Genomic DNA, 144,179 nt, shown 5'->3' on the forward strand with positions numbered 1-144,179 from the left:
AATAGGGGGAGAATGTATTGCGAGCTGAGAGGCACGAGCACACATCAGAGCGGATGTGTGGGGTGGATGGGGTCTGCAAACAGAAAGTCAAGGCCCTAATGGCTGTAGTTAGCACGCTGTTCTCTTTCCCATCTATTTTGGAGGGCCCATCTAGCCCCTTTCTAGTCTCAATATCTTGCTTTGGATGTTAAAACGACAGATGTTGTCTCCCTCCATTGTCCTCTGGGAAAGATGGGGTATCAGAGAGCAGCCAGAAGAAACCCCTGGGAAGAGTATTCCAGGCCATGATGAGGGAACCACCTCAGGCAGGTGCACAGCTGGACTTCCTCTATGCCATCAGCAGAAAAGCTGGCTCTCCAGGCTGCCTGTCAGAAGCCATGAATCAAGCAGATACAGACTAGAGGTGCAAAACACCCCAGCCAGTAAGCAACCTGGGAAGAAGCAGCATAGGAACCAGATTTGTGCCTGAGGAATCTGATTGGCAGCTGGCCACAGAGCCAATGAGAGCCGGGGAGCCTCCAACTTCCTTGCCTTGTCTTCCTCCTTCTGTTGCATCCTCCGCCCTGCCCAGGGTCTTCCGGGCAGTGCTTCACACACCTCCAAAAATGAGGGTAAGAACGCATTACCCTCCACCCACAGTGCAACTCTGCCATCTCAGCAGGCCCTGGGCCACAGTCGCTTTGGCATCTGAGACAACCTGGGAGGTGGCCTGAGGGCCATGGGCACATGTGCAGGCCATGCTGCCACTTGGAGCTTGGCACTCTCAGACAGGTTGCTTCTCTCTCCTGTGTATCCCGTGTAAGTATGGCCAGCAGGCAGCTCCATGGCAGCAGTGCTCTAAGCAGAGGTGAGGGCCAGGGAACAGCCATCGGCTGCCATTCACAGAGCGAAGTGACCAGGCCCATGGACATACCCAGGAGGAGAGCTGGGCTGCAGCAGGGGACCCACACTGCATGGTGGTCAGAGAGAGGGGAGGCGCTCAGAAAGCAGCTGCAAGCACAGAGGGCTGTGCTGTGAACCCAGTGGGAAGAGGCCTTTGCTTCGGGATTGGGGCAGTGACTTGGGGGCCATGCTAAGGAGAGTTGACTCAGAGGGGACCAGAGAAAATGGGAAAACACAATGGACTGGGAAACAGACACTGGGGAACAGAAAGGGGGGCCCCAGGAAGGCTAACCCCCACTCTCCTCAAACTGGGCAACTGCTCTCCCTGCCTGGACACAGTCGGCACAGAAACACGCATGGACACACATTTGGGAGGCCAGAGGACACAGTTTCTGTCCCACCACTCTCTCCTCGGCCCTCGAGCCTGCTCTCGACTTGCCTCCTGTTCCCTCCATCCCATCCCAGGCCATGGCTAGCCGCGGCGCTCAGACGACAGTCACATGCAGGTTATTTATAGCTGCAGTCCCACTGTTGGAGGACAGGTGCTGGGCGGGTGCCGGGCCATTCCCCCTCCCCCACCTCCCAGCACAGCCCTGGTGGAGAGAGAGCCCACGGCCGCATCTCCCTGAGAGCCTTGCTAATTTAATGGGGCCCAGAAGCCAAGGTCCATGGCAGCCTTCAGTCAGGTCTTGGCCTGTGCTCTCTTGTGGGTGGCAGGCCTTCCAGAAGGTCTAAGGCCTTCCAGAAGGACTCAGACAAGCCATACTCTTCCTTCTTTTAACATGTCAGAATTTCCAGTTTGCCAGACTCTTCGTGCCTTCTGACCTGCACTTCCTCGTGGCCTTGGAGGTCTCTTGGCTCTATGTTCTGGGTTTGAGGGGAGAGTAAGGGACAGGGGGTGGCCAATTCTCCAAAACCTTATCAGTAGGAAAAGTTCTGCCCACCACAGTATGATGGGTCCATTCTATCACGGGGCTTTTGCCCAATAGATGGGAAAGTACAAACTCATTTTAGATACACACCCATTTATTTTGCAATTAATCGTCTAAGTTTCAGAAAGCATAGCAGAGGGACCTGGACTGGCTCACCATGTAGGCAACACCAGGTCTCTGACTCAGGGCTCAAGGCTAGTGCTGTAGGAAGCCCTGAGAGAAAAAGATGACGCCCCCTTGAGTCAGAACTCCGTCCACTCTGAGTCCCCAAGTGACCTGGCACATCCCTGTGCTTTCAGGCAGAGTTGAATTGGAACGCCAGGCTTCCCAAGCTGCTCCCAGCAGCTCCAGGCCATGCTGCCTACTCCAGCACTGAGAAAGCCTCCGTCCCCCAACCCTTTCAGGTGTGGTCAGCACCTGCCAGGTCCCAGGCAGGTGCATGTTGCCTCACACAGTCTTCACAGCCCTTCCATTAGGCACTATTCATTGCACTTCAGACTGAGGAGGCTTGGAGAACAGAAAGAGTCAGATCCGAGTCCGGGGAAACACTGGAGGGAACTGTTTGTTTCCGTGAACTTGCCCTCATTAAAGCCACCCCTGTGGTTCTGGCAGCTGGCTGTGCACTGCACTGGATATGCTGCCAGACACAGAAGCAGCAGGTTTTGTTGCAGGAGCCTGGGTGAGGGTGTTTCTGCAGGTCTTGAAGGGAATTTTTCTTATTGGAACGGCAGTTACAGATAGGGAAGGAATCGGAGCGGTCTGTCATGCCCTGGTTTACTCTTCAGATGGCTGCAATGATGGCCTGGGCCAGAGCATGCCAAAGGCAGCAGCCAGGAACGCCATCCAAGTCTCCCACGTGGTTATTAGGGGTTCAGACACACGGGCTCACTTTGCTACTACTTTCCCAGGTACCTTAGCAGGGAGCTGGCTCAGAAGCAGAGCAGCCAGGACTGGAACCAGTGCAAATGGGATGCTCATGTCTGGGTTTTTCAATGGGAAATCGTTGGGGTCAGGGGAGAGGACATTGCTTGCAGGCATTCCCTCTGACCAACATTTCTATCTCCCCTCAAACAGAAAGAATCAAAGCAAACTGCAGTGAGTGGTTGAGTTTGGATATGAAGAAAAACTTAAGTGAGTTTGACAGGCAAACACCCAAGGGGCTCGGGAGAAGAGTCATACAGACCTGGAGAGCCCCATCTAAACCCATTCTCCTCTTCCACTGGAGAAAATGATTACCCCTCGGTGGCAGCAGAGGCTCCCCCAGTGCAGTGAAGGTCAGAGAGGTTCCTCGGTGCCCTGCCTTCCCTGGTCTTGGCCAAGGACAGCGTGCATGGCAGGGAGCCCATGGAACTTCTCCATCACCGTGTTCCCCGGGCTGCGTATCCTGGATGAGTTCGATAAATATTTGATGAATGAATTAAAGACTACCTACTTGCAGACTTGTTTGTGGCCCAGTCGCCAGTTTTTTTGGCACACTGCTAGGAAACATATCCAAGTTCACTGATTTGTGCAGGGCAGATGTTTGCTGACGGGGCCTTGTGATGTCAGCTGAGGTACCTTCTGTGGTCAGCACGGAGAAAGCATTTTCCAGCAGCGAATCCTGGGCAGCTGCAGGGCATGGCAGGGAGGGGAGGTAGAACGCTGGGCCAAGTTGAGGGCCCTCAAGGAGACATTCCAGGTACGCTCACTGCCCGGCATACAGCTCCAGCAAGAGCTAAAAGGCTTTTGAGCATCCCAGGGGACACAGTAAGCACCATGAAGCATGGACCTGATGATGCTTAAGAGATTCAGTAATTACAGTTACTTCTTCCTAATGTCCTGCTACCTTGGAATGTGACCTTGAGGGGTTCATGGCCAGCAGCAGCACTTCTTGTGTTGTAAAACTTAATTAACCTCTTCAAGGCCAAATACTGGAATACTTTAGGGAGTTAGCTGCTTACTAAATGCTCTTTTGCCCCTCTCTGGCTTGCAAGCAGGAAGCACCCAGCTCTCTCTGCTTATGTCAAGATGAGGCCAAGGAGGAAAGAAAATGCCAAATGCTGTCCTGTGTTCTAGGGACCCGGGCTACGTGTATACAAAGGGTTACTAGCACGAAGGTCAGCCAGCACTGTTTGTGCCTTGCCAGCGGCCCTCTCCACATTCTCTAAAGAGAGGCACCTCTCTGTCCCGTGAGAGCCCGAGCTGCTTGCAGTCTCTGCTTGTCTGTTTCTTCCTGCTCAGGCCTGGCCACGTTGGGCACACGGCAGGACAGTTCTTACTCCTCTCTGCATTTCTGCAGCAGCTCTGTCCTGGTTTCCTGATCACAGGATGTCTGCCTCTGCTGGGGCGGAGACACAGTATGCTCATCTCGCTCACCCACCGAGGGCCACCAGGGAGAGGTGTCACCAGTGGCATCATCAGCTCCACTGCTCCCAACAGCGGGCGCGGAACTGAGGGCAGCACAGCTTGTGTTCGTCCACCTTCCAGGGTCTTGGAAACACAGCTAGGCACTGCTGTTGCCTTCTCTCTCACTCGCGGTTCACCATCACAAATGTTATCAAACCCCATTAATGAAACCTCAAACAACCGACCAACCCAGAGAAAGTGGAGGTAGGGAATGACTTCGTCCCTACCTATCACCAGCTTTTAAAACATCACAACTTCTGTGGCTGTTTGGCAGATACTTGTCTCTGACTACCCTGATTTATTAGTATTAACCTATCACTCTAACTTTACTGAAAAAAAAAATTACTTGGAATCAACAGTAAAAGTATTCCCAGATTTAGTTTTCCACCAAGGCATCTTTATACAAAAGCCAGACCTGTGGATATAACCTGTGATGAAGGCATTCCCCACCTTAACTCACCAAGTTTCCATCTTCTAGTAGGCTGACATAATAACCAAAGAGGACAATTACTTCTTGCACAACCTGACAGTGTAGGACCCAACTGCTCTAGGAGAGATTAGCAAGTAAGTAGGATGATAAATGAGAATACACTGAAAATTGGTGTATAAACTGCTATAGATTTCTTAAAAGTAAGTTTACAACACTCAACATCTTCAGAATGTAGCAAACAATGTCTTCCAGTCTTCTATCCAGAGAAAAACAAGACCTGGTGTGTTCAAGGTCTTGTGTTCTTGGGAGGAGAAGTGGAAAGGAAGGCACAATCTGAGGGAATCGTGCTGGGTGAAAAGGGAAGTCAGTTCTAATACATCTCATCACACTTTGAATGTTTGTGACTAGTAAGGGGACAGGGCAGTCTGGTTGGGCAAGAGTGTTGCTATTACCAGAAGCAAAGCAAATACAGATGGTCAACGTTCTCTCGTCATCCTTGCACTCTCGTGTGTGAAACCTTTAGTGGATCCAACAAATCCGGTGTAGAACCTTTCATCCAGAAATTGATGTTGTGTTATCTGGCTTTTAAGGTAATGAGTCCTCAATTCTTCATGCCTCATTCCCTACATTAAGTCTACATGTAGTAGCCACATGAGGCTAAATTCATCTGAATTAAAGATCCAGTTCCTCAGACAAGTCACATGTTAAGTATTAAAGATCCAGTTCCTCAGACGAGTCAGATGTTAAGTATTTAGAAGCTGATGTGGCCAAGGACTATCGGAGAGTACAGATGTGGAACATTCCCATCAGGAATCTGTAAACCAGTGCTTACATACCACGTGGTGGGTCACCTTATTCTGCTATGCTCAGACGTTGGCGCAGAAAGATCCAGTGACCCACTTAGAGAACCCAAAGAAATGAGTCTTATAAATGGAATTTAAGCTGCTTTGTCTGGGACCCTAATCCGAGGCTCCTGTTGACTGCTTGCTTCCTTGACTCTTCTCTAATCACCCCTCCCCCATGCCTATCTTAAAAAAGAAAAAAAAGAAAGAAAAATTTGAAGGGCAGCCTCACAGGAGAGGGAGAAGCAAAGACATTCCACCTGATGATTCACTCTCTGGACGGCCTCAAAGGCCCAGGGCTGACCAGGCGCAAGCCAGGAGTCATGAGTTTCTTTTGGGTCAGACATGTGGGCACAGGGGACCAGGGGACCCAGATCAGCAATGGAACAACTGAGACACAAACTGACGCACAGATGGAATGTCAGGACTGCAGGCAGTCGCTTTACCTGTTACCCCACAAGGGCGGTCCTTGAACCTTGTATTAGTATGAAAAAGTGACTTACGACTTGCAGTTGCCAATTACCTGCCATGCTGGTTGGTTTACACTCGTAAAGTCATGCCAGGTCTCTTAGCTTAAGTTGGACTACAACAATTTTAATTTCTAAATAGTCAACATACATTGCTATTATCACTGTAGACGATCAGCAGAAAATATTTCACAAAACTGTCTTTTAAATATCTTAATTAAATGACTTATAGTATCAAACAGCAATCCGTTTGTTTAGATCAACATTTAAACTCTTATTTCTCAGTGTACCCAAACTGAACATGAGGGCTGTTGGCTTGAATGTGTGTTTAGTTAGAAGGAGCAAGTAATTTTATTTTGCAGAAACAAAATGGTAAGATTAAGAAGTGACCTAAAACTAAGAAATGCTACCAGAGAGAATAGTGGGAGCAGCAAGCACTGATGTGTTTACTATGTGCCAAGCATGTCCTAAATACTTCAAGCAAATTCATTCTCTATTAACTCATTCAACCCTACACCCACTCAAGTACTATCAGCTTTCTGTTTTAGGAATGAGGCGGGTGAGGCACAGAGATTAAGGAGGTTGTCCGAGGTCACAGAACCAGACAGTGTTAAGACGTGAACCTGGCAAGTGTGGCCACAAATGGTACTGCAAGTTCAAGTGAGTCCTCGCTTCTGAGATTCGATTAGCCAGTACCCTTTATGATCTGTTTCTACCTTTAGAAAATATCCTCCCTCCTTAACTAGTTGATTTTCTTCTCTGAATCTTTCATTGAAATTCATTACCACAGTGTTGAAATTTATAACCAGTTTCGCTCACAGTAAGTAACTGCCTGACCCTTGAGGACAAAAATCCAGTATATATTACACCAAATAAAATGTCAGAGCTCCAATCATGGACATAATGGACACACTGAAATCAGTCCCTTTTTGCTTCAAAGTTGTTTTCAAACTCTGAACTCTGTGCACTTGTTTTTATTTTTAGTGACTTTTTTCCCCCCAGGGGCCCAGTCAAAAAAATATTACAACTATCAAAACCCCCCCCCTTTTTTTTTTAATGTGGAATGGCCTCAAAGGGAACTGGCAGCTTATAAAATGAGTGTCTTTTATTGGAGAACTCTACCTCGAGCTAGTACCAGAAACCCAAAATCCACACTGCCCTAGGTCACCCAGCGGAAGTTGGGCCTGCAGCTTTTTCCACAAGTGAGGTTGTGCCAAGTGTCCTCCATGCTGCTCAGGCCATCATCATGTCCCCAGAGGGTGCCCTGGGTACCACTGGCCGCATCTAAGAAACGTCCTTCACAGTGGCTGCTGTGGACTCACTCTGACTGTTGGTGCTGGGATGTGCTGTGCCTGGGGGGCTGGAGGTCACCTGCACTGCCCAGGGCCTTTCACTCCCAAGGGCCTCAGGACAAGAAAGGAGAACCTGCACTTTTTTCTTTAACCTTCATCCCTCTTTGGATCGATGTTGACTTTGAAAAGAACAGGCAAGACACAAGCAGAGGGACGGGAAGATTTATTGAGAAAGGAGCGTTCCAGGGAACGCGCCAGCCTCTCGAGCAGTGCATCCTGCTCAGTGGCCTCGGCTGCCGACAGGCATCATCCCGTGATCCCGGTGTTCACAAACCATGGTCCCAGATCAAAAAAGAGCCAAGTTCTATCTCATATCCCATATTCAAATGAGAAAGTGTATTGTGATCATTTAGAATAGTTCTCAAGCAGTATTGAAGCAGAAAAAAAGGGGCTTTCTGGCTTACCAGAAAACTCTGTTCCCTGAGCATCCTAATCAACCGAGGTTGTATTACAAGCAGACTGCTCCTCCCAGACAACCACGTCTAGCACTACCTTAACTCCACAGGTAGACCCCAAACCCATCAAACCAGAGGTCCGCTCCATCTGATTCACAACATTAAGCTAAAGTGATTTGTTTTCACTTTTAGAAATAATACAGTAATCCTGTATTGTACACAGTCACAACCACACAAGAAAACCCAACAAATTATTAATTTTCTGTTTTTCAATGTTAATTGTTAGCTGCTTTTGGGACCAATTACATACTAAAACAATAAATTAGGATTGCTGTAGCACAGGAAGAGATAGCTAAGAGACTGAAATAACATACTGGATGTTTCAGCCCTGCCAGGTTTTGTATGTTGGAGGCGGGATGTCGGTGGAGACGAGACAAGAGCTCAGTGCCCACCTCAGGATTCAGGTGTGTGCCAGGCAATAAATGACGTATTTCAAAAGAGAAGCAGGTGATTTTCTAACACAGGGACTTAAATATCTCACTATTCTTGAAAGAGTTAAAAAAAAAAGGTGTGGCAATGAAAAAAAAAAAACTGTAACCAAATAACAAAAACATTAGATAGGAGATATAAGACTTGGTTTAACAAGGAAACAGGGGGGAGGGGAAATCCTTCTGGCCAAAAATTCAATTATTTCTTAATTAAATTTTTAAGAAAAAGTATTTCCAGAATAATACATTATAGAAAGACACATAAATGGACTCTACACTACAACTTTCATACTAATCCACATGAAAAAGTAAACTACTTCTGCCAAGCTGACCAAGGCCTTGGGGAATCCTGTACTCGCACTGCAGTTAGAACCGTGTGTAGGCGTTTCGCTGCTGCTGCTGTGGCGGCGGCTGCTGGGCTTGCTGTTGCTGTAGGCGAATCTGCTGGGAATAAGGGTCTTCCAGGGACTTGACAAATATGGTAGTTCTGGGACCAGTCTTCCATACGATCCCATTGGCATCTTTCACGGAAGACTCCACTGTAATATTGTGTGTTCCAAGGATAGCAAAATTCAACAGAAATTGGGTACTGAAGTAATCATTATGGGGCTCGACTCTCTGCTCCATCTCATTAGTCATATTGTCCAGGGGAATCTGGAATGAAAGGATTGTTACATCACAGCACAGCCACAGCATCTTCAGTGCTTCCTGGCAGCCAGACCCTGCTACAAATAGGGGTTGTCAGGCTCTGCAGACGAGCCACAGGGAGATGCTATCATCACCCCTCTTCGTGGCGAGGAGATGGCGGCAGAGAGGTTAAGCAATTTCTTCAGGGCCACATGGTTAATGAATGGCAGAATGAATGGCAAAGTTGGAATCTGAACTCATTCGTGCTAACTCCACAGCCCACACTCTTTAACGATTAAGTGACTTAGCCTCCTCGGCAGCTTTGGGGACACTGAGCTCCCAGGGCCTGCGTAATCCCTTCCCAGGCTGGCCTAATTCCCCTGCTTACTCTACCCTTTGGCCACGCCCCCAGCACCTTTAGTCTGTGAAGAGATTCTAAAGAAGCAGGACGGAACTACTTGACTCAGAGCTTAAAATCGAAGATTCTGAGAAACAATACAACATGAAGTAATTTTCAGTTAGGTTTTCTCCAGCCTCCCTTTAGGTGATTTTAAGGGCTATTATGATTCCTGACTTGCCCGATAAATTAACTTTGCAACTGTGTGTTGCTAATGTAATAATCAGTGTCCTACTAACACTGATAGTATGGCATATTATCAAACATGCACTTTGGGGCTCATTCATTTATTTGGCCACTCACAGCTCTGCCTTTCAAAGAATAGAACAGGATTTGCTGGAGTCAGATTGACTTTGAAAATGCACATGAAGGCAGTCGGAATGCATACGTGGCCTGTTCTGTTTATGTGTGTTCCTGTGGGGTCATCAGTTAGACAGATGTGCCCTGCAGGCCGGTGTCTCCACGAGCAGTTATCATATGATCAGTTTGTCAGGGCCACGTAGGTGTAACAATGATGAATGGAAATCAACCAATTCTAGATCTCAGTGTTATTTATAACCCAAATACTCTCCCACATCCACATTCAACTTTTGTTGGGTTTTTATTTCCTTACAGAATGTGTCCACTAAAGAAAAAACATACTTAAAAGGGCTGGAAACAGTCCCAGGTGAGTAAGCATTTCAGCAAGTGGTTACAATGCCCCTGGCCCTTATCAGAGGGCCATGGCTGGATTCCTGGCTCTGGCACCCAAGGCCAGAGGCACCCTGGGAGGCAGCAGGTAATGGCTCAAGTAGTTGAGACCCTGGCACCCACATAGGACTGGTCAGGGCTGGCTGTATCATGTTCATGCATATGGAAAAGGAACCAGTGGGTGGAGGGGTCCCATATCTTGAATTAAAAACAAACAAACAAAGAGGAGATGGGCACTGACCACCTGACCATCTGAATGCACAGGTGCACTTTAATTACAAGCTCAGGGCAGTGACCACTGCCAGGTGCTCCTGTACTGACTGTCCACTTCCCGAGTTTAATCAGTGCCTCTCAGGGCACAGCCAAGAAGCAAATCAGCTTCTGGGTTTAAAGCTTTCTTCTTAACTGTAACAATTACTGCATATATGGAAGAAAGAGAATCCTGATTACTCTTGGTTCAAACCCAAAGTGAGGCGACAGCTACACAAAGGAAAAATGAACACATAAATTACCCTTACAACCCTCCATGAGAACAGATTATGCAGCCATGGGATTACCCAATCATAACAGCTGTAATCTACATAGAGTAAATGATTTTCCTAATCATTCACCAAATATTGACTGATGGCTAGTTACATAAGGCCTCAAGCTTCGTGTCATGGAAAAGAGATGAAGAGAGCAAGGCTGAACGTCATCTACCAAGTAAGCAGTGATACGTTCAGCCAGACCTTCCCTTTCCTTGTAAGCTTATAACCACCACCAAAAAGGCAATGCTCGCTTTCTATCTTTACCACTACCCGCTCCTGGCTCCGGGACCCAGGCCAAACAGCCCACAGTACACCTGGACACATCTGAGTAACTTTCTCATGTGACTGTGGGGCTTGTTCCCTTGCTCCACTTGTTGTGGGTCAATGAGTGAGGAACTGGAAAGGATGCGTCAAGGAAGCAACGGTTGATGTATTGAACACTGGGTACACAGATCCAGTCCCTCAGCTCTGGCTAAATAGTTAGCACTTAACATGCCTCATGACTTCTCAAAGCTGCAGGTTCCTAGCGTTACAGGTTACACCTTTAAGTAAACATTACCCTTATTTGATCCCTGTATGATGATAACGTATCTGCAGCAATCTCTTTCTATAACAAATGATAAATGGGGATGGGTGGGAACTTTGGGGATCTTTTCTTGGGTTAACAGCACTGGCTCCCTGCCATCCCTGTCATGAGGGACAGGCTTCCACGTACTGGCCAAGGTTGGACTAAACTCAGAGGTTCAAGGAAGGAAGCTCTTGCCACTAGGCACCCAGTTAGGCTTTCCCACAGTTCTAACAGTCACAAAACTTGAATTCTGGTATCTGCTGGCCCGTAAGCTTGGTGTCTCTATTAAGGGTTCGGTAAGGTTCAGAAGTGCTGCTGGTCAGCCTCTTTAAGCCCTGACATTCGTGTGCCCTGCTCCCCTCTGAGGTGCAGGCTGCTTAAGCAAGGGAGGCAGAGGCAAGCTCCTAGCCACAAGCTGATTAGCTTGGCATCCCAGCTTTGCGCCTCTTCTACATTACCTTGTAGTCTTGACCAGATTTGCTCTGCAATGTGGAGGAAACATTCAGACAGACAGACTGAATCTTGCGGAAGAGCCCTGGCTTAGATCCGTGCTGAACTACTCCTTCCACCTTCAGCGCCAGCTGCTGGTTGTTATGGACAGCGATGGGCTCCGCAGGGTTCCGAGGGGATGGCGACAGAGCAAGCTGGAATAGCAATGTTAAAAATAAATGCCAATGGCCCACAGCAAACTTTCTGCCAACAAGCAGCTCTGTGCTAACCACCAGTTACAGATGAACATATTGGCACTCCTGCACCTTCCCTCCTGTGACGGTCTGCCTGTGCTGGGACAGCACAGATGCACCTGTACAGCCAAGGCCTCTTATCCACACTACTCTCATCCCCAATGGCTGTGCTTGAGAACAGGATTAGAGACTAGAAATGAAGCCATTCTCTGGTGGGGGTAGAAGGAGCATTTCTCTGAAAACGAACCACTTCCAGTAGGTAAATGCACCATGCAAACCTTCATTCAGCTGTTCTACTTGGCTTTAGGTCATTTGAAATACATTAAATACAAATGCAGAAAACTTAAAATTCTAAGGTTGCTTACATTAAATCACCATGGTTCACTAAAAACAAAACAAAACAAAACAACAAAAAAAAACCAACCCATAATTTTCACTCATAAACCCAATGAAATTTTAAACTTCTTATTGAGTAGTTTTGCTTTAAAAATGTATTAAAGATCCCAAATACTTTTCAATTATAGAAAGCTCAAGTGAGTCTCTGTTAGTGCTGCTGAGCACTGCCGGCTCTGCCCTGGGGACGCCCGCCCTAGAGGTTTTCTATCTAGGGAATATATGCTCCTCCTTACTCAGTGCTCTATCAGTTGCAACCAAAAGCACTCCAGCATATTTAAAGATCACAGGAGATATTAACCAACAGAGAAAACCCAGGAACTCTCTCAGAAGACAAATTCTCTCTCTTTCCCAACAATATCATTCTTTGAATGAAAAAACAGGTTTTGAATTTAGCATTTATGTTCTGAATAAATATTTCAAAATGCTAACTCTTCCTTCAGCCAACCCTCAGAACTAATTACATTCAATTTGAGTATACATGCTGCTGAAGCGAGCACAAAACTAGCTGCATTCAAAGGGCAAAAATGTTTGTTTTGGAGTCTGGACTGGTGATGTTTTACCAGACCTGGTTTACGTCAAGTGGGGTCTGAATGAGCTGAGCAGACCTGGACAGAGCTCAGCATCTCCACGGGCAACTTTGATAAAAGCCATCGACTTCTTCCTGGACATAAGGGACAAGGAGCAGAGCTCCAGCTAGCCCACGGCCTGCTTCACTGCATCAGGCACTGGCAGTGAGAAGGGGACAAACCCCACCCCTTCACCACATCACTTGCTAAGGAGAGGAGAGGCTCACCCCTGCAGGTTGCGCATCCCTAAAGCCAGCAGGGAGGCACTGAGCACAGCTATGTCCCATTTAATCTTCACAAGAGACCCAGAATTTTTTTTTTTTAGCCTATATTAGCATTGACGTTCTTGAGATGTTACCTTGATGCTGGTGGATTGCAGTTTCTGGAAAAAATATCTCTGAAATGCAAGGGGAACTTTCAGCAAAGCAATGATGGCATTGCAGAGGCATGCTGTGTGCTGCGAGGGAAAAAAACAGGACCACAGGAAAATAGTTTCAAATGTTATCAACAAGTGTGGTTCTCTCAGTAATTTCAACACTACAGATGTTCATACAGACTATTTGAAAAGCAGATACCTACGAAGAAAAACCTGCAACATCCAGGAATTTACACCTAATAAACCATTCATCTCAAGGACTTACAGAGTCTTCTGAGTTCTACCACAGTCATTTTGAAGTAAATTCAAACAGAAAATGAATGACAGGAGAGTGGCATTCTTCAATTCCTGTCCCCAACCTGTATGTCAACATTCCTCAACTCCTGTCCCTAACCTGTGCGCCAGCTGCAGCACACACCGCTCCCAAACACACAGATTTCCCAACAGTAAAAACCCAGTGAGATAATGCCACGTTGGGGCTCTGGTCTCCTGGCCTGGGACCTTGACCTGCCTTTGTGGTGGGTGCTGGGTCTGCAAGTCTGGGGGCAGCGGGGTCCAGCAGGGCCCTGTTACTTGACTGGGGTCCCTGGACCACCTGTGAGAACTGGTCCTCCTCAGTGGAAAAGACAGAGTAGTGGACATTTGGCTAAGACCCACATAGAGGGTACTGCAGCCCATTGAGCCCTTCAGGGGGCATCTGTACCATCTCAGAGGAAGGAGTACAGAACAAACTGGACAACTACCTGAATCAAATGATGACAGCAAGTATCTGGGCAAAGGGACTCTGAAGTTGATTATGTCAGCCAATAGACAGTACGGGGGATCCCTCATCCTGGATCGGCAAGACTGACAACATTTCAGAACTATCGAAACCACCTGGGCAGAACACACTGGGACCCTGGCTTGATACTGGGTGGACATTCTCCAGCCCTGGGGACTGGAGCACTTGGGAGGCTGGGTATGGCGTCTCCCCTGATCCCACCCCACACCCCCAAAATAAGAAGGAGAAATAGAAAATTTGGAAACTGATCATACCCACTTTTCCTTAACCTTTGATCCATCCTACTCTGATCAACTGTACTGACATCATCTAAAATTAAAAATAAATAATAATTAAAAAAACCACTAATGCCACTTGCCATGTAAGAAACAGGGGTGTATTTCCGACTGAGGGACTCCACCTCTTCCAAGACGTGATTGTATACAGACATCATTCTTCTTTCATACTCACTGTCAGCAGCGGCCGTTCCAGTAGATCCATATTCCTGGAAACTGACGTGAAGATCGGTATTTATTAATCCACTAAAATAGTGACAATTTGGTTGTCTCAATGTCAGGTACTTTCCTAAACTCTCACTTCATTTTTTAAATAATGAAATTGCTTCCATTTACTGATGTGGAAACTGAGACTTGGAGAGGTGAAGCAAGCTGCCCACACTCAAGGTAACAAGCAGGGTGTCTGAACACGTTGCTGCCTTGAAGCACCATCTGCTGCCTTCCCAGGTCTATCACCGGGAGACTGGGTAACAAGTGATCAGCTGGGACTTCGATCAGCACTGTAAGCACAAGCTTAACCAGGAGCACAACACTGACCCCAAACTATTCTTCTAACCGCAGTTTGTATCCTAAGAAAACTTTAGTACCAACCCCAAGCTCAGGGAAATGATTTCCTACGTAATTTTCTTGCAAGTCTAAAATTTTCTTTTTTAAGATTTATTTTTATTACAAAGTCAGATATACAGAGAGGAGGAGAGATAGAGAGGAAGATTTTCCATCTGATGATTCACTGCCCAAATGAGCGCAACAGCCAGTGCTGTGCCAATCTGAAGCCGGGAGCCAGGAACCTCCTCCAGGTCTCCCACACGGGTGCAGAGTCCCAAGGCTTTGGGTCATCCTCCATTGCTCTCCCAGGCCACAAGCAGGGAGCTGGATGGGAAGTGGAGCTGCCGGGATTAGCACTGGCGCCCATATGGGATCCTGGCGCGTTCAAGGCGAGGACTTTAGCTGCTAGGCCATGCCGCCGGGCCCAAGTCTAAAAGTTTTATAGCTTGTTCTGACACAGAGTTAATTTTTGGGTAAGGTGTGAGCTATGGTCAGTGTGCCAAATGCAGTGGGACAAAGTACCTGTTGCTGAGCTGCATAAACTAGGTTAGCTGGGTGAGGACACTGGTCCAGATCTCTACATCCTAACCAACGTTCCAACAAGCTGTTCTGTCACTCGGGGGCAGCACTGAAATCTCCAAGCGTAACTGTGAACGTACTCATTTCTCCTTCAGTGGTGTCAGATTTTGTATAAATTTGGAAGATCTGTAGTAGGTATGTACTACTTACTTAGCATATGTCTCCTCGAAATTAGTCCTTTAATCCTATCTTTCTCTTTGGCAACGATCCTCTTCAAGTCCACGCTCCAGGATATTGTTATGGTCACTTCAGCCTTTGCAGTAGGGTTTACATAAAATATCCTTCCTTATTACTTACTTGTAGTGCTCATTCCCAGTTGGCCTAAGCTACTATGTAACTGATGTAAATGTAACATTCTCACTGCTGTCTTACCTTCCTTTCCTCCGCTGTGTTTCATGCACTTTATTTCTACACACTGTAAGCCTTAAACAGATGCTCTTATTTTTTCTTTATACAAATTATTAAAAAAAATCTTTTATACTTATTCACGCTTACTATTTCTAATAGTCTTAGTTTAGCTTTGTAGATCTGAGCTTGTATCTGAAATAATTTTTCTTCCTTAAACATTTTTTGCAGTACTAGTGACAAAATCTATTTTTAAAGATTCACTTATTTGAAAGTCAAAGTTACATAGAGATAGGAAAAGACATAGAGTTCTTCCATTGTTCACTCCCCAAATGGGTGCCTGTTGGCCGAAGCCAGGCGCCAGGGGCATCGTCCAGATCCCCAAAGTGGGTATGCAAACACTCGGGCTGGCTTTGACTGCCTTTTCAGATACAAAATCGGGGAGCTGGAAGGGAAGTGGAACAGCCTGGACGTGAACTGGCACCCACTGGGAATGCTGGCAACACAAGTGATAGCTTTATCTATTATACCACAACTCTGGCCCCAAGTGACAAATTTCTAAGATTTTACCCGAACGATGTCTTTTTCAGCCTTACTTATTGAAGGATTAGTTAATGAGTGTAAGCTAACGTTTTCCATTTTTGAGGACCTTAATGATGGTGTTCCAATTATCTCATAGCTTACATTGCTTCTGATGAGAAACCCAAAGATAATCTGCTATCCCCTGTAGTATGTGATCTGTTGTGTTTCTCTACTTTGGTTATGATGCGTGATTCCTTGTGGTTTGCAGTATGTTTATTCTACTTAAGGTTTGTTAAACTTGGCTCTGGGAGATTATCTTTTTTTTTTTTTTTTGAAATATTTATTTTTATTGTAAATTCAGATATACAAAGAGGAGGAGAGACAGAAAGAAAGATCTTCTGACCACTGATTCACTCCCCAAGGGGCTGCAACAGTCAGAGCTGTGCCAATCCGAAGCCAGAAGCCAGGAGTATCTTTGGGGTCCCCACACAGGTGCGGGGTTCTAAGGCTTTGGGCTGTCGCTGATTGCTTTCCCAGACCACAAGCAGGGAGCTGGATGGGATGTGGAGCAGCTGGGATACGAACTAGCATTCATATAAGATCCTGGCTCATGCAAGGTGAAGACATTAGCTGCTAGGCTACTGTGCCCAGCCCTGGGAGATTATGTCTTAACCAAATACAAAAACCTTTTAAGTCATTTAAATATTTTTGTGTTCTTCTTTCTTTTCTCTCTGTCTCTCCTTCTTGGCATCCAGTTACACAATTATTAGTACAAATGATATTGTCCTATACGTATATTGACTTCCTCTTTGCCAGTTTGTTTTTTCTTTTCTCTATTCTATTTGAGTAGTTGGTATTGTTATATTTTCAAGTTCACTGATCTCTTTCATTATACCAAGGCTTAATCTGTTAGGTGCAATCTAATTAATTTCAAATTCTATAGTAATGGAAATGATACTTTAAAAACAGTTGCCAGGGCCTGGCTGCATGGCCTAGTGGCTAAAGTTCTCGTCTTGAATGTGCCGGGATCCCATATGGGCGCTGGTTCTAATCCCAGCAGCTCCGCTTCCCATCCAGATCCCTGCTTGTGGCCTGGGAAAGCAGTCGAGGACGGCCCAAAGCCTTGGGACCCTGCACCCGCATGGGAGACCCGGAAGAGGTTCCTGGCTCCCGGCTTCAGATCGGTGTAGCACTGGCCATTGCTGTCACTTGAGGAGTGAACTATCGGACTGAAGATCTTCCTCTCTGTCTCTCCTCTCGTATATCTGACTATCTGTATTAAAAATAAATACATCTTTAAAAAAACAACAACAACCAGAAAAACAGTAGCCAAACCAAAACCCTGTCTCTTCAGCTTTTAAGTTCCACTTAGATCTTTTTACATCTTAAATGGCAGGTTTATCTTTAAACCTCTGAAGATAGTGAACATGTGTTGTTTTAAAATTGCAGGCAGCTGGGGGACAGGGAGAGTGGAAGGGGATCTCCCTGAGCCTATAGAATTGCATCATAAAAGTAAGAATTTAAAAAATATATATTTTTTTAAATTTCAGGCTGTTAAGTTTCATCATCTAAATATATATTGATGTTCTGTTGGTTATTATTCCATGTCCACTAATTCTTTAAACTGAATGCCCCAACTGCGTATCTGACATTGTTGATATTCTGAATTTTATTGTGTTAAGTTTTCGTTTGGTAGACAGCCAGCTTCTTATCTGTGCATATTCCCGATTCTTGAGGCTTCCTGAGCTCTGTCAGGACGGGTTTAAGGAGTCTCCACCTGAGTGCTTCAACTCGAGCAGGGTGCTCCTCCTGCATATACTGGGTGCTCAATAAGGTGCTCCGATTTGGCGTGGTGAAATTTTGGCATTTCTCTGAGGAGTGCTGTTAGCTGTTCAGTTTATAATTTCTTCATAACTATTCTTTAGTACTACCTTCTTTGTCCAGGCTTTAACACATAAGCAGCCAAAAAAACAGCCCTGGAAAGGCTCTCCCCTTCCTGTCTTCCACCCTGAAAATTCCAGTTTTCTCACATTCTCCGAATCCTGATTTCTCTCTCCCGAGTCAGACCTGCGACTCCGCTCTGGTTCCTCTTCTGAGAGTAGGATAAACTGCTGCGGGCGGAGGAAAGCTCAGACTGGCTTGGAGTTTACCTAAGGGATTACATTCCTCCACTACTACTTGCCAGTATCTGGAAACAATCTGATCACGTATTGTTTCCACATTTCTGATTACTAATGCACAGTGCAAAGTCCACTGTTTTGTGACAGGAGGACATCTTATTATTATTATTATTATTATTTTTTTAGTTAACAGAAACCAACATTAAGTGTGAAGGAATCACAACAGTGGCAATAAGAAACTAGACTAAAGAAAGGATCAACATTTCAAACTCAGGCCTGGCATGGTGGCTTAATGGCCAAACTCTTCACCTTGAATGCACCAGGATTCTCCCATATGGGTGCCAGTTCTAATCCCAGCGGCTCCACTTCCCATCCAGCTCCCTGCTTGTGACCTAGGAAAGCAATCAGGGATGGCCCAAAGCCATGGGACCCTGCGCCCATGTGGGAGACCAGGAAGAAGCTCCTGGCTCCTGGCTTCAGGTAGGTACCGCTCCAGCTGTTGCAGCTACTTGAGGAGTGAATCATCGGATGGAATATTTTCTTCTTTGTCTCTCCTCCTCTCTGTGTATCTCACTTTCCAATAAAATAAATAAAATCTTAATAAAAAGATTTCACACTATTTTTTTGATAATCACAAAATTTAGGTATGAGAGCCTAGCTGGTGGCTCCACTGGCTAATCCCTTACCATGCAAGCACTGGGATCCCATATGAGCGCTGGTATATATCCTGGCTGCTCCATTTCCCATCCATTTCTCTGCCTTTGGCCTGGGAATGCAGTGGAGGACAGCCCAAACCCTGGGGACCCTGCACACATGTGGGAGACCCAGAAGAAGAACCCGGCTTCAGATTGGCTCAGCTCTGGCTGTTGCAGCTACATGTGGACTGAACCAGCAGACAGAAGATCTTTCTGTTGCTCCTTCTCTCTGCAAATCTACCTTTTCAATAAAAATAAATAAATCTAAAGAGAACAACATAGGTATAAGATAGATAACAATATTTACAATTATCCTATCCTGTGTTTTCTAAGCATGCTGGCTCAGGTGCTATGCTGGCTGCTGTAGATGCACAGTTCATTACAACCAGGCACTTCAACGTAGGTTATAGGTTTTAACAGAAACTATAGTGGGCGGTGCAGTGTAGTAGCCTAGTGGCTAGAGTTCTTGCTTTGTGTTGCCAGTGCATGTCCCAACTACTCCACTTCCCATCCAGCTCCCTGCTTGTGGTCTGGGAAAGCAGTCAAGGATGGCCTGAAGCTTTGGGACCCTGCACCCACGTGGGAGACCCAGAAGAAGCTCCTGGGTGCTGGCTTTGGATTGGTTTAGCTCTGGCCATTGTGGCCATTTGGGAAGTAGACCAGTGGACAGAAAATCTCACTCTCTCTCTCTGTCTCTACTTCTCTGTAAATCTGACTTTCCAGTGAAAATAAATAAATCTAAAACAAAACAAAACAAAACAAAACAAAAACTATACTGGAATAGCCAATATAGCTATGACTCCAGGGAATACTTTTGGACATGCATCACCCTTTTGAGGTTTTCTTCTTTAAATAAGTAGGCACTTCTTTCTCTGGAAAGCACGGAAGTACATATGAAGCTTTTGAAGGTTATTTGTTGCTTCTAGTTCCACGGAGAACGAGAAACAAATCCCTCACACACAGGGGACAAGTTTTCTTTCCCAATTTGTTATCTCCACAAAGAACAGAGGCTGGGCGATGGGTTTGGGTGGGGCAGAAATGTGTCAGGAAGGGTGAGAGAGGAGGCGGGTGCACGTGTCAATTGACTGACAATCCCCACACAGCCATACCCTGAGAGGGTAGTTCCTTTTCTGCCAACAGTGCGGTCAAGGAGTGGGGCATTTATCACGATGCCCGTCCCCCTTGACTGCTTTCCTAGCAGAGCACACAGCCTGCATCACCCACAGCTCATGCTGGAAAGTCAGGGTGCAAGGTGCAGCTCCTAATTCCACTTTCCTGCTCATCACCCCTTCAGGGCACAGCAGGTGATGGGGCAAGTCCTTGGACCTTTGTCCCCCACATGGCAGACCCTGACTAAGCACCTGGCTCCAGGATACAGCATGTCCCAACCACAGCTGTTGAGGGCATTTGGGGAGAGAATCAGTAGAAAGAAGATGTTCTTCTTTTTGTTTCTAATAACTATATAATTTCTTGAATGATTTGTTTGTTTTACTTTGAAAGGCAGAATTGGAGAGAGGGCAAGAGAAAGAGAGATTCCATTCACCTGGCTGCCATGGCCCAAGCGTCTGAATCATCTTCCCAGTTACATTAACAGTGACCTTATTGGAAGTGGAGCAATCTAGACTCAAACGAGCTTTCATATAGAATGTTGGTATTGCAGATGGAAGCTTAACCCACTGTGCAACATCAGCCCCCATAATTTTAAAAACAGGCAAACTAAAGAAAGGCCTTCCGGGAAATGCATCAACAGGAAACTGGGATCAGAGGCCCGCTCGTTACTACCATATGGCATATGGCTTCCCAAGCAGCAACTTGCACCTGTCCACAAAGTGTTTTGTGATGTAAAACATGCTAAGAATTACCTTGCTGATTCTGGATCCAAAATCAGGGCTTCTATTGCATGAGATATCAGCAAACAGCTCTGTTGCTGTCTGGATTAGTATTAAGGGTAAAAATTCTACTATAGTTATTTTCTCATATACATGTTAAATGAGCAGTCCAGAAGAGGGTCCCATTCCGAGTATAAGCAATCATAACCCTGTGAGCTCTGAGGGTCGGGGCTTCTGTGCTTCCTTCTCCGGGACATATACATAAGTGATAGCAAGTCTCTCATCTGGCCCCAGGGAGGGGCCTTCAGAGGCTGCCTAAGGTGGGAACAGAGACCAGGATGCCATCACAGCGTCTCCCCTCTGACTGGTCTTAAGTATACTTCATAAGCACTGGATACATACAAGCAAATAAGAAAGGCTTCATTGCTAAAAGTTGGGAAAAAAAAGCCTTCACCTCCTCCCAGCCCCCCTTGTAAGCTGGAGCCCCATGGCCTGCCCCCTCTCAGAGTGTACGCAAACACGGGGGGTGGGCATGTGACAAGCCATCTGAGGGCAGGGGTTCTTAACCTTTGTTTCTTCTCGCAAAAATATATGGAGCAGTCAATAAAAAATATGGAGGACTTAGAACAAAGTTTATAGGAAAAAACCAGTGACTTAAGTGACTGAAGAGATGAAACAAGATTGGCTAGGGAAAGTTAAGTGTTCCGGGGGGGAATGAGGTGTGCTATCCAGGACAACTTGAACTTGAGACCTGGGGGTAGGGAAGAAAAAAGCCCTGAGTGTCCTTCTCAGAGGCGGGGCAAGACTGCCACTCAATCACTATGTTTTGGAAGCCTGGTGGAGGTTTTAGAAAGTAAAATTACTTCGCTCATGCTAACTTTCAAAGGGGAAATCATTAGTCATAATACCTTTGTTGGCAAATTTTACAGGTGAGCATATCTGAAGTATTGTATCTGCAAGTAAAAGAATACTTCCAGAGAATTTTTCAAAATACTCCCAAAGGGGAATGGGGGAAGGAAAGGAAAGGAGACACACTGCTTAGGATACAGTTCCACATTCCGCAAAGTTGCTGAGTCAGCATCAAAAGATGCCTGATACAGATCCCCATACCGGGCCGCAAGGCTTCGAAACTCTTCCATGGACTGCTTCATCTGTGAAGAGGGGGAGAGTATCAACTATGACAAACGCGTTGCTGCGACTGTCTACACAATCCAAAAAGCAGAACACGGAAAAACCATTCCCTAACAGTAAAAATTTAAAAAGTGAATTTTCTGGCAAGGCAGGTGAGCTGAGCAGTTGATACCTAGGACTGAGTCAAACCATGGATTTTAAACTTTAAAGTGATTTTAAAGAGAACGTTTAATTCCATAGTGAATTTGAACAACACTACAGTATGTATAAGTAAAAACTGTCCCTAAAAATAAAACTCTGGCATACCTGATTGGAGATGCGACCACACCTCTGCAGGTCATTTCCTAAGGTCATGGCAATTGTGGTGGCGATGGCAGGTGGAGGACTTGTCTTCAGGCTATTGCAAGTACAGATGAGTTGAGAGAAGGCTTGCAGGAGGTCAATCCTGAGTTTTACAAATTCACACTGAAAACTGAGAGGATTCAGTGGTGTGCTAGCAGCCTGAGTGAAGAAGAGAGACATTTAAGATGAAGTAAATGTAACAACACAGGACACTTCCACAAACATCTGACCCTCCGTGTTTTGCTCATCTGGATTCAACCACTGTTGACATATATTTATGTAAAAAAATAAAAAAACTGTGTGAAACGTGCATGTCATTAGTTCCTAAACAAGGCAGCATAAGACAACTATTTAATGCAGTATTTACATTGCACAGGGTATTAGAAGCAGAGACAGTTCAAAGTACACGGGAGAATATGCGTAGCTTGTATGCAAAAACAACACCATTTTCTTCAAGGAACCTGCGTATCTGTGGATTGTGCATCCAAAGGGAGTCCTGGAAGCAGTGCCCACTGTCACTGCTGGGTAACTGTATTTGTCATAGTCTGTGTGTAATATCGAGGGATAAACACCTATAAGGAAAATCACATATTATCTGAAAGAAAAATTCATTATCACCAGTCACTCTGAAAAACCACGTAAGCAAAGATTCCTCACTTCCTACAGTCTTAAAACCCCCAAAATGTGGCTTGGCCGAACCATCTAAGATAACATTTAAGGGCAAGTCAACAACATGACCATTCCTTTCAATCCCCTTGCCGCTTTCCTGCCTTTTAGATTTGTAATTTCTAACACTGGAATAATTAAGAGTAAGTTGGGATGGGAGGAAAGGAAAAATGAAGGAAGGAGACAAATGTTTCCAGCCATTACTTTTTTTTAAGATTTATTTTTATAGGTAAGTCAGATATACAGAGAGGAGGAGAGACAGAGAGGAAGATCTTCCATCCGATGATTCACTCCCCAAGTGGCCACAACGGCTGGAGCCAATCCGAAGCCGGGAGCCAGGAGCCTTTTCTGGGTCTTCCACGCTGGCATAGAGTCCCAAGGTTTTGGGACTACCGCGCTGGCCCAGTCACTATTGTTTTTTAAAAAGCAGGATCAGGCATGTGCCACAGTGGTTAAGAGGCCTGTCTCCCCCATCAGAGTCCCTTGGAGCCAAGCTCCCGGGGCTCTGCTGCCTGTTTCAGCTTCTGCCAATGCGCACTCGGAGACAGCAGGTGACGTCTCAAGCACTTGGGCCCACATCAGAGACCCCGACTGAGTGACAGGCTTCAATGGGGTCCTCTCTGGAGGAATCTGGGGGAAGGAAGGTTCTTTTCCCTTTGTCTCGTCTCTCTGCCTTTCAACTAAGCAAAAGCAAAAAAAAGCATTTTGCCTCAAAGCTGCCTTCTTTCACTGAAAGAAATCATAGCAAAGGGCATGGTGGCTAAGGTCCTCAGCTTGCATGAGCTGGGATCTCATATGGGTGCCGGTTCCTGTCAAGCTGCTCCACTTCCTTTCCAGCTCCTTGTTTATGGCCTGGGAAAACAATCCAGGATGGTCCAAAGCCTTGGGCTCCTCCTATATCCGCATCGGAGACCTGGAAAAAGCTTCTGGTTCCTGGGTTCGGATCAGCTTAACTCCAGCCATTGTGGCTCCTGCAGAGCGAGCCAGCATATGGAAAATCTTTCTCTCTGTCTCTCCTTCTCTGTATATCTGCCTTCTGAATAAAAATTAATAAATCTTAAAAAAAAAGAGAGAAAGAGAACAAAATCAAGAAAGGCCACCAAGAAGCTTTAACCTGCAACACTTCACTGAAGACAGATTTGAGAGTAAAATCAGCATTGGCTAGGTAGAGGAGACAAGGAGGCATGTCAAGCATGCAAAGAGAACTAAAAGCCTCCACTCTTTCTGGTTTTTTTTTTTTTTTCAAGACTCTTTATTTTTAATGGAAACTTTTATACAGAAGAGACAGAGAAAAATCTTTCATTAGCTGTTCCATTTCCCAAATGGCTGCCAATAGCCAGAGCGGAGCAGATCTGAAGCCAGGAGCCAGGGAGTTTCCTCAGGATCTCTCATGTGGGCGCATGATCCCAAGGCTTTGGATCACCATTTTCTGCTTTCCCAGGCCATAAACAGGGAGTTGGAAAGGTAGTAGAGCAGCTGGGACACAAACCAGTGCCATATGGGAAGCCCGCACTTGCAGACAGAGGATTGGCCAATTGATCCATTGCTTAACCAGCCCCAAATCTTCCACTCTTTAGCACTGACCATACTAGAGGCCAGCGTATAGGCTCATCTGGCTAATCTTCCACCTCCAAATGTGGCATACTACATGGGTACCTGGTCGTATCACGGCTGCTCCACTTCCCAAATGCTGGGAAAGCATTTGAGGTTGGCCCAAAGCCTTGGGACCCTGTACATGCATGGGAGACTCACAAGAATTTCCTGGCTCCTGGCTCTGGATCGGCTTAGTTCTGGCCATTGCGGCTACATGGGGAGTGAACCAGTGGACAGAGGATATTTGTCTCTCCTTTCCTTGAAAATCTGCCTTTCCAATAAAAATCTTTTTTAAAAATGCTAGTTTAACAATAAACAGAAGCTTGGTGAAATTATTTTTCCTCTATGACATGACCTGCTTAAAACATGCTGATACTGTATCTTCCACTGTTTTAGCAAGAGAGTCAGGAATGTGATTCTGGGCTTATGCGGTAAGTCCCATTACTATCCATTTGGTTAAGTACCCTACACTAACTTCAGTGTGATTTTTATTAGTAAGTATCAAACAGCTATACTATTTGGTAATACTCATATTTTGCTCTACAAAATAATAAGCCACTCCTTACACCCCAGTATTTCTCAAGGGTACTTGTCCTAGTATATCTCTCAAATTACAAAGGCATCTGAAAGACTGTTACATAGGTAGGGGTAATAACTGTACTCAAGGTATTTAATTGTCTGGTGTTCAACCCTTGGGATATTGCATTCTAAGTATGAAACAGCACAGACTAGGATATTAAAATTTGTTTTACATTTCTTAGATGATAGTTGGCTATTCTTACAGGAAGATAAATTCCCTCTGCATCCTTTGTCCCTTGAGCTGGATTCCGCGATTTTTAATTGATTGCTTGTTAGCAACTTAAAAAGGGATGGGATACAAGAAATTATATGATACTGATATTTAAAAACACAGACCATCTTACCAGACAAAAACAAAACAACCAGAAATTATCCACTGGCAATAGTGTTCTGAACTGCATTATAAAACTAAAAGAGAAGTGAGAGGAAGTTGTAACGAGGAGTGTTGGTTTCACCTCTGGATTTACAACTAACAAGAAACGTTCTAGATGATATAAGACAACCATGAAAAAGATTATGCCATTTGGACCTTGTCATACCAAAAGTAAGCTATGTTAGATGTACGACACATGTTTAAAGAATGAACACTGGAAAAAAAAAACTTGTCATAAAGGTCAAGATCTTTTCAAAAGGTAATATATCCAAAAAAGATGCAAAATCTATAGGAAATGAAATGTAGACCATACAAGTGCGAACAACCTCAAGGATAAACAAAAGGGAGGTAATTTTCTGATGTTTACATGGTGCCTAGAACTTAAACAGAGGTTGAGTTAGAAGGCCAGCACACGAATCAAACATTGTGTGTAACAAAAGCTGCTCCTAGTTTCCTCAGGAAGATGTCTAGTCAGGTCAACAGAGCCAGGCGACAGAAGAGCCAGCTCTGTGTCCCCATCTATCGTCCACTCTGGGAGTAAGATCACTGACAAGGATGCTGGGAGCACTGTCCCTCTCTTTAAACTGCTATTTGTCTTCCTGATTATTACTTCTTCCTGTCTTTTTTTTTTTTTTTTGGCTAAAGAGATAGAATTAGATTTGTGTTAGGGCATCACTGAATTTGTGATTTGTAGTACATACTCTATTTTCTAAACAGGGATAGCTAAAGAAACCCATGTGAAGAAATGAAGCTAGAAGGTCATTTACAATCTATCTGTATTTACCCACAGAACACCTTCCTCATAAGCAGTGCTACACAGACTCACAGTGCTATAAAAGAAACCTCTAAAATACTTTCAGCCCGTAGAACTGAAACTCAACACTCATTAAATAACTCCCCACCCCTTCACCCTGGTAACCACCATTCTACTTTCTGTTTGTACGAGCCTGTCTCCTTTAGTTCTATCACAGAAGTGGAAGCACACCACGTTTGTCTCCTGTAAGAGACTTAACCGAGCTTACGTTCAGTTTCTAAAAAGGAGAAGCCAAGATGAAGACCATGTGAATTAGATTAAATCAGCTCCCCTACTAACAACTAGGAAACCAGAACAAAGTGTTAAAAAAACATCTCTTTGAAACATACTAAAGCAGTGAGGATTTATGGGAGACAAGATGAGAGATATCCAAAGACGTAAGACTGGCCTTTCGTTACATCTGCCGTCTTGAGATGTATGTTAGTTTGAAAACTACTGCTGTCCAGCTCAGAAGCTGAGCAGCTGCTAGGTCTCCAATGGACAGAGGAAGAGCCATGGAAAGCACTTCAGGCTTTCTCTTAGAATCCCAAAGGGCTACAGCTTAGACATTTAAAAACTCCAGGCTACCTGGTCCCTCACCATGACTGATGCCTAGCTTCTGAAGCAGTTCAGTCTTGCAGGATGAGGGATCCGTTCTGATCTAAGTGAATGCCTTTGCAAAACAGAGAAAGGGGTGGGTATCTAGTCAGCAGTTAAGACACTTGCAACTGGGACACCTGCATCCCTTTGTGGCAGATCGCTCCTGGATCCCTGCCTGCTCGGCCTATGTGGGAGTTCATAAGGACACGGGACACAGTGTCCCTGGGGGAGACCCCTGGCAATGGTCTTGGCACACAGAGACCTCAACCTGACCTAATCACTAGCCATATAGGTGAGAGCAGTGGGCCACAGCCTTCCACCTCTGTCCTGGACAAGCTGTGCTGGGACTTCCTTGATAAGCAACTGAGCAGTCATTGTGGTCCCACATTACCTGCCAGCAATACATGGTGTACGTGACCTGCAGTAAGACTGGAGGGTCAAGAGAAATAGATATGCCTCTAGTCAATTACAGTACTGTTACTGGGTGAGAGGATTGTTAAGACAGACCTTTCTACCGTCCCCTTTTCTTGGACTATATAAGATTGTGCTTGCTTTACAATAAATGGACATGCTCAACCAGATTGTCTTTAGTGGTTCTGGCTGAGGAACATGATCGCATCATCCCCTCGATGGTTGTGAGGACCTGCTGGTTAGAACCCCTTATTGACATTTGGGCTCAAGCCTTGGTCCACTCTCAATTCTAACACTGCTGCTAATACCAAACTTGAGGGGCAACCAATGATGGTTCTCACAGTTAGGGCCCTATCAACTGCATAGGGAAGCTGGATTGAATTCCTAGCTCCCAGCTTTGACACTTCCCAATCATATATTTTCTTTCAAGTCAACAATCAAGACTTATTTAGGTCAGGTTTAGGAGTGCAGAAGAGCAGAGGCCTCACAAGTGGAGAGTCTGCCACTTGTCCAAGGGACCATGGTTGGGGATGTATTTGACCCTACAGCCATCAGGGATGAGCTGCTTCTCAGCCACCATGTCTTCAAATTCATCTGCATTGAACTTAGTAAAACACCACTTTCTGGAGATGTGGATCTTCTGGTGACCAGGGAACTTGAACTTGGCCCTGCGTAGGGCCTCAATCACATGTTCCTTGTTCTGCAGCTTGGTGCGGATGGACATGATGACTTGGCCAATGTGAACCCTGGCGACTGTGCCCTGGGGCTTTCCAAAAGCACCCCACAAACCTGTCTGCAGCCTAGATGAGGAACAGCATGAGGTCAGAAGCAGGATTGGCCACTTTGAAGGACTGTCTCCAAGGTCCCTTAGAGCAACCCATACGAGGAACAGGTTGCATACACTACCAAGAACGCTGTTTGCAGCCACTGCACACCAGGCGTCCATAAGGGATCTGGTGGGCTTAATTAGCTGCAGGGTTCTCAAGCATATTTAATGCAAAAATAAAACTTTAAAGCACACAGAAAAAATTTAAAGCTCTGGATGATGCAGTCAACACATCTTCCATTTATACTGTTCAGAAATCTTAACACTTACAGTAGTTTACAATTAAAAACAGCTATTCATAAAACATTTTTAAAATGTAGAAAAAAGCCACATATTAGAATTTGCATCTCATTTATCCTACAAAAGATTAGTATCCAGAACATATAAAGAACTCCTATAAACCAGTAATAAAACACAAACACTCTTGGAAGAAAAATTCCCAGCAAAAATTTTACCCACCCTAAAAAAAACTCCCAAAACCAAAGCAAAACACAAACACAAATGGATAAACATGAAACAATGCTTAAGTGTATCTGGAATCCAGAAATGGTCAATCATAAACTCCAGACCAGGAGGAAAAATGCAAAGCAATAGGATTTCTATTATGCTGTTGGGAGAATTACAAATTTGTAAAGCCACTCAAGAAAATATCCTGATATTAGCTAGTTAAAACATGTACATTAATTCATGCAGTTTCACAAGGCTATGTATCTTAGAGAAGCATCTCCCAACAGGGGCAGGAACGTTCAGCAATTCACAGGGTTCAGCATCTTTAGAAGCTGTCCATTATAGCCAACAGCCACACGGTCACAGGCTATACAATGACGTTTCCAAAATGGTGTTTCCATCAATGACAGACCACATAGACGGAGGGGGTCCCACTGGTTATTTTCTCAGACAACCATTTTAGTTTGTATAAATACACCCTGAGATGTTCATATGATGATGAAAGTGTGTAATGATGCAACTTCCAGAACAAAATGTGCACCTATCACTAAGAGACGCACAACTGTACTTCCTCAACTTCCTCCACTGAACTAGGCCGAAATATATCTACACACTTTCCAACTGAAGGGGCAGAGACACAACTCTGAATAAGGTCCACTGCCAAGAGAGTGTTCAATCTCTGGGCTACCGATGTTTCAATGGAATAATGCTTTGCTGAGGGAGTTGGTCCTGGGCAATGTAGGGTGTTTAGCAGCATTCCTGGTCTTTGTGCACTAAAAATACCATGACATCTTCACAAGGAGTGATAGCCAAAACAGACTCCAGACACTATCATATCAAATCTGCCTAAGTGAATCAAAAGACACAGGAAGGATGTTTAGATAAGCACTGAATGTAACACAGCAAACTTAAAATGTTTAATATTGGAATGGGAAATAAACTGATGCGTTCTTACAATGCAAGAGCACATGGCAAGGAAACTGACTCACAGTTCTAGAACAGGTACATGTTGGAGCCGGTGCGAGGGGGAAATATAGCCACCACCTGGGACACCGGCATCCCATACAGGCACTGGTTTGTATCCCAGCTGCTCCACCTCCTATCCAGCTCCCTGGTAAGGACTGGGAAAAGCAGGGGAAGATGGCCCAAAGGCCTGGGCCCCTGTCATCCAATTGGGAGACCTGGATGAAGCTGCTGACTTTACCCTGGCTCAGCCATGGCAGCTGCAGCCACTTGGGGAGCGGACCAGAGGATGGAGGACCTCTATTTGTCTCTCCCTCTATTTCTGTAACTCCAACTTTCAAAAAAAAAAAAAAAAATTAGCAGCTGGAATTGTGGCACAGAAAGTAAAGTTGCTGTTGCTGCCTGTGATATTGACATCCCATATGGGTATCAGTTCAAGTCCCAGCTGCTCCATTTCTGATCCAGCTCCCTACTAGTGTGCCTGGGAAAGCAGCAGATGACACAAGCACTTGGGCACCTGCCAACCGCTTGTGAGACACCTGTTTGAAGTGCCTGCTTTCTGGCATACACCTGATTGTTGCAACCATTTAGAAAGTGAACCAGTAGGTGAAAGATCTTGCTTTTTCTCTCCTTCCCTGTGACTCTGACTTACAAATTAATACATCTTTTAAAAATAAAAATAAAGACAATCATAAGGATATAGGTTAATCAAAGCAAGTAAAAAAATATATAAAACTCAAAAACAAGCAACATAAAATAACATCCAAATTATAAAACAGGCAAGTTAAAATAATAAAGAAAGTTAGGGCCTGGTGTGGTAGCCTAGTGGCTAAAGTCCTTGCCTTGCGTGCGCCGGGATCTCATAAAAGCACCAGTTCCAATCCTGGCCACCCCGCTTCCCATCCAGCTCCCTGCCTGTGGCCTGGGAAAGCAGTCGAGGACGGCCCAAAGGCTTGGGACCCTGCATCTGCATGGGAGACCTGGAAGAGGTTCCTGACTTCTTTCTTCAGACTGGCTCAGCTCCAGCCACAGAGGCTACTTGGGGAGTGAAAACAACCAACAAACAGACTCTCTCTCCTCCTCCTCTCTGTATATCTGATTTTCCAATAAAAATAAAATAAATAAAAAAATAATAATAAAGAAAGGCAAAGGGACAGCAAACACAATATTCAGGAGAGCAGTGATCTTTTCAGGGCAGGAGAAGGGATCAAACATGGAGGAGCACATGAAATCAACAGCAATGTCTCATTCCCTAAACTGGAGGCTTGTATATTGCTTGTATTTTTTTAGATCCTACGTACCCACATGTGGATACTATACCTTTCCAATATTTCATAACAAAAATACAAAATAAATTCCCATGTAAGTAGGCAGAAGGCTGAGCTGCTCCTTTGACTCATAACCCGATTTCCACACTTTATACTATCTCCTCCCTCGGAAGTCAGTTATTTTTAACTAATGGCAAAGGGCAAAGGTCATGCGATGTGGTGACTATAGCTTAAGTTTCTAATGAATCAAAAGGGAAAGCATCCTGAGCAAATCTAACCTAATCAAAAGCAGGTCTAGAAAGTGAGGGATTCTCTTGCCTGCCTTGAAGAAGCAAGTAGGTGTGAGAAAACTATTCTGCCAACAGTCACATGAGCTCGGGAGAGAATCCTGAGTCTCCTCGTGTCTCGGCCGGCACGACCCTGGCACACACCCTGCTGGCAGCTCTCTGACACTGTGAGTCACGCTTGGACTTCTGAGGCCACAGAAACGGAAAAAACGCACGGGCGCTGCTTCACAGCACTACGTTTGCAATAATCGGCTTCACACTGAATGCGAATACAACACAAGTTTTACTCCTACGAAGCAAGTCAACTCTTATCACTGCAGGAAACCAAATGTATGCTGTTTTTCAAGGGGCCCCACAGCACAGAGTGTTCAATTTGTCTTGTTGAGTTTGGCTGGCGTGGGTTCAAGGCATGATCTTCAGGGCTGCACAATCCAAGGAGTGTCAGAAAGTCAAAGCTCACGAGCCAATCCACTCAGTGAAGCGGCACCGAGCTGCTGTCGGATCCACACCTGCCAAAGGTCCAACCACAGTGCCATACCCTGACACCTCGGCCGCTTCCAAAGACCACGAGGTCCTTACAGCCTGTCCCTCCAGATTATTCTTAAATGGAGAGTCATTCTATTCCTATTCTCAAAGCACAGTGTTTCCACAAGGTAAGTGCATGCAATCTGCTGAATTAAGAAAACAAAAACCTCATCTCAAAAGAATAAACTTGGAGGCCCTTTGATCTACCTAAGGTGGCATGTGCTAACAGCAGGATGGAGTAGGAGGCAGGAATCTCCTGTTTGTCACTCAAGTGCTTTCTCCCTGTGTCAGAATTCAGCCCTAATTATTTCCAAGCCTCATTAAATATAACTATCACACATCATTAGAAAGGTATTAGACAGTCAAGAGAACTTTTTAGAAAATTAACTTGCTCACTTGTGTGGCTGTTCCCCAGTTGTTATTTACTGCACTGAATGATTAATAAGTTATTGTACCCTATAAACTAGAAAATGAAATCATTTTATTGATCTAAACCAACCTATAATGCATTTTTAATTTTCTGAGCTATTTATCCGTCTGATATTGGCAGCTAGTTTCTCCCCAGAATAATCCAGAAGAAGCAATCAAGGTAGACATGTTAGTTACCCTTTACAAAGGAGAGGAGCCTGTCTGTTCCTCTTTCTTAGCTCTCCATCAATCGTGGCAAGCAAACAAACCACACGTCAACAAATACGCGTGCCACAGCACTGTGAATATCATCTCCTTCGTGACACCTGTTTATTCTCTGCTCTACTCGGAAGCATTTTTTAGGGTTTTCGGTCCATTAAAACCACTTTAAATGTTGTTAATGCATATAAACAGGTGTTAGAAGCCTCTTCACTCTAACTCAACATACAGAGTTTTAAAGTTGTAACACATAATGTTTACACAACTTATTTACTTTTAAGAGGAAAAAATCCTCTTGCATTAATACATAAAATGCTCATTTTTTAGATGATGGGTTTTTACTTAAGAATTTAACTAATTTCAAGGAAGTATGAAATGTTAAAAGGTCTGTCTTCTCAACAACTCTCACTTTCTTGGCAGAAACAACAAGTGTATCTGGCCAGCGGTTCATCTGGAGTAGGTTTCACGTGGGGCACTGTCACGTGACTGTTAACTTAGAAGAAAATGCCCGGAGTGAGGCAAGGTCAGGGCTTTGTGTGATGGTGACCCCATCCCGGCTGGGATCTTCCTAAGATGTGGGAAGGCAGAATCTGATTTCCCTACACTTACTTTTTCTGCATAGGTTCTGCAATCATCTTCACATATCATAAACAACCAGAGGAGTGGTAAAAGGAAGAACCAAGGATTTGCTTTCATATTCATGACTATTTATTACTTTGATATCAGCAGATAATGCTCAATCAAGGTGGTCAAAATAAGACAAGCCAAAAAAAGAGAAGGGAGAGAATTTTTGCACAGGTCTTATCACCAAGGGAGAATGAAGAGGACTTACAGTTAAGGATGCAATTCCTTTGTGGTAGAATTTTAAAGACTCAGCAATGCAAGAAAGTGCTGAGCTGTAATTCTCCTCCTGCAAGCCAGTGAGACACTGTTCTGCATGTGAGAACTCCTTCAAACTATTCAGCCAGAAGTAGAAGTGTTCTGAGGCCACCTGAGTCAGCAAGCTCTGATAAAGCTCCCTGGCCATGTCGTGATTGCCCTAAAAAAAGGAGGGAGGCACATGGTGAGGTTAAATTCTAAAGAGTTGATGCAGCAGCTAAAAGCCAAACCTAAATTTCATCCTCTTCTTATGTAATTCTGTGATTCTCACTCTCAGTATTTTTTCTGAGAAAATATGCTGAGCTGCTTTTATGTAACACAATGCCCGAAGTTCTCTACTAAAATAGTTTCAAGGAGAAAACAGATGGAATTCACTTTAACTTAACTCTACAATTTTAGTGCAAAATAAAGACCCAGCATATTCACTGGATTTCTTTCTGGGGAAACTATTATTTAGCAGGGCAAGAGGGAATCCCTTGGGGAACTGCGAATGCTGTTTAAAGTCTGCAGGCCAGGGATGCGCAATGCTCTGCAATGCTTGGGGGCCTGGAGCAGTTTGGTAGAGTGAAAAGCTGTCTAACCAATAGCACTGCTCTCCCCATTTAAGAAACAATGTAAGATCAAGATGAGCTTCAATCACCTAGAACAATCTGTTTCCTTGACTTGACCCACAGTATTGTCTGTGTTAATCCAACTCTGTATTTCTCCTAACATTAAATTAATAAACATTGTTGGGCTTTATGAAAAGAGTATAGTACATTAAAGCTTTATTCCACTTAATAATCATAAGGTGGGGGAGAGAACAGTAAGAAAATAAGCTGTACTGATCAAGATAGATGGTGTGAGGCCTTGGTTTTGACAACAGAGGGCAACACAAAAGCAATGCTAACGTCACCTCCAGCTAGAAAGAGCTCGGATCTTAACTTCCTCGAACCCTGATACGCAGGAGCAACATATACAGCATGGTCTTACGAGAAAAGTTAAAAGCCAGATCATTTCTCTTAACATCTTTCAAATCCATGACTAAAAAGTGCTTCTTGTTTTCAGATTTGACTAGGACTAAAATAGTCCACCATCGAACTTTAAGTGTAGTACATACCATTCGGGAAGCCTGTCTGGCAATCCGGTAGACAGTCCAGCCATTGGAGACACTTTCAAGCTGCTGCTTAATTATTGCCTTTACCTCAGCAGACAAAGCTTTCTGACTGGCTACAAAGATTACAGTGGCCAAACTCACCTAATGTGGAACAAGAGGGAAGTAAGTCAAGAGAATTATGCAAGTTTAACGTCATAGGTAACCTATCCAAAGGAAGAAAAATTAGAACTCATTTAAATATAAAAAATGTTTTCTATTGATATTTATTTAGCTTCTCATTTTGAGGTGATTCAGCAACTTACTCTAGACTCACAGCATTGTCTAAAACAGCAAATTTTGAGGAAGTCCATATATGAAGCTAAATAAATTCTAACATAATCAGTGAAATGGAAGAGATACATTTACCATGACAGGTAAAAATGCAAAAAGATTACCTGATAGCATAATATACACATAAAATTAAAAATATGTATAACGAGTCTACATACTACTTACTGATACATGTATTTAGATAATAAAATTATACAACATTCAGGAAGAATCCCCAATTTAGAATAAAATTACCTCTCAAAGAAGGGAAAGATGCTAACAGGGAGGGACCACAGGGCTTCAACTGTATTAGCAACATTCTTTACTAAGCTACAGGATGAATGCAAGAGTTCCACTACATTTTTCCTTTGATTTTTTTTTTTTAAATACCATGTTTCTTAACTAAAATATGCCTTGACATAGCACTAACAAAAAGCGAGAAAGCACATTAGTTCAAAATGCCACTTCAATAAAAAAAAGAGACTGATATATATACACACAAAGACACATACACAATCGTGATAACCAAATGCTGCCATTTGCTCATTAAGGTAACCTTTTCTGTCCTCTGTAGGACTGAATATAAAATAGGCTGCAATACCTTGTTTCTTTAAAAAAAAAAAAGATTAAAATGTTTATTAGAAAAGCAGAGACAGAGATCTTTCATCTGCTGTTGCTTCCCAATATCCATCAACAGTCAGTGCTGGGTCAGAATAAAACCAAGAGTTCAGAACACAACCTAGGTCGCCCACGTGGACAGCAGGAACCCAGATATTTAAGCCTTTCCTGGTGCCACTCAGGGTGTGCATTAGCAGGAACTGGGAGTGGAGGAGGCAGGACTCAAAATCAGGCACTCCAATACTGGACACAGCCATCTCAAGCAGTATCTTAACTGTTATGCCAAACACCTGCCCCTGAGTCATTTCCTTCTGCTTCATCAGAAATAACATGGAGTGGCCACTTTGCAGCTTTCATGGAACGTAGGGCCATTTAGAACACAGTCCACTTTCAGCCTCAAAAAGCTTTCTTCTGCACATGATTTGACTGCATCCCTAGCTCTGCTTCTCTCTAAGCACCCACCTTCCCCACCCTAAGGTCTACTCTATAGGAGCCTCACTTGGGTCACAAGCAGCTCAATACGTCTTGTAACAGAAAGAGGAATTTGGGCTCATTTATGGTCATTATTATCATTAGATTTTGATAAGGGATATAAGTTTAGCTCATGGGGGCCTCAAGACGGGGCATCTCATGCCTGGATCTCACATGCCAGCCACCACGTGCACGTGGTGAGCTATCCCTGGGCCTGCCTGGGCCCCAGGAGCTGCCCTCTTTGGGGTAAGTCTCCGGAGTTTTGTTAGGCGGATCCAGGGCCCACCCGCAGCTCGCCTTGAGCTTGAGCAGTGGACAGGCTTGGGAGGGGGCAGGACCTTGGGGGTTTAAACTTCCAGCAACCACCTAGCTGCGGGGGGAGGCCGCAGGACGGGCATCTCATGCCTGGATCCCACACACCAGCCATCACATGCACGTGGTGAGCTGTCCCCAGGCAGCCAGTGTGCCATTTGGCGCCAGACTCCGCCTGCTGGCCGCCCGGCTGGGGAGCTCTGGGATTTTAGTTCTTTGATTCGCTGCTTAGGTAGCTCCAGGTTGAACCCACAGTGCTTTGGGGACGTGAATCAATCCTAAAGATTTCCAATGACAGTAAATCTTCCTCTGAAGAACCTGTAATTACTTAACAATGCTGAGTACCGAACACCAGTTCATGCAAAAGCTAAGGCTCAGGCCTTGTCCAGCAGGATGTCCCCATTACCTGACATGATGATGGATCAGCAGAGGGGTCACAGTAGGCAGGGCCATGACATTAACTAGCATTCGAGAACCATATCTGGGGGTAGACTGTGTGGGGGATGGGTGGGCCAAGCCCTGTGCAAATTCTAACCCCACTGGATGGCTTAGGAGTGGGGGGTGGTGACGGACTAAGCTGACCAAGGAGCTTACCATCAACCTTGTACCTTTTTACCCTAGTTAACAATGTAAAGATTGCTAAAAATATAATAATAATAATAATAATAATAAAGTTTAGCTCATTACTAGATTGCTTTGTGTAAGAAAAATTTTAATTTTGTCCTTCATAATAAAACATAAACATCAGACTGAGTGCTTTGGCTACACAAATGTGCTCTTACAGCATTTAGGAAGGATCCAGCTTTACATCTAAACTAAATTCAACTTTTAAATCAAATAAAAAATGGAAACAATAAACAAAGCAAAACAAAACCAAAACAAACCCTCATGTTATCACTCATCTGAGACAATAGCTCCAAGCCGCTGTTTTTGCATTTTTAAAGAAGGCTATCTGGAAGGCAGAGAGAGACAAGGAGAGCAGGCTCCCACCCATGGGTGCACTCCCCTGCCGACAGCAGCTAGCTTGGGACTGGTTGAAGTCAGAATGCTGGCTATCCATCCAGTGCTCTACATGGGATGCTAGGCATCCCAGTACTGAAGCCATCCTGTTGTCTAGGACGCTGGACTCTGCAGCACAGCAAGGACGTACCCAAGGCCTCAATGTGAGTTGCTGATGTCCCAAGAAATGACTTAACCGATGTGCCAAACTCATACCCTATTTTCCTAACTTAAGCCAAAAAGTACTGTTTGTTTCTTAAGGTAAGTTTACAAAGTGTCTCCTCACCAGAAGTTCTTGCTGCTTATCTGTGGCTGACCGTCCGATCACCTTGTAGAGCTCCATGAGGTCCCCAAGCATGCCGTCACCCAGCACCGGCAGCTGCATGGCAATGGCTGCCAGGCAATGGCACATCAGGATTCGGGCTGCATCCTGAGCACTGTGCAACTGAGTCAACAGTGTCTCGACCACAGACTGGCTGAGATGGGGCCTGCCCTTGGCCAACTTCACCATACACTTCAAAGCAATCTGCAAACCCGAAAGAAAACAGACCAGTTACAAGGTGAAGGTGTTAGGCGAAGCCGTAAAGAACTTTGGTGCATATTAACTTAGGAAAAAACCAAGGGCAAGGTTTTTCTTTGGTTTAAGATTTTTCTTTGTAAGAAACATCTGATGTATTGAATCTTAATTCAGAACTTGAGAGCTGTATTGCATTTGTAACAACCAAGAGTGTCCATTAACCAATTATCTCAACCTAAGACTATTAAATAATGAGTCAGCACTGTGCAAGGATACTTTCACAACTTCAAAGGAAATAGAAGCAAAAGATAAATTTAATTAGGCACAAGAATTTTAAAATCCATGCATATAAAAGGTCTTCAACTCATGAAAAATGCATTTTATGAAAATACTATTCAAGGATCTATACATTTTTTGTACCAAAATAAATCTTCTTATAAAAATGTTTTTGAAAGGCAGAAAAACACAGATACACAAACATGGAGACAGAGAAATCTCCCATCTGTCGTTTCACTACTGAAATACTGCTAACAGCTTGTGCTGGGCCAGTCTGAAACCAGGATCCAGGAACTCAAACCTAGTCTCCCAAATATTTGAGCTTCTTCCTAGATAAGGAAGCTTATCATTTTTGAAAACATTTATTTATTTGAAAGGCTGAATGGCAGAAGAGAGATCTTCCACCTGCTGGTTCACTAGTTAAATGGCTGCACTGGTCAGAGATGGGGGGTGCTGAAGTCAAGAACCTGAAATTTCACCAGGATGTCCCAAGTACTTAGATCATTCTCGACTGCTTTCCCAGGTGCAGTAGCAGGGAGCTGGTGCATACCTGGGATGCTGACATCATAGGCAGTGTCTTAACCTGCTATATCACAACATCAGCCCCAATTTTTAAATTCCATCTTCTAATTCTAAAATTATTGAGGTACCCTTGTACACTAACCATGCACGTCTCAATCTAAGACAAAGGGAAATGAAAAGCATGTGGAAAGATGAGGCAAACACACGCAAAACTAAGTGTTACTATTATTGACTACATTTTAGATGATAATAAAAATATAAACTCTGGGGCTCCACTAATCTCAAATTAAATGAATTACCTCTGTGTTTACACATATGTCTCAGATTTACCTAATTTCCTCTGATTTCTCAATTGAAATCTAAAATCTAGAAAGCTTCTCTATTTGACATTTCTAAACAAATGGTGATCCCAAGGGTATCTGATGATCTCCCCAGATTAGGTTGACAAACACATGCTGCCTTCCCCCCGTGCCCACCTTGTGATGCCCAATGTCTGCTAACGAGTTACTATTAATCATCATGACCACATCATACTCTTTCTGCTAAAATAAGTCAAACAACATGATACAAAAACAAAAAAAACTCGTACATTCTCCACCATCTACTTAATTTTGTACCCTTGCAACTAATATTTCATGTTATAATCTAATAAGAGAAGTCTCATTTCACAATTGAACACCTCTAAAATAACTTCTGCATTTAAATGAAGGTAAATTCTGTAATTCTTTTGTTGGCTTAGGAAATATGGAAACTAATAAACACCCATAAAATTGTGAATCTGCATTCATTTCATCAAGCTTTCCCAATTTTACTTTATAGTTTCTACAAGTACAGGAATCCTGTCAATTTAACTTTGTTCTACATTATCCAGGATCATTATATGGAGATTCAACTTAAAAACACACTGTGAACTGATAATACAACAGACCAAAATGTAAGATTCTATTCTGCAGCCTGGTGCAGTAGCCTAGTGGTTAAAGTCCTCGACTTGCACATGCCAGGATCCCATATGGGCACTGATTCCTATCCCAGAAGTTCCACTCCCCATCCAGCTCCCTGCTTTTGGTCTGGGGCAGCTGAGGATGGTCCAAAGCCTTGGGACCCTGCACTTGCATGGGAGAACAGAAAGAAGCTCCTGGCTTCGGATCAGGTCAGCTCCGGTTGTTGCAGTCACTTGGGGAGTGAATCAGCGGACAGAAGATCTTTGTCTCTGTCTCTCCTTCTTTCTGTAAATCTGCCTTTCCAAAAAAACAAATTAATTAAAAAAAAAAAAAAGATTCTACTCTGTCTACTTTTTGGGTCAGTCAACAAACCAAGTTTTCAAAGTCAAGATCAACACTGAGTGGTTGTTTTAAGTTAGGAGTTGACTTCAGTATTGTTTGTTAAGTCAAACTTAGCTCCTGTTTATTTTTTGCAAATACACATTGTCTTAGAACTCCAGTGTCACCATCTACACTTTGAACACTTTTTCCATGGCTGCTTTTGCTATACAATGACCGAACAGTGTATTTTTGACATAGAGAGTAAGACCTAAAAAACTTAAATATTAACTATGTGACCCTTTGCACAGAAGATGGTAATACCTCATTTAGGGAATGAAAACAAATCACTCTATTAAAATAAACCACATTTTCACCTTTAAAGTAGCTTGGGCACCGGGACTATCATCTTGACTACACAGAACCAGAAGGGATTCCAGCCCAAAGACAGCATCTTGTTCCAGCGCCAAAAGATCTAGGAAAACAAACAAACAAACCCAAAAACACTATGCTGAGACTGTGGTAGTTAGCACAGGGAGGTAAAATGTACACAGAAGAAAAAAAATCTTAACATGTAAGAAGTATGCAAATGAATGAAGCTTCCTTCCTTGAGAAAAGTACAAGTGACTACTTTTGAAATGTTAAGGCTATCTTCAGAGTTCTTTATTTCTTCCACTTCATGCTACTCCACTTCCCATCCAGCTCCCTGCTTGTGGCCTGGGAAAACAGCAGAGCATGGCCCAAAGCCTTGGGACCCTGCACTCATGTGGGAGACCTTGAAGAAGCTCCTGGCTTCAAATTGGGGCAGCTCTGGCTGTTGTGGTCACTTGAGGGGTGAACCAGAGGATGGATGACCTTTCTCTCTCCTTCTTTCTGTAAATCTGCCTTTCTATTAAAACAAACAAACAAGCCCAACCCAAACACATGAGAATTCTATCCCAGATCAAGCCCGAGTTCAAATGGAGGATCAGTCCTGATCAAACTTACCCTTTTCTTGACAAGAGACGGTTATATTAGTCAGGACTCTGACTCCGTGGGCTGCAATGCCTCTGTTGGTATGGTAACAGCACTCCTGGGCTAATTTGACTAAATCAGACGACCTGGGGGAAGAACTTACATTTCCTAAACAAGAAGAACAAAGCAGCAGATTGTAATTCAAACAGTTCAAAAACAGTTTATTGGTTAAATTTTCTTAGTTTTATGAGAAATCACTCAACAATAAACTTTAACAAATTTTCCACCTTGACCCCATCATCAACTTATGTTGCTATTTTTCTTTGTCCTGTTAAGTTATTTGAAATAGGTACATACTAACGTTTTTCTAGTGATTAAGACCTAGAATCAGTGTAGGATGTTCCCTTGAAAACATGAATAGAAACTGACTATGAAACAATGCAAAAGACAAAACAACTCCAGACTCCATCTCAGGAGTGCAAAACAATTCTGGTTAAAAGGATGTTACTACAAGTTTCCTGTCAGCTGAAAGCACGCATTCAAGAGAAGAGTAAGGGAAAACAAGTTTTAAGCCTGTTTTTTCCCATCTCATATCGCTGGCATATTTTTACAGCTCAAGGAGGTTTACATAAGAATTCATAATTTGAGACCTGGGAAGGATTTAGGGATCATCTGATTTAACACCCTATTTTTACAGAAGAATCAAAGCTCAAAGATTATAACTATCTTCTGCCTTCAAGGTCATGAACTCATTAGCTATGTACTACACTTGCACTTGGTAGTGTAAGCGCTACATTGTGACTAATAACTTTAAAAATTTTACATTAAAAATTCTTTGCCGTTAGGCTGGCTTTGTGAATACTTTCCTTTTATCGTAGGTAAACTCTGCGGTAACTGAGTTATCGTCTGGAAAGTTATGGTCTTTTCAGAAGAATAACAGCATGGCTTGCTGGACTGTTTCCCTCTTTCTCCTTCCCTCTGGTTCTTTCTGCCAAGACTCTGTGTCAACTTCAACTCTCTTTCAGAACAGTGACCACACTTTTGGACAGTGATGGACACACTAGCAGAAACCTAGACCTTCCCAGGACATACAGGACATTTGATTACCTTATGATTTCCAGATTGAAATACTAAACTAGGTGCAAGACTCAGTGTTTTAGACAAGTAAAACATCAGAAAGACGAAACTGTATGTTCTTTTTTCCAAAACTATAAAATGATATTTCCTTGTGCATGTGACATGGACAACAAAATGGTATCTAGAAGTATGCTTTGGAACCTGTTGTATTTTACCCTTTTTCTCAATCTAGAAAAACAAACAAAAAACCCAAAGCAAACAAAAATCATCCCAAATTTCATAAGCAAGCATGAACTTAATGCCATCTCTCTGGCATCTTTTTTTCCTATATATTATCAACACAATTTTAAAAATCCATACACAATCGGGAAATAGATCCTGGCCAATAATCGGCCTTTAAAACATAGTGTTCTTAAGAATTTCCTATGTTAACTTTTTTTAGGAATAAAATTACTTTTAATTTTTTAAAATTCAGTATATTTTCTACAATCAATGGTTTGAAAGGTGTAACAAACGGAAGAAAATGGCTAAAACTTAGAGAAGTCTCCTAGATTCATCCAAGCTTAGTGTTTTGTATATTTTTCAAAGGGTATAAAGTTGCAAACATGCTTCTTTTACTTATGTAATGGTCTGCACCTTGCTTCTCCTTTTAAGTTCTATTATTATGGATATTGCTTCATGCCATACATTATTTTTATTTGGACTAATTTCTACCATACTGAAGTGCTGTAACTTCTTTAATGAGTCCTTGATTGATGAACCTTTTTATGTTATGGTAATATTCTTAACAACAGACAATATTTGGTATTATTACAAAGATTGATGTTATGAATAATTCTGTATATATGATACTTCTCCATGTGTGGATATGTAAGCAAGATGCTTTCCTAGGTGTGGAATTTCTGGCTCATCTATGATTTGATGAGTGTTTACTAACTGCCTACACAGAGGCTTACTAATTCACATATGCATGAAAATTAATGAGTAGCTGTTTATCTTTTTTTTTTTAACATTTAATTGGAAAGGCAGAAAGGAAAATCTTCTTCTTCTTTTTTTAAAGATTTATTTGTTTTTATTACCAAGTCAGATATACAGAGAGGAGGAGAAATAGAGAGGAAGATCTTCCGTCCCATGATTCACTCCCCAAGTGAGTGCAACGGCCGACGCTATGTGAGTCTGAAGCCAGGAGCCAGGAGCCTCTTCCGGGTCTCCCATGCGGTGCAATGTTCCAAGGCTTTGGGCCGTCCTCGACTGCTTTCCCAGGCCACAAGCAGGGAGCTGGATGGGAAGCAGGGCCGCCGGGAATAGAACCGGTGCCCACATGGGATCCCAGCGCATTCAAAGCAAGGACTTTAGTTGCTAGGCCATGCCACCGGGCGTAGAGAGGAAAATCTTGCATCTGCTGGTTCACGCCCAAAAAGGCTACAACAGCGGCAGTTGGGCTGAAATGAAGCCAGGAGCCAGGAGCCTCTTTCAGGTCTCCCAAAGGGGTGCAAGGGCCCAAAGTTTCTGGCCATTCTCTCCTGCTTTCCCAGGTCACAAGCAGGGAGCTGAATGAGAAATGGAGCAGCTGGGAAATCTCCTGGCAACCATGTGGGATCCGGTGCTTGCAGGGGGAGCATTAGCCAGTAGAGCCGATGTGCTGACCCTGAATAGCAGTTTATCTCCTTGCTGCAACAGCATGTTGTAACACAACTGTATCACTGTCAATGTGATGGAATACAATTACTGCATGTTGCTTTACTTTGCATTTTCTCAGGTGTGATACTGAACATCCCGCATGTTTAACAGCTATTTGTAATTTGAAGCTATTTCTATATGTTATTTCTGCTTATACTGAAAAATAAGCAATGGAAATATACTTAAATATTTATTACTGGGAGCAGCACGACTGCTCAGTTGGCTAATCCTCAGGCTGCAAGCAACCAGCATCCCATATGGTCACCAGTTTGTGTCGCAGTGGCTCCACTTCTGTTCCAGCTGCCTGTTTATGATGTGGGAAAGCAGAGGAGGACCAGAAGAGGTCCTCCTAGCCTGGTTCCCTTCTTGGAACTGGCTCAGCTGCAACCATTGCAGTCATTTGGGGAGTCAACCAGCAGATGGAAGTTACTTCTGTCTCTACTCTCTGTAAACTCGTCTTTCCAATAAAAACAAATGTATATAATTTACAATTACTATTAACTATGTAAATAATTTAATTTTGAAAATCTATGATTTTTACTTCTTATGAATATTACTAAATGGTTATTTAAGTCTTTTGCTTAAATCCACATGTAAATTATGCTTTAGCCAACTTCAGTGAAAGGATCAACATATCTAGCCTGAATACAGCTTAGGTATCATAACCTGGCAAAATGCTTCTGTCCCTGGAAAGAAAGCCACTATGCACCTAGGTTAGCTTGGTCTAAAAAGAAGCCTGAGGCAAATCCTAGGGATTTAGGCCCCAGATCAGCCATTTAAGAATGTGACTTTAAACACACAGTCAAACCTCAGGAATCCTCAGCATCAGTACTTACAAACTCCCTCTCCTGTGCCCCTTTTGAGAGCCCAGCCTTATGGAAGGCTCTTAGAAACCCCAGGAAATGGTTCAAAACTGACCACTGCAGCTTGTTCAGTGAGATGTGAACTATAAGCTATGAAACAGATGGGTTTATTTAAGCAGGGAAAGAACTCATTCAAAGCACACTGGGTTTAGGAGGATTGTTTAGGAAGAAGGCTGTCTCTAAAAGCACAGCCTCTGCTACATCAAGACATGTTTATTTCTCCACCTAGGTGGATCTAAGACATTAGGAAACGTGATGCATGCAAATGGTTAAAGCACTCTAGTTAGACACGAAGGAAGGCCCAAGCTCTTCTGCATTGAACAGCCTAAACAGGCAACTTGCAAAGTTCCTGAGCTGTGGTAAAGCTTTGCTTTAATCATTCCTCAGAGAGTTAATACACACACTACATTTGGCTTAAGATTTACTACCACCTGCCTTCTGAAGCATAGTTAAATTCAAAGGGCACATTGGAAAGAAAACTGTTTTTGGCATTCTCAGAAACATGATGTCACCCACATATAATTCAGTAAAGGACAGATGTAGAGTAGTAGTATCCTTGAGCTAAGACCAAGGAGTCAAGGCTTCATCATCATACACATCATTTAAGAAATTATGTGCAAATAAATTCCCATCAAATAATGCAGACACAGAAACTCTGCCTGGTTTTAAAGCTTTGCAGAGCAAACCATGTGGAACACAAACATGGAGTAAGAACTCGGCCCATCTCCCACACATCAGCCCATCCTCTGCCTTACCGGGCGCGGCGCTGAAGTAATGTTTGATGGCAATGGTCCCCGAGAGGGTGGAAAGGACCGACACCATCCCCAGCTTGAGGCTGTCGTAGGGAGTCTGCAGAGCACACTCGCAGAGCGCCTGCAACGCAAAAGGGAGCGCACAAGGTCACGTCACAACGCACGTCTCACCCGTCAGCTCGGTCACACTGCTTAGCTTCTAGGAAAAATTACAGAATGATTAAAAAAAAAAAAAAAAAGAGCCAAACTGCCAAAGTCTTTAAGGGGGGCCCACGATCCATGATGACTAAAATTAATGTGGTATTCTGAACAGCAAAAGGGCACTAGGAAAAATCCACAGGGAGCTGAATAAAGATAAACATTGGCGTAGCATCACAATGTGTCCACACTGGCTCATACACCACAGGCTCACTGTACAGATGCAAAATGTCAGTGACACAGGGAAGCCAGGCTGGACTGTGTGGGAACGTCTCGTGCTATCCTCAATTTTCTGCTAGAGGTGAAACTATTCTAAAATCTCCATCAGACTTTGTTTACCCATGACACATGACAGTCATATCATTAAAAAAAAAAGCACTCCCATTTCTGGACATTTACTCTGCTCTTGCCTAGGGCAGTTTCAAGTATCAGCAAAACTAAGACATAGGTGCTTCTTCCCCAGCAGTGAGCTATGCACGTGTGCACAGCCCAGTGCTGCCTGCCTCCTGCTGCACCACAGGCCTCTACCACATGACTGTGAGCAAGGGAAACAGGTAACTCACTTTAAACTAAACTAACTCTAAGGTCCGGCGCAGTAGCTTAGTGGTTAAAGTTCTAGTCTTGAGTGTGCTGGGATCCCATATGGGCACCAGTTTGCACCCCGATGCTCCACTTTCCATCCAGCTCCCTGCTTGTGGCCTGGGAAAGCAGTCGAGGACGGCCCAAAGCCTTGGGACCCTGCACCCGCGTGGGAGACCCGGAAGAGGCTCCTGGCTTCGAATCAGCTCAGCTCCAGCTGTTGCAGCCACTTGAGGAGTGAACTAGCGGATGGAAGATCTTTCTTTCTTTCTTCCCTTCTCTCTCTCTGTATCTGACTTCTCAATAAAAAAATTAAGCCAACTTATTATTCCATGAGGTTTCTGAAAAGAGTGAAATTTAAAATAAGAGTGAAATAAAAAATAAAATCTCCAAGAGTTAAAGAACAAATTTAATATGATCCCTATAAAAATATCAATAAAGCCTGGGGTGGGGAAGTATGAATAATCTAATTCTAAATCTCACATTGCAAAAATAAAAATGTTAAAAGTCCAGAAAAGTTCTGACAAAAAAAAATACAGATTCAAATATTAAATTTGAATGTATGATAGTGGCACTTCCTATATTCAATATTATCACAAAGACAACCGGCCAATTCTTCTGGGTAAAACAGAACTATGTCTTGAGGCTAGTGTTGTGGCATAGTAGATTAAGTCACTGCCTAGAATGCTGATTGCCCAGATGGGTGCTGGTTTGTGCTCCAGTTGCTCTGCTTCTAATATAACTCCCTGATAATCTGCTTGGGAAAGCAACCGAAGATGGCCCAAAGGCACGGGACCCCATCACCCACAAGGAGACCCAGAAAACATTGGCTTCTAGCTTTGGCCATCGTCCAACTGTGGCTGTGGTGGCCACTAAGGAGTGAATGAGTGGATGGTAAATCTTTGTCTCTTCTCTGTACCCTTTCAAATAAATAAATAAATAAATAAGAAGATTTTAAAACACACACACACACACACACACACACACACCCAAATACAAACTCAGGGAAGCATGATGAGCTAATAAGGAAAAGCAAGCAAGTAAAAGGATAATTTGATGGGACTGATACTATGGCATTATTAGGCTACTACCTGCAATACTGGAATCCTATAAGGGTACCAATTCAAGTCCCGGCTGTTCAGCATCCAACCTAGTTCTGTGCTAACAGCCTGGCAAGTCAACAGAAGATAGTCCCTGTCACCCACATGGAGTACTGGGATGGAACTCCCGGCTCGGGCTGGCCCAGCCCTGGCAGTTGGAGCCATTTGGGGAGTAAATTAGTGAGGATGATCTCTCTCCCTTTTTATCTGTAAGTTTGCCTTTTAAATAAATAAAAACATTCTACAAACAAGATAATTAACAGAATAGGCAAACACAGTCATGTCATGTAAGATCAATAAAGGGCCACTAACAAACGTTGGAGAGTCCAGAAAATAGGCACTTCCTCATGATGTTGACAGAATGGGCACAACAGTGGCAACCACTCTATGTATTTAAAAATACATATCTCTGGACACAGAAATCTCTTTTCTGGAAATTTATCTTCATGAAAGTTGGTTATTACAAACTATTCAACATAGTAAGATCAACAGCGCGAGTACAGGCCACAAGTCTACGTTCATCGATACCTGAGGATTGAGATTGTAAAGAGAGGTCCACAAAGCCGCTACAAGAATATACAGGGCGTCTGCCTATTAACGTGAGCTGTTCCCCTGGATGCTCTGTTAAAGCACTCACAGCTCACAACACACACTCAGTGGAACCCCATCTGCATAGAAAATACACAGGACACATCCACGCTCGCACATGGATGAAAAACCTTAAGGACGCATGAGAAACCAACAACAATGACCACCTCCACAAAGAAAGACTACTGGGAGGGCATGGAAGAAAAGACAGACATTTCGCTCACGGTACATCTTTTACTTCCAGTAATTTGTTACATGTATATAGATTTTTTTCCCCCAGTGGAAAGAAAAACCTAGCCAACCAAAAGAGCAGCAAGTCACCAAGACCACCATGGAAGGAATGGAAACAGATCTGAAAGCTGCCTATGTAAGACAGTACAGGTCATCCAAACAAGAACTCTGGCAATCAGGCTAGAAAACGGAGTGTGTATTTGTGGCCTCAGAGGGAATGTGTGCAAAGGGATGGATGGAGGCGAAGTGAAACAGTGAGGACTATGCCACATCATCAGAAGCAGTTCAGCTTTAAAAGCTCCATCCTGCGGCAGGCACTGGGACATAATGAGTTAGGCAGCCACATGAGGCACTGGCATTCCATGTGCCTGCTGGTTCTAGTCCCAGCTGTCCCACTTCTCACCCAGCTCAGCTCCCTGACAATGTACCTGAAAAGGCAGCAGACAGTCCAAACGCTTAGATCTCTACACCCCCATGAGTGATGAAGGCAGGATAGGTCTCTGGAGTTAGCATTCAGATGGTGTGCTCAGTGTCTTAGCGAAGGGGACAGTGATAAGCACACAGACAGCAAGAGTGGGGGGCAGTGTTGTGAAGCAGATGAACCGTGACCGCCTGTGATGGCAGCGATCCCCTCTAGGCCTGGTGGTTTGAGTCCTGGCTGCCCTGCTTCCATTCCAGCCCAGGGAAAGCAAAGGAAGGAGGTGTAAGAACTTGGGCCCTAGCAACCTACATGGGCGACCCCGAGTTTCTGGCTCCTGCTTTGACTCAGTCCTGTCCACTTCGGGCATCTGGGGTAGTTAATCAGCAAGCACTTTTTCGTCTCTCTCCTCTCTCTTTCTATCACTGCCTTTCAAACAAACAAGTAGGGGGATGGGCCCGGTGCAGTGGCCTAGTGGCTACAGTCCTTGCCTTGAACACACTAGGATCCCCTATGGGCGCAGGCTCTAATCCTGGCAGCTCCACCTCCCATCCAGCTCCCTGCTTGTGGTCTGGGAAAGCAGCTGAGGATGGCTCAAAGTTTTGGGACCCTGTACCTGTGTGGGAGACCTGGAGGAAGCCCCTGGCTTCGGATTGGACTTGGGGAGTGACTCATCAGATGGAAGATCTTCCTCTCTGTCTCTCCTCTCTGTATATCTAACTTTGCAATAAATATAAATAAATCTTAAAAAAAAAAGAGTAGGGGAATGAAGAAGTAAAAGCAGATACAGATGTTGCCTTTGAAGTTCAAAGGAAAGCATTTTTTTAAAAAGTTACTGATAGTTAATACTTTAGTCTTCATTTATTTTTTTCAAATACTTAGCCGATTTCCACTGGTTTGCTCTGAATGGCCTGAGTTACTCTGCCTTGTACTATCATAATGACATGCATCAAGAACTTCAAGAAAGTTTGTGGGGCCTGGCGCGGTAGCCTAGTGGCTAGTCTTTGCCCTGTACACACTGGGATCTCATATGTGTGCTGGTTCTAATCCCAGCAGCCCTGCTTCCCATCTAGCTCCCTGCTAGATGGTCTGGGAAGGCAGTCAAGGATGGTCCAAAGCCTTGGGACCCTGCACCCACGTGGGAGACCCAGAGAAACCTCTGCCTTCTGGCTTCAGACCAGCTCAGCTTGGACCATTGTGGTCACTTGGGGCAAAGTGAATCAGCAGACAAAACATCTTCCTCTCTGTCTCTTCTCCTCTCTGTTTATCTGATTTTCCAATAAAAATAAATGAAGCCTTTTTTTTAAAAAAAGAAAGTTTGTGGAAAAATGAAATTAAAACAAATTTATTTTGGTGCAATAAATTCTTGAAACACATATAAGTTATTTCATAATATGATTCCCAAAAACTTTCTGAAGAGCCTTTATAAATTATTAAAGACATATAGCTTCTCAAGAAGTGAGACATTTAAGATAATGACAATAGTAATTTCAAAGAAGCAAGAACATGACCATTTGAAGAACTGAATATAGAAATACAGACACAATATAGAAAACACAATATAGCAAATACTTTGATAAAAAAAAATACTTAGAATGTTTAGGTGGACATTTAGCCCAACAAATGCCAGTATTCTATGTCAAACTTCCTGCTTTGTTTTTAAAGATTTTTAGAATTTATTTTTATTTGGAAGGTAGATTTATAGAAAGAGAAGGAGAGACAGACAAAAAATCTTCGGTCCACTGGTTTACTCTCCAAGAGGGCACAATTTGAAGTCAATCTGAAGCCAGGAGCAGGAGCCTCCTCAGGGCCTCCTATGTGTGCACCGGTTCCCAAGGATCTGAGCCATCCTCCATTGCCTTTCCAGGCCATAAGCAATAAGCCAGATCAGAAATGGAGCATTTGGGATGTGAAACAACGCCACTATGCGATGCTGGTGCTGGCAGGCAGAGGATGAGCCTGCAGAGCCACAGTGCAGGACCCAAACTGCCTGGGTTTGATTCCCACCTCCAGCTCTTCAGTTCTTGCCAATGCAGACCCCAGGAGACAGAGGTGACAGTTCACACTCCTGTCACTCACATGGAGGAGCTAGACTGCAATCCTTGGCTCAAGTTCAGCATTCCCATCCACTTCAGCCATTCAGGCAGTAAACCCGAGGAAGACAGCCAGCCTGCTCTCTCTCTCTTCTCGTGCCTCTCAAATAAAAAATAAATTAATTACAATGCTATATTGTGGTTTCTGTCATTCAGTACATTATTGGGAATTTAAAATGCTCTTATATATATATATATATATATATAATCTGATTTATGGGCTCACTGATCCACCTAATACACTTAACAGAGGAAATTGCAAAATTTCCCAGAGATGGCACGTCAATCACATTTCACTGATGACATCTAGTGCAAGTTTCTGTTTCAAAAACATCACCTATTATCAAACAATTCTTAACAAGATGATTGTTCTATCTACTAAAATGAACAGTATTTCTTCAAACGAGACCTCCTTACTGTCATGGCCATCACCGTTGTCCATTTGGTTTAATTCATTGCTCAACTAGAGGCCTTGCCTGATGCACTATTTTCCAGGTCAGTCCCTGTATACGGACATCTCCTCCATCTTGGAATGTGACTGGTCACCAGGGATGTGTTCCAGAAATATGGTAAAAAATAGTTTATAATTTTAAAGTAAAAAAGAAAAAAAAAGTATTCTGTGAGGGATAAAATATCTCCAAACTTTGTAATAACTACAAACAAAAATAAGATTATAAAGCCGATTCTGCTCTCAGGTAAGGGAAAAACTACAAACTCCCAGGAAAGGTAACATCAAAAATAAAATGATGTCTTCCAGAATATATGGAATAGAAATCTTATCTTCACACTAGAGGTTCCAAAAATCAATGCAATATGTTCTCTAAGTAAGACCCTAGCATCAGAATATTAGATTCAATCTGAGTCTCCCATTTGGGTGGCAGGAGCCCAAGTATCTGAGCTATCACCTGCTGCTTCCTGGGAGCTCAGCCGCAGGAGCCCCTAGAGGCCTTCGGGAAGCAGGCCCAGGCCCAGGGCACATGCACTGTGCTGGGGGACACAGCAGTCCTGAGTAAAACCTTAACTGCTGGGCCAAACATCTGGCCAAGAGGCAGGATCTCCATGAGGCGATTAGGCCATGAGGACTCTATGCTCATGTCATCACCTTAGGAATGCATTCCCTAGGAAAGAATGAGTTCAACCCCAGAAGCTTCCTTCTCTCACTTTGTCTTTCTACCACAGGATGAGGCAAAGAAGGCCCAAGACGGATACCAGACTCTTGATCTTTGTTTCTAACCTCAAGAATCACAAAAAAAAAAAAATACAAATGTCTATTGTTCATAAATTTGTCTGTGGGATTCTGTTATAATATCACAAAATGGACTGAGGCGGCTTCTTTGAAAGTTCAACATACACTTTCCATTCAACCCGCCAATTCCACCCAGGATGGCATACAAAAACAGCTATGATGGCAGTTTTCTTTGCAGTAGTCAAAAACACTCGAAAGAATTCAGATGTCCATACAAACTAGAAAACTGCTCAGCCATAAAAAGGAATGAACTACTGCCACATGCAACAATATGCCTGAATATCAAAAGCATTAGACTAAGGGAAGACAACACCCAAAAGACTGCACGCCCCTTAAATACATTCACATGATTCTCTACACATATTCTGGAAAGGCAAAAATCACAGAAATCAGCACAGTGGCTGTGAGGAGCTAGGGGAAGTACTGAGTTCAGAGGGGCTGAAGGAAATTTTGAGGTGAGGATTTAAAATGTACATCTCTATGGTAACAGAGTAACACAAAAAGGCTGTAAACTTCTATTCCAAGGAATGAGAACGCTAGAACATAAAAGAGCAGTCCAGAAAGCAGCAATTCCACCCCAAAAGGGACATAAGGACAGGGAGACAGAAAACACAAAATGAGATAACTGAGCTGAGCCAATCTGGGCACATGAAGCTGGGAGCCATGAGCTTACGTCTCCCATGCGAGTGCAGGGCCCCCGGAACCAGGCCATCACCGGCTGCTTTCCACAGGAAGGGAGCCAGACCTGAAGAGGAGGAGCCGGGACCAGGACACAAAGCAGCGCCCGTATGGGAAACAGTGCGAGCAGGCAGAGGATAATTAGCCTGCTTTATCACTGCACTGGCCCCAGGACCAATTTCTTACAAAACTGATATTATATTCAATGTAATCTCAAATTGTCAACTTTGGGTTTTTTGTTTTTGTTGTTGTTGTTGTTCATTTGAGCAGCTGATTATAAAATTTACGTAGAACTGCCTAGGACCAACAATCATGAACACACCAGATACAAAGAATAACTACAAACCAACAGAAAAAATAGGCATGAGATTTGAATAGCTATGGTATAAAAAAAGGGAGATCCAAGTCATAAATAGATATATTTAAAACTGTCCCATTTATGTAGTAATAAAGGAATCACAACCAAAAAACTACAACTTCTGAAACAGGTGAATCAAAAACCTGCTAATTCTCTGTGTTGGCGAGGATGGATCGACAGGCATTCTGTGACACAGTAGGAATATAAAGTGCCATTATCACTTTGCCAAGCAGTTTGACTTTATCTGAAGAAGCTGAAAATACACCTCTTCTCTACATTAGAACCTTCACTGCCAAGGAACTCCTGTAAATATAGACCAGGAAACAAAGGCCAGACTCCCAACACAGCTACTGTGAGATGGGACGATCGCCGTGCTAACCACTGTGCCAAACACCCAGTACCCACCCCCCCAAAAAGTTAATGTATGGTTTTTATATAACAGGCATCTTCCACAAATATTCTGAAGGTCCCGCATAGCAATTAATGGGGAAAAACCCAGCTACACTGATGAGTCTCATCAGTATGATGTTAGAAAAGCAAAAGCAGAACGACGGTATTATTCAGGGAGACAGATGCAGACAGGGCTCACAGAAGAGCGTCTCGGTGACCGGGTTCCCCGGGAGGCAGGACAGTCGTGCTAGAGGAGGCACGGTTCCACAAACCTGCTGTGTTCCACCTTTACCCACATGGTGGTTACGTGGTTTTATTTTAAATAATTGTTTCAGTAATCACATACACTATTAACATGCCTTTCTAATGCATGATCTATCTCACAACAACAACAATCATGAGCTTTCTAAATGACCGCACACAAATTCCCTAAAATGACTCAAGTGGTTAGGCACAGCTCCATTTTGGAAAGAGGACTGTTGAGTAAAAAAGGACTAGACAACGGATCAGAGGACAGAAGCTCTCTTAATCAAATTCTTAATTAAGCTCCCTTAACAAGCTCTCTTAGGCATATTAAATCTGTTAACTCTAATTGCTTATCCATTAAATAAGTGCAAATACCAACAACTGCTCTTACCTCTTGGGAGATCTGTGACTACTGAGTTACCTTTCATTAACTGCAAACTAACAGCAAAACAATTAAAGATCTCAGCATGGTTCAGAATCCACAACTGAGAGATTTTTGTTACACTAAAGATATAATGTAGTAAGAGATAAAAACAAAACCCATGAGAAAAAGGGCCAAAATCCAATAATCTTCTATTTCACTTTCAGTTGCATTATTTTGAAATCGTATGTTATTGGTAATGGTGATAAAAAAACAGGATTCTATTTTGAGAAATAAATAAGTAAAATTTATCCTAAGAAACGGCATAATATTCTGGTTTATCTTTAGATCGTGTAAATCTTTTGCCTTTTACTAAAGAAATGGCATAGAAGATGCCACAATACAAGTTCAGAAAGTGAAGGTTTGACTTACGTTTACATCCCTTACCTATCAGGGGGTCTTAGGACTCGCCTCCTTCCGAGGGGTTCTGGCGCCCTCCCGTGAGCAAAGATGGCTAAAGGGTCTGAGCACACAGGCCCTGCGGGGTTTCCCACTCAGTCTATCAGCACTCACACTCAGGTAAAGTCGTCTCCCCAAAACCCAAAAGGAAGGGTCTGTGGATGGTGGGGTGTGTGGAGGGTCCTGAAGGGATCCCAGGAAGGGTCAATGCTCTGAACCCTTTCCCGCAGCTGTGCTCTGTGCACCTCTGCATCCGCGTCCTGTGCCATATCCCTTACAAACCAGCAGTCTCAGTGCTTCTGTGAGTTACATGAGCTGCTTGAGGGAGTGAATCAAACACCAAAAGGAGGTTGTGGGAATCCTGCTTTATAGCTGGTGGATCGGCACAGGTCAAACGATAACAGGTCACTGTTAACCAAGGTAAAATGGCACAGCCTCGAGTACTGAGCCCTCAAACTACTGGAGCGGAGGCTATCTCCAAGTCAGAATCAAACTGAGGGACACCCAGCTGGTGCCTGCACACTCATCTAGAACCTTCTCCACTACAAATCACAGTGAACATCTCAACTGCTCATTCTGGATAGAAATAAAATAAATAATTTAGTTGGGCTTCTCAATTAATCCCACTGCAGCTACAGAAAAACTAACGAGAAAGAGAGGCAAGTCCACTAAAACAAACTTTGAAGACAGACATGGTACAGACTTTTGCCACTTATAAAATAAATTCTGCCACAAACATCAACAATGCTCTTAGAAGTTGTTCCTGTTCGACCATTACAAGATTGTAAATGGGTATGAAATGCAATGTTAGACATGTTATTCTGTGTTCAACATTCTATTTACCTGAATGTTCTCCCTGCTCCAAGTGTGTGGCGTCTTATTGGCAAGTAGTTTCAGGTCTTGGATAGCAAGTCTCTTAACTGCTTTCCTGGGGTCATTCTCCAAATACTGCAACAGCAGCTGAATCTGTAAGGGAAGGAAGTCACTCTGTGAACAGCACGGTCACTGAAATTAGCACAACAGAGGCAGCATGTATTCTGCTGCAACTAGGAGATGTGAGTCAGGACTCAGCTCAAATCACAGCCCTGTCCCTTAGCACTAGCTGCTTGTGTTTGGGCTTCCACCGTCTTGTGGGTGAAACACTATCATTTAACTTGTAAGGAGCTGACATTTAACAGATCCTCAATGCGTTCTTACTGTCAGCTTCACATCCTCCCACAGACCCCCCAACACTCCAGTATCCTCAAGGGCTTCCAAGAATCGGCACCGCTGAACACAGAAAAGCAAACAGAAATTAAACTGGCCTTTAGCAGAAAAAGGAAGCATTCATGTTTATAAAACATAATTTCTCATACATTAAATATGTAAGTTTACCGAAGAACAGTCATCTTAAAGAAGCTTAAAATTACCTGCTTCGGCGTGTCAACCAAAGACGAGGCAGCAAGCAGGGTAAAAGTATGCAAGGAAACAATCACCATTTTGGTGGAGGGATAGGAGGTAACCAGCTGCTGCAGAAGCTGACGGGCACTGGAAGCCAGGATGGCATCATGGTGCATGTGCTGCAGGATGGGGATCAACTTCAGCTTCAAGTCTACTGGCGTAGCTAAACCTGGATGCAAAAAGAACTTCCTGATCATCATCCAGTAAAGGGCTGGGAGGTCGGCTGTGATGCAGTGCTTGGGTCAAACTGTCAGACAATGGTTCTACTGCAGGGGTCCCTGCCACCCACATGGGACACTCTTGATTATTAGCCTCCTGGTTTGGCCAGCCCCAGCCCTGGCTGTTATGAGTATTTGAACAGTGAACCAGCAGGTGGAAGATCTGTCTCTGCCTTTCAAAAAAAAAAAAGTCTAACTCGTTTAGTGAAATGCACATTAAAAAAACCAAATAGTATGCTAAAAGTTATGTTTATAACATTAAAGATAATTATACTAGAATTAGGCTATAAATTCAATAGTTTTTTTCCAAACTATTTATCTTATCATTAAGTTTTCATGATTCTATAGCTACCTACTAATAGCAGAATATGCTTTCAAAAGGTATAAAAGGGAAAAAAGCAAAATTTTATGTGCTACATCTTCTTATGGTATATTAACAAGACTACACACACATAGATTAGCTCATTGGTTACAAGTTGGTTATAGTAACATTTTTTTTTAATTTTTTAAAGATTTATTTTTATTTTTATTGGAAAGGCGGATATACAGAGAGGAGAGACAGAGAGGAAGATCTTCCGTCCGATGATTCACTCCCCAAGGGAGCGCAATGGCCAATGCTATGCCGATCCGAAGCCAGGAGCCTCTTCCGGGTCTCCCACGCGGGTGCAGGGTCCTAAAGTTTTGGGCCGTCCTCCACTGCTTTCCCGGGCCACAGGCAGGGAGCTGGAAGGGAAGTGGGGCTACCGGGATTAGAACCGGTGCCCATATGGGATCCCAGGCGTGCAAGGCGAGGACCTTAACCACTGCGCCACCGCGCCGGGCCCTATAGTAACATTTTTAAAAAACTATGTTTATCGCAAAGTCAGATATACAAAGAGGAGGAGAGACAGAGAGGAAGATCTTCCATCTGATGATTCACTGCCCAAGTGACCACACTGGCCAGTGCCAAGCTGATCCAAAGCCAGGAGCCAGGAACTTCTTCCTAGTCTCCCACACGCAGCTGCAGGGTCCCAAGGCTTTGGGCCGTCCTCGACTATTTTTTCAGGCCACAAGCAGGGAGCTGGATGGGAAGTGGAGCAGCTGGGATTAGAACCGACGCCCATATGGGATCCCAGTGTGTTCAAGGTGAGGACTTTAGCCGCTAAGCCTCTGCGCCAGGCCCTATATTAACAATTTTAGTTATTTCATTCAACAATTACATTAAGATTAGAATGTGAGCACAGTATATACAGAACAGCTTTGCGGATCTCTGAATTCTGCATAGCAGGGCCTTTATGTACTACATACACAGCCAGAAATCCATGATTGATCCTGATGCATCTTCTAACCCTGGAGCTAAAGAAGTAAGCAAGTGTTTTCTTCTAGGAAATCCATGTGCTCTGGTCCTGCCACGGCAAGCTCAACACTTAATAAATCTACAGCAAGCTAACTTCGAAGCTGATCCTCTTATATGGCTCAAGAACGATGTTATGCATAATCAAATGGCCCTTGGCAGAGAAAAAAGTATCCACCCCTGTCCTAGAGCACGGCTTGTAGTAGTTAAAAAAAAAAAGTTTTCATCACAAGGTCTTACAATCATGCCAAAAGGTAATTTATACCCTGCAGATGATCGGTTTCCCTACCATGAAATCACTGTCGGCATGAGCAAAAAGTATTTCAGCATCCAATGGGAACTTCCACGCACAGCTTCCTCCCTACTGGGTATCAACTTGGGGTTGCCTAAACCAAGGTACTGAGTGCACTTGTTAGTGCCGCCTACTCTATTTTGGAAATTCTTAACAGCCTCTCCTTTTTACTCTTTCTGGTTTCTACCTTCTTCCTCTGGCTGTTACTTGTTCATCTCCTCTGTAGTCTACTACATAATTTCTGGTATTTCTTTTAGTTACAAATTCTCCCCTCACTTTCTGCTGTACTTTCTCTGCATCAGCTGACAGTCTCCTGGTGTCGTCTGCCTCTCCTCCCAGGCCCAGAACTTCACATGTATGTATTCTATACTTCTGCTCATCTCCTTTAGGATATCTCAGTAGGGCTTAAAGGCAACTTCTGATCTTCACCTTGAAATTGTCCCTCTGAAACTTTCTCCATCTCAATAAATGACAACTCCAGCATTACGACTCCTCAGCCCTTCTTCATTTCCTCCCTTCTCTTGCATCACATTTCCAAATTTATTAGCAATTGTTTTATCTTCAAAATGCAAGAAAAATATAACGTCCATCCATTTCCACTAGCACCTCTTGACTGCATTACTGCAAAATCTCTTCAGCACTCACTTTGCTTGGACCATACTGTACAGCTGACTACTGTCTCCCTCCCCCTTTTCTGCACTACAAGCTTATGCTCAACCCAGCAGCTGAAGAGTCTTCGTCTATTTTTAAACACGCCTTTACTAAAACTTTAGGAATACTTAAGAGATTTTACTTGCAGAAACGCAGTTGCTTAAGATTAATCATCAGGATATTCTTTGCCTAAAACTCAGCCATTTCTGTATCTTGACCTCCAATTTTCCCTGACTCATGTGCCCATGTTTTCTTCTTACTTTCCCTAATTTCTGCTCTTTTTTTTTTAAAACATAAGCTTAGGGAATAACAAAACAATGAATCGTTACAGTATTGATTAATGAGTCTCCATATATGTATGCATCCATATAATTATCTCCCAGATACGCTAAATGTGAGCAGTGACTTGAACATCAGCCCTGAAGGCCCCCGCCACCTTGAACTATGCACTATTTTAGCTTTTCGTTCCTCCTTCCCATGGTTCAGATTTCACGTGGTTCTGATTGCTCTCCAATGGGTTGTAATCCAATGATGTCTCACTTGAGAACTCCACCCAGCCATCTCTCACAGCCCCTCCCCTGGTTCCCACCCACCTACCAATCACCGTGGCTCCAACAATCTCAGTCACCAGTCCCTTGGGGCTCTGCCCATAGCCCCTCTCAATTCCCCATGCCCTCCAACACCTTCCAGGTTCACCAGAGCCTCCAGGTGCGCCTTTTCCCTTTCTCTGTGCTCTCCTAGCCTCCACTGCCCACTCCCACACCTGCTTTGTGGAATAAAGAACCTTCTAGGTACCTCACTGCATCTGATTTTTGGCTTGTGGAGGAATTAGCTGTGTGTAAAGACTTAGTGTGTGTAAAAACTAACACTGTATACTGTACTGCTCACTGCAGCTCTCTGTCTGCCCTCTGTCGCGGCTTGGGTTCAGGTCATGGTGAGGTGAGGAAGAGGAGGGAGGGAGAAGAATGAGGTGAAAGCACTCGTGCTTTGTCCCCTCTCACAGGGTACCCATGCTCACTGAAGATGAGGTTTTCAAAGAGGCTCTCTTGAAATGGCTCCGAGTTTCTGGCAGCCACTCCTCTCCTGGACCCCAGGAGGATAGCGAAGGCTCTGACTTGGCTCCAGGACTACATTATTCCCTGTAGTTTATTAAACTCTCCTTGAATTAGCCTCATGCAAGCGTGCCGTTTGCTTCCGGCTGAGATCTTGTCTAACACAACACACATTCAATAAAACTGTTCAGTAAATGAATGATGCTTCCTTCTGGTGATATGAACACAACGGACCCTCTGTGCAAGGAAGCCCTTCCCGGTGAGAAGACACAAAGACTAAGGAATGCAGGTGAACAGGATAAAGTTCAAGCACCGTATCCTGATATCTGAGTGCTTATTACTGTTGCAAAGTGAACAACCCCTCTTTGAAAACAAAGGCAATTCAAATATATGCAAAATATAAATAACACAAGACACATCACTCTAGAAAAGCACAGGACCACAGTGGTTAAAAGCATGGGCCTCAGAGCCCAGCTGTGCCGCCTCAGCTGTGCAACTGCACACAAATAACTAGACTTTCCTGTGGTACTTGTTCCTTTTCAGCACACTTAAGAGTATTACCTATCCAAGGCTGCCAAGCTGCGTAATTCAGAGGCACCATTTATAAGAATACAAAGAAAGTGGTGTTCCTTAGACTTGCCCCATTCTGTCACCCGAGCTCCCTTTTACAAATGTTACGAGGATAAATGCTCAATACACCTAAAGCAGGGCACAGGTGAGGTCAGAGAACCTTGACTGTGTTGGCTTGGGAAGCAGTCGGCATTACCTGCAAGACGTTGGAGGGACACGAGCAAGGAGAGCCTGGAGCGCCCGGTGACAAGGCTCTGCTCGCACCTCCCTGCAGGGTTCCTCTCCTTCCCTTCACACATCCCTTCCTCAGCACACGGCAAAGGGAACGGGCCTGCCACACCTCCCTCTACTCTGGGTATACTTCACCCTCATTCTCCCACCTAACTGTACCGTCTACTCTCCTATCTTGGACAAGAATGCAGGCTGCATGCAGGCAAGAGCCCTGCTTTGTGTGCTTCTGTACCCTAAGCCCCTGGAACATCTTCAGCACATAGAAGATGCTTAAAGAATATGACTTCAATGAGAGCTGACTAGTGCATAGTAAATACTTAACAAATATTAGCAGTTATTATTAATATAAATCCTAGTAAATCAATTCCCAGTAGTAAAGGAAGCATACATACCTTGAATCATTTCACTGATTTTGTTACAGATTCCTACAGCAAAATCCCTTTGGAAAGAGAGAACAACAAAGACTTTAACATTCAATTTGCTTAACTTTTCCAAAGGATTTACATCATAAAATGCAGCACTGTAGAAATCCAACACTACAAATCCTAACTAGCATTTCAAAGGTCAAGTGTAGAGGAAGGGCTGGTACCAGAAAGGAATTCCAACAGAAACTTGGCCACTGCTTAAGTGTAAGGAAGCATTTGCCTCATCTGGTACTCAAGGAAAGAGCCCTTATCTGTGACAGGTGCTGGCAGCTGCAACCCTTAGTGACACCGCAAGAACTGGGGTTGCTATTGTAGAGCGTGTTCAGGATACACTCTGTATTGAGAAACAGTTCTCTCATACAAGCACTGATTACATAAGCAAATGAGGCTCCAACATTCTGAAGTTTAGAAAGAGCAGGTGCAAAGTGTTAGAAATGTAGAAGGAAATAAAGATTCCATCTCACTAAAACCAAACTACTTAGTCATGTTTCTCAACATCACTCACGCATTTATTCTCTTAAGGTACTGCTTTTGATCTTAGTATAATAAAATCACTGAGTGTTGGAAAAGCCATTAATACCTGTTACACGTTATATAACGTGAAAGGAAATGTAAGGCAACAGGACCAAAACTGACTGATTTAGTCAAGACAAAGTGTACGTAACACATGAAATGTTTCTTCTGTCACTCTAAGTAAATGGACGCGTAAGTATTTTCTGCTGCTAATATAATATGTCAGGGTCAGCATTGTGACAGAGTGAACTAAGCCACCACCTATAACGCCAGCATCCCATATGAACACAGCTTCTACACTTCCAATGCAGCTCCCTACTATTGTACCTGAGGAAGTAGTGGGAAGATGGCCCAAGTGGGTGGGCACCTGTCATGCACATGGGAGTCCTGGATAAAGTTCCTGGCTCCTGACTTCGGCCTGGTCTAGACACAGCTGTTCCGGACATTTGGGGCATGAAACAGAGAACTGAAGATCTTTCTCTGTCTCTCCCTCTCTGTTTCAAATAAATAAATCTTAAAAAAAATCATCACTTGTTTTCGCTTTCAAATATTATAAAGCATAGCTATAACTACCTACAAAGCTTTTAAAAAGACTCTTCCTCTATCCAACTGCATATCTGTGTACATATCATATATAGATATACCATAAGCTGAGACAATTAACACTGACAGACACACAGCAGACAAAAGCAGGCAGAAGGATCTAGTTAGACAGTGAAGAACTGTAATTCTAGGAAACAATGCTACTCTTGCAAAAAAATCATTTTGTTTTGGATATAGACATTTTTAGCTTAACATTATGAACCTTATTTTTAAGATAATGGTTTTTAAGTCTAGCCCGTTAAATTTCTAATACATGATATGGGATAACTGACATAAACAAGCCTCGTTGGACCTCGCTGATTTACATTTTAAGAGTATAAGGGGCGTCTGATGACAAATGCTTTTCAGATTACACATTCAAATAAGGGTGAGTGCCAAGTCTTTAAAGTGTAAAGCTGGAAGCACGTATTAGGCACAGACGACCCGCTCCCATCTTTGACTGGAACATTATTCAGAATTCTGCACAGATGCCTCCTCTTTATCACACAGCTTCCGTTCACATCTGCACAGGCCTTCCCTACTCACCACCACTACAGCAGCTCCCGCAGGACACTACCACACTATTGCTATACTCTTCGTAATGCAACCACTGCACATAGCTTCTTATCCTTTTGTTCTGATGAGCAAAAATTAACTACTGACCCTGTATCTAACTACAGTGTGTCTGTTCGACTCAACATATAAATAATGCTTGCTTCTGAATTCCAGAAACTGGTCTTGCGAAAGCCTGCTGACACTGCCAAGGAATCTTGCCCTCCCTATCAGCATGACTTTGTAAAAACTCAGACGGCAAGAATTTATTACAGCAAATTACATATCAGCAACTTGCAGATTTTTCCAACAATATTTTGAAAAATATTGATGTTCATATTTAAACAAGGTGAGATGAAACAAAACAACATGACTTGTCAGCTTGCCACTCCCCGCTGCTGCTCAGATCGGCCACGCTGAGCACACACTCCCACACTGTACCAACTGCAGCCCTAACACCCAGCTCTTCAGTTACCACAGTCACCACTAGAGGGCACAGTTCCCACTGACAACATCTTCCTTTTTTTTTTTTTAAGATTATGATTTTTTTTTTAAAGACTTATTTTTATTGGAAAATCAAATATACAGAGAGGAGGAGAGACAGACAGGAAGATCTTCCGTCCGATGATTCATTCCCAAAGTGGTTGCAATGACCAGAGTTGAGCCGATCTGAAGCCAGGAGCTTCCTCAGGGTCTCCCATGTGGGTACAGAGTCCCAAAGTCTTGACTTTTCCAGGCAGGGAGCAGGATGGGAAGCGGGGCTCTGGGATATGAACTGGTGCTCATATGGGATCCTGGCACAAGCAAGACGAAGACTTTAGTCACCAGGCTACTGCGCTGCAACCGGTGTCTTTCTTAGTATTTGAAAACATTGACCCATGATACTGCTTTGTGACCCAGGATTCAGCTCTTGAAAATCTACGCTCTTCTGAAGCATGAATTAAGGGCCAGCACGGAGGCACAGTGGGTAAGGCAAGGCTGGCATCCCATATGGGCACCATACCGCTTGTGATTCAGCTCCCTGCTATTGCACCTGAAAAAGCAGACAGGTGGGCCTGGTGCTCCTGGGAGATCCAGACGGGTTCGGGCTCCTGGCTTCGGCAGGGCACAGCCCCGGCCACTGCAGCCATGTCAGGCGTGAACAGTGCAGAAAATCTCTCTGTCTGCCCCTCTCTAACTCTTTCAAATAAATACATCTTTAAATGTTTAAAACAAATGAAACAAAACCAGAATAAGTTGGACATAGTTACTGTACAAGAGAAGAAAAGGGTTAAATAAAAGCTCAAGGTCTTGTCTGGCCAGTTACTCCTGATTTAACATCCCAAACTGATAAATCTAAGTATTAACACAAACCTCCATCAGCAACAGGCCGAGATGACAGGATCTCAAACCAGGTCGTTCTTTCTCAAGGCAGAGGTGAATCCATGAAAATACTGTGCTAACTTCCAATTGTTAATATTCAGGTAGGTCTTTAAGGCTTTTCTAGGGAACCAATTTGGTATTTTTGCCAAGCTACACATGTGGCTGCAAGGCAAAGCAGCTGAGCAGTAGCAGAGTAAGAAAGTAGCAACTGAGTGCCAGAGGATGCCTCGGTGTAGGGGTGGCAGCCTCTTCAGCTGACAAGTCAAGTCTTCCCCACTGACCCTGACCTCTGCTCACCTTCTCCTTCTGGAAACCAACACTGGTTTTCTAGTTTACCTAAAGACTTGTTCTTCCAACGTGCCGTATAAGCCCCCTTGGAAAAGTGGCACACCGTTCTTTGCACTTTCCTGCATGTCTCAGTGATCATCCACACCAATCAGTCCTTCCTCGGGAAGCCGGGGTGCCCGGAGGCCTGCGCTTACTTGGACTGCGCCGAGAAGTTGGCGGCGGCGAACACGGCAGCTTCCACCTCCACGTTGTCGTGGGAGTCCAGGCTCTGCCGGATGCTGTGGTGCGCGTTCTTCCTCTCGGGGATAATGGAGGCCAGGCTGCCCAGCATCCTGCAGCAACAGAGAAAAGTAAACTCCAGGTCTGAAGGGGAGAATGCAAGCCCAAGGACAACTACCCAAACCAGTCTGGAGGTATTTCATAAACCCAAGGCTAATACACTATAACTTCACAAAGCAAGTTGGGTCTCCAATACCTGTGTGTATATTTTGGCAAAAATCCAGATGGTTCTACTGACACAAGCAAAATCTTAAAAAAAAAAAAATCCCTGAAACACACCTCAGGTACCAAACAGGGTCCGAAAACTTTTTTTTAAAAGGACAATTATTTTCATTTGAAGGGTATATTTTTATTTTATATTTAAAGACACTTATTTTTACTGGAAAAGCAGAGTTACAGATAGAAGGAGAGGCAGAGAGAAAGAGATATTTTGTCAGCTGCTTCAAGTGGCTGTAACGGCCAGAGCAGAGCCAATCTGAAGGCAGGAGCTAGGAGCTTCTTCCAGGTCTCCCACACGGGTGCAGGGTCCCAAGGCTTCAGGCCATCCTCTACCGCCTCCCAGGCCACAAGCAGGGAGCTGGAAGGGAAGTGGAGCCGCTGGGATTAGAACTGGGGCCCCTTGGGGATCCCAGCGCTAGCAAGGCGAGGTTTTAGACATTGAGTCATTGCGTTGGGCCCCTCTTTTTCATAATGATTTTTTAATATGGATTAAGAAAAAACAAACTGAAAAGTCTATCCACTCTGGTAGCCCCGATTTTTTTCTTTCTAAAGGAGCACGTTTTGAGACTCTCATTGTTCAAACTGAAAGGACACATGCATCCACTGCTAGCTATAAGCACTCTCGGCTCAACCCCTTCTTTCTTACTGCCAAAATCTGGGTTGGTCTTGACGGTTACACAGTTTGGAGCTGTTTTTATCTCAAGGCATACATTATTTAACTTACAGTTAAGACAACATAAGGAATGATGATGCTGAAATACAATGTGATGAACAGCATCATTCCGTTTGTGCCTTTCAGGCTCTGTCTACTGCTTATCTGCTCTGTAAGACATACCAGAGAGGACCAGCACCCGGGGTGTGTTGAAAAAACTCCTATAACGTAAACAATGGGATCTAAACAATCTAAAGAAAATGAGCAAGAGTTTTTGTCAGAAGTGTTTCAAGAGATCGATGAAGAGCCAAAAGAGAGACAGCAGCGCTTAAGCTCATTATCATCAAGAAAAAGCAAAGCAAGGCCGTCACAGACCCGTGAGGGACTGCGCTTCCAAGGGCTGTGACACCACGGGCAGCAGAAGGTGGGACGCAAGCACGTACACTGTTAGCAGGGACAGAAAATGTTCACACTTTGCAGAAAAGAGCGGCCTGTTGCTTTAAAAAGAGGCTACACAGTTCTACCGCGACCCAGCAATTTTATTCCTGTATGTATATTCACCAGAAAGAAAAGCGTGTTCACAAAGTTTTATAGCCACATGCTATACCGGAGGGTGATGGCTCTGGCCACAGGGTCGTTGCTGTGAATCACAGAGAAGATTCTCTTCACAAACTCATCCACATTCAGAATCTTCTCCAGATGCTTCTCGCTTTGCTGGGTGACTTTCAGGACACACAATCGCAGGAAATTGTTCCTAGGAAGACCAGAAAGAAAATCAACCAGGCCACTCCAGGAAAGTAAGAGCTGAGATGCAAGTGGCACCGATGGCATCAAATGCCAGCAACAGGTGGAGATGTGCTAAACCCTATTCCTGATCTTGCAGCACTCAGAGGGCCACCTGAGGTCTGCGCCTCCACCGGAAGCCCAGCATCGGCAGTGTGCTGTGCCTGCTGTGCCGCCAGGACATCAAAGCTGCGTGACACCGGGGGAAGCTCCAGAGCCGGACTATGTCTCACAGCCAGAGTACACCCAGGGCCAGCAGTCAGTTGGCGTTCCTCCTCCTCCTGCAGGTCTCACAGGCTGGCTGTGCACGGGTACATGGAGATGGCAGGAAGAAATGAGTGGAAAGTGGCAGGGAGAGGAACAAGGCAACAGGTATCTATTCAGTGCCCATCTGTTTAAGGCACTTGGCGTATTTGCTTCCATGCTACAAAACAAGTAACCAAAAGATTTCTTACAGCAGCTCATGCAAACTCACAGATTTTTTTTCCCCAAAAGTACAGTCAAGTATTTATACTGTCTTAATTCGGTTTATCCTGCTCACCAAAGGAAAAGAAATGTAATTTGAGTTGCGCTCTTTTTTTTTGCTAAAGTATCACTAATCTCCCACCAAGTGCACACGCTGCTGTGTATCAACCCCAGGAAGTCTCAAAGACAGAAACGACCACAACACACACACACACACACACACACACGCGCAACCTCAACGGAGAGCTTCACACACTTACCACCTACACTTACCCGACTCTGAAAACATCAGCTAGCTTGAGGAAGGCAGAATTGATGAGAATAGGGAAGGGATACTTCTGAAAAAGCCTGGGAAAACGAACAACTGCTTCACACTGTTCACCCAGTTTGCCAGATCTCAGACCTAGAGAGGCAGGAGAGACAAGATCTTGCAACCGTGTAGCCACAGAACAAAAATAGCACATTACAAGTTGATACACGGTAATAACAATGAATCATTCCTATCAATTAGGCGGAGTATCTGACCCTCATGATGCCTTGGAGAAGAAAAATAATTATAAATTAATAATCTGGAAAACTGACACCTTCAGATGTATACTAATGAAAGTGAAGAAACTTTGTAAGTCTGAATGAATGAAAAGTATTTGGGGCCATAAAATAACATTCAAATTTAGAAGGATCAAAGCCATGCCACGTGTGTTCTCTGATCACAGACTTTGGAAATCAATGAAAAAATTTCTGAATTTTCAAAATTGAACAATACACTTCTAAATAGTCCATAAGCAGAAGAAAAAAAATCGAAGGAACACAGGAAAGTATCCAAAGTGAAGGAAACAGCAGTATAGTCTGTGAGATGCAGCTAGCGTAGCTGTAAGACTCATTTATGCGAAAAACCTCAAATCACCAACCTAGCAACTGTGTCCACATAACTCCACATAGAAAAGGTAACCTCTTAACATAAGACTCTGTAAAATCTATAAAAATAAATATAAACCAAATGCCACATGGCTTAACTGGCCAATCCGCCACTTGCAAGTGCCAGGATCCCATACAGGTGCTAGTTCTTGTCATGGCTATTCCACTTTCCATGGAGTTCCCTGCTTACAGCCTAGGAAAACAGCAGTGGATGGTCCAAAGCCTTGGGACCCCGCATCCCTGTGGGAGACCCAGAGGCAAAGACCCAGCTTTGGGGCAGCTCAGCTCCCATCACTGAGGCCATTGGGGATGAACCAGAGAAGGAAGATCTTTCTATCTAAATCTGACTTCCAAATCAAAATGAATTAATCTTTAATAATAATAATTTTAAAAAGATGCCGCTTGGGATGCCTGCATCAGAGGTTCCTGGGTTCAAATCCTGGCTCTGCTTCCAATCCAACTTCCTTCTTTTGTGCACCCTGGGAGGCAGCAGGCACTGGCATAAGCAACTGTGTCTGTGTTCCCCAGGAAAGACTTAGAATGAATGAGTTCTAGGCTCCTTGCATCAGTCTGGCCCAGCCCTGGCTATTGTGGACATCTGGGAAGTGAACTAATAAATGGAAGATAGCTCTTTCACTACTTTCTAACAGATTAATAAAACTGTTTCAAAAGAAAGAAAAGGGGATTCTCTTTTTAAAAAATTTATTTATTATATTTTGACAATCTTTACATAGTTAATTAGGGTAAAAAGGTTCAAGCGCTACAGGAAAGTAGGTAAGACTAGTATTTTTTCCATATTGTTTCCTTCATGTTTAAAAGGGGGTATTAAGGGAGAAGGCCCACCCAATTTCCCACCCTCCCCAGGTCCCAGATGTATAGTATGCTCTGAGGTTCTTGCTCAAGTGGTTTTGATATTTCAACAGTTATGAATCACTGCCAATCTTGCCACTCCAAGCACTATGAGGTCCTTGAAGAATCCACTGATTGCCATAGTCCATCATAGCTGAGATGGTTGGTTGACCTGTTCTGTCTTCTCTCTTTTCCTGGTTAGGGTTCTGAGTCCAGCATTTTGATTGGGGACATCTCCAAAGAAACTGTCTGAGGTGTGCTCAAACCAGATTCTTGTATGTGCTAGCAAGTACAGGCCCAGCTCAGTCTATCGCCCCAATCAGCTGGTGGTGGCAATTGTTGGGTTGGTTCTGTTTTCACTCAGAAAAAGGGGATTCTAAAGCAGGGATCAGGCCATAGATGGCAAAAACAGGAGAAGAAAATAAAAAGACAAGCCACATGCTAAAATGTTTACAAAATACCTATCTGATACAGCATCTTATTTGCAATTTTTGGAACTCACCAATGAGATAATCCAGCATTTTAAATGGACAAGATTTAAAGAGAAATTTCAGTCAGGGAGAAACACAGATGGCAAACATAAATATATGAATGGATGTTGCATATCAAGGAAACAAAAATTTAAGGTTTTTTTTAAGGTGGCCAACATGTTTTTTTTAATTTTGACTATTATGGTACAATTCCATAGAGTCTTGAAGAAAATTAAATATTATAATAAAATACCATTACATATCCACTAGAATAGCATAAAAATATTAATAACAGAAAGACTGACGATACCAAGTATTAATGAGGGTATGGAGCAACTGTAACTTTCATTCCCGATTGGAATGCAAAAACTATTTGGTTACCTGGAAAACACTTCAATTCTTTCCTAATAAAGGCAAAAGATATACAAGCCAATGCACAGTTTTATTCATAATAAATCCAAACTGGATACAGCCCAAAAGTTCACCATCTGATAAATGGATGAACAAGCTCAGTGTGTTCATATAATGAACTACTACTATACAATAAAAAGGAAACCAATTACTGAATCGTGTGACAACAGGGCTGGATCTGTGTTCTGTAACTTTGGGACTCCCAAAATTTCCATATGTTCTGTGACTGTGGCTGTGGAGTGGGATCCCCAGCCCACGACAAAGCTAAGACTCGCCTCCTCAGACCTATGACTTAGTCTGACTTTTGTGGACAAAATAATGACACGATTTCCCTCCCTATGCTCAATGTTTCAGGGTTAACATGAGAACAAATCTCTCCTGGAACACATTCAATACAGTAAGACACACGAACCATGTGGTGAGCTCTGATTCATGAAATCATACATCGACTTCCTCCTCATTTTAGCCGCATAAAACAATCTCAAAATCATTACACTGAGCAAAGGAAACCAGATGCAAGGCTACCCAGTTAATAAATCCTATTTGGATGGGATTTGGCCAATCCAGTAGTCAGTAATTAAGTATGTGTGGTCCACTAGCGGGCTCCAAAATACGACATACAAATGTAAGATATCAAAATGAAGGAGCTTATACGGCAACACAGCTGCTCTCTGACAGCCTTCCAACCATCCTCTGGATCCTCTGCAGCCAACACGGGCTCTGCCTGCAGGCACCCTGGCTCTCCACTGTGAGGGCGAAACCATGCCAAGAACCTCTCACTCAAAGCTGCATCTCAAACTGGGAAAGCCCTGCACGTCTCTTCCCGCTAGGGTGCAGCTGGACATCTGGCCACTTCATTATTTGATCATATGAAACAACCTCAAACCCACTATAAGGTAGCAAAGCTACGACCTAACAACTTGATAGCTGCATAACCATAATTAATATTTGAAAACGATAAGCAGGAAAGTTTAAAATGATAATTAACTAATAATGTATTAATAAAACAGCACCCTTTCTTTCAATATTAGGAATTACCTGTAAATGCACATGGTGGGAGACATGCAATATTATACAGCATACAGGTAGGGTAATACTGCTTCAGTTATGTAAATAAAGCAGTTCTGGTTCATGAATACCAACTTGTAGGAATACTTAATAGCTTACTTTGTAAATTACAAGACAGTAGATCTCAGCCATGCATAAAAGTATTTTTTTATGTAAAAGCTACAGGGTCCCACAATTTTTGGATTAGTTCACAGTCCAAAAAGATATCATTAACTAGACTTCAGAACTGGCACTTCCTAAGTTTAAAAAAAAAAGGTTTATTATTATTATTTTAAAGATTTATTTATTTATTGGAAAGTCAGATATAGAGAGGAGCAGAGACAGAGAGGAAGATCTGCCCGTCTGATGATTCACTCCCCAAGTGAGTGCAACGGCCAATGCCATGCCGATTGGATCCGAAGCCAGGAGCCAGGAACTTCTTCCGGGTCTCCCACACGGGTGCACAGTCCCAAGGCTTTGGGCCATCCTCCACTGCTTTCCAGGGAAATCCTCCACAGGCCACAAGCAGGGAGCTGGGTGGGAAGTGGAACTGCCGGGATTAGAACCAGCGCCCGTATGGGATCCCGGCGCGTTCAAGGCGAGGACTTTAGCCGCTAGGCCACACTGCCAGGCCCTATTATTTTTTTTAATTGGAAAGTCAGATTTACAGAGAGGAAAGACAGAAAGGTCCCTTATCTGCTGGTTCACTCCCCATATGGCTACAATGGCTGGAGCTGAGCTAATCCAAAGTCAGGAGCCAGGAGATTCCTCCAGGTCTCACACGTGGGGAAAGGGTCCCTACGACCCAGGTCATCCTTGACCACTTTCCCAGGCCACAAGCAGGGAGCTGGAAGGGAAGCAGAGCAGCCAGAACACAAACTGGCTCCCATATGTGACCCTGGTAAGTTTAAGGCGAGTATCCCTTACATGCTACTGCACAGGCCCCCTAATATGTCTTCATGTGGCTTTGAGTGGCAGAGTCTGACTCTGATTTCAGGTCTACGTGAGTCTATTGGGCTACTTCTCTACACTGTTAAAACCTGGTTTGGTTTGCGAGCAGAAATTTTCAAGAGTAAGATTTTGATTCAGTGTGAGTCAAACTGGCCAAGCCTGAATCAGGTACACAGAAGGAATTAGTCAAGTGGCACCAACCTGGCTGCTGATACCACTCTCTCTGAAAGGGTTTATGGTGATCCAGAAAAGCCCCATATCTGCGTATCATAACCCACATTTCTACCAATGCAGATAGAGTGACGTGTGCACTTCTGCACAGCCTGGCAATGCAGGCGTCTTAGAAAACAGGTGTGGGATGGCAAAATGCTTCATCCTCTTCATGCAGCACACCATCAAGCTTTCCACGCGATTTGAGCACCTCTAGTGGCAATTCCGTTAGCAGTGCACCAGCCACGAGAATGCTGTCATTTTAACATTCCCAGGCTAACTTTGCAGAAGGCAGATAAGCTGAGTGGTGTCATTTCAGTCCCCTCTTCCCCCAGGGTGAAAGAGAGCTTGGGAAAGTTTTCTCAAACCAGGACAACTTCACATCAGCTGATACAAAAAGAAGTTTCACTGGTAGAAAAGTTACACAAATCAAAGGAATTGTAGAGATGCCTTTTACAAGTAATGTGTACTAATGATTATCTCCATCATAAAATGCATTAGGCAAATGCAACTTTATTTGATCATGCTAATGCTGCTTGCACATGCTGTTTTTCACAAAAGCTTATTCTGCAGAGCTATCAGCTTGGAATTTTCAATGTTTCCCCACTGTACTTCCCATAAAATCTAACTGCTTGTCCTGCCCAAGGTCATATCTGATTTAGTCCTGTCACTCCATATTTAAATATAAGCTTCAAATTTATTTATTTGTGTTTTAAAGAGTTACACATTTGAGGGGCCAGTGCAGTGGTGCAGCAGGCTAATCTCCCAACCCTCAGCACTGGCATCTCATATGGGCGCTGATTCATGTCAGGCTGTTCCATTTCCAATCTAGCTCTCTGCTTATGGCCTAGGAAGGCAGCAGAGGATGGCCCAAGTCCTTGGGACACTGCACTGAAGTCAGAGACCTGGAAGAGACTCCAAACTCCCACCTTTAGATCAGCTCAGCTCTGAATCTTGTGGTCATTTGGAAAGTGAACCAGCAGATGGAAGATCTTGCTCTCTCCTTCTTTGTCTGTAAAATGTTCCTTTCAAATAAAAACAACCCTTTGTGGGGAAGAAGAGCTATGTATTTGAAAAGCAGAATGATACACAGGGAAAGAGACAGAGCTTCCTAGATCATGACCCCGGAGGTGCCAGCACCCAGGCTGGGCCAGCCAGAACCCTGAAGCCTGGGACTGCCTGGGTGATCTCCCAGCATGAGAGTGGCAAGTACCCAAGTGCCTGAGCCATTCTTGGCTGCCTCTCAGGTCTGACAGCAAGGAACCAGACTGGATTCAAGGCAGTGAGGGCCTTGAACCAGCACTCCAGATGTGGAACGCCAGCACAGCAAGCAGTGTCCCAATCAGCCACACCACAATGTTGGCCCCAAATGTGAGCTCCTTAAAGGTGTCAGGTTCACCAGGACAGCTCCACCTCTGAGTACAGTGCCTACTAAACCAATGTGGGTGGCTGGTCAATACTTGTTGAATGAAAGAAAAATTATTACATCAACGACTCTTTTTCTAAGTTATTATACCCAGAAAGAATGAAATTAAGTCAGCTTCAAAATGGCATCCATTTATTCCTACAGAGATCAGAAACAGTTCACTTTACTGCTTGCTTGTTTAAAGGGGTCAGAACTCAGTGTGCCAGATTCCAAATGGCAGCATCTCCCAGTTCTAAAGGCACCAGGACCATAAGAAACCTCTTTAAAATGTACTTTGAGGGTCACATCTTATACCTAACCTCCTACCCCGAAACTCCAGGTGAATGTTGAAGAAACACCTTGCAAAATGAGCTGATATTTACCCTTTCAGTAAATGACAACACAGCCTTCAAACAGCTCAGATCAAAAAAATCTCCCAGTTTTCTTTGGCAAATCCTGTGGGTTCTACTTTCACCATTCAGAATCTTATCACTTAACATGGTGCCACTGTCACCATCCTGGTCCAGGCCACTGTGGTCTTTTTTTTAAGTGCCATATCTCTCTCCTCACTGGTCTCCCTACTTCCGTTTCCAGGCTCCCTTTGGCCTATTCTCAACACAGTAACCATGCAGACCCCCTTCAAAGGCCCCTGTGCTGAAAATCCTCTAACATTTCTCACTGCACTTAGAATTGATGCAAAGGGAAGTGCTCTTGGCATACAGGATGCCCTGGTCCCAAGCCAGAGCCCCTGGGTCAGCACCCTGCTAAGCCAGACTGTGGGAGGCAGCAGGAATGGTGGCTCAAGCAACTGGGTTCTTGCCACCCACATGGAAGATCTGAATTGAGTTCCTGGCTCCCAGCTTCACTGCAGCGACTTGGGAAAAGAACCAGCAGATGGGAGCTCTCTGTCTCTCTGTCAAATAAAGCCAGGATTCTTAGTGGCTTGCAGGATCCACATTGGCTCCGGCTCTTTCTAGCGCACTGTTTATTTCTCAGGAGCAGAAGGGGCCGCAAAGCTGGCGTCTGCTCCCGAGCCTTTGCGTTCTTCCCCCACTTCATCTGTGAGGCCTTTCTAAACGTGGCGTTATGAAGTAACAAGTCAACTCCAACCACACCAGTTTTCTCCAGCTCCTGTCACTTCCCTTTCCTTTACATGCATCACTACCTGTTACATCATGCTTACTCTATTTGGCTACTACAATCCTTTTTCTGTGTAGAATACAATACACAGTCTAGGAGATGGAACTTCGAGTCATTAACAGCCATGTGCCTAGCACAAAGCTGGGGCAAGTAACACGTGTGTGGGAATGACAGTAGGGGGAGGAAGGGAGATGTGGTGAACGTACTGTTAAAATGATGAATCTCTCATACTCTAGGCAAATTCTGGACTACAACGATGGAAATTAGAAGAAAACTGGACCCGGTACCGTTCTAATCTATGATTTCTGATTCACGAAACACACACTTTCTTCAGCAGGTAAAAGATAGTCCACATGGGCATACATCCTTTTCAAATATGCAAACATCATCAAAAATAAAATGCATTTATATAAACAAACAAACAAAAGAAACTCAGTATTTAAAATACCAAACGAAGGCCTGGCATGGTAGCCTAGAGGCTAAAGTCCTTACCTTGCATGCGCCAGGATTCCACATGGGCACTGGCTTGTACCCCAGCTACTCCACTTCTCTTCTAGCCTGCGGCCTGGGAAAGCAACTAAGGGCCCAAAGCCTTGAGACCCTGCACCCATGTGGGAGACCCAGGAGAAGCTCATGGCTTCGGATTAGTTCAGCTCTGGCTATTGCGGCCACATGGGGAATGAATCATCGGATGGAAGATTTTTCTCCCCGTCTCTCCTCTCTGTAAATCTGCCTTTTCAATAAAAATAAATAAATCTTTTAAAAAAACTTAACTGCACATGAGCTGCCAAGATTATTTCTACAATATAATTTCCTGACAGTATGAGAATGTGAAAACCAGCAAGCGTTTTCTATTTGTCTTGTGGAAGCTCTCTTTCTGGGTCACCTGTAAAATACTCCCCAGGGCTGCTGCTGGGAGGATTGAGTCCCACACCGTGTGCACAGGACTCACGCCTGGCGCTGAGTGAAATGCTCAACAGCCATCCATTCACAGCTCACAGCTACAAGAACAATCCTGCTTTGATTGTTCCCTCCAAAGAAACAATCATACTGGACCATCCTCCTTATAATCACAGTCTTAGACCTCAAACAACCCTGTATTTCTCCTTCCTTTTGTGGCCCATCCTCACCCTGCACCCTACAGACACTATCCTAGCATTAGTATGGAAAGCCTCGTTGGCCCAATGTGACAGGCACCATCTGTGGAACCAGCAGGCTTATTAGGTATCAGCCATGCCAGGATAAGAAAGGGAAAGGCCAGGGAGGGTTTAAAAATTATACTTAGAGCCCCGCGCGGTAGCCTAGCGGCTAAATTCCTCGCCTTGCACGCACCAGGATCCCATAAGGGTGCCAGTTCTAATCCTGGAAGCCCTGCTTCCCATCTAGCTCCCAGCTTGTGGCCTGGGAAAGCAGTGGAGGATGGCCCAAAGCCTTGGGACCCTGCACCCATGTTGGGAGACCCAGAAGAGGCTCCTGGCTTTGTACTGGCTCAGCTCCAGGCGTTGCAGCCACTTGGGGAGTAAATTATCGGATCTTTCTCTCTGTCTCTCCACTCTGTACATCTGACTTTCTAATAAAAATACGTAAATCTAAAAAACAATACAGAGGCGCTCGGCACAATAGTCTAACAGTTAGTCTTTGCCTTGCACGTGCTGGGATCCCATATGGGCGCTGGTTCATGTCCTGGCAGCCCCTCTCTCATCCAGCTCCCTGCTTGTGGCTGGGGAAAGAGTGAAGGATAGCCCAAAGCCTTGGGACCCTGCACTTGTGTGGGAGGCCCAGAATAGGCTCTTAGGGCCCGGTGCCATGGCCTAGCGGCTAAAGTTCTCGCCTTGAATGCGCCAAGATCCCATACGGGTGCTGGTTCTAATCCCTGCAACCCCACTTCCCATCCAGCTCCCTGCTTGTGGCCTGGGAAAGCAGTTGAGGATGGCCCAAAGCCTTGGGATTCTGTACCCACATGGGAGACTTGGAGGAGGTTCCTGGCTCCTGGCTTCAGATCCACGCAGCACGGGCCGTTGAGGCCACTTGGGGAGTGAATCATCGGACGGTCGATCTTCCAGTCTCTCCTCCTCTCTGTTTTTCTGACATTGCAATAAGTGTAAACAAATCTTTAAAAAGTACACTTAATGTTATACACCTATAGAAGGAAAGATCTATATCTTTGCTAAGAAAAAGAAAAGCTTAAAATTGATTTTCTTGGCCAATGGAAATGCACTGAAGATGCGGTGATTCTACTAAAATATCCCACTGAGGTAACATTCTGAGATTGATCAAAAGTCTAAGACACTCTAAGGATTCACTAAAATGTTTAGAGTTTAAAAAAAGGAGGAGGGAGAATCTCAAAAATTCAGAGCAACCATTAAGTTAGAGTCGGGCAGAAGCTCCAAAGTGCACTGAAAAACAGACTCTTCAGGCTTCTACAGTTCCCTAGTAACACTGCGGCCACATTCCACCAAACATTAGCTGTACACCAGCAAAGTGTTTCCTCTACACAACAGAAATCCTTGCCATACACTGAACCAGAGCCCCTGCTCACACTTGGATTCTCTACGGCAGCTCCAAAGCCCGTCTCTCCAGCATATTTTACGCCATTGTATCACTTCTAATTCACATCTCTCCAGTTCGGTGGTATTGTATGTACCCAATTCTCGGACAAGATCAGGTGAAGTTACATGGCGTGTCTGAGATCATAAAATCAACAAACTGGACTTGAACTTACGCTTAACCCCAAAGCTCCTTCTACCTCACCACGCTGCCCCCTGTAAGGAAACAGATCGCATGCAGCTTGTCTCCAAAGAAGGAGCAGAGCCCATGCTTTTCGGATAAGCTCGGTTATTTTTAATGTCTTTTTGCACAATATAGCTGCGGACGTCAAAACAAGCGCTGAGTGTCGGTGCAAAAAGTATTGCTGAAGACCCGGTCGCAACCGAATGCACGGAAAAAATCATCCCAATTCCGTGTTTTGGGGGAACCAGCGAGTTTGGCTGTGCTGAAAGCCGGGTGACTGTGCCCTCGAAAGGCCACAACGGGGAACTCGCGGGAGCTGGCTCCATGTTGAGCGGAAGCCGGGCCGATCCGGCGACCCTGCAATCTTCCTGCAGCCAAGTCCGGCCTCTGCGAAACGCGCAGGCGCAGCTCGCCCAGCGTGCCCGGCCCGGTCCGCGAGGCTCTGCGCATGCGCACACGTAGCCCGCAGGCGCCCACCACCTGGCGGCGCCGCTTCCCTCCACGCCCGCTCCTCCCAATACCTTTGTCCAGTTCCATGAGGGCAGAGTTAGCATCCAGCTCCTGTTCGCCATAGCCGGCGTCTGCCAGGAAGGACTTGGTGGAATTGGACGCCATGGCCCCGAAGAGTTCCTCGGCTAGCCCTTGTCAGAAAGGTGGCACACTCAACCTCCGAACCGCCATCTTCTCCCGCCGCGGATTTTTTTTTTTTTCCCTCCGCATACGGGAGCCAGCCGTGTTACGCATGCGCCCTGGCCACCGCGCGGTTCGCCGGCGCCTCTGCGGGGCCCCTCGCGCAGGCGCTCAAGCAGCTCTTGAAGTCCAGGTTCCCGCGGCTGGGAGAACAGGAGGCGGGGATTCCGAGGGGGACGTGACTGTGAGGCGCCGGGACGCCGCGCCGGCAGCCAATCAGAGGGTGTGACGTCAGTTTGGCGCGGAGTTTGGCGGCTGGGGCACCCAGTGGCGGGAGTTGGAGGCAAAAACGAGTGGCGCTGCGAGGGGCGCCGGCTTCGGGTTCTGCCGGGCTCGGGGTTGGGGGGCGGGGATCTTTCCGGCTTCTCTCTCGGCTGTGGCTTGTTCTCCGGCCCAGATGCTCTTCAATTCGGTGCTCCGCCAGCCGCAGCTTGGCGTCCCGAGGAACGGTGGGTAACGGTCTGTAACCGCTGCTGCTCGCGGGCGGGACTCCTCCCCGCCCCCCCAGCCCCGCACCGCCCCGGATCGGGGCCGACCCCGAGCCTCGGCTCCCGGCTGCCGAGGCCTCCCGCGGCCGCCGAGGACCGGGGATCGCCCGGGTGGGCGGCCGATCCCCTCCGGGGCGGGGGCACTTGGGTGTTTTGTTTTCATCGCGGTCGGGGTGGTTTTATTTTATTTTTATGTATTTATTTATTTATTTATCTTCGCGTCGCGGGCTAGGCCGAGGGAAGGAGGGACGGAGGCCGGCCCGTATGGCTTACGTCTGCACCGCGCGTTCGCTGGAGCACGGCCTGCCATGTGTTCTTCCCCCGCGGCTGCGGGAGGCCGACCGCGCTCGGAGCCATCCCTGAGCTCGGTCGGAACTTGTAGAACCTCGGAGAACCCTAGCCTTGGCCGTGTTATCGGCGGCGCAGATCGCCTTTTTCTTGGAGCGCCGGGGGCAAAATGCAACCGCCCCTTTTTTCTACAGCCATAAAAATTCCCAACTATAGAGCCCGTCGCCACGTCCCCCGGACACGAGCTCTATGAAAAGATGAAAGTATATCCGTGCACGGTTTTTTTGTTTTTTCTTCTCGGGCCACAAGTAATGCTTTTTTTAGACAAGGAATCAACAGTTTTTTTTTTCTTTTTTGCACTATTAGTTCGTCCCTATTCCCCTGTGAGTGTGTAGGAAGCCAGCTTATTTTCTACGATTCTTTATGTTCTGAAAGTTTAATCGTTGGTCACGGGAGACGTGGGACTTTTAGGTTTGGAGATTTTCGACCTGAAATGTTGAGATGTTTATCGATGCAGGGGCTGGCTCGTTCTTTTAAAAGTGTACAGCCCGCCAGGCCCTCCAGTCCCTGTAGGCATGTGGAAAAGACAAAGATGAGAATCTGCGAGAGGAACTTGGAGGGACAGGGTTGTTGGGCAGGCCAGGGAGACATTCCCCGGACTTGCTGCTCCCCTCCCAGGCTGTGTCGTCCTTCCCCTCTGTCCTCGGGGCAGTCTGTAATGATCCTCTAAATACTTGTCTTTCTGTCTCTCCTAGGGCCTTGCCGAGTTCCTCTCTGTCCTCTGTGTCATGAAGGGCAGTGCCGCGTGGTGGTTAAGAAAGCGATTGTCCTTGGAGTTAACCGCCTGGAGTTTTAATTACAACTCCAATTCCTTATCGTGTGACTTGGGGGCAGACTATTCATCCGTGCTATTTCGGGACAGATTGTCTCCTAATTCTCCAAAAACATCTGTCTGCCTTTCTCTCCCCCCTCCCTCCTTTCCTATTCACAATACTCATTCATTGTGAATGTGGTAAGCACTGAGATTCATTCATCGTGTCCCACCTCAATCTGTCCCCACCCTGACTCCCCCATTCCACCCCCGACATAATTAGGACTTCTTCCCTTGGAAGGTACCACCTTTGGTTCCTCCCTGTGTTTGGATCCATTTCTGTAACAGCTGTGAGGGTGGGACCGCAGCAGGTTATCTGTTCTGGGAGCACCTCAGATGCAAACACCCCAAACCAAGCTCACTGTTCCTTCCCAACCTCCCACATTGTTTGCCGGAGTAGCCCGGTTTTCCTGAAATTGGAATCAGAATTTTCACCATGAGTTTAAATAGTTACAAAGAACACAGTTTATGGCTATACTGTGAATACTGACATTCCTAAAAATACTCTCCTGAATGTGTCTAGTAGAATGTAAATATTGAATTGATAATCACATTGTCGTTTCAAAAAATGATGTGAACACTCTTTAGATTCAGAATATTCTATGTTGCTGCTTTCTTCTGAATTTTATTCCCATATTTCTACAAAATGTCTCCTAGTGTACGTTGTTCATTGTATACTTGGAAAGACCTTTCCCTGATCACCCTGTCTTACCCTGATGTACTCAGATACATTTAAAGTGTTGTTTTCTGTGTTCTTAAGGAGCAGTGTTAGAAGTTTCTTCTTGGTCTGATCTTCATTGCACTTATTATGTGATTGATAAAATAAGTTATCAGCTTTGATGCATAATTAGTAAAAATAAGGTTTTGTTGAAAGTACATTTTCAAAATGGATTTGTGTGCATGTGCGCGTGCGGGGAGAGGGGAGGCTGTTAAAAGATCCCAGTTTTATGCCTTGAGGCAGCAACGTAATGTGTAAGATCGGCCTGCAGAATGCCTTTTGTTTGATAAGTGTAAGAAGGGAGTGATAAAGGCGGGAAACGTGCACCTCAACCTTCTCGGGGCAGTGTTAATGCAGGTCAGATAGCTTGAAGTTGATTCTGCAGAAGTATGTTTGTGTGCTCCTTGGGAAAGTTTTGTGTAACCTGAGGGCCTTAAATTGTACATTGAGTAAATAAAAACTTTTTCCAAAAGGATGTTGTGAGAAGAAGTGGACTGTCCATAAAGGTATGGGGATTATGGAAGTGGAGGCACGGACAGGGTGTCCTCCCGCTGAGCCACATAAGCTCGCTCTCTGGTTGTTAGTCCCATCAGGCAATTTGGAGTCAGTGTTTATTCATAAAAACACTGGGTTTTCCAGAACATATTATCTTAAATTTCAGCAGATTCCCTTTTGAATTTGTGCATCTCCGTCATTTTTTTCATCCCAAATGACAAGTGTGTATTTATATAGCCTTACGTACAGAATTTTGTTTTTAAATATTCTGTGCACTTGTGAACTCAACATTTTTTTTTTATTATTTTTTCATTGGAAAGGTGGATATACAGAGAGGAGAGACAGAGAGGAAGATCTTCCGTCCGATGATTCACTCCCCAAGGGAGCGCAACAGGCCGATACTATGCCGATCCGAAGCCAGGAGCCTTTTCCGGGTCTCCCACGCGGGTGCAGGTTCCCAAAGCTTTGGGCCGTCCTCGACTGCTTTCCCAGGCCACAGGCAGGGAGCTGGATGGGAAGCGGGGCTGCTGGGATTAGAACCGGCACCCATATGGGATCCCGGGCGTGCAAGGCGAGGACCTTTAACCACTTGTGCCACCGCGCCGGGCCCAAACTCAACATTAATTATGCATTTGAAATGAACGGCTTGTTTACAGTGATCTGACATTGAAATAATGAGGTAGCCCCTACTAATTGCTCAATCTGGGGTACATTTTGTTAGGTTCCTTCACTGTTTCCTTCTGGTTCTCTGTAGGAACATTTAAAACCAGATCCATTAGGGGATTTTTCAAGATACTTTCTCTAAACAGTACTTTTGATGAAAACAAATTGAAAGCACCCTAAAATGTGGTTTACTCACATCTCCATAGGTTATAAACTTCTTTTTCTTTCAGTGACTAATAACTTCTGGTTTTCCGTTATTATTGGTTTGATTGAATATTTGTTTTGACATTCCTTATTAAAAAATCTAGAATCTGCTGTTATCCACATGATGCTCATCAGAAAGTTTGGGGTTTGGGAATATTTTTTATTATTTTGGATTTGGGGGTATTCAACCAGTGGATTCTGGAATTTTACAGCCTCAAGATTCTTTGATTTTTAAGATTTATTTTTATTGGAGAGACACAGAAACAGGTTGTCCGTGCACTGACTTATTTCCCCAAAAGACCACAACAACCAGATATGAGCTGATCTAGAGCCAGGAGCTGATTCTAGGTCTCCCACATGGATACAGGATTCTGAGGCTTTGGGCCATCCTCTGTTGTTTCCCCAGACTGGAAGGAGCAGCCAGGACTAGAACTAGAGCCCAAATGGGATGTCAGCATTTGCAGGTAGAGGATTAGCCAATTGAGCCATCACTTCAGCTCCAAAGGCTCAAGTTTGTTTGTTTATTTCTTCCTTTCTCAATTTCTACGATTTGTTTTTATTGGAAAGTCAGAATTACAGAGAGAAGGAGAGGCAAAGATCTTCCATCTTTTGCTTCATCCACAAATGACAGTGGCCGAAGCTGAGCTGGTGATCAAGAGCCTCATCTGGGTCTCCCAGGCGAGTGCAGGTTCCCAAGGCATTAAACCATCCTCCTCTGCTTTTCCAGGCCGTGTGCAGGGAGCTGGATGGGAAGTGGAGCAGCCAGGACTTCAACTGGTGCCTAAGTGGGATTCCGCCATTTAAAGGGGGAAGACAGGCAATCTAACACATTTCTGGTCCCAAGCGTTTTGGATTAGGGATACTCAACCTGTATGTATTTAGGATTATTGACCTGGCTGCATATTAAAATAACAGAAACAAACCTCTGAAGATGGTTTTCTTTTTAGGACCTTACCTCATTTTATGTATCTGACCCAGTGAAATAAACTTACCCTTCACTGACTTTCTTGCTCTCTGCCTCTGATTTCAATAAAAATGTACTCATCTCTAAAGACTTCCCTGCTCCCACTGTTAAGTCAGGATTATCTTCTACAAGAACTTGGTGCTAATAAAGTAAGCTACCATGCATGACTTGTTGCTATTAATATTTTAGAATCTTAGCATTTTAGTACCATAAGGAAAAAGAAGTAAAATTCTTGCTTACTTGATGAATACATGTGATGGGCTGTAGTGGGCTCATGGTGTGTTTTCTTGAACTGCTCTGAGTGCTGGGTTACATGTCATATTGCTAGTGATTTGAGTTTGTAGATTTGTAGTAGTGTTATGTAGAGACTGCAAAAACATAAAATTTCCGTTGAAGGAACTTGCCATTTTAGTGGCGATGCTGTGTTGGTTGTATCTGTGAGAGTAGAAGTGTAAGATATTTTTACTGTGCCAAAGCTGCTTGTTTCTTCCACTCCTAATGTGCTAGTGAGTCTGCATTGAAAGATGGTAAAACCAGAGCTGTACCTTCCAGAAGTTCATTTCTTCCCTAAGACCCCAGAAGAAGATAACCAGAAGTCGTTCTAGAAAACTACATGAGATAGTGAGTGGATTTGTGTTAAACATATGAGTATTAAGCTTTTAAAGAGTATTTACTTATATATGTGAAAGTTTTGACAGCTGATGCCTTGTTGGAATCACAAGAATTGTGTTGTTGTAGGCTGGTCCTCCCAGTACCCGCTGCAGTCCCTTCTGACAGGCTATCAGTGCCATAGTAACGACGAGCACACGTCCTATGGAGAGACAGGCGTCCCCGTTCCTCCTTTCGGATGCACTTTCTGTTCTGGTAAGAGAATTACTGTTCAGGCTAGTCCTCAACAGAAATGACTTTCCTGCTGAGAGGAAACATACTGGAGTAGCTTCCTTCCAAAGAAAAGTAGAATGCTTGAGCTTTTGTGATGATTCTCTCGTTATGTAAGAATTTTCATAATGTGTACATAATTAACCTGAGTGTGTACTTCTAAGGCATGGGACAGTTATAACAATATATATCAATATATATTTAAATATTCTTATTGGAAAGGAAGATTTGCGGAAAAGGAGAGGCAGAAAGAAAGATCTTCCGTTCACTGGTTCTCTCCTTAAGTGGCCCCAGTGGCCAGAGCTGAGCCATTTTTTAGAGCCAGAAGCTTCTTCTGGGTCTCCAACACAGGTGTGGGGTCTCAAGGCTGTGGGTCCTCCTCTGCTGCCTTCTCGTGCCACAAGTGGGGAGCTGATTTGGAAGCCAGAATGCCAACCATGCCTAGTGCATGCAAGGCAAGAATTTAACCACCAAGCCATCACACCAGGCCCAGCATTCATTGAATTACAAAGGTTCAGCTACCGTGAAAACTGTTCCATGTGATTCATTGGTAAAAATGTGAAACAAAATAGAAGTCCTTAACTATTTCAGGAAAGAGAGGTGATTAGTTGCAAGTTTGTAAATTAAAAACTGATTTAACCTGCTACTGGCCTACATCATTCCTCTTAATTGCCACTTAGCCCATCCCTATGCAAGAGATTGTCTATATAATTCTTAAATATATTTTTTAAATGTATTTTTTTTAGCTCCCCACATGGAGCATATCCTAGCAGTTGCCAATGAAGAAGGCTTCGTTAGACTGTACGACACAGAATCACAAACTTTGAAAAAAAAGTGCTTCAAAGGTAAGTGTAGATCCTGCATTTTTCTTTAATTCATAGAGTTTTTTGTTTGTTTGTTTGTTTTTAAGTTTTATTTGAAAGATAGGAAAAGAGAAATCATCCAGTTGCTGCTTCATTCCCCAAAAGGTTTTAGGAAAGTTAACTGTCTTAAGCAGTGCAGTTAGGGAAATACTACTTTGAAATATCCATGTTGATTGGATGGCTTCCATCTATAAAGCAAAGGTCTACTGATCTTAAGCTGATAATTGGAAGCCAGTAAGTTAAGCATGGAAGTAACTAAAATAAAGCACAGGCTATAAATGATAGAAGTAACATAAAAGCAGCACAGATATATCAAAAACAAAGTTTTCATTTTGTAAAGAAGACCAGGTAATCTCTTCACAAAGAGTGGAAGTATTTGAGCTGAACTGTTATTTGGACCAGGGGCGGTGTAGGAAGACAGTACCAGGGTAGAAAAAGAAGCCTGGGCTAGAGTGAGGAAACTGATCCAGTCTGGCTGGAATAACTATCTGGAGAACAGTGGAAGATAAGCCTTATAACAGAAGTAAACGCCATTCCGTGCAGGCCCTTGAATGTCAGGCTGAAGTTGAATCCGTTCAAGAGCCTCCTGGAGATTTTTGAACAGGAGAATTTTTCAGAAAGCTTTTGTGTTAATGTATTACTAGAGAGCTCAGGGAAAGGGATTTCACATCAGATGTGCTAGGGACGGGACTGTCTACAAGTCCACATCCTTGTTGACCAGTGGAGCGCACTTGCTGACCACGGGTCTTGTCCTGACAGCTTTCGAGACATTTAACATGCTGATTATAAAGCTACTACAGAACACAGTATAGATTTTCACATTTGCCGTTTTCTTTGTTTAGAATGGATGGCTCATTGGAATGCTGTGTTTGACTTGGCCTGGGTCCCTGGTGAATTTAAACTTGTGAGTGACTCATTTTATTGGAATCTGGGTAAATGCTTGGAAAGAGTTGCTTTACTGAGATGTGCCATCTTACTTTTGAAAGGTTACGGCAGCAGGTGATCAAACAGCTAAATTTTGGGACGTAAAAGCTGGTGAACTGCTTGGAACATGCAAAGGTCATCAGTGTAGCCTGAAGTCGGTTGCATTTTCTAAGTTTGAGAAAGGTAGGTTTATGGTTACCCTTTTTTGAATAAATGAAAAGCTCTAATTATTTCTACCCTTTCTCTGTCAGAGGTGTTGACTTTGCCTGTATAGATGAAATAGCCACAATACTTCTGCTTAATTTTGGTCGTTTTTTTGTTTATTTATTTTAAAGATTTTAGTCAGGTTTAAAGAGAGACAGAGAAAGATCTCCCAAGTGCTGGGCCACTCCCCAAATAACTGCGACAGCCAGGGCTGAAGGAGGACCCGGAGATTGTGCCCAGTCTCCCACATGGATGCCAGAGCCCAAGTCCTTGAGTCGTCTGCCATAATCCCAGGCACATTACCAGGAGCTGGATTGGAAGATGAACAACCAGAACTTAACAAGCCTGGCTATATGAGTGTTGATGCTACAGGCTGTGGCTTAGCCTGCTGTGGCCCCAATTTTGATTGTTTCTTAAGTTCAGAACCTTGTATTATATACATGTTGATTCTTGTAAAATTTAGATGGAGTGTGAAGCTAGGGTGAGATACCTGATCAGCGGACATAATTCTCTGCCTAGAAATTTACTGTGTAATCAGTTTAGATTCCTGATACATCCAAGAAGCATCTGAAGTAACCTGGCTTGATTCTCAGTATAATATAGACAGTCTGCTTTACTGTTAGCATTTACTCCAGGCATGCCTTGGAGGTGCTACAGGCTCTGTTTCTAAGCCATTGCAGAAAGGTAAATGTTGCAAAAACTGAGTCATGTGAATTTTTTAGTTATCAGTGGCACATAAATATTAGCTTTTCTGTACTATGTATAATCTAGTAAGTATGCAGCCACATTATTTTTAAAAAGTGGCCATGTTGTTGCTTTAATAAGTGCTAATTATTGTTTAAGCCTTTAGGAAGTCATCTTTTTTCTGGTAGAGGGTCTTTGGGCTGATGGGCACTGACTGGTCATTCAGAGGGATGGACTAAGGAGGCTTTTTTGTAAAAAAATTTTTTTTAATGTTTTATTTTCATTTTATTTGAAAGGTACAGAGAGAGAGCTTTCATCTACTTACTCACTCCCCAATGCCTGTGTTCTACCTTGCTTCATTCTGAGCTTATAAATAATGTAAGGAGTGTAAGGAAATCGTGAAAATTTCAATAATACTGGGGAAAGGAAGCCACGTATCTTTGGTCTGCTTGCTTACTTTTTAAAAAAAAAATTGAGTGTGTGACGGAGTCTGTAGTGACATGATCCCACAGCAAATCAGTGAGTTAGAAATTGGGGTGGGCAGCTCCTTTTCATGGTGCCCAGTGGTCCACAATTCTCTTGTGAATTGGCCTGGCTGGACACTCTTCGCAAGGCCCACGCTGCAGATGGTGATTAGATCTTGGCCTCGATGGTGGCCCCGTAAAATTTCTCTTAATTTCATCTTCATTCTTGAGAGAGATTTTTGTGAGAGAGAATTCTATGTTGTTGTGTTTTTCATTCCCCTTTAATTACCTGACAGACTTTTCCACTGTCTTGCAAAGTTTCCCTTGAGAACTGTGATTGTTCAGATGATTTCTCTGTCTTTCTGTAAGGTGTTGTTTTTCTGGCCACTTCCAAGATTTCCTATCTTTGATTTTTAGTAGTGTGACTGTGGCGTATCTGGTCAAGGTTCTCTTCGAAGTTATCCCCTTTGGGGTTTTCTCAGCTTTTTAAATTTGTAAATATATGTTTCACTGAATTGGGAAGTTTTCTGCCATTATTTGCTGAAATATTTTTTGTACCTAATTCGTTCATTTTCTCTCCCTCCTTCTGGGGCTGTAGTTACTCATATACTTGATCCTTTGAAATTAATTTTTTTTTCTTTTAAGATTTATTTATTTTTTATTACAAAGTCAGACAAAGACGAGAGACGGAGAGGAAGATCCTCCGTCCGATGATTCATTCCCCAAGTGACTGCAATGGCCGGTGCCAAGCCGATCCAAGATGTTTATACTGAAAAAAAAAAACTGTACAAAGTAATTTCTCTGCACACATTTTCTTACACGCATAAAATACTTTATATAGTAAATTTATGGTAAGGATAATGACAAGAGGCTGGTGTTGTGGAGCAGTAGGTAAATCCCACATCTCACATGGGCATGGGTTCAAGTCCTAGATGTTCTACTTCTGATCCAGCTTCTCCCTCATGCCCGTGGGAGAGCAGTGGAATGATGGCTCAAGTCCCTGGGCTCCTGGCACCCGCCTGGAAGAAGCTCTGGGCTCCTGGCTCCAGCTTAGCCCTGCCTTGTTTGTTGTGGCCATTTGGGATATGAACCAGTAGATTTTTCTCTCTCACTCTTTCTAAGTCTGCCTTTGAAATGAAGGAATAAATCTACATGGGGGGGAGAAAGATGACAGGTAATAGACCATTATCCTATATACTGTACATTGTTCCACATACTTGACAAATCATCTCAATTCTTGCTTATCAACCATTTATTAGGCATTATCCTCCCCGTTTTATAGAGAAGACTAGGGCTCAGAGGGAAAACGTCGGTTATGAAGGTGTTTTTGGCAGGATCAATCCAGAGCCTATATGCCAAATCCTTAAGGTATATTGTCTCAGGATGAAGTTACGGACCAGATCCATATGCATGTTGTTGAAGAAGGCAAACTGGGGATAGAAAGAGGGCAACAGGAATGCTTTATTTAAAATTAAACAAAACACACTTCTTCCTGTGTGAAGGGTGAGCAGTTAGCAGGCCTATCTATAATAGCCTTAAAGTGGACGAGGTGCACAAACCAAGTTCCTGAGGGCTCTGCAGGAACTGCCCAAACTGTGTGGGCACCAGTTCACATCCCAGTGACTCTACGGGTCCAGCTCTCTGCTGGAAACAGTGGAATGTGACCCAACTACTTGAGCCCCTGCCACCTAGATGCAATTTCAGGCTCTTGGCTTTGGCCTAGCATAACACTCAGTGTTGGAGTCAACCAGCAAATGAGACGCCGAAACATCTCTCTGTCTCTCCTTTTCACTGTGTACCTCTGCCTTTCAAATAAATAAATCTGTTTAACAAAACTCTAGGAAATTGAAATATATGTGCCATTAACTGGTTTTATTTACCTCATGATAAACTTTATTTCCCACAGCTGTATTCTGTACAGGTGGAAGAGATGGCAACATTATGGTCTGGGATACCAGATGCAACAAAAAAGGTATTTTGGTTGTTTTCCTCTTCATAGATGTTGGATCATTCCACACTTAATTTCAAATGAAAATGTTAGTGATTTATCCGAGTACCACTAGGGGGCACTTGTGTCCTTAAACTACCAGTTCTGTTCAGGGTTCCAATTCTCAGGATCCTAGTGAATGGTGCAATTGTCGTTATTCATGTGTGCCTCCTGCTGTCTTCTGAGTTATGATGACATTTATTCACATGCTATTAGGATTAAACCTGTTGGTGTGTGTGTTCACTGATAAATATACATTTATGTTTATTAAAATTTTTGGTTTTAAAAAATTAGATTTAGCTCCTTTTCCCTTATGTCATTAAGAAAGTGATTCTCTAGCTTAGTAAAATTTAAAAGGTGCTTTTTATTTTTATTTATTTATTTATTTTTTTAAGGAATTCGCAGAAGGGAAATTCAACTTCTCCTACTGCCACCTACTATGTTAATGGTACATGTATTAGAGTAGATAAACCTATATTGGCACATCATTGGCATTCAGCGGATTCACTTTTTGATGTTGTATATACTAAAGAGATGTTAACACATGTGTTATATGTATCTGCCATTGCAGAATAGTTTCATTTCCTGGAAATCCTCTGCTTTTATTTCCACAACAAGCCCTGGCAACCACTGGTGTTTTGGCTATCTCTGTAGCTGTGCCTTTGCGGAAATGTCACAGTTGGAATCATTTTACATAGACTTCTTAGATGGACTTTCTAACTTAGCAACATGCGTTTACGTTTCCATTCATGGCTTTGTCCAGCACGTTTTCTATTAGTCTGGAATACTATTCCACTGTCTGGATGTATATATTTTCTCCATTCATCTGAGGGAGATGGTGGTTGATTGCATTTTTGGCAAGTATGAATAAATCTATAAATCTGTTTACCCTCTTGTTATACATCGTGATTTCATCACAGCCAGTGCAGCTGACTACTGATACCGATCTTCCTAAGTTTTCAGAAATTGCCTAACTGTAACGTCTTCTGTATAAGTGTTGCATGACATTGAGCATGAGATCAGTTTGAAACCTAAGTCAGTTTCCTTGGATTATCTTTCAGATGGTTTTTATAGGCAAGTGAATCAAATCAGTGGAGCTCACAATACCTCAGACAAGCATACCCCTTCCAAACCTAGAAAGAAGCAGAATTCCAAAGGGCTTGCTCCTTCTGTGGTAAGATCGTATACATGTATACATGTGTAGAAATCTTTAATAGTAGACTGGAATCTCATGTTAGCAAATTTCCTGGACAAAAGACTAGAATTAAGTCGGTGAGGACCTTCCTTGTAGTGTAAGTGGTTTGCTGTTTTTGTGTAAGATAATGATTACCTGTGTGATACATTAAAAATGCATCTCCCTGTGCCTCTTCCATAGAGATCTCTGTACTTACATACTGTACTTGTGTAATATGATTCATTAGCAAGTGAGGTAAAAGTAGTTTGAAGATTATCAGATACTATTATGCAATATAATGGTGAAGTAATCCCTGTTAGATAGAATACAGAAAAGTGAATTTAAGCATTAAGCAAGTTATTAAATGCATAAGACTGCAAAAGGCTTGTGGGATAATGTGATGAAACGATTTAAAGAGTTATTTATTTCTCAGCTCCATCAAGTTCAAGATACTTTTGTAAGTGCCTGATACCAGCATTTAGTTCAGCTTTAAAGAACTGAAGGTATTAGGAATCATTTGCAGTATTTTTTATATTATTAACTGAAGGAAATGAGTGCCCGTTAAATAATTTTTTCAGATTAGGAGACAAGAAAAATCAGAAAGAACTGAATCATGATGTTAAAGTGGGTGCCCGAAAGATTTCCCATCAGAATTGGCCCAAATTGCGCATGGTGGGTGAGTGGGTGGGGTCATCAGGACCGTTTTCTGGTGGACAGGAGAAGCTTTCCTGGGTGTTCGTTTTTTGCTAATGCTTTTGTAAACTTTCTCAAAGTACTGTTATAATAAGTGGATGCTTTTTGGTCCTCCAAAATATGAACAAACAAAATGCCTGAATATCCAAAAACAAGTGGTCTCTGTAGTTAGCTTTGCTATTGACAGCCTCTCTTTGCTTTCATAGGCCACTGTCCCCTCTTGTTTTGGCAGCCATTGCTTTTTTGTTTGTTTTATTCTTGGAATCTTACTGGTAAAGGCGTACTTCATTTCACGTTACAGGCTTCCAGAATATGCTTCAGGATCTTGATTACACATCCATTGAAAGCTTTGCCCTTGTTTATAGCTCTCCTGAGTCCATCAGCTTGGCATAGTAGAGCTGCAAATTTATTCCACTGTGGTTTTTCAGTCAGTAATCACTGATACTCTTTAGAGCACAAGCAAGATTTCTTTTTCTGGGGAAAAATCATTTTGTTTATTTTTTTAAAAGATTTATTTATTTTATTGGAAAGTCAGATATACAAAGAGGAGAGACGGAGAGGAAGATCTTCCTTCCGATGATTCACTCCTCAAATGAGTGCAACAACCGATGCTATGCCGATCCGGAGCCAGGATCCAGGAACTTCTTCCGGGTCTCCCACATGGGTGCAGGGTTCCAAGGCTTTGGACTGTCCTCGACTGCTTTCCCAGGCCACAAGCAGGGAGCTAGATGGGAAGTAGAGCAGCTGGGTTAGAACCGGCGCCAATATGGGATCCCGGTGCATTCAAGGCGAGGACTTTAGCTGCTAGGCCATGCCACCAGGCCCTGTTTATTTAAACGACAAGATTAGATCTTCCACCTGCTGGTTCACTCCCCTAGTGGCCAGTGCTGAGGCAAGCTGGAGCCTGGAGTTTCATCTGAGTCTCCCACGTGGGTCGTATGACTAATTCTAAGTGAACCTAGCAGACTCAGACAAGTAAAATGATCAGTGGCTGGCACAGTAGCCTAGTAACTTAAAAGTCCTCAGTTTGCATACACCAGGATTCCATATGGACACCAAATGGACACCAGTTTGTATCCTAGCTGTTCTGCTTCCCTTCCAGCTTCCTGCTTGTGGCCTACAAGTGCAGTAGAGAATGGCCCAAGGCTTTGGGATTCTGCACCCATGTAGGTGACCCAGAGGAAGCTCCTGGCTCTTGGTTTCAGGTTGGCTTACTCCAGCCAACGCAGCCACTTGGGGAGTGAACCATCTGACAGAAGATCTTTCTCTTCCCTTTCTCTGTAAATCTGCTTTTCAGTAAAAATAAATAAATCTCTTAAAAAAATTATAATCAGCAAGTCAATGTATTAATCCTGTATGCTATAACTTAGTGAGGTCATTTCTTCTGATTATTTCTGAGTCAAACCTAGAGGTTTTCAAAAAGTTCAAGGAAAATATGTATTATGACAAAATATGTACATATGAAAATATGTATTATGACTTTGTGAATTTCAAAAATTTTGCACCAAAATAAATTTGACTTCTAATCCTGTTTTCTGAGAACTTTTGTGAGTATCCTTGTATATCTGATAGTTATTATTATTGAAAAAAGAGGCTTTAAGTTGGAGTTAGAGGGCGCTGTGTTTTAACACCTTGTTTTCTTGATGGTGAAGATTGTAGTGCCTAACAGAATTTCCTTATCTGTTTCTTCTTTGTGCTGTTAGGATTTCCAGCAGAGTGTTACTGTGGTTCTCTTTCAAGATGAGAATACTTTGGTGTCAGCAGGAGCTGTGGATGGGTAAGCTTTTTCTTCTTGATTCTTTTGATGAAGTTGCCTAGAACCATTGCAGTTGAGTGTGTGTAACTTTAACTTTTGACGTGGTATCCCTGCCGAGAAGGAAACTAGCGATCGTACTAGGTGCTACTGAGCTAGAACTCTTGCTCAGAAAATAAAACAAATTCACACATGTGCCACACTTGGCATAGTATCTTTTACATAGGAGCAATGTTACTTACTACTGCAGTTATAGAAGAGAAGCTGGATGAGAATCCTGTTTGCTTTATGCAATATAGTTTAGTCACTAATTCTTAATTTGCCTTTCCAGATTTTGGAATATCCTTGAAAAAGAATTCAGATTCTGGGCATGCAGTTGACCTTTGGAAGCAATCTAACTATTTTGATAATAAGGCGTAATGACTTTCACATACTTGGAGTTCATGATTGGGCTGAGGTTTCTGCTCCCAAAGCTGGTTTTAAGTGCCTTTCCTTGCCCATAATATCTGTCAAGGTCTCTCTTGTTGTATCTTAAAAACACTTCTGTGAACCAGATTCTCGGGCAGGAATGAAGGGTTATCTGAGAGTCACTGTATATACTTAAGAGTGGCTAAGAAAGCTGTTCTGTTTATTTCCAAAGATACTGCCATTTTAGAGCAACTTTGTGTTTTCAAATTGTCCATATACTACAGAGGATTAGAATAATTGCATCAATGGACAAAATAAAAGGCATATGTATTTTACAGGAAAGTTTCTTTAGATTACTTAAAGAGTTATGTGTAATCATAGGAGCAGAGTTTGTTACTTATGATGTCAAAGGCTTGGGAAGTATTGTTTCTAGAAACAATGGAGCAGTGACTATCTACACTCAACCTTCAGCTTCCTTTTCCGCTCCCATGGAGTAAACCCCAGTAACCTGTCACTGGGTCAGATCACATCTGTTTCCGAGCCATCAGAACTTAAGTCTAGCATTGAAGATGACAGTATGAGATAGTTCGCATTGTTTCCCAGGAAGATGTCCTAAGTGTAACCGTGTTGATTGTGCCAGATGAGTTAGATTAAAGGTCATTTCGCATTCCATGTAACTGAAGCTGTTTGGAGGTTTGGAAGGTCTGCAAAATAACATTTGCCTTGGCTTTTTCTTTCTTTCTTTCTTTCTTTTCTTGCTTCTTTTTTTTCTTTTAGCATAATCAAGGTGTGGGATTTGCGCAAGAATTATACTACTTATCGGCAAGAACCTATAGCGTCCAAGTCTTTCCTGTACCCAGGTAGCAGCACTAGAAAACTAGGTAAGCCATTGCACAGACTAGGAAGGGGGGATGGCAGAGGGCAAAGAGTTTTGTTAAGATATTTAGTAAACAATACATTAAAAAAAAATCGGGTCACTTTTTAGCAACGTTGTCTTGGGAACTTTAAAAGTGCAAATTTTTGAGGTTCAAGAGTTAAAAACTCAAACATTTTTGGTTTGTATTTGGGGGGTCAAAGAATTGTGGGTTTTCTTATAGGGTAATATTTTATTTATACATTTTAGCATAATAACTGTGCATAATCAGGACATGCTAACTGAAGATTCCTTTTTCTAGGATACTCAAGTCTGATTTTGGATTCTACTGCCTCTACTTTATTTGCTAATTGCACAGATGACAATGTCTACATGTTCAATATGACTGGATTAAAGACTTCTCCAGGTAAAATAATTCATCATTCAGATTCTCTTACTAAGAAACCAATAAAGGTTTTTTATTAATGATAATTTGCTATCTTTGTTCTGGAACTAGATTATGAAGTTATATGAGGGCCTTGGCATCTTTGAGTGCTTCCATTGGTATTTTTGTAAGTGTACTCTGTAATGCTTTCAGAACTAAACAAAACCCTGTTCTACATAGGACTTAGCTTTACTTTAATAGTGAGTCTATCCTGAAATTATGTCCCTTGGCCTAAAGTTAGTTATATTAATTTTTTATTTAATAAATGGTGTGGTAGGGAGCTATTCTGCTCGACTCTTCTTTGATAGCTATTAAAATCAGAAGGCTGAGTTTTTTAGGCCCCAAAAATTTGTTCCATATGCACCTTTTTCCCCTTCTCCAGACTATAAAAATAGAACTTGACTCTTAAAACTATTAAGTTTCTCAAGCATTTTTGAGTTACATTTTTGAAGATCATTTTCAGTTACTTAGGCAAGCACAAAGTATTATAGCTTGATTCTTCCTCAGTCAAAACACTTTGAATTCCATGACCAACTGCCAGAGCGCCTTAGTTCCTTCTAAAGCATGATACACTGATAAGCAAGAAAACTCAAAATAGTACAGATCTTAGGTTGTTTTAGTTACGATTTTACAGATGCAAACATTTCCAGAGATTTCTACAAGCCGTCTTACCATAACTTATCTGTAGTAGCATCACAGTTGACATTTCCAATGCCTTGGATTAGGTTTAATAGTCTCTAAACAAGAGCAAGAATATTTGGGAAAGTCAACAGATTTAGTAGGTCCTTTTGGCATTTTCCAGATGTGACAAAAGTGCTTTTTAAATAATTTTCCTTATAATGTGACATTAAAAGAGTCTTTTTCATTTTGTCCATCTGTCATTAAACAATCTTAATATTTACTCTTTTTTGTGCTTCTAAAACAATTTGTTTTCATAGGTTGATTATAGGAGGGTAAATATGTGGATTTAGATTTATTCCTTGATGGGCAAGGGAGTAGGGAGGATGTCTAAAACACCTAGTAATTATGTTTTTTGGGTTTTTGTTTTTGTTTGTTTTGTTTTTAAGGAGTTTGAAACATTTGCGATTATATATTTCATACCAATCTTTCTTAGACCAGTAGAGGGCAGTAAATACTTAGAGATAGTGTGGCAAATTCAGTATATAATTTTCCACTCAGTTTAGAATTGAGAAAGATTAACTTTTTTCTAGGGGTTTCTTTTACTGTTTTTCACAGGGTCTATTTCTTTTTTAGTTGAGTAAAGTTTGCACAACTGCTTCAGTAGTTTGTGTAGTGATAAGACTTCTTGAGATATATGTTATCTGTGTTCATTTGAATGTAGGAATAAAAGAACTAAATAACTTTCCTCTTACAGTGGCTGTTTTCAGTGGACACCAGAACTCTACGTTTTATGTAAAATCCAGTCTTAGTCCAGATGACCAGTTTTTACTCAGTGGTTCAAGTGATGAAGCTGCCTACATCTGGAAGGTAAGTTGCCAAACTTCCCCCCCCAAACACAAAACTGAGGTGTTCCTGCTAACGTTTCTGCTCTGTTATAACGTAAGCTTAACATAAAACACATACTGCTAGTTTCTTCCACATCAAATGTTTAGTGGGAATTGCTTTCTTGATGCTACACATTATCAGAAAATTGAAAGTGATTGCAGTTCTAAATGTACAATTCTGGGCTAAGGAATTTAAAGCTTTCCATTTGAAGCCCAGGGGAGAAAATGTGGGGTGATAATAAAGAGTGATTTCTGTATACATAGAGACGTGAAAACGCAACACTGGCTTATTAAAAGCTTGTGGCAGCAATATCCTAATTGGGCACAAGGTGGAGATATTGTCCTAGCCTAGATGATTTTGTGCCTCTAGCACAGAATATATATATATATATTTAATTTCAGATCTGGTCTTATGCTTCTTGCTTTGCTGTGTTTTTTGTTTTTTTTTCTTTTTCTTTCTCTCACTGTCCTAACTACAGTCTGGTTTTTCCTTTGGTTTCTGACTTTACTAGAGAATTTTATTCCTATTACAGATCTATATCTTGAAGTTTCTTTCTTTGAATCAAAAGTGGGATTTCAGGCATACCAAAAGGTGTAAAAGGATTGTGTGGAAAATACATACATACTGATCATTCTACAGGATTATGCTGCATCAGTTTTTTAAAAGCTACATATGCATGCATGCATGTTATCTTTGAACTGTTTCTTCATGAACGTCTTAAAGTGCCTTCCTGGGTATGTGTGCACATACATACATGCAGCTTTCTTCCCAACGCTCTTCATAAAATTCTTTTAAATGTTATTTCAAGGAATAAGGATTGAAGCTGTACTTCCTCCTTTTAAAGAACACTAAAGATTCCTGGCTGTTGCTTCTGACCCATACTGAGACGTTCAGTCAGTGGCCACCACATAGATGAGTGACCCTTAGAATTCCTAGGCTGGGTTACATGTCAGTGCCGAATGACGTGGTTTAGACGTAATGTTCTCCTCCCTGTCCACAAATTACTCAGTGTACAAACCCTGTTATTTAAGATCCTGGCAAGCTTACTGCTCCTGAGATTGAATTTGCCTTGTGAAATTGCTCCGTTTGTCTTTTCCATACTAAAAGGGAGTGCCGGGGCAGTTAAATATAAGCAGTTTGAGAGAAACTAATGATGCTTGCAGTTGGATTATCTTATATCTCTGCTGTATGTCCAAGGAGTTAAGACTTTTTTAAGCATTAGAATTTTTTCAATGGCAAAATTTCCATGGACATAAGGCATAAAGAAGGAAGAGAGGTTTCTGTCTCAGGACAGAAGAGGCTGCCTTTCGGAGTGCACACAGTTCCTCTGCGGAAAGATGCGATGAGCTTAGTCTTAGATGCGGAGCCCCAAGACTGAAAGAGATGTGACGGTGTACTTTCTAATTTCCTACGCATTGTCCCACCATCCTCTCTTCCTGGTTTGTTTCCTGGTGTAGCCAGTGAATAGTACTGAAGTGGCTATAAATAAACTGATTTGGCATAGTCCTGCTACTGCTGACTGGCGAAACACTGAGCCTGACACTTTAGGAAGTGTAAATGATCTCATGGCAAAAATAAAGATTAGATTTCATTTCCAGCTGGGCAGAGGGAGAAGGTTTTGTGAGGAAAAGTGCTGATCATTTTTCCATGTTTAATTCTACAAAATGTTGCAAGTCAGTCATTACTGCTGGGACTACCTTCATAGTTTTAACTTTGGGATTCCTTGTGCCCTGAGGTTTTTAGTTCTATAAAATTAGAATATTAAAATTCGAGCAGTTTTCTTTATTTGACCATCTTCTAAGAGCGCAGAGATCTGTGTTCCATGGACTTAGTCTCCTTCCAGCTTAAGGAGGACTGTAAAAATGAAATCTTTATAGTTTTGATGTTTTTATAATAACAAAGTGGCAATAAATAAAAACTTACATGAAAGATTTAAAAGTCACTAATATTGCTTGGAAGACATTAATCTCTGAAATGAGCATTAATTCCTACACATAGGTAGTCACAATCTATCAAAGCGCTCATCAATAAAATTGTTAAAAACACGTTAGACATACAAGTTTCTTACTTTTTCTCACACTTTTTTCTTATTGAGATAGAATTATTGTAGTAACAAAAATTGTGACAGTCTGCTCGTTTTAAAGCATACAGTTCAGTAGCTTTTAGTATGATCACCGGGTTGTGCAGTAATCACCACTGATTCCCAGATGTTTGTCATCAGAAAAAAGCCCTTTCCCTTTAACACTCATTATCTTTACCACATGCCCTCAACAACTGTTATATATTATGTGGCATTTTGTCTGAAACCTCTTCCATTCAGCGTTGTTTCCCATGTATATAATGTGTGTCAGTACTTTGATTAATGTCATATTGTATGGACAGATCACATTTTGTCTATCTGTTCATCAGTGGATGGTCAATTAAGTTGTTTCCACTTTTGATGAATAAAGCTACTGTGAATATGTGTAGGTTTTTGTATGGACCTATTTTCAGTTTTGAGGGTACATGCCCAACTATTAGATCATATAGTAATTAATTCTGTTTAGTGGTTTTTTGTTTTTTTAGGAACTTTTTCTGTCACTTTTAGTACTGTATAAATTGCCCAGCTGGTAATATTCAGTCATCAAGTGCTGGCTTTTATTAATAACTTACCAAATTATTAAAGGTTTTCCCCAAATGTCTCTTTTTTCCTTTTTCTCTAAGATCCTATGGATGAATGCAAAAATGGTATTTTGTGGGCTTTTGCTTTTTTCTGGAAACTTATTTTAATCCTTTGTGTGCCCATGTAGGTTCTCTAAGGTATTATGATTCATAAACTGAAAAGGACAGTATCGTGAAAAGATAGAAGAGTAGGCCAGAGTAAAGCAGTACAGAATGATGAGCCCTTACCAGCGGTGTTCAGAGATGTGAGGACGTCCCCTCCCTTTTTTAAAATGTGTTTATTTTAAAGGAAGAGAAACAGAAATCTTCCATCTACTGTTTCACTCCCCAGATGTCCACAAGAGATTGGGCAAGGAACTGAGGTACTTGTGACATCATCCATTTTCCATGGCACTTTGGCATGGAGTTGGATCAGAAGCAGAGTACCACGACCTGAGCTAGTGCTCTTAAAGAAGAGATGTGAGTGGGCCTAGCGGCCCTGCTTCCCATCCAGCTCCCTGCCTGTGGCATGGGAAAGCAGTCAAGGATGGCCCAAAGTCTTGGGCCCCTGCACCCCAGTGGGAGACTCGGAAAAGGCTCTTGTCTCCTTGCTTCGGATAGGCTCAGCTCCAGCGATTGCAGCCGCTTGGGGATTGAATGAAAGGACAGAAGATCCTCCTCTCTGTATGTCTAACTTTCCAATAAAATAAATAAATACATCTTTAGAAGAAGAGATGTGGGCATACTAACTAACAGCCTAACCCATTGTGCTGCATCACCCATCCCTTCTCTTTTTTAACTTGTCATCACACTCATTTAGCTCTGGGGAAAAAGAGATAATAGACTGGGACCATCCCAACCAAAGGAGAAGGGAGAATTTCTGTAACTATTGGACTAGAGACTCCCAAAGTCTTTTCCTGAAGTATATGACCTTGTAAGAGATTGATTGATTGACTGGTGTTATAGAAAGTTGCACAGGAGATCCTTGTAGACAAGGGGAAAGCATCCTTTTCTGTTGAACTATAATGAACTTTCTCTGCTTTTTGAGTCTTGCATATGTACCATTTAATACGAGAGGAGTGGTAATAATTGGCTCTCACAGATATTCTTTTCCGAATCTCCTCCACTTTATTCATACAAATAAGCCATGATTCAGCACCTCAGGAAAATGAAAAAGAAAATAACTTTCTCAGCCCCAGCCTCCTTGCTCTTTTCAAATACATAAGCTAATAATAGTTATGTGAGGGGCAGACATTTAGCCTAGCTGTTAATTTGAGCTTTATTTTGTGCATTCAGTTCCCAGCTGCACCTCCTGACTTTGTAACTTGCAGATCCTGGGAGGCAATAGTGATGCCTCAGTTAATTGGGCCCTCCCACCTACATGGAGAGCTGGAGTATTTTCAGTCCGTTCTAACCCTAAACACTGTGGGCTGTTATAGAAAAAAAAAGTTGTCTTTTTGTGATGAAGTGCTCCTTAGTGTGCTGATTAAATCCTACAAAAGCAATTGACATGTCTTGAATGAGTCAGCTGTACAATCCTGTCAAATTCATTTCCATGTGTCATGTGATAATGGGGAAAAGAGGATTCATAGTCATATGTATAGAACAACATAATGTGACCCTTCTTTATGGATTAAGCTATGTGAAAATGGCTTACTTTAAAGGTTTTGGTAAGCAAATTAACTGAAATAAGATGTTAGAGAAAAGAAAAAGTTCCATAAAGGACACCAACAAAGTATAATGTGAAATAAAGTATACACCCCTTGAGAATTAGGAACGTCCAACTCAAAAGGGATCTGGGCTTTTGGTAAAAGCTAGTGAGTATTCAATCTTCTTTTCCCAAGCAAGCAGGTAGCATAGTTCAATTATTTTTAGAATTCACAATATTCTTTAAAGTAATGATGAAAAGATAGACTGTAAAAACAGAGCAAAATTGTCCACTTAAAATATATTACCTAGCAACTGAGATTCATCCTTCTAGAAAGAAAGTTCCAGCAAGGGGTAAGAGAAATGCCAGTCTTAAATACTGCTCTGCTGACTTGGGTTTTTTTGTTGGGCTAGGTCTCCGCACCCTGGAATCCTCCTACGGTACTCCTAGGTCATTTTCAAGAAGTCACATCTGTGTGCTGGTGTCCAGCTGACTTCACAAAGGTATGTAAACAAGGCTGTGCACTTGTTTAAAAAATAAATCACTAGGGCTGGTGTGATATAACGAGTAGAAAGCACAGCCTGTAATGGCAGCATCCCAAATGAGTACCAGTTTGAGTCCCAGCTGCTCCACTTCCATTCCAGCTCCCTGTTAATGTGCCTAAGAAAGCAGTAAAAGATGGACCCCTATACCCACATGGTAGACCTGAGGGAAATGTCTGGCTCCTAATTTTGGTCAGTCCCAGTCTTAGGTACCTTGGCCATCCTAAGGTTTTGTTTGGGACTCCTTTGTGATGGAGACTTTGATATTAAGTAGAAATATAAAGGGTCTAGAGGTCTTCTGGGGTCTTTATCAACATTACTTACATATGGTCTGTACCAACTGAGAAGTTGCTGCAGTTCTGTACCAATTGAGAACGTGTTAAGAACTGAAGAGTCATTGCTTTCACAAGTACAAGGTGAAAATTTCGTGCTAAAACACTAACATGATAACTAGTGTTTTGTTTTCCACGTCCTATTAATATGGTATGTAATAGATGACAGCTGTTCTTCACAATACAGTTTGGGTTTTCACATGTCACCATGGTTACTGTGAAGCCTTTTTATTTTTCTTTGCAATTTTTAAATAGTGGACTATATTATGTGAAAAACTTAATCTGGAAAGGCCAGAAGCAAATTTAGATGTTTCATATAAAAGTAGACCAGGCTCTACACAGTCTGCCAAACTCTTCGAGTTTTTTCCTTACAAGAAGTCTCACTTAGTTGAGCGCTCCGTATCATACCATGCTTTGAGATTTGTCACCTATTGTTCTCATCTGTCTGTTATTGTAAGCTTTTCCCTGCTGGCTTTCCAGTAGTGCTTGGATTTCTGTTTATTTTCCTAATACTGTTACCATTTCTGTGGGCAGCCTCATGGCAGACCTTCCTCTTTTGTTTCTTTTTAAATCTTTACTTTAATCATCCATAATTGCATGCTGTGGGGCATTTGTTCCCTCAGAGATTCCATATAATTTCCAGTGAAATATCTGTTTCTAATGTGGAATATTGCCTCTTCATGGAACTTACTAAGATGAATGGCTTTTGAATACACACGATTGTCTTTTTTCATTTTTGACATATAACAGTGGTTTTTGTGAAAAATGACAGAAGAAACTGCAAAGCTCTTTACCTACACTAATTTAAATCTCCTAAATCATTTTGTCCCAGACATAGGATTAGGGACGCAGAGCATGGCTGGTTAGTTTTTTGTTGTTGTTGTTGTTTGTTTTGTTTTTTGAGAGAAAGTGATCTGCCTTTGGAATAAGAGGAACTAGGATTTGAATTCCAGCTCTTGCACTTAACCCTGGTGACTTTGGGCAAATAACTTTGTTCTTGCTTTGTAGCTGAGGTTTGAGTATAGTCATTTCTACTGTAAGAACAGTATGAATAATGTGAGTTGTAGGTGCTGTGTTAATAACTATTGTTAATAGACTATCCAGAGACTCTGGCATTCTGAGCATTCTTGTTTGGCAGTTGGATATGTGTATCGTCTTTTGGCCTCCCAGTAAGGAGAGGAAAAACTGCCAGTCTCTTGGGGGCCAAAACTAAAGAGAACGTGTGTTCTTTTTTTCTCTCTCTCTTTAGTGACTGAAATAGAGAAATTATATAAACAAATGCTGGGGAACAGCTTTGTACCAGTGGCCATTTGCCACAAGCTCTTCAAGCTGGATTTTCTCTGCCATAAAAGGCTTGGGACCAAGATCAGGAATAGCCAGATGTTTTTAAAGGGGCAAAGGTTATTTTTAACTTCTTTCAGCCTGGTGTACTCGTTGTTTTTCCCCAGATTGCTCTTTTACCTATCTGAAAAAGAATCTCAAAGGAATGCTTTCATTTTGATTGTCATGGCTAACTAAAGTCAGGAGCCAAGTCCAGTCTTGCAAATGATCTGATTACTTTTCCAATAAATTAGAACAGGTAGAATTCAGTAGGTACAGAAATTGAATGTTGGTCATGTACATTGATCACTTAACAGAAAGAGAATAAACAAAGGTAAAATTTGTTGTTTTACTCTTACATATGTTGATAGACGCAAGTCCTTAAAGAACAAAATGAAATAAGTCTGGGTTTATGGTAGAGAAAATCAGCTTTACTTTTTTAAATAAATTATTTACTTGCTTGTATTGGAAAAGTAAATTTATGGAAAGATCTTCCATTTGTTGGTTCACTCTCCAAATGGCTGCAACAGCTGGAGCTGGACCAGTCTGTAGCCAGGAGCTTCTTCGGGGTCCCCTGCACGGAGAGCGTCCCAAAGTCTTGAGCCATCCTCTACTACTTTCCCGGGCCACAAGCAGGGAACTGGATGGGAAGGGGAATAGCCAGCACTCTGAACTGGTGCCCATATGAGATATTGCTGCCATGACACCAGTCCAAAAATAAACTTCTTTTAAAATTTGAGAAATTTTCTGTAAATAAAACTATTTTAATGTCTTTCAGCTATTACTGTCTATCCCATTAAATTAAACAACTAATTTCCTGCTCATGAATCTTTAAGATAAGTGTGTTTTTATTTAATATTTGATCACAACTTATAAACTTTCTTCCTGGTTCTCCTTTTTAGATTGCTACCTGCTCTGATGACAATACACTAAAAATTTGGCGTCTACATAGAGGCTTAGAGGAGAAACCAGGAGGAGATAAACTTTCCGTAGTAGGTTGGGCCTCTCAGAAGAAAAAAGAGGCAAGAGCTGGCATAGGTAAGGGTATCGTGCATTTTCTGTTGTTTATGATTTAATTGGTATAGTCCTACAGTACATATTGGTAAGCCAGATTGGATCTTATTTTCATGTATTTTTAAAGAAAAACACTATAGTCTTCGCATCCTTTTCAATCACTTTATGAGGACTTTTATCATCTACACAAAGCATTGAAACTCAAAGTATTTCTTGGATACCTACTATTTCCTGGACATTGTTCTAAGAGCCTGAGGATTCAACAATAGAAAGAATCAAAAATCCCAAAGATGTAGATAACATGAGAGGGAATAAGATAATGAATTTAAGTGTAACATGTCAAATAACAATAATTATTTAGAAGAATTAGGCAAGCAAGAAGGGAAGAAAGACATGAAATGCTTTTAAAATTTTATATTAAGAAATTTGGGAAGAATTCCTTTTAAAATTTACTTTCTTTTTATTTATTTGTAAGATTTATTTAATTTATTGAGAGAGTAGAGATTTTCCATCTGCTAGTTCACTCCCCCAAGTAGCTACATTGACCAGAGCTAAGTTGATCAGGAGCCAGGAACCTCCTCCAGGTCACCCACATGGGTGCAGTCTACCAAGGACTTTGGCCATCCTCTTGTGCTTTCCCAGACCATAAGCAGGAAGCTGGAAGGGAAATGGAATGGCCAGGACGCAAACCAGCACCCATATGGGATGTCGATGCTTTCAGGTGGAGGATTAACCAGTTGAGCCATTGCAACAGCCCCCTTCATTTACTTGAAAGGCAGACATGTAATAGGTCATCCATCCACTAGTTGAATCCCCAAATGCAGAATTCAGTCCCAGTGTCCCACATGGGAGACCAGTTCCTTAGTACTAGAGCATCACTAGGCTGCCTGCCAGGTTGCACATTAGCAGGAAACTACAAGAGCCAGTCCTTGGGCTCAGTGTGGTGGCCTAGCTGCTAAAGTTCTCGCCTTGAATGCACTGCAATCCCTTTCGGCACTGGTTCTAATCCTGGCAGCTCCATTTCCCAGCCAGCTCCCTGCTTGTGGCATGGGAAAGCAGTTGAGAATGGCCCTAAGCTTTGGGACCATGCACCTGCATGGGAGACCTGGAAGAAGTTCCAGGCTCCTCGCTTCAGATCAGTGCAGCACCAATCATTGTGGTCACTTGGGGAGTGACTCATCAGATGGAAGATCTTCCTCTCTGTCTCTCCTCCTCTCTGTATATCTGACTTTGCAATAAAAATAAATAATTCTTTAAAAAAAAAAAAGAGCCAGTCCTCATCAACATGCTGAGATAGGATATGGGCATAGCAACTGGCATCTTAACCACTGTACCAAACGGCCTGACTCAGTGGTGGCTTTTGGGTACAGAAAATGAATTGGTAGGCCATGTGGATATTTTGGAGGATATTGTAAGTATACAAAAATAGCAGATGCAGGAGCAGACAAAGTGGTGAGTCCTGCATCTCATGCTGGAAAGCCTGGGTTCTAACCCCTCTCTGCTGCTTACAGTTCATCTTAGTCATGATATGCACCCGAGATGGCAGTAGGTGAGAACTCAAATATTTCACTTCTTGTCACCTACATGGAAGACCCAGATCGGGTTCCAGACGGAAGACTTCAGCCTGGCCCAGCCCTAGCTGTTGAAAGCATTTGACCTGTGAACCAGTGGCTAGAGAAAAAAAAGCCATTGAAATGATGGTGACTTGGGCCAGAGTGGTAGCAGAAGATAGGATGGTAAATCATCAAACTAGTCAATTTACGGGATAGAACCAAGAAGATACACTGAGAGGTTAGATGTGGAATTTGAAGGAGAGTTTGAAAAGATGGCCTAGACTTTCTGCTTGAGAAGCTAGCAGGATGTAATTTCATTGACTTAGATAGGAATCCCTGCAAAAACAACAGGTTTGGGAACCATCACCTTGAGTTCTGTTTGGATTTTTTTAAGCGTCTAAAATGTGGATGACAAAGAAGCATTTTAATGTTTAATTCTGCAGTTCAGGTGGAGATAGCTGTAGATGAAAAAGTTGTGAGTCTAAGGGCTGACCCAAGGGGCACTGGAGTGTTAAGAATTTCAGGAAGTGACACATATTGTTAACCAGAGAAGTAAGCAAAAAAGCAGGAGGCTGCAATTTCCAGGAAGCACAGTAAATGAAAGAAGAGAGGGGGTGAATTTAAAGATTATTTTTATTGGAAAGTCAGATCTACAGAGAGTAGGACAGACAGTAAGCTTTGGTAGGGGGTGTTGTTGATTTTAATCAGATGTTTCTCGTAAGGAAGAGGATGAAGTCTACAAAGTCTGACCTTTGCTGTTGGCTTTGTGGAGGGGCAGGGCTTGGCAAACTTCATGAGAATGAGTTTTATTGAAGAGGTAGTGGCTTTATTGGTGGCATTCGGGACAAAGGGAGAAAAGAAGTTGGAGACTGCAAGTGTAGATAGCTCTTTCAAGAAATGTTGCTATAAGCAGTAGCAAAGTTTTGAGTATTTTGTTCTAGTCTTTTTTAAAAGTGAGGGGTAGCTTTTTTTTTTTTAATTTAGTTGGAACGCTCCAATATGGAGGTGGAATGCTGATTCAAGGAAATTTGATGATGCAATGTCCTTGAGTGAGCATTACTGTCATTTGAGTGTTCCTTTGCAAGAAATGTGGATAATTGATTCGTAATAATTGGAGAGAGGACATAGTAGAAGTATATAAGCACAGAGGCTGGCAATGGAGCGTAACAGGCTAGTCCTCCACTGTTGGTGCTGGTGCCAGTTTGTTTCCCGGCTGCTCCACTCCTGATCTAGCTCTCTACTTATGGCCTGGGAAAGCAGCAAAGAGTAGCTCAAGTCCTTGAGACTGCCACCCACATGGAAGACCTGGAAAAAGTTACTAGCTCCTGGCATGAGCTCCAGCCATTGTAGCCACTTAGGCAGTTGAATTAGCAGACGGAATCTCTCTCCTTTTCTCCGTAAAATCTGCCTTTCAGATGAAAATAAATCGTTTTTTTAAAAATGTATATAGCACAATGAAACTAAGTAGACAGATGGGATGGTCAAAACTGTGGCAGTTTCCTTCTGTTCTGATTGGTGGCTTTATTCCCTTGGTGAATACACATACAGGTATGTGATCAACTAAGAATAAGAATTAGCAGGAAGCTGGTAGAGATTTGAGGAAAGAGTCTGAAATAATTGTTTACAAAATAGAAAGCAGACCAGAAAAATAGCATCATTGAGCATGAAGAGTCAGCTAAAGAGTTAGTACTGTGTGTGGGTCAGGAAGACACATGAGAAAGACATAGACTCTGAAGATAGATGCAAGAGAACAATGGTGATTGAGTGTGGGATTTGGTATGGTTAGGGAGGGGAGTGAGGACCTCGTGGGACATGAAGAGTTGGTAAAAATAGATTGAGGACCCCTAAAGAGGAAAAATTGTTGGAGTTAGAGCACCAAACTGGAAAAGTAGATGGTGAACTCAGTGGTGTGATAGAAATTAAGATAATATCGGATTTTCATGTATTGGTAATGTCATTCATAAGAAGGTGCTGTGGTGGGTGAAAGGACAGTTGTGACAGGCAGAGGTCAAGAAACTGAGAACCCTGCAAATTGGAAAAATGTTTGTGCTACCATGAGTGGAGAGGGATTGTGTTGGAGAATGGGAAGTCTGCAATGCTGAGTCAGAAAAAGGTATTGCTCAGTAAAAAACCCCCAAGATAATTGCAGAGGGGAGACAGCAAGTATGTAGACTCATTTTCTTAATCATTTTGTCAGCATGAGAGGCAGAACTAGGCTTCAGAGGAGACATACTAATCCTAATCTGCTGTGAAGTCCTTGTTGTCATGCTTATTACTGTCTTTAAATTTTTAAAATTTTATTAGTGCTAGCAGTTTAATAAATCAGCTCGTTCTACAGGGCTAGTAGACAGCAATCCCAGATCCTCTGCCCCACAATTTCTAGAATATTTCCAAAACTCTCAAAAGGAATTCCAATTTGACCATATCCTTGTCCACTACTATTGTTATGTCCATATGGCTTTGTAGACATGAATCGGTATATCATTGTGATTCTGATGTATATCTTCCTGATACCCAGTGAAGTTGAGCGTCTTTTTCTTGTGCTTATTGGTTATTTATGTATTTTCTTTAGCAAAATGCATCTGAGTTATTATTCACTTGACATATAAATCTTTTTTCCTTTTGTTTTTCATTTTTCTAATTTATTTGAAAGGCAGAGTTGGAGAGAGCTCTTCCATCCAAGGCTCACTCATCAGATGGCCCCAATGGCCAGAGCTGAGCCATCCTCTGCTGCCTTACCAGGTGCATTAGTAGGTAAATGGATAAGAAGTGGAGCAACCAGGTCTCGAACCAGCACCCATATGGGATGCCAGCACTGTAGGCATGAGCTTAACCTATTACACTACAGCACCAGGTCCAGTATTTTTATTTGAGATGTCTTCTCATTTTCTTGATGGTGTCTCATGACACAGAGCTAAGATTTTGTGTTTGGCTCAGTGTTTCAGCTGCTGCTTTGAACTTCACATTGTATATCAGTGCTTCAGTTCAAGCCATAGGTTTGTTTCCAGTTCCAGCTTCCTGCTAGGGTACATCCTGGGTGACAGCAGGTCATTGCTCGAGTGAAAGACCCAGACTCAGTTCCAAATCATTGGCTTCAGCGCAGTGCAGCCTCGGCTGTTGTGAGCATTTAGAGAATAAAACAGCAGTTGTGTCTATCCATCATAGCCTTCTCTGCTTTTCCTCTGTTTGTGCTGTTAATGTTATATCAGAGAAACCATTGCCTGCGTTGCCTGTCCCAAGGGCACAGAGATTGGCTTGTGTTCTGTGTAGGGGATTTTTGGTCTTAGGTTTATGATGATGCATTTTGAATTTATCTTTGTGTGACTAGATATACTATTGCATGTGGATATTTGCTTTCTTATCATTTTGTAGAGATTATTCTTCACCCTGTTGGATTAAAATTTATTTTGGAGTGGGAAAAACTCAAAATCTATGGATAACAGGGAGATTTAAGATGCTCATGGAAACACATTTTGTGATAACTGAATTTCAAAATTTTTGCATCGAAAAGCCTTGTTTTTACATTCGTTTTTCCACATCACAACCATTTTAAAGTACTCTTGTGTATGGCCATTCTTATGCTGGTATCACATTTATCATGATTACTCTAGCTTTGAAATCTGGAAATCTGAGTCCTTCAGTTTGTGTGTTTGTGGGGTTTTTTTTTTGTTGGTGGTGGTGGTGGTTTGTTTGTTTTTCTTTTTCAAAAGTGTTTTGACTATTCTGGCTCTTGTTATGCATATTTTAGAGTGAACTTGTCATTTTCTGCTAGCTGGATTTTTTTTTTTAAGATTTGTTTGTTTGAATGTCAACGTTTCTGAGCGAGGTTGGGGTTGGGGAAGAGACAGAGACCTATCTTGGCATTCACTGCTTCATCTCTAAATGCCAACAAATGCCAGGTCTAGGCCATGACAGCCAACAGCCAGGAGATTCAGCCTAGTCTCCCAGGCCATTAGCAGGGAGTTGGATTGCAAATGGAACAGCCAAGACACAGCAAGTATAGAATGCCAGTGTCACAGGTGGCGGCATGCTATGCCACAGTGGAAACTCAACCAGATGAAATTTTTGTGGAAACGGCATTGGCACTATAGATCAGTTTTGGGATTATTGCCTTAAAGTGGCAGGGCCTTTACCATGGCTCAATTGGCTAATCCTCTGCATATAAACACCTGTTCATGTCGAAAACCGCAGTGGAGACCCGTAATAATTCTTGGCTCCTGGCTTCAAATCGGCTTAGCTCCAGCCATTATAATAACTATTTGAGGAGTTAGACAGCAGATGGAAGACCTTTCTCCATCCCTCCTTCTGTTTGTAAATCTTTCTTTAAAAAAAAGTAAGTCATGAGGAAAGGCCATCAATATTCCTGTCATATATAATTTTAACTAACATTTCCATTACTTTCTGAGATTTTTTTTCCCCTTTTATGGATAGGATTTTTTAAAGGTTTTTAAATTTTTATTGGAAGGGCAGATCAGATTCATGAAGAGAACATCCACTGGTTCACTCACCATATTACCACCACTATTAGAACTGAGCCGATCTGAAGCCAGGAGCATCTACTGGGTCTCCCACATAGTTGTGTAGGGTCCCAAGGCTTTGAGCTATCCTTTGCTGCTTTCCCAGACTATAAGCAGGGAACTGGATGGGAAGTGGAGCAGTTGAGACACGAACAGGCATCTATACAGGATGCCAGTGCTCAAAGTGGATTATTAGCCAGTTGAGCCTAGCTAATCTAGTTCATTACATCTTTTATTTCCAATATTTTGTCAAAAGTTGGCTTTTTTCACCTCCAAATTGAACGGTGTCCATGCTTCATTAGAATAGATTTCCAGAAGCGGAATTCTTGTGTGGTTTTAATTTTAATTTGTGGTAAAGAGTGGCTTTCTTTTAACTAGGTGTGTGTTTTGTTTTGTTTTGTTTTTTTCATTAACTAGGTGTTTTTAATATATCATCAGTTCCAAGTTTCAGAAGCCAGATCAAAAAAGCTACCTATATTGGAAGCCAGATCAAGAAAGCTACCTATATTGACTGGATTTGGACCATAATAAAACAGCCATTACTTTATCCTAGCTTATTTGTTCAGAAGACTTACCTAGATTATCATTTAATCCTCAAGTAATTGAAACTGGAGGATAAGAAGGTTAGACTTGCTGAAGAATCACACAGCTATGAATTATAATAGATTCAAGATTCGAACCCCTGCAGTTTGACATATGATCAGAGCCATTCTGCAGTACTTTCTCTTTAGCAAAGCCTAACATGCAAAAGAGTTCATATTCCCAGCTAAATTTAAATTTACATTCTAATTACACCTTGAGTCCTCCGTTTCTGGGTGATGCTAAGATTACTCTGCAGAGCACTAGAACTTCACTCGGGTACCAAAAGCTCATACACAGGTCATTTGGCCCTCTGTGAAACTTCCAGCAATAGATTGGCCACTGCTGACCCTCCTGCCATTTTGAGAATTCTGTGCCTGTGCTTTTCCAAGATTCTAATTGCCTCTTCAAGCCTTCATTGCTATCCTGGGCTGCATTTTTTCTCCTCTGCTCCTTTTAACACAGTAGCTGGAAGACCTGATGTGCCAAGGCCCAGCTTCTTTTCCCTCTGCCCTACTTTTCCCAGCCAACATCTGCTCTGCCACAGTGCATTAGAAACACTTGTGGAGGATTTTTTTTTAAAGATTATGTACCCCTAGTGACTAATCCGATAGCTCTGAGGTGAGAGCCAAGGACCTGTGTTATTTATATATAAAGTTCCAAGGAAGTCTGTTATGCATCCAAGATCAAGAATTTTTAATTTAGGCATTGTTGACGAAGATAATTATTCTTACCTCTTTCCATCGCAGATGCTTGCTTCAGCCTCACCAGTCAGCGTCAGCAAGATTATTACAGAGTCAGTGTTCTAATGCCTAGAACTTCACCCTTTCTCCTCCTCTTAGGAATAAAGTGTTTAGTAAGTCCTTGCTAGGCACTGTGGGGGCATTAGACCTGTGGATGAGTTAGGGTTAGGGTTAACGTCACCTGCGCTCCAGACTAGAAGGCAGATGCAAAAATGATGGCACGTTGTGAATATTTCTCCCAGCTGGTTAACAAAGATCTCGGAGCTCATTGTTTCTGGGAACTCCATGGGAAAAGAAAGAAGTTGGTTAATGCTTCTCTGTTGGAATTAACATTGTCACTAGTGCCTTGAAACAAGAGAGTTGTTGCCTGGCAAAGAAGGGAAGTCTTGGTAAGAAAATCTCATGGACGAAAGCTGAGCTGTGGCTGTGCACAGCTTGTGCAGGAAGCAGAATGTGTCTCCTCCTTGCGCAGGAGCGCGGACTTGATGGAAGCCTTCAGGACAGTCACCCAGTCTACATTACGATGTCATCAGATCTTACCCACCAATTTATGTCAGTAAGGGATCGATCTAAGTGAGTAACATAAAATGGCATGTCATATTTAATTCTAGGCCAGTGGACATACTGTCCAACCATTAGAAGGAATGCAGTGCATCCATGTGAACTAAGAGGGAAAAAGCAAAATTGCAGAGCATATGTAGGAGTAGACAATGTTATCTGTTTTGCTTTTCTAAGATGTAATAAACATACTTTTGCATATGGTAATAAACATGGATTATGAAGTGCACAGAATGAGTGAAATGAAAGATGGGCATGGATTTTTATTTTTTCTCTATATTTAAATTCTCTATTCTTATTTTCCCTCTATATTTAAATTTCTCTACAATTAACTTCAGCATTTTTTTTATCTGTCTACCTAGTTATTGATTTAAAGAAAGGGGAGAGGCCTTTGGCATGGCTGTGAAGATGTTGTTTGGGATATCCATATGGGTTCAGTCCAAGCCCCCTTCCTGTTCTAGCTCCCTGCTAATGCACACGCTAGGAGGAAGCAGGTCATGGCTCAGCATGAGTCCCTGAGACCTGTGTGAGAAGCCCAGATTAAGTTCCCAGCTCCTGGCTACAGACTAGCCCAACACAAGCTGTTGGTGGGCATTTGGGGAGTGAACCAGACTCTGCCTTTCAAAGGTGGGGAGGAGGGGTAATTGATACGTTTGATCAAATTTTGCTAATTTTCCAAGCTAAAAACTTCTCTTTAATCCCCACAATCACAATGTTCTGAAGGAAGAGAACACACCCTAACCTTGAAATGCATCAGATCTCTAGTGACTCTTTGTAAAGACCTCCTATTTGAGCCATGACAATGTTGGAAATCAGTGATCTGTCGCTAGTCCAACTCTTCCTTCTCCTCTTAGACTCGGTGTAGTATAAGACACTGACTGTTGTAGGACTTTCTGCTTTTAATGTTCTACATAATGGAACCAAGTATCTGTGGCATCATACAGTGACTGTTGACCTATCTGAGTTCAACAAAGGAAAACCTTTCTTTCATTCTGAAATAGTAACAACAGTCGGTTCTAAAACTTCAAGGGAAGGCTCTGTGACCGGGATCCTTTCCATAGACTTTGTGACACAGTAGGGTTTTCTGGTAATGATCGTTAACTGACAAACAAGTATCACTTTGCCTAGATGAGAAGAGTTTGGGCAAGAGTCAAACTATCTCAGAATGAGACTGCTTGACTACTAAAAAGGATAGGATAATTAACTAATTGAAAATTAGTACGTCTAAACTTTTGATTTCTTGCATTCTTCTTCCAACCCTTCGTAAACTCATTTTTGTATAAATACAGTTCAGTAATTACACCCTAGTAAATACTAGAATTACAGTTCACATAACTAAGATGCCTTTTCTTGTTATTTTAATGCAGGAACACTGTTTTAGAAAACACAAAAGGAAAATAATAAAATACAGTGCTGTCTGTGCTGGGGCCTAAAGATTTGTCATGATTTTTCTGAAGCACTTTCCATTGTATGTAAACACAAGGACAGAGACATTCACTAAGTTTGACTTTGTTTTTCCAGAGAGAAAGCATTGATATTCTGAATGTTCTTGGCTTTGTTTGGCTTATGGGAAGCAGTGATCATTTGTAAGCTGCAGAAGAAGCCATGTAAGGCCTGATCACCTTAGTAAGCAGTTCATATAAGATGGTCATAGGACTATAACAGCTACCTCCATTGAAAGTAGATACCAATAAAACTGTTCACCTAAATTGCTGACATGTCTTGTTAGAGTTATAGAGTTAGACTACCCGAAAGACAGCCAGGTTCAGCAAAATCATGCTTCAACACTGTAAACTGCTAAATACTAAAATTAAAATAGACATGAGGCAGCTGAATAGTAATCCATAGCCATTTTAAGGTGTATAGAACCCGGTTGTATATAAACTAATAATTGAAATGTCAATGTAGAAGTCACAGGGTGTGGTTCAGAACTTGCATTCTTTTTTTATCTCTTAACATATTGGTTACTCAATACCATGTCAGCTAATTCCATAATGTTATAAATTGTTACCGATGTAATGTTGGAGCTTTTAATTGATCGGGATGATAATCTGCTGGCTCTACCTTCAGACCAGAGATGGTCTCCCCAAGAAACTGTTGAATTATCTGGACAATAAGATGCTGGACTTTATGCTTGGTAGATGCTTGCAATGAAAGAATCTCTACTGAATTTGAACTGTGGTAATGCAGCAAGGTGGAGGACTCCACCATGGGGTGAGGTTTTAGGGAGGGGTCGGGGGAATCCCAGTGCCTATAAAACTGTCACATAATGCAATGTAATCAATTTTTAAAAAGGAAAAAAAAAAAAAGAAAATAGATACCGGGGCCCGGCGCGGTGGCGCAAGTGGTTAAAGGTCCTCGCCTTGCACGCCCGGGATCCCATATGGGCACCGGTTCTAATCCCGGCAGCCCCGCTTCCCTTCCAGCTCCCTGCCTGTGGCCTGGGAAAGCAGTCGAGGACGGCCCAAAGCTTTGGGACCCTGCACCCGCGTGGGAGACCCGGAAGAGGCTCCTGGCTTCGGATTGGCATAGTATCGGCCCGTTGGGCTCACTTGGGGAGTGAATCATCGGACGGAAGATCTTCCTCTCTGTCTCTCCTCTCTCTGTATATCCGCCTTTCCAATGAAAAAATAATAAAAATAAATCTTTAAAATTTGGAAGAAAATAGATACCAAATCCGAGGGGATACCAGTTGGGTATAAGTCACGAGATGAGTGAATGTGCCAAGTTTGAAGCCTGTGCTTTTCTGAGAACTGTGTGCAGTTCATGCCTCCTTGCACAATATCCCTCGGGATATATACAAGAATGCCGATTCACCTGCACTTTGAAAACTGGAATGTCATTAACAACCTTACAGTTTTAATATTAGAATCCTTGACTTCCTTGACGCAGGGCTAAGTTGTGGGGCATTCATACATTTGTAGCTGTTAAAAGTGATCATGTAAATCTACATTATGGGAAGTATTCAAGATCTATTATCAAGCAAGTTACTCCTGATTTGAAAAGAGGCAAAGGACCTGAGTGTGTTTCTCAGCCATACACTGACCAATAAGTATGTGAAAAAATGTTCAGTGTCACTAATCATCAAGGAAATGCAAAGTAGAACCAAAACGAGTTATCGCCTCACACTGGTTAGAATGGCTCTTAGGAAGACAAGAAGTAACAGGTGTTGGTAAAGATGTGCAGGAAGGGAAGCTGGTGATGAGAATGCCAATTAGTGCAACTAGTAACAAAACACTACAGAGGTTTCTCAAAACTGAAAATGAAATTATGATAAAGCAATTCCACTTCAGGTGTGCATGCAAAGGCGTGATAGTGGTATGTGGAAGATTTGTCTGCCCTCTCACATTTGCTGCAATGCTTTTCACAGTTACCAAGATGCAGAATCAACCTGTGTGTCCCTCAGTGGATGCATAGATACATGTATGTAGTAGATTATTATTCAACCTTAATAAATAGCATATACATTATATTCTTTGTATTGAAAAATTTTAGGTGTATAATGTATGTTCACAAATACAGAAAGAATGCTAACATTGGTTTTACCTGAGTGCTTTGAAATTTTTTTGTACTTTTCTACATTTTCTAGATTTTTACAGGTTTGTGTTTCGTAGCAGGATGACAGGAAAGGGTCAAGAAAAAGCTAAAACAATGTGGCAGGAATCAAATTTACATAAACTACCTACTGGCAATTCAATCTTTGGATGTTTGAGTTAGCTGTCGTTTCTCTTGATGAGAATTCAGGGATTTCATACACTTCTCAGCCCTGACATGATCCTCTGTTCTTTTTCAGCAACAGTAACAAGTAACCAGAGTACTCCTGCCAAAGCCCCCAGGGTCAAGAGCAGTCCATCCGTCTCCTCCCCGTCATCTGCAGCTTGTGCTCCCAGCTGTGCTGGAGACCTCCCTCTGCCTTCCAATACTCCCACGTTCTCTATCAAAACCCCTCCTGCGAAGACCCGGTCTCCCATCAGCAGAAGAGGCTCTGTCTCCGTGTCTCCCAAGCCACTTCCGTCCTTTAAGATGTCTATTAGAAACTGGGTGACTCGAACACCTTCCTCGTCTCCTCCCATCACTCCACCTGCTTCAGAGACCAAGACCACATCTCCACGCAAAGCTCTCATTCCTGTGAGCCAGAAATCATCCCAGGCAGAGACTTGTTCTGAGTCTAGAAACAGAGTAAAGAGAAGGCTCGACTCCAGCTGTCTAGAGAGTGTAAAACAAAAGTGTGTGAAGAGCTGCAACTGTGTGACGGAGCTGGATGGCCAAGTTGAAAATCTTCATTTGGATCTGTGCTGCCTTTCTAGTAACCAGGAAGACCTTGGTAAAGACACTCTGGGTCCTGCCAAATCCAGCAAGATGGAAGGAGCTAGCACAAGTATCTCTGAGCCTCCTTCCCCTGTCAGTCCTTTCATTTCAGAAAGTTGTGGAACACTGCCTCTCCCCTTGAGACCTTGTGGAGAAGGGTCTGAAATGGTAGGCAAAGAGAACAGCTCCCCAGAGAATAAAAACTGGTTGTTGGCTATGGCAGCCAAACGGAAAGCAGAGAATTCCTCTCCGCGAAGTCCATCATCCCAGACACCCAGTGCCAAAAGACAGAGTGGAAAGACATCACCGGGCCCGGTAAGGCAACAGTGGTGGGAAGGCATATCGCCTAACTTGAAAGGGAAAGACACATATCTCTTCATGAGTCAGAATGTTCAAGGAAAAAAAGTAAATGTTTATACCCAGGGTTACCAAATTTAGCACATAATAATACAAGACAAGGTTAAAAAAAAGTTTGAAATTCAAATATAACTGGGTATGCTGTATTTTATCTGGCAGCCCTGTTTACTCCCATTAAAAGCCCACCTGTCAGGGCCTTGTTGCCTGAGTAAACCTTTCTCATGTTGCAGGATGTCAGTTCAAAAATGTAGTTCCTCTCCTGTCTGACTGTGCCATCCTATTTTTATAAAGCCAACATCTATAAGTAGATTTCCAGTTTGTAGTTGTATTTTATGATTATTTAAAATGCAATGAAACTTGAGTACTTACAAAGCAATTGCTAGGTTTTTATGAGCTCTCAATATTTAGTCACATTGCCCATATCGATGTTTTTAGAACTTACATCTATTCTGTTACTAAGTAGTCAGCATAGTTCCATTTATCTCAGTAGGATTCCTATTATATTGGCTTATAGAATGTTAAAATTGGGTAGTATCAAGAATATATTATTGGCCAAAATCAACTTTGAAGAACATTAATGGTGGCTTTATATGATGTAAATGCAGACCTTACGACAGTAGCTGCTACTATTTAAATAGCTATTACTTGTAAATTGGAGAGGTTGACTTATTTATGCCACAGAAAATAATCATTGCAACCTCTTTGCTTAACTGAGCACTTAAAGTCTCTGCCTTCTACACCATCTATTAAATGTTAACATATATTCTGTACAAGTCAGGCAAAAAAAGACATTGCCATTAGAGGTATTTGAAGCTGAATGCTGGTTGACGAAATAACTAAATTTCTAGGTATTTTCAATTATGCTTCTAATTTTAATTGTTGAGGTAGTAGCTGAACTTTTATCTTGGGAAATTTCTGAAATCTCAACTTTGTTCTTCTAGGTCACTATTACTCCCAACTCCATGAGGAAAATCTGTACTTACTTCCATAGAAAGTCCCAAGATGACTTCTGTAGTCCTGAACACTCAACGGAATTATAATTACTAGTCTGAATGAGTCAACTGAATCCTGGTCCACTGAAACAAGATGAAAACAGCAGCAATGTGACTCTCTTTGTATTGTTTTTGTTTTAAGAAAGCTGCCATGTTTTCATTTTTAGATAAAATCCTTTCAGCTCTGAAGCGCACTTGATCTGCCTCTTGTACCGGTTGTTACACACAGCATTCTTCAGGGCAAATGCTGGGTTTAAATTTCATAACGTAAATTTGCCATTTTGTAGCATTATGAGTAAATGGTTTTCACTTTTTAAACAAGACACCTCAGCTTTTGCAGATAGAAAGTGAAGAGTTGTTAGGCTAACACTTGATACACACGGAAGCCTTCTGCAGAAGCAGCACAGGCCTGTCTGTGAGGCCCTTCTTAGACCCCTCGAGGGTCAGCCACAAGCAAGTATAAAACTTTATTTGAAACATAATCTTTTCACTATGCTTTTGTGTTTTCTTTTCACAGTGTGGTTTAAAATGTCATGTTCGGATAAGTACATTTTTGGTTCAGTGTTAAAATATAGTCTCTTAAGTTAAAGTCATCTTTATTTAAATGCAGTGATAAATGTCAGCTCTTTGGAGAAATTAGAACAACAATAGAGCTTGTATTCATCTTCTCTCAAGTGCCTCCCATGAGATTTTAAGGTTCCATGGTTTTTATATTTGTTTGGTTTTGTTTTGTTTTTACCAAGGAATCCACTATGTTACCAATAGCATGGTTCTCCATAGGCAGTTTTGATTTTGCTGTTTACTGGAGAAAGAGGCTTTGTAATTGGTGAACACACACGGAAAGTTGGAATTTGACTTGAGCACTCTTCAGTTCTCTAAGCACTGTAACTTGCATAAAAAGCAGACATCAGACTTTAAAAAGGAAGGATTTTCTGCTGATATTTTTATAAAAGATGATCGCTCTGAACTAAAAATCCATACCTGAAAAATACAGCTTTCTCTTTGTGTACATGAAAGCACTAACCTTTTAGAATAGGCCTGAGGCAAAAGCTATAGAACTTCCTCTAGATATTTAATACAGAGAATATATAGACTGAAGCTAAATTAATTACTGGGTGAAATATCTTAAACACTCCTTCCCTTAGGAAACAATTATGTATTGATCATCCCCAGAGGAACACTTGTTCTGTGTTCTTTGCCTTGGTAGCTTTATGCGATTTCTGTGTGCTGTGTACTTGGAAGGATCCCCTTCCGGTCATAACACTTGGGGACTATGTAGACTTTATTCCTGATCTTGTCATGGTTTTGAAAAATCCATTCGTAAAAGATGCTCTTTAATTCTTTTCATCTTACAACAGCAAGAACCACATAGATCAATTAAGTATAAATTCTCCCTGGCTTAATCCAAAGAGAAGAATAAACACAGGGGAGCTTTAAAATGACTGATTCCACATCTGATGCTTTGTTTTTAGTGCAGGGCTGTTGGAAGGTGTTGTATGTGATCAACACCCTTTCTTCTGCTTTTAAAGCCTGTGCAGGTTCAAAAAAAATCATGGAAAGGAAAATCATCAATATAAGTACATGACTTGTTCTTTTTTTGTCCCTGCACATTTAGCAGCACCAGTGAGTGAAACTGGGGTAAATGTGACTGTCGGAAACTGCCAAAAGTCTACTGGGCATAGCATGTCCCTCTTGTAAAACTAGTACTTCAAATGGGTGCCAAAGGTCGAATGTAATGAGATAATAATTATTCCTGCCTTGTGTCGGTGTCAGACTTGGAGCTGATTCTGAATAATAAATCCTTTTACCTTATCTGATATCCTTTTTTCCAACATTTTACATTAATCTAGAAAAACAGTCTATACAAAGTATAGTACTAGTCCCTTGTACTTGTACTTATATGTCGAATAAAATTTGTTTGTTCCTAAAGATATTATCTAGTTCAAGTTGAAAAGGTTTTTAATAAAAGACATTTTCTTGGTCAGCCTTTGAACATTCAAGATGGCTTGGATTATTTGATGAAGGAGGGTGGGGTGATGCTCTTTTTCTAAAACTTTTCCAGCTGATGCATTCCAAGCACATTGCTACAGTGCTGTGTGGGAGCTTTCTTTTGGCTTTTTCACACAGGCCCTCTATTTTTGTGAGTTGACCAATTAGTCCCTTACAATGTCTCTTCCACCTGGACTGCAGGTTAAAACTAGCCACTCACCATGTTCTCACATGGGTCATGGGTTGGCTCGGGGCCTGTGCCAGCAGACACTGCTGCTCTCCAGTGGGTTCTGCTTTCCTCCTCCCACAAGGATCCGGCTTCCTTTGACACTGCTCCTTGGTTTTTTTTTTTTGGGGGGGGGGAGGTTTAAGGTTTATTTTATTTGAAAATCACAGAGATGAAGAGAAAGAGCTTCCTCTGTGCTGTGTTTCCCACATGAGTGCAGGGGCCCAAGGCTTTGGGCCATCCTCTGCTGCCTTCCTATGCCATTAGTAGGGAGCTGCCAGGACTTGAGCCTGTGCCCATGTGGGATGCCAATGCTGCATGCTGAGGATTAGTGTGCCATGCCACTACTTTGGCTCCCTCAGTGCTCTGAAAGCAAAATGCTCAAGAGTTGAAGAATCCCTTCCACAATGATGTAGTGTGAGCAACGTATTACAGATGTGTTCAGGAGAGAGACTGAGTTCGAGTTGTGTGGACTTAACCCAAGACTGAGTTGGTGACTTTGTAGCAGTTCAGCTTTTGTGTAGGCCAGCTGAGCCATTGGCTCATCAGTGGGGAACTGAGTCTCACAGACTTTTCACAGGGAGTTCTTTGCCTGCCCTAGGTTTGGATTGTGCCACATTACAGATTACTCAGCTACTTGTTAAATTCCTGGGGATTGTGGGAGATCTGCATTTTGTATCTGGTCTTTAAATACTGGTTGAAATTTGAGCAGGTTGAGGGTAACATTTTGTTGAACTCTAGGTGAGTCTCATGCTTTACTAGATTTGATGCCAGGAATACAAGCTAAATTCTCAGGAAAACTTTTGTCTCAAGTGCCAATAACACTTGTTTTATTTCCAAGCTACTTTTGATTGCTTGCTAAAAGGTTTAGGGGTTAAAGGAATAGTGGAAATTTGCTTCCACAAATTCACCTGAGCATAATTTTTTCATGTTTCTGCGGGAGACTGAGAGACTGGTTTGTTCTGGGGCTGCTCTCACCCGGAGTGAGAGTGCCTGAGCCGTCTGCAGCTGCCCCAAAGGACATCAGCAGGGATGGAGGGGGCACTCTGTGATGGGACACAGGTATCCCCAGCTGCAGCCTGATTACAACAACACTCACCCCACCTGAACATAATAAAGAATAGACTTGTATGCAGCCCAAAACCTGTTTCCCCATTTCCCTGCTAAACCAGGATAGAGGATTTCAAGGATATATAACCAGTACTTTCAGTTCCAAAGGTTTTGTATAATTTCTCCTTTCATTCCCTTGCCCAGCCTCTCTTGACATCCTAAATACTTGGTATGTAAGCCACTTTGTGGAATATGACTAGCACTTTTTCAAAATCTGTTAGATTTGGGAGGTGTTCAATTTAACTAACATTTAGTTAATTTATCACTTGGATGACAAGCCTTGAGTGAGGCATCTCTACAAACAATTCTTAGAGTTAAAGTCCATTTGGGGTTGTCATTGTGTTAACAGGTTAAGCTACCTCTGAAACACCAGCATCCTATTTGAGCACCAGTGTATGTCCTGGCTGCTCTACTTTCAGTGCAGCTCTCTGCTAATGTTAATGAAGAAAGTAGCAGAAGATGACCCAAGTCATTGGGCTGCTGTAGGCATGTGGCAGACCCAGATGGAGAAAATAAGTCTGGGGGGTAGGGGGGAGAAACACTTTGTGATATTTCAAAAGGCTCAAGTCGGCATTTGAGAAATAGGCAAGAATCAGATTAAGTCCCTATAGTGAAGTTGTGAGTGGCCAGTACTACAGGTGCAGTCTTCCCCATCTAGAGCTTAATTCAATCACTGCTGCAAACACCTTTAAAGTTTCAAAATCAAATGGTCTTCACATGTGTTACTGGATTATTTTACAATGTTTGATGGTTTGGAGCAGGATCTTTCTAGATAAGTGCCTCACTTAAATCCCAGCGTTTCTATGTCATTCGACAATTGCTTAATCTAACTGAATCAATTTCTTGTCTGAAAGTGGGATTATGTAAAAATCACAGAAAGCTCTCGGGACAGGGTCTGGCACAATAGCTAATAGTTATAGAACCATTAGCTGTTACAAAGTAGAAAGGATTATTATCCCTACTTAATAGGTATACATTAGAGTTTTGAATAACTAATTCATTCCTGTTGCCTTACCACTACAAAGGTATGGGAACTGAATCAAAATCACCTGGGAAGGTTTTCTTTTTTAAATGTTTCTGGACCTTACACTGCTAGTACTTTGCAAAAGGAGTAGAGCTGGGGGAGGGAATCTGGTTTCGTTGCTCTTTAAGATTCATGATTTTAGTAGGCTATTTCGTTAGTGACCTACTGTCACTGTTTGAAAGAAGCTATAACGTGCAGGCACGAATCTGGGACTCCCAAGCAGGCCAACGGCTTTGCTTACACAAAGCCCTCCCTCCTGTTTCCTGTCTGCCGCCCCCACCTCCGCTACCCTGAGATGGGATCACCTTTGGGGAGGAAAACGCAGCTGTTGGTCTTACTTTGCTCCCTGGCCAGAGACCAGGCACATAAGTAAAGCTCAAAAAAGGCCACATCACTCTGTAGGAAGGTCGGATTTTAAAGGATACAAAAGACTTGAATTTTGGGTGAGGAAAATTCTGTTGGCTACATGGTTTGCTTTCACCGGATGAGATTCTTCCCTGGGCTTCTCTTTCATTGTCATGTCAGTATCAAAATACCCAACCATGGAAATTTCTGACTTTGTGGTGAATAAACCCAGCTCTGGGGCTTCAGCTAGCATCTCAGCTGAAAAGTGTGCTACTGCTAGTATGATTTCCAGTTTGCAGGAGTTCACAGAATATGGCACCCTGTTAATAAGAGCTGGCACCTACTCTACAAACAATCCCGCCGTCTTGAAATCCGTTCATGGGCTTGTGCCAGAGCCACTGATTCAAATGGAAATGGTGGAAGTTCTTGTTAGCAGCCTTGTTCGCTTCTAAAGAAGGTATCAAAGTATATAAATCAGCTCCTTCCTCTAGCAGTATATTGTCAGATAACATATATTGGCGGGGGAAAAAAATATAAGGAAACCATCTGGCCTTGCTATGTTGACAAGGAGTTGGCAAATGTTGTACATTGTAAATCACTCAATAATCATTTTCTCTTCCACCTTTTCCCATCCCTTACAATATGCTCAAACAGTTTTCCAAGAAGTATTTAAAGATAAGCATGATAGGAAAATGTATTACTTGAAACTAGCTTAGTAGCTCCAGAACCAAAAAAAATAAAATCCAGGAGTCATGATTGCTTCTTCAATGGGTTGCCTTTCAGCTCAGCCATTATTCATGTTGGAAAGGCTGCTTCCTCAAGTCTTGGATTTTAACAGCTTTATGAGAATAAAGTCAGAGTCTAAAATCCAATGTCTTCATGAAAAGTGCTGACTAGAAGAGAAGTTGAAATGAGCAGTAGCCCCCTCAGAGTAGTTATCAATTGTGGCTTGAATGTTTAGTTTAATCCTCAAAGGCCATTGTGCTATAGGCTGGCTTGTTTAAATTTTCTAATGGTCTTATTAGGAGTGGCAGGGGGTGGAGGGAGAAGCAATCCCACATGGTGGTTAAAGGTGGGGCCTTTAAGCAAATTGGATTCAGTGGTTGGACGAATCCCCTGATTGGATAACAGGGGCTGTACAAGGCTCGACAGAGACCTGCACTCCAGTATGAGGTGCTCCGCGCTGCCTGAGGACTGCACGCAAAAACTGCCACTTGGATGCGAGAGCAGCGGGGCTGCCCGGTTTACACTGAACCTCCAAAACCGTGAGTCCAAATTTATCTTCCTTCATAAGTTGTTTACAGAGGTTGCTGTGGGCTTTAAATGCTGCACACCTGTAGTTGAGTATTTGACCTTGGAAAACTTTTTAAACCGAGAAAGTAACAAAGTCTGGAGTTGCATGAGGACGGCCTGTAGGATAAGGACAATTAGAATGGGTTACCTTCGTGGCTGTGAATGGTTTCTGTGCAAAAAATGATGCAGACAAAACGCCATTTCCAGCAGCTGGTTCATTGGCGTTCGCCACCAGCCACCTCTAGCCTTGCTGTTTACTTCAACAGAATTTCTAATCCCGTTTGCTTCCTCCTTGCTCATGTAGGTTTAGGCCACTCGAGTGTTTGAAGCCAGGGTTGTGGGTTTGATTTCCAAGTGGGCTGATTGATTTCACTCCATGTGTTCTGTGGCCTCATGCTTCCCTTGAGGGACCACCCTACCAGGGGGTAGTGGGTGGAGTGAGCTAAGTGTTAACTCTGGCCACGTGCTCAGAGTGCGTCCTCCACTGGGCAGCCTGAAGGTATTCTGAGGCTCTAGTTCATAAGCCTCTTAGAATCAGTTACACAATGTTTCGTGCAAAGCACTCAGGACCACCATTAAGTGGGGGGAATCAGTAACACTACCCCTCCACACAAAAACCTTATATTGCTCAAAAACAATTAAGCAGCAAATGACAGCATGGAAATGAGTAGTCCTAATTCTCATCCTGTATCACCTTCAACGAAAAGACCTACCCCTGCCCCTCTATTAAATATGTGCTTTCCATTCGAAAGAAAAGACTCAAAATATTCCAAGTACACGTAGTACATGGACAAAACAGTTGCTCCCTTGGGAGCAGGCTAGAATCTGGTCCTGAAAACATGACAAAAAAACAAGACAACTGAAGGTTAGAAAAACAGGAACAGGGGCACCCAAGTTAGAATCCTGTGGGAAAGAAAAAAGTGGAGCAAGGCCTACCCACACAGAACAGCACAAAGACGAAGCTGCATACACCCCATGACCCAAGACCTGCACTCTTACCCATCTGTCCATATGTGCAATGGGACACTTATGTAAACCAGTCATAGCCTGCAGACAACTCACATGTCCACCAGTAGGTTTGGTTACAAAAACATGATAATAGAGTGAAAAGAAAGGGTCAGCTAACCACCACGATGGAAATGCGTGTTGGAATGTGATGCAGACACGAATGAATGAATGTAGTGTGATTTCATTAGGTCTGAGCATCATGAGCAGCCAGGCAGTGCTATTAGGGGTCAAGGGGCATGTCCACAGGTGATAAAAAGCAAGATACTTGATGGTTAACTTAAATTGAAACTGGATGTATTTTGAAGGTTGTGCTTGCAGAGTTAAATATAGGTAGGCTCAATAATTACAAGTACCAAAGTGTTCACCTACTAGGGGACCCTGTGAATTCTTGACATTTTTTTCCTTTTTTTATTATGATTTTATGACACAGTTCCATAGGCCCTGGGAATTCCCCTACTTCCACCCCTATTCCCCCCTCCGCACACACACACTCTGAGTTCTCCCATATCATTACAACAGTAGAGTTCCTAATAAACAGTCATAAGTCCATCATCGCGGGCATGGACAACAGCAGAGTCCAGCATCCTATTGTCAAGACACATGCAACAGTTTCACTGGGAGTCCATCCTTGATCAAGCAGAGTTGCACACGTGTCAGTCTCCACTACACAGTCACACTAAATCCCCCCAAGTGAAAAGCCACAAAACAAAACCAACAACAGGAAGAAAAAGAAATTTACAGTGCCACTGGATACAATAGTCTCCATTACAGTTACTATACATCCTCTTACATGACAAGCCACAAAACAAAACAACAGGAAGAAAAAAGAAATTAACAACTCCGTGAAGTTAAGTAACATGCTATTTAATGACTAATGTGTTGCTAAAGAAATGAAAAAGGAAATCAAGAGCCTTCTTGAAGAAAATGATGCTATTGTATGATCTATGTAAGTCATTAAAGATTTAATGAGAAAATACATTTTGAAGAAATGAAACTAAAAACAAACAAAAAAATCAAAACCCACGAGATATAGTTTCTGCTGGTCTTCGTTGGTGAGGTATATCTCCTGTAGGCAACAAATAGATGGGTTTTGTTTTTAAATACAGTTTACTAATTTTTAACATTTGATTAATGAGTTGTAGTCATTCAGGGCTAATATAAATAGGTGGTAATTTGGTCCTGTCATTTTAGCAATGGGTTGTTCATCCATTTAGTCCTCTGTTGTTGTTTCACTGGGGTGTTCTTTACATTTGCCTTTGGTTTAGGAGGGTGCTATTCCTCTTCTCTGTCAAGAGAATATCTTTATCATTTGTAGGGTAGGTTTGGAAGAGGCATATTCTTTCAACTTTACTGTGGAAGAATTTTATTTCATTTTCAAAGACAAAGGAAAGCTTTGCTGGGTACATTATCCTGGGCTGACAATTTTTTGCTTTTAGAATCTGAAATATGTGGCTCAATTCTCTTCTGCACTGTAGAGTTTCCTATGAGAGGTCTCCTGTGAATTTAATTGCCATTCCTCTATAGGTCAATTGATTCTTTTCATGGGCACATTTTAGGATCTTTTCCTTATGTTCGATTGACGAGAGCTTGATTATCATGTGTTGTGGTCAAGATAGCTTTTGGTCAACCCTGTTGGGAGTCTATGCCCTACTTAGATGTTGCTTCCCAATTCTTTAGATTACGGAAATTTTCTTTATTTCTTAAATACATTTTTTAAACCCAGCTTATTTTTCTGTACCTTCTAGAATTCCCATAACTCTTATATTTGGCTTTTTAATTCAGAAATACTTTTTTTTAGCTTGACCCAGCTCTGATTCCAGCTTTTTTATTGTTTCCCCATTATGACAAGAAATATCTTCCAATTCTGAGATCCTTTTTCTGCCTTCTTTGTTCTATTATTGCGACTTTACATTCAATTTTTAATTTGCTCTGTTTCATCCTTCATTTCCAATAATTTGGCTTGATTTTGTTTCAGTGATGCTATTTACTGTGTGGCATATTCCTTAAATTCCTGGATGTGCTTTTTGCTCTTGATAAAAAGCTTAATAACAAATGTTTTAAATTCTGTGTTTCTCAATGTCTTAGTTGACTCTGAGGTGGACAAAGCTTTTTGCTCCTTTGTAGTGGAGTCTTCAGTAACATTCATTGTGCCTTTGTCTCTTCCTTCTCTTTTCGTCATTGTACTTGTGGCTAGCAGATTCTTCTCCTTAGGGTAGGTTTCCAAGCTGTGTCACTCACAGGTCTGTAATTCAATTTTACTGATTTTTTGGTACATGATCTTTGCGCTCACTTGTGCCACTTGCCCCAGGAGTTTCCAATGTGGACTCTTATGTTAGACTTCTACTGTGGTCTCCATAGCCCAGCTCGTGGCTCAGTACTCTACCTCCTGTGATCCCATGCTGTTGTTGCGCTGTTGTCTATACAACCTTTCTCCCAGTTCCGGTTCACACAGTTCTCAGTATTAGGGAGACACCAGGTATCCTGAAGAGCTAGGTTTCTGGCATTGCTGATCTTACTAGAACCTGTCGGCCATCAGGTCTGTGGGCCACATGGATCTATTTTGAGTCGTAAGATACCAAAGTTGGTATTATTTTTAATGTGGGACCAGTGCAAAGCACTGAGCTCAGTGAGTTCACTTCCAGCTCAGTGCATGCACAGCTCACTGTTGTCCATGTAGTCTCGAAGCCTTTGCCACATTGGACAAAATGGAGCCTATTCTACTCGTGGAATTATTGACTTACTGACCGTTAGGTCTGGGGGCTACCCAGACATATCTTGGGTGGAACTTGAAGGATGCCACATTGTTGCAATTCACTGAGCCAGAAATGAGTTCGATTCTAGCTTGGTATATGCTTAGTCTGTCCCATAACCTTTGCCTGCCTACACAAGATGGCACCCGATTCAGCTCTACTGGGGTTTTGTGTTATGAAATCCACTCTTCCTGCACTGCTCTGTCATTGCTCCTGGTCAAATCAAACAAACCAGCAGGACAGGCAGTTCTTTTCTGAGTTCACCTCCTGAGTTCCCAGTGAACTTCGCTTCCCACCTGGTTGCTATGGTTCTGGCTGTCAGTGGAGTTCTAATTGCCACTTGCTGAATGCTACTGGTGTATCAGGTCACTAAAGCACCACACCGTTGTCTCTGCTGCTTTTTTGTGTCCATCAGTCTCCAGGTGACCCTCTGCCATTGGTCTACCCTCTCCTATTTCTTGGAATGTGCCCTTTCTGCTTTACCCTGGCTAATGTTTCTCCTTCTGTTTAAACATGTCCTCACCTTATTCTGCCATCTTGATTCAGATTCTTGACAGTTTCAAAGGAGAACGGAAGACTTCTGTTGTCCCCAGGCAGAAGGATGCCACTATGTACACTGTCAGAATTCTGTCTACTGTCAGTTTAAAAGATCGGGGCCAGGACTGGCACCATGGCTTTTCAAAGACAGCCATCTTCTCATGGCAGAAACTGGCCACTCATTTTTTATTGTTTGTTTTATTTTGTTTTGTTTTTAAAGGCTTATTTATTTAGAAGTCAGAGCTAGATAGGGAGAGATGGTGTATCCACTGGTTCACTCTGCATATACCTGTAGTGGCTAGGGCTGAGTCAAGTTTAAACCAGGAATTCCACTGGGATCTCCCATGTGGGTGGCAGGGCCCAAACAACTAAGCCATCTTCTGCTGCTTTTCTATGATTATCAGCAGGAACTGAATCAGAAGTGAGACATACAAAACACAAATCGATACCCATATGGGATGCTGGTATCACAGGCTTTACCCACTACGCCATACCACCAGCCCTTAAATTGTTATTTTAAAGATGCAGTAAGTGACTTGGGAAAACCAGTTTGATCAGGGCCAAAAAATTAGGTATTTAGAGAATCTATTTTGGTGTCCCACAGTTTTTGTAACTGAGTTCTGATCTATTAGCCATCCTCCTAAAACCTTGTTATTCTACATTTGTTTAGTGCATTTCCTGTGCCTGGGATAGTTCTGCCATCTTATACCTGCCTTTGAATCCTCATTTTTTTCTAAGATTTATTTTATTTTTAAAGTCAGATATACAGAGAGGAGGAGAGACAAAGAGAAAAATCTTCCATCTGATGATTCACTCCCCAAGCAGCCACATCAGTTGGAACTGCGCTGATCCAGAAGCTAGGAGCCAGGAGCCTCTTCCAGATTTCTCTCACAGCTGCAGGGTCCCAAGAGTCCACTGCCTTCCTAGGCCACAAGCAAGGAGCTGGATGGGAAGTGGGCCACTGGGATAACAACCTGTCCCCTTATGGGATCCCAGCTCATGCAAGGCAAGGACTTTAGCCACTAGGCTATTGTGCTGGGCCTAAAATCCTCAGTTTTTAAAGATCCACTTCAATTCTTGCCTGCCTCCCAAAGGTAGGTATTAACTAATTTTTTTAAATGTGTTTTCATAATTAGGCTTTCCTTCCACTCGTGCCATGGGGATAGTGGTTGCCCTGTTTGTCTCAGGTTTATGGGTGTATATTTTCCAGTGAATTGTGCTCTCCTGGCTATCACACCAGTCATTCTTCTCTGTGTCTCCAGACTTGTGCTGGGGCTGACCCATCTCGTGACAGCCAATTCATTCACGTCTCAAGAATTTTGTAAACTTGTTGTTAAAATACTGTTTCCCTGGTGTTAAAGAAACCGCAGGGGACCCCCAAATTCTAGGATCAGAAGACCAGGGTTCAAGTCCCAGCTCTGTTGCTCATGCCAGCTCCTGGGAGGCCAAAGCTAGTGGCTTAGAGTCAGGCCCTTGCCACCCACAGGGAAGACCCAGACTGAGTCCCTGACACCTTGTCTTGGCCTCTCTGATGGCAGGCATTTGGGGACGAGCCAGCAAATGGGAGAGCACTGTATCTTTCTGCCTTCCTAATATTAAGTGAATTTTAAAAATACCTTTTTAAGTTTGTTGCCTGGAATTGGTCACAACAAGAGTTTCTGCCCCATGGAAATGGTTACAGCTACAGATAAGAACTGTTGAGGTATACAATGTAAGCAACAATAATAAAAAAAAAAAAAAAAAAGAACTAAATAGTTCCCTTTCAGTAACCAATGACTCCACAAAATACCAACAAGAAAAATTAAAAAAAAAAAGATGTTGTATTGGAACATGCCTGAATTCTTCTCTCCTCTCTCTCTGCCTCTCAAATAAATACTGTTTCTTTTAAAAAAAAAAAAAAAAAAAAAAAAAAGAACTGTTGAGGCATGAGCCTCATTAGCTCCTCACTGCACACACCCCCTCCCCTCCTACGTGCTTTGCCATGGTCTTGGCGGAGGAGTTGCAGGGTACACAAAGAAGGAGGGGAACCTGTGAAAGCGCAGACCAGGAAGTACAAAAAAATTCACAAAGTGGGCCCGGCACGGTGGCGCAGTGGTTAAGGTCCTCACCTTGCAGGCCCGGGATCCCACGTGGGCACTGGTTCTATCCCAAGCAGCCCCGCTTCCCTTCCGGCTCCCTGTCTGTGGCCTGGGAAAGCAGTCGAGGACGGCCCAAAGCTTTGGGACCCTGCACCCGCATGGGAGACCCGGAAGAGGCTCCTGGCTTCGGATCGGCATAGCATCGGCCCGTTGTGCTCACTTGGGGAGTGAATCATCGGACGGAAGATCTTCCTCTCTGTCTCTCCTCTCTGTATATCTGCCTTTCCAATAAAAAAAATAATAATAAAAATAAATCTTTTTAAAAAAAAATTCACAAAGTGTCCACTCAGAAGCCCAGGGAAGAGGAGTTTTTGAGAAATGGTGAAGAACTGGGAAGAGGCAATTAGCATAGCCTTGACCTTTTCAAGAGCACCTTCAAAAGGGATACAGGATGACAAATGAACACGAGTGGCTAGGAAGTGGGCAGTACCTGTGTCTTTGCAAAATGGAAAGGAGTCTAAACACTAGTTGAAAAGATGCTTGCTAAACACCTGTATGTAAAGCCTGGCACTAAACAAAAAGAAGGCTGGCGTGGCACATGGATAAAGCCACCCCCTACAGTGCCAGCGTCACATGGGACACTGCTTTGAGTCCTGGGAATGCTACTTTTTTTTTTTTTTTTGAGATTTATTTGTTTTTGGGGCCTGGCTCTGTAGCGTAATAGTTAAGGTGCTCGCCTTGAACATGCTGGGATCCCATATGAGCACCAGTTCTAATCCCGGCAGCTCCACTTCCCATCCAGCTCCCTGCTTATGGCCTGGGAAAGCAGTCGAGGATGGCCCAAAGCTTTGGGACCCTGCACCTGCGTGGGAGACCTGGAAGAGGTTCCTGGTTCCCAGCTTCAGATCAGTGCAGCACTGGCCACTGCAGCCACTTGGGGAGTGAATCATTGCATGGAAGATCTTCCTCTCTGTCTCTTCTAAAGGCAGATGTAGCCAGGAGACCATAGCCTCTTCTGGATTTTGCATATGGGGGCAGGGTCCCAAGGCTTTGGGCTGTCCTCGACTGTCAGAATTAGAACTGGCTCTGATATGGGATCCTGGTGCATTCAAGGTGAGGACTTTAGCTACTAGGCTATCACACCGGGCCCTTCCATGAACTTTTGAAGCTGCTCTCATAGTCCAGTCCTTGGGTTGCTCCCAGACTCACAGGGCAGACAACCATGAGAATCCCAGCCAAGGGGAGCGCTCTGAAATGGAGACCTGGCCAGTGGCCGTGGGGTCGCAGAAGGAATCTGGCTCTCTGAAGATTTCTATGCAGAGGCTGACTGAACAGAGCCCTGTTCAGAGAAAGAACAGCTTCTCTAAATGGATAAATGATGGATTATCCTAGCCAGGAAAAGAGCAAAATAGCACACACAAGTTTTGAAGATGTGAGAAGGCGGGAGGGAGGCTATCCAGGGAACTCAGTAAAGCCAGTTCCCTTCCCTGTGCTGCCCCGAGAACAGAGAGCACCTGTACCAACAGCAGATAAGCCAGGGGCTGGGGCAAGGGCCCAGGTGTTGCCACCACAACTGGACAACCCCTGGATGGCTAAGCAGGCAATTCATTCATTTTTAAAAGTTTGTATGGAGGGTTTTTTGGGTTTTGTTTGTTTGTTGCAAGGTAGAGTTACAGAGAGAGAGAAGAGAGACAGAGAGATCTTCCATCCACTGGTTCACTCCCCAAACGGCTTCAGTGACCAGTGCTGAGCTGGTTTAAAGCTGAGACCCAGGAGCTTCTGGGTTTCCCACATGGGTGCAGGGGTCCAAGGACTTGGCCATTGTCCAGTGCTTTCCCAGGCGTATTAGCAGGGAGCTGGACTAGAAGCAGAGCAGCTGGGACTCTAATTGGTACCCAGAGAGTATGCCAGTGCTGCAGACAAGAGCTCAACTTCCTATGCCATACTGCCAGCCCCATACAGCAACCTTTAAAAAAAATTACAAAACTAACACATGATTCTTGTAGGAAGGTTGAAAAAAAACTCACATGCAAAAGAAAAAAATCACTTTTGGTTTCTACTGACTGCTATCTCTGCCCACATGCATTTTTCCACTTAGACCTTAAGAAAAAAAAATGTTACACCTATTATTTTGTAATTTGCACCATTCTCTCTTTCCTTAAAGTCAAAAACTTTTAAATCCTATGGCCACGTTTGAATTTTTTTAAACAGCATCCTACGAGCAGCAAATGTCAGAAGTATTTACACTATTTGTGTCTTGCCAAGATGACATATTGCACCACGAGGGCTGCAACCGTCAGACACTTACTTCTCACCCATCTCTGTTCCTACTGCCCTCCCTGGGCGCTGCTGGGACGCTGAGCCACTGCCCCTCTGTGTCTCCAGTGCCACAGGCCCTGCCTCTGCTCAGGCTCCTTCCCTTGGGCTGCAGCCTTCTCAACGTGCTCTGGGTTTACGGCTCTTGGAGAGTGGGTCGGCCTCCACAGGCCCATTCTGGTCCCAGCTCTAAGCAGGACCTGTGATCTCATTCATATTCTCACTTCCTTTGTACATCCAACTCCATCATTTCTTAAAAAGTAAACTGCATTAATTCCTTGAGATTTCTCCTAGGAACTCAGTGTCTCCTCCTTACATTGACTTTGAGATAAAGGAGTCGTGGCTCAACAGGGTGGAGTGGTTCCCACTAAACTGTTAGGAGAACTCCACAGCCCAGCCAGAGTCTCTGCTTCTGGCCCACCGACCACCTGCTTGCCTCAGGTTTGTGCCCAGACTAAGTTTTGTCCATTGACAACTCTAGGAAGGACCCCTTCTCTGTAAACAGGTGAACATCCCTGTCTTAACCTTAACCCTAATCCTGACCCTAACCCCTCAAAACACAGAAATATTCAGACACATACTCCGAATTTCAGCAGCTTTCTATTGCTACCACCTGGTCTTACTCATATATCAGATTAAAGGCTGTAGTGTTGGGAGCACTGAGCCCTAGGCTTGTCCTCTGAAAAGCTCAAGGATTTTTAACTATTCAGGGATTCCTGGCATTTTTTGGTCTTTGAGATCTATGGACACGCACCCCAGAGAAACAAGATACTCAGACACAAGACATGGCTTTGCACTGTGGTTCCTCTGGCCAATGCAGCTTGCGCCCAGTGCTGGGACTGGAGTCTGGGCTTGGCTCCTGTGAGCTGCAGTTCACTTAGCACACAGGAACACTTATCTCTGAAGCACAGAATAATCTCAGACTTGGAAAGACCTTTCTCATGTGCTTGATTCAGTCTCTCCCTTTTATAGCTCAAACAGCAACCCCAGGAAAAATTAGTCACATGATGATCGGGGATGGGCCAGGGCTGAAGTCACACCAGGTCACAGCGCACACTACAAAGTGGATAGTCTTTATATTTTTGTAATTTATTAATATTTTGCTTATTTGAAAGACAAGAGAAGGGCATGGGGAAGTGATGGAAAGGGAGTGGAGTGAGAGAGAGGTAGGCCCACAGCATGGACTGCACCAAGCTGAAACCAGGAGTCTGGGATTCCATTTGCCTCCCCTACATGGGTGGCAGGGGTTCAAGCACTTGAGCCATAATCTGCTGCCTCCCAGGATGCACATCACCTGAACACAGGACTCCACCCAGGCACTAGGATATGCAGTGCAGACTACCCACTATGCCACAGTACCCACCAAGGATTGATCTTTTAAGAGAGATTCAGGGGCTGGCATAATGGCTCAACTGGCTTATCCTCCACCTCCAAGTGCCAGAATCTCGTATGAGTGATGGTTCATGTCCCAGCTACTCCACTTTGCATCCAGCTCCCTGCTTTTGGCCTGGAAAAACAGAGGAGGATAGCCCAAAGCCTTAGGACCCTGCACCTACATGGCAGACCTGGAAGAAGCTCCTGGCTTCTGGCTTTGGATAGGCTTAACTCCAGCTGTTTCTGTCATTTGGGGAGTGAACCAATAGATGGAAGATCTTTCTCCGTCTCTTCTTCCCTCCAGAAATCTGACTTGACTTTCCAATGAAAGTAAATAAATCTTTTTTAAAAAGTGAATCACGTATCTCAACATTATAAAGAGGGGGAAGGTACATGATTATGTTACCCTCATTTTAAAAATCCAAGAGAGGCAGCAAATATTTACAGAGCGCTTATCACATATTTGCTCACTCATTTATGCAAAAGACATTTGATATCCACAATATACTAAGCACTGTGCTAAGGTATTATTTACCATAAAGCTTGAACCTTCCTTAACATTTTACTAGCAAAAAAGTATACACACAAATTGGGTACCAATAGCCCCTTTAAAACACTGTGTATTTCTTCTCTTATATGCATGTGTTGACTCTCAGGCTGACCACACTCAGGGCTCCCACTGACCATGGCTTCAATGTCTCTTCATGTCATGAGCTGAGTTGAAGGAAGATTTTTTTAAAGTCCTATGCCATCTATGGTTAGTTCAATGCTATAGCCCGTTTTGGGTTGGCATGGCTTTGGAATACAACAACTCTAAAAGTTGGAGCAAATAACTAAACAACTAAACTCAGCAAGGAAGCCAGGATCCCACGTAAGTAACTCATGTCCCTGGGGCAAGCTCCAAGCCCGTGCTAGCTCTCCCCTGGCTACCACACCATCTCATTCCTACTCTTGCCTCCTGACATTCCTTGATGAGCACAGAGACCTGTGCTCCTTCGATGGAAGTCCACTTACATCTGAGTCTACCCTGGACATGAACTTACCAGCTTGTCATCTGGGGAGTTTGCACCAAGCCAGGCTCATGTCAGGCCAGGCCTACTGTCCCCAGCCCTGGTCACATTCCCACAGCTGGGCTTCAACACGGGGGTTGGACAGGACAGGGGCTGTTATAGGATGCTCTATGTTGCACAGTAAGCTGAATATACAGGTGATTTGATTTTGTCTTTACAAAGACTGCAAATAGATACTCTTATTACCTCATCTTAAAATTAAAAAAAAAAAAGATTTCTTTTACTGGAAAGGCAGATTTACAGAGAGGAGAGACAGAAAGAACCTCCATCTACTGATTCATTCCCCAAATGGCAGCAACGGACAGAAGTGAACCAATCCGAAGCCAATAGCTGGGAGCTTCTGAGTCTCCCATGCAGAAGCAGGGTTCTAAGGCTTTGAGCCATCCTATTCTGCTTTCCCAAGCCATAAACCGTAAGCTGGATGGGAAGTGGAACAGGTGGGACACGAACTGGTGCCTATATGCAATGCTGGTTCTTTTTGGCAGAGGATTAGCCAATTGAGCCATCATTTCGCCCCTTTTACCTCACCTTAAACAGCAGGTTGCAGCGTTGGAGTTTTCCTAACACTTGCAAGTGATGAAGCTAAAACTGAATCCAAGCAGTCTGTACCCTCTGCCCCTTCTGAGGACCAAGGTAGCAGGGGACAATTGAGCAAACAAGCTCTGGCCATTGCTCCTGCATGTTGTCCTCCACCCTACCCGGAGAAAGCCAAATGGTAGTCATTAATTTTCTTTTGGATGTGACTAAATACAATTTCAAAAAATCCTTTGTGTGCTCCATGAGAATAGACACCATGTTCCACTATAGAACTGCATGCATGTTGAGCCATAAATCAGAGTATTTATCCATTGGGACACAGGAAATCAGGACTGAATTTAAAACTTACCTGGACCTGACATCTCTTTTTACAATTAAGGAGCCTGAGGCCTAGTAAGCGCTTCAGGGGCCATCAGGGCACCGCCCTCCCCAGATTTTCTTCCCTTTCCGTTTTGAGGCAAGCAGTGGGACTCTGTGCTTATCAGTCCTATGCACAAAGACCTGAGGATCCAATGGCAGTAAAACAGTTATAATCCAGTATTACAGGGCCAAAGCTTTAGCTCAACTGGCTAATTCTCCACTTCCAAGCACTAGCATTCCGTATGGGCATTGGTTCATGTCCTGGCTTGTTCCATTTGCCATCCAGCTCCCTGCTCGTGGCCTGGGAAAGCAGTCAAAGACAGCCCAAAGCCTTATGACCCTGCACCTGCATAGGAGACCCAGAAGAAGCTCCTGGATCCTGGCTCCTGGCTCCTTGCTTCGGACTGGCTCAGCTTTGGCTGTGTTGGCCACTAGGGAATGAACTAGCAGATGAAAGATCTTTCTCTCTTTGTCTCCTCTTAGTAAATCTGCCTTTCCAATAAAAATAAATAAATCTTTTAAATAATTCCAGTGTTACTATAGAGCAGTCATTGACTGGTTTGTCAGCAGGAGCCTTAAAAATCATCCAGTTCACTCCCAGGGTACAGAGGAAGCAACAGGCCCAGAGTCAGTGAGCCACCTCCCGGTCACTTATCACTGCTAGGAAAGACATGGAGCAATTGAGGGCAGGCTTCTGTGGGTTGGGGTGTGTAAGGGATGTGTCATGGGGGAACGGTGATGGCTCCAGCCCCAATGAGCCAGCTCGGGGAACAGCGTCCACTCTCCATCAGAGCCACCAACAACTCACCCCTGTGTGCAGCCCCCCTCCTGCATCCCCAAAGAGTGGCAGCCACAGCTGAGACCTGTGCTGAGCTGGTGTGCAAGGCCACACTCTGGCCACCATCCTCTACCAACCCTTCCCTCTCCAGTGCCAGCTCCAGCCCAGCCCCCAGCTTTAGAACATCACATGTTTGCAAATGGTGACCTGGCTGTCCTGTCTCTCTTCCTTTATATGAAAGGCCCAGTGCTACAGAAAATATCTCCAATCTAATTTGCTTCCCACAGAAGCCAAGCGTCAGGAGAAAGAGCCATCCAGTTGCTTCTATAAATATATATATATAATACATATATATAATTTATATATATAAATAAAATATATATATATTTTTAAGCACATGGGTTTATTTCAATTTCCTTTTTTTATTGCATTCATTTTATAACATCGTTTCATAGGCTCTGATATTCCCCCAACCCCTCCCCATGCCCTCCCCCCGTGGTGGATTCCTCCACCTTATTGCAGTATTATAGTTCAAATCCACTGCTGTTTCTTTCATTGCAAGCATGTGCCATGCATAGAGTCCAGCATCTTATTGTTCAGCTCAATTCAACAGTTTCTTGGAGAGACCAACTCTGGTCTAAAGGCATAGCTGGCAGAATATCGTTCCAACCAATTAAAAGCCATAACATAACATCAACAACAGTTTCCAACATTATGGAGTTAATTGACATTGCATTGAGTGACTGATATGTTAGAAAAATGCAGGTTCTTAACCACATCCTGTGCATCCAGTTGCTTCTTTTTTTTTAAAGATTTATTTTTATTATTTTTTGATTGGAAAGGCAGATATACAGAGAGGAGAGACAGAGAGGAAGATCTTCCAGCCGATGATTCACTCCCCAAGTGAGCACAACGGGCCAATACTATGCCGATCCGAAGCTAGGAGCCTCTTCCGGGTCTCCCACGCGGGTGCAGGTTCCCAAGGCTTTGGGCCGTCCTCGACTGCTTTCCCAGGCCACAGGCAGGAACCTGAATGGGAAGCAGGGCTGCCGGGATTAGAACCGGCACCCATATGGGATCCCGGGCGTGCAAGGCGAGGACCTTTAACCACTTGCGCCACCGTGCCGGGCCCCCAGTTGCTTCTTAACAGGCCGTGTTGACGGTGGAGTAGCTTGTGAGCTGGCAGCATAGAAGAAGGCTGCTTTGTCCTCATCAGAACTTGACCGTGGCCTTTGCCAGACAGTCAACCCCTTCCATGCACTTCTAAGCATGGTGGGGATCAAGAGCTAACACATAAGGCAGGATCAAAAGAACTTTTTCAAAAGACGGAAAAGGATTGCTCCTGAGAAGACTACAGAAGCAGTGGGTGGTGTTGGGACTGAGGGCTATATGAATCTGCCAGGCTAACAAAGGCCCTACTCTCTCAGAAACAGGAAGCTTGGAGGGTAAACTGCAGGGAAAGCCAGTCACCAGGACCCCCTCCCACTGCCCTTTGCCTGTGCTGCCACAGAGGAGCCCAGCAGCTGGCTTATCCCCATCACTAACCCCACAGGGAACCAAAGGATTGCCTGAAAATCTTACCACATTTTTCTGGTCAGCCGACACCCCGTATTGATCTGTTTTCTGCTCCTATAACAAGATGTCAGAGACACCATACTTTATAAGGAAGGGAAAGAGGATGATTTGGCTCAGAGTTCTGGCAGCTGAAAGTATAAAATGCATAACAGGAGCTGTGGCAAGGCCCCCGGCTGCATCCCATCCTGGTGATGGCATGATGGTAGGAGAGTGAGCAAGGGAAAAGTCATGATGTGAGATGGATGTTAGAGATACAGGGAGGAGGGGGGCAGCCGTTTCTTCCCAGTATCCCTGCTCCCACCACCTCTTAGCTCTGCCACACGGAGGACCGTGCTTCCAGTGCAAGAACCACTCTCACAGGTTATCAGCTTAGAGTGCTTCCTCTGTGTGAACTACCTACGCCTGTACCCTTCGTCCCTGCTTCCCGTTACAAGTAATTCCCGTTCTAGTAATTCCTCACAGTAGGAAAAGAAAGTCCATCCCTCCTCTCCCACTTTTTCTTTTCTTTTTTAAAGATTTTAATTGTATTTATTAGACAGGTAGAGTTAGAAAAGAGAGGGTCTGTCACAATAACCTAGTGGCTTAAGTCCTTGCCTTGCACGCACCTCACTTGAATATAGGCACCAGTTTGTATCCTGGCTGCTCCATTTCCCATCCAGCTCCCTGCTTGTGGCCTGGGAAAACAGTCAAGGATGGCTCAAAGCCTTAGGACTTGCACCCATGTGGGAGACCTGAAAGAAGCTCCTTTGGGCTCAGCTTCGGCCATTGCAGCTACTTGGGAAGTAAACCAGCAGATGGAAGATCTTTCTGTCTCCTTCTCTGTAAATCTGATTTTCCAATGCAAATAAATAAATCTTGAGAGAGGGAGGGAGCTTTCATCCACTTGTTCATGTGACTGCAATGGCTAGGCTGAAACCAAGAGCCAGGAACATCCCCCTGGTCTCCCACGTGGGTGCAAGGATCCAAGCATTTGTGCCATCCTCCATTGCTTTCTAGGCACATTAGCAGGGAGCTGGATCAGAAGTGGGGTGGCTGGGACTCTAACCATTATCCTTGTTGGTTGCTAGTGCTGTAGGCAACAGCTCAACCACTATGCTACAACACTGGTTTTCCCACGTCTTCATAAACCTGGTCTCTATTCTTTCATTCCACCTACAGAGCGCTCCTGCATGACTTTGACTCTCATTACTCCACTGGCAGAGTTCTGGCTGCTGTCATTAGTGAGTCTGTGTTGTTTCATGCAAAGGTCCCCTCCAGTTCTCACCTTGGCATTGCAGCATTTCACACTGTCAGGTGTTGGAATGACCATTCCATCTTCCTTAGAAGCAAACACACACACCAGCCCTACTTTCTTTGTTCTGCAATGGGACGTTTCTTCTTCCTTAATTCCTCTATCTTGGACCACGCTTGTTCAGTTTCTTCATATGTTCATCCTTCTTGAGTTATTGATTGTGGAAATTTGAAACAGAGTTCTTAAATCTATTAACATTAAAGTGCCCTAAAATGCCACTCTACTTAAGTGTTAAAATTGGTGTTCTATTACAAACATTTCCCATGATTGTAAATTAAGTTTTGCACATTATGCAACATGATTTGCTTGCCCATCCTCTGTTCTTGGTCATGTAACTAGTGTTTACTGTTTTAGTCACTCTAACTGGAATATCTCTAATATTTTTACTGTTAGAAGTAGTACTATGATGAACATCCTTACAACATCTGTTTTGCATGTGACGAATGATACTGATGTTGATTACTACTATCTAGTCAATAGTAAATTATTGTGGGGAACCTGAGGTTCTTTGGGTTATATGTTTCATCTTTTGAGGTACATAACAGGGCATGGAACTGCTGAGAAACTGTATAGCAGTACCATCCAGAACCAACCTTGAGGCAAAAGAAACTACAACCATTGGGAGGAGAATGATGAATGAGATACTTTGTGTTTCTCTGAACTCTCTGTGTGGGAGACACCCCTACAGACTGGCCTGGGGTTCCAGTTCAGATGCAGTTCACTGCATTAGTCACAGCTATTAGTCTCATTCCCATTCCATACTTACATAGAAGAGTTATTCCTAATAGAGCCAGATGAAATATGAGTGATCTCAAAATCTCCCCCAAAACAAGTCCTGAACTGATGCACCAAGCCTACGCCTGAACGGTTGCAGACATAACAGGGCAGGGGGAATCAGCCTAAGAAAAGTGGCTGAGATTTTGGCCTGAAACTGGAGGGTAACTAGCTAAGCAGTCTGGATGGGATATAGCCATGGGAGCAAAGGAGTGTTTAGTGGAGGGAGATGGCACATTCCTGGTGGCATATCATAGTGGAGTCCTCCAAGATCCAGTCCTTAACCTACTCTTTACTCTCTCTGCTTACTTCCTTAGCCATCTTACCTTGACTCATGGCTTCAAACACCATCTGCCCACAATTCCTAGTATTCTGTTGCTGGCCCAACTTCCAGCCTCACCTCCTGAAGTGGATATCCACAAGAAAGTTGACATACCCACTTGGATCACTAATTAGCATCTCAGAGTAGCATGTTTAAGCTTCAATTTTTGTACCATCCCACCCAGTGCCCCCTGCCCTCAACTATAACCTAAGCTCAGGTGATGACCACATTACTCTCCAATTTCAGGCCAAAAATCTTAGTCATTTTTTACTTCTCCCTTTTCCTCAAGATATATGTGGTCAAATCCTGTTGGCTTCATCCTCAAAAACATATTCAGGCTCTGCTTCCACCCACGAAAGAGTAACTGCCACAAGATTTAACCATACACACCTGAAAAACTGGATCAAAGTTACACAGCAATGATTTATAGACACTGGACTAGGAACAGGGAAGGACTGTGATCAGTAAGGGAAGGAAATTGATGGAGTGGCCCATTGTGTCATCGCCATCCTCAGATGGCAGTGCCAGAAAGAGGGAGCCAGCGTCCGGTCATCTGGGCGAGTTGAGGAGACAGAGATTACAGTGTGTAGAAGCCAGCTCAGCTGGAATTTGCCAGATAAAATATCAAAGAGGAGGGAATGACTTGGGATGAATTCCATAATTGAAGTCTAATCTAACTAAACACAGTCCTTGCATGCACAGGCTAGCATTCTGCAAGGTCAGCTGAAGAACCACCATCAGGGGTGATGAATTACCTTCTTAGAGCTTATGGAGGGCCCGAATGAGCGCAGTTCCAAACAGCCAAAGAGCTTCTGACAGATTCAGTTTCCCAGGATGGCTCAGTGGCTGCCATTTTGTGTACTCTGCTACATTGTGACCCAACTATTCCCACAGCCAGAGCTGGAGTCTCATTCCACTCCCTTAACCTGGGAAGCCTTAGGGCTGCTCCTGGTCAACTGAATACAGCAGGGGTGCCCTGTGGACTTGGAGGCTAGGTTGGAAAAGGTAGTGAAGCCTCCAGGCACCTATCATCTGATCCCTTGGCTCAGCTCACACCTGTCTGTGGTCACACAGACAGAGGGGAAGAAGACCGGCTGGGGAGGACAGAAATGAGGGCCAATCTTCCCAACAGAGAGAGTTTCTAGGCAGTTGTCATTGATTTGGTAAAGAAAGAGAAATCACATGAGGTGAAAGAGAGACTGAGAGTCCTAAGCAGTGATGAATGGCTTGATTGTATGGGGGGAAGGAAGCTGAGAGAGGGAGAGATTAGAAGCTCCAGAAAAGGAAGGTCCAAAACAGAGGTAGGTGTAAGTGTCTGTGTGTACACAGGAAGAGAGAAGACCTTCACACCACCTGGGACTGCTCATGACAAAGCATCTGCCCTGAACAGCCAAGCAGGCAGAATGACTCAAGCATTTGACATCAGGTAGTCTCTGTCATGGGCCACTGGAGTGCTGGCTGCTGCAGCTGTCATGGGGTCCAACAAAAACTGCTCTCAGCCCCCAGGATGTCACCATCCATTGAGGAGATGAACCGACCCCTCGGTGACAAGTTGGTGACACTGGGCCTCTCTCACCGTGGAACAGATCACAGTTCCCCTTGACTTGAAGCTTATTTCATATATATACATATATATTTAACACAGCATGTTAAGCATTTTTCATTTTTGTCTTTTCATTTTAAAAAAATGTAAATAGGAATTCAATAAGCACACATGTATTTAGCAAGTTTTAAAATTTTGTCCTATTTGTATCATGTAAATACATACATCTACATATTATGAAACAGGGGCAGGTATAATATTACATTATGTAGGATTCATGGAAATGATCACAAGATGAAGAAAAAGGGGTCTATTGTGAAAGTTTGATAATTCATTAAAGACAACTTTTACAAATAACTACATACCAAGGAATATGGTATTCAGACTTTTTTTTACATTTTCTGTGTGTATATAAATATGTACATATATATTTATAAACGGACACATATACAAGAAAATAAAAGGCATTTATCTTGTGTCTGGTTTATTTCACTTTGATTAGTGTCTCTAATTCCATCTACTTTGTTGCAAATATCAGGATTTCATTTTTTCTCTATGGCTGAGTAATGCTGCATTCTATAAATATGTACCACATTATCTGTATTTACCTGCTGATGGGCAGTCTGGATTGACTCCACACGTTTGCTGTTGTGAATATGCTATGAAAGAGGCAGGGGAGCTCAGCTCTCTTCTATGCTGACTTCATTTCCTTTAGATATGTCCCCAGAAGTGAGATAGCTGGGTCATGTGGTAGATCTAGTTTCAGTTACTTGAGAAATCTCCATGCTGGTTTCCATAACAGCTATCCCAGTTTACAATCCCGCTTTCTCCACATCCTCATCATCATTTATTGCTTTGGAATGTTCAGACCATAACCATACTAACTGGAGTCACATGATCCATCTTTATGATTTTACTTTGTGTTTCTTGGATGGCACAGATCCTGAGCCCTTCTTTTCACGCATTGATTGGACATTTGTATCTTTTTAAAGATTTATTTGTTTTTATTGGAAAGGCAGATTTGCAGAGAGAAGGAGAGACAAAAAGATCTGTTGCTACTTCACTCCCCAAGTGGTCACAAAGACTGGAGCTGAGCTGGAGTGGAAGCAGGAGATTCTTCTGGGTCTCCTGTGCGGGTGCAGAGTCCCAAGGTTCTGGGCCATCCTTTACTGCTTTCCCAGGCCACACGCAGGGAGCAGGATTGGAAGTGGAGCAGCTGGGACATGAATTATTGCCACATGGGATCCCAATGCTTGAAGGTAAAACATTAGCCAATCGAGCCATTGCACCAGGCCCTATTTGCATTTCTTCTTTTGAAAAATGTCTTTTTATATGCTTTGGCCATTTCTTAACTGGATTATTTGTTTTGTTAAACTCTTGAGCTTCTTTTATATTCTAAATAGTAATTCTTTACTAGATACGTAGTTTGCAAGTATTTGCTCCCATTTTGTCAGCTGTCTTTCCATTATGTTGGTGTAGGTTTCCTTTGGTGGAGTGCTGTTCATCTGTTTTTCTTTTAATCACCTGTGCTTTTGAAGTCTTATCCAAATATCATTGCCTATGCCATTGTCTTTGAAAGCTATCCCTGTTTTTCAATAGCAGTTTTGTAGTTTCAGGTTTTACATTTAGATCTTTCTTCCAATTTGAGCTTGGTTCAATATTAGATGTGAGATAGAATCCTTGTTTCAAATTTCTGCATTTAGAAATCCAATATTCTCAAAATGTTTTATTAGAGAAACAGCTCTTTAAAAAAAAAAAAAAAACAGACCTGCAGTGATGGCTCAATCACTAAATCCTCACCTTGTAACCTCTGCAATCCCATACGGCGCTGCTTCTTGTATCAGCTGCTCCACTTCCCATCCAACTCCCTGCTGTGGCCTGAAAAAGCAGTCAAGGACAGCACACAGCCTTGGGACCCTGTATCCATATGGGAGACTCGGAAGAAGCTCCTGGCTTCGGATTGGCTCAGGTCTGGCTGTTGTGATCATTGGGGAGTGAACCAGAAGAGAATGGAAGATTTTTCTTCCTCTCTCTCCTTCTTTCTGTAAATCTACCTTTCCAATACAATAAACAAATAAATATTTTAAAAAGAAAAGAAAAGAAAATATTTGTTTGAAAGGCAAAGTTGCACAAAGAGCTTCCATGTATTGGTTCACACCCGGAACAATCACAGCTGCTTTATCCGCCATGCCACACGCTGATTGAAGCTGCCCCTTTGTCTGACGAGTGTTTGGAGCACCTTTGTCAAATATTAGTTTGTTGGAGATGCACAGGTTTATTTTTGGGTTTTGACTCAGGTGTGTGGAAACTTTCTGCCAAGGATCATTACAATATGTATGATATCATTTTGATATCTTCAATCTCTTTCACTATTGTTTTCAGAATTTTCATCGTAGTAATCTTTTACATCTTTAAATTTATTCCAAGATATATATTTGGTAGCTATTATGATGGGTATCACTCTTAAAAATTCACTTTTAGGGCTCAGCACAGTAGCCTAGCTAAAATACTTAACCTTGCAAGTGTCAAAATCCCATATGGGCACTGGTTCTAATCCCAGCAGCCCTGCTTCCCATCCAGCTCCCTGCCTGTGGCCTGGGAAAGCCTTGGGACCCTACACCCATGTGGGAGACCCAGAAGGGACTCCTGGCTCCTGGCTCCTGGCTTTGGATCCACTCTGGCCATTGAGGGCACTTAGAGAGTAAATCAATGGGCAAAAGATCTTCCTCTCTGTTATAATTGACTTTTCCAATAAAAATAAAATTTTTTGTAAAAGTTTGAGTGAGTAGGTGTCTGGATCCCCCAGCCATGGGGCTGTGGCTGGTTAAACCCGTGCTGGCCCAGATTTCCTGCTGGTGACTCTACCTCCCCAACCATCGCTGCTGGGCAGGGGTGAGTCCTGGGCTTGTCCAAGTCTGAGGTTCAAGAATTTCCTCTGTGTGCAGCAACCATGTTGCGGATGGATCTCGAACGATTCTGGACATGTTGGTTGTTGGAGTCTAGATAAGTGAGCAGGAGCGTGGGTTTCTGGGTCAGGCTTCCTGCTAGGGATCATAGTTTCCAATCCACCACTGCTGGTCAGGGGAGGGTTCTGGGATTTTGGGGGGGCCAGAGTGCCAACTGGCATTGGGTCCCGCCCACTGGCTGCCCAATGGCCACAAGCTCTGGGGTGTTGGAGCTATGGAATTACTGCCTAGGGACATCCATGGATAAGGCCACGGCACTTGTAGGTAAGGAATGAATCCTGAGGGACACAAAAAGACAGGGTCACTGTCCTTGCAGGTAAGCAAGGGGATTGAGACCTGGTGGTTTGAAGGGGAGAGACCTGAAGATCTCTGTGGGTCAGACTGATACAGCAGCCCACATAGGAGTCCTGGGTTGGACTTGTTAACATGGAACATGGCTGACCACCACATGCCAGTATACGCACAATGTAAGCTGTGTCTTGGGGCCTGTTTGGTGGGGCTACAGCCCAGTACCTAACAGTGAGTGTTTGGTCAGGGGATGGGTCACATTACACTGAGCCATGATACCAACCAGCATGCAGGAGAACCAGCATGCAAGAGAACTATAAAGAGAACCAGGTCCAGGGGTGGATTCTGTGGGAGATATGTGGGCTCAACATTCTAGAACTACAAGTCCCGCTGATTAGCTTGAGAATTGGGATGGTGATGGGCTGAGCTAGTCATGACCATAAAACTCACTGATGGTCACTGGTACTTGGGGCTGGGAACAAGCAGGGCAGGTCCAGGCTGTAGCACCCACATGAGCACCCTAAAACAGGGTATGGAGCAGGCTGGGCTGTACCAGCTCAACAAAGACCAGGACGGATGGGTTAGGGCCATGTCAGGTAAGGGCTAAGCACTTGCTGGTATGCATGAGATCTGGGTCTGGGAGTGGCCCAAGTGGGGGAACTTGGGAAACTCTGCTAGTGGGTTGTAATTCCCACTGTTAAGCACATGGTCCAGACCTGGGTGTTGGGCAGGTTTGGCAGGGTAGCTCTATCCGTCAGCAAGAGTGTGAATTGGTTTTAGAAGGGGGGGACTGGGCTGAGCTGAGCAAACCTTAGCCCACTGGCAAGTGCAGAATCCAGGATGGAGTGCAGGTCATGCCAGGCTGCCATAACTACTGGTTTGCATGAGCCAGGGATGAGAGCAGAGTGAGCAGGGCCAGTTCCAGCACCCGACAGCAGGAGTTAGGACTGGAGGCCGGCTGGGACAGGCCAGGATACAACATCTAAAGGCAAAGACCAAAATAGAGGAGGAACTATGCCAGACTAGGTCAGAGCAACAACTGGCATTCATGAGATCTGTGGCTGGGATCAGGCCTGGTTGGGGAGCTAAGGGGATGAGCTAGCTGGGTTGTGGTTCCCACTGATGAGCGTGGGGGCTACAACTCCCACTGGTTTGCATGGAGGCCAAGTGTGAGGTGGGCAGGACTGGGCTGGATTGCAACATCCATTAATTTGTGTAGCAGACAGGGCTGGCGACAACTGATCCAGCAATTTGGAACTAACAGTGTGCACCTAGGCTAATTTGGGTGATGGACTGTACCAGACCCTGTATTGGCAGACACACACAATAATCAGGTCTGGGATCACCTCAGATGAAGTTTCTTTCGGAACACCTCCACCAGCTCCAACTGAATTGCTGGACTTAGAATTCCAACTATAAAGAGATTTGTAGGTTTCATGGTTTGTCTGTGGAATGCATGTGTCAGAGCTGGACCTCCTCAGTGTCTTAAGCATAGCAGTGGACAGCATATCCAGATGCACATGGAGGATATGGCAGTATACTGGAGCCTGCAGAGGACACATGGTACCAAAACAGAGGATGGAAGACAGGACAAAATGATCAATTACCCCAGCC

The 144,179-nt window shown here is 43.2% G+C and overlaps 2 protein-coding genes and 1 pseudogene across 7 annotated transcripts; 1 reads left to right on the forward strand and 2 right to left on the reverse strand.

The window, feature by feature from the left end:
* Nucleotides 1-7,436: 7,436 nt before the first annotated feature.
* On the reverse strand, nt 7,437-76,409 carry INTS7 (integrator complex subunit 7). 4 transcript variants are annotated; one of them, XM_040985635.1, is made up of 20 exons: nt 76,212-76,409; nt 65,836-65,965; nt 64,922-65,068; nt 63,359-63,496; nt 59,835-59,881; nt 55,065-55,264; nt 54,499-54,621; nt 44,714-44,831; nt 40,372-40,506; nt 39,762-39,859; nt 37,097-37,336; nt 34,105-34,242; nt 32,959-33,165; nt 22,133-22,327; nt 21,743-21,846; nt 20,729-20,797; nt 14,185-14,275; nt 12,986-13,084; nt 11,441-11,626; nt 7,437-8,827 (listed from the first exon to the last, which is right to left on the reverse strand). In XM_040985635.1, the coding sequence occupies exons 1-20, from the start codon at nt 76,303-76,305 to the stop codon at nt 8,540-8,542; spliced, it is 2,847 nt and encodes a 948-aa protein (XP_040841569.1). In that variant the 5' UTR covers nt 76,306-76,409; the 3' UTR covers nt 7,437-8,539. The 4 variants fall into 4 exon arrangements, with proteins under 4 accessions (XP_040841569.1, XP_040841570.1, XP_040841568.1 ...); XM_040985636.1 differs by having other exon boundaries at nt 12,986-13,024; nt 14,143-14,275; XM_040985634.1 differs by having other exon boundaries at nt 14,143-14,275.
* LOC121160140 lies at nt 28,033-28,159 on the reverse strand (annotated as a pseudogene).
* Nucleotides 76,410-76,559: 150 nt separating the features above from the next.
* Nucleotides 76,560-116,089, forward strand: DTL (denticleless E3 ubiquitin protein ligase homolog). Of its 3 annotated transcripts, none has more exons than XM_040985638.1 (15): nt 76,560-76,829; nt 81,810-81,935; nt 82,697-82,795; nt 83,656-83,717; nt 83,800-83,920; nt 86,996-87,061; nt 88,138-88,250; nt 90,647-90,720; nt 91,882-91,985; nt 92,280-92,384; nt 93,778-93,890; nt 98,610-98,699; nt 101,293-101,428; nt 113,148-113,977; nt 114,961-116,089. In XM_040985638.1, the coding sequence occupies exons 1-15, from the start codon at nt 76,778-76,780 to the stop codon at nt 115,057-115,059; spliced, it is 2,190 nt and encodes a 729-aa protein (XP_040841572.1). In that variant the 5' UTR covers nt 76,560-76,777; the 3' UTR covers nt 115,060-116,089. The 3 variants fall into 3 exon arrangements, with proteins under 3 accessions (XP_040841572.1, XP_040841573.1, XP_040841574.1); XM_040985640.1 differs by lacking the exon at nt 76,560-76,829 and adding an exon at nt 81,055-81,692; XM_040985639.1 differs by lacking the exon at nt 81,810-81,935 and having other exon boundaries at nt 76,632-76,829.
* Nucleotides 116,090-144,179: the final 28,090 nt, after the last annotated feature.

The sequence above is a fragment of the Ochotona curzoniae genome, unplaced genomic scaffold, assembly GCF_017591425.1.
Source record: "Ochotona curzoniae isolate NIBS_2020 unplaced genomic scaffold, NIBS_Ocur_1.0 contig_430, whole genome shotgun sequence".
Lineage (NCBI taxonomy): Eukaryota > Metazoa > Chordata > Mammalia > Lagomorpha > Ochotonidae > Ochotona > Ochotona curzoniae.

Bases quoted from the DNA above. Each gene is read 5' to 3' on its own strand.
- DTL (XM_040985638.1), top strand. From the start codon at position 76,778: ATGCTCTTCAATTCGGTGCTCCGCCAGCCGCAGCTTGGCGTCCCGAGG. The intron at 92,385-93,777 runs GTAAAATAATTC...TTCCTCTTACAG, and splicing joins TGGATTAAAGACTTCTCCAG to TGGCTGTTTTCAGTGGACAC. The intron at 98,700-101,292 runs GTATGTAAACAA...TCTCCTTTTTAG, and splicing joins GTCCAGCTGACTTCACAAAG to ATTGCTACCTGCTCTGATGA.
- INTS7 (XM_040985634.1), bottom strand. From the start codon at position 76,305: ATGGCGTCCAATTCCACCAAGTCCTTCCTGGCAGACGCCGGCTATGGC. The intron at 65,966-76,211 runs GTATTGGGAGGA...CTGCCTCTCTAG, and splicing joins CCTCATGGAACTGGACAAAG to GTCTGAGATCTGGCAAACTG. The intron at 11,627-12,985 runs GTAACATCTCAA...TTGCTATTCCAG, and splicing joins TGCAATCCACCAGCATCAAG to CTTGCTCTGTCGCCATCCCC.